General features: G+C 32.7%; 21 protein-coding genes across 29 annotated transcripts; 5 read left to right on the top strand and 16 right to left on the bottom strand.

The window, feature by feature from the left end:
* Window positions 1–10,696: 10,696 nt before the first annotated feature.
* LOC100306712 (uncharacterized) lies at window positions 10,697–15,799 on the bottom strand. Its single transcript, NM_001248390.2, is given in 2 exon segments — window positions 10,697–11,200; window positions 15,525–15,799. Coding segments are annotated over 2 exon segments (309 nt in total). The 5' UTR covers window positions 15,635–15,799; the 3' UTR covers window positions 10,697–11,001.
* Window positions 15,800–18,007: 2,208 nt separating this feature from the next.
* LOC100817842 (ATP-dependent DNA helicase DDM1) lies at window positions 18,008–24,636 on the bottom strand. 2 transcript variants are annotated; one of them, XM_006590623.3, is made up of 16 exons: window positions 24,242–24,630; window positions 24,073–24,152; window positions 23,271–23,531; window positions 23,060–23,161; window positions 22,339–22,685; window positions 22,036–22,228; window positions 21,732–21,907; window positions 20,976–21,045; window positions 20,707–20,896; window positions 20,511–20,609; window positions 20,337–20,431; window positions 20,125–20,244; window positions 19,375–19,494; window positions 19,187–19,285; window positions 18,989–19,099; window positions 18,008–18,498 (listed from the first exon to the last, which is right to left on the bottom strand). In XM_006590623.3, the coding sequence occupies exons 2-16, from the start codon at window positions 24,142–24,144 to the stop codon at window positions 18,262–18,264; spliced, it is 2,292 nt and encodes a 763-aa protein (XP_006590686.1). In that variant the 5' UTR covers window positions 24,145–24,152; window positions 24,242–24,630; the 3' UTR covers window positions 18,008–18,261. The 2 variants fall into 2 exon arrangements, 1 of the variants encoding a protein (XP_006590686.1); XR_001383440.3 differs by having other exon boundaries at window positions 18,461–18,498; window positions 18,989–19,110; window positions 24,242–24,636.
* Window positions 24,637–26,335: 1,699 nt separating this feature from the next.
* On the bottom strand, window positions 26,336–28,331 carry LOC100817312 (sulfite exporter TauE/SafE family protein 3). The gene is made up of 5 exons (XM_026124519.2): window positions 27,923–28,331; window positions 27,265–27,486; window positions 26,932–27,025; window positions 26,625–26,765; window positions 26,336–26,525 (listed from the first exon to the last, which is right to left on the bottom strand). The coding sequence occupies exons 1-5, from the start codon at window positions 27,977–27,979 to the stop codon at window positions 26,443–26,445; spliced, it is 597 nt and encodes a 198-aa protein (XP_025980304.1). The 5' UTR covers window positions 27,980–28,331; the 3' UTR covers window positions 26,336–26,442.
* A 3,660-nt stretch (window positions 28,332–31,991) lies between these two features.
* On the bottom strand, window positions 31,992–36,805 carry LOC100814484 (U1 small nuclear ribonucleoprotein 70 kDa). Of its 3 annotated transcripts, none has more exons than XM_003537527.5 (10): window positions 36,532–36,805; window positions 36,278–36,392; window positions 36,106–36,185; window positions 35,420–35,495; window positions 35,271–35,335; window positions 35,125–35,187; window positions 33,694–33,775; window positions 33,460–33,622; window positions 33,130–33,189; window positions 31,992–32,918 (listed from the first exon to the last, which is right to left on the bottom strand). In XM_003537527.5, the coding sequence occupies exons 1-10, from the start codon at window positions 36,637–36,639 to the stop codon at window positions 32,282–32,284; spliced, it is 1,449 nt and encodes a 482-aa protein (XP_003537575.1). In that variant the 5' UTR covers window positions 36,640–36,805; the 3' UTR covers window positions 31,992–32,281. The 3 variants fall into 3 exon arrangements, with proteins under 3 accessions (XP_003537575.1, XP_040862546.1, XP_040862545.1); XM_041006612.1 differs by having other exon boundaries at window positions 31,992–32,912; XM_041006611.1 differs by having other exon boundaries at window positions 35,271–35,495.
* An 814-nt stretch (window positions 36,806–37,619) lies between these two features.
* Window positions 37,620–41,863, bottom strand: LOC100788987 (proline-rich receptor-like protein kinase PERK4). The gene is made up of 9 exons (XM_003538802.5): window positions 41,764–41,863; window positions 40,819–41,529; window positions 39,793–40,332; window positions 39,505–39,591; window positions 39,333–39,403; window positions 39,107–39,183; window positions 38,854–38,998; window positions 38,590–38,754; window positions 37,620–38,112 (listed from the first exon to the last, which is right to left on the bottom strand). The coding sequence occupies exons 2-9, from the start codon at window positions 41,402–41,404 to the stop codon at window positions 37,885–37,887; spliced, it is 1,899 nt and encodes a 632-aa protein (XP_003538850.1). The 5' UTR covers window positions 41,405–41,529; window positions 41,764–41,863; the 3' UTR covers window positions 37,620–37,884.
* Window positions 41,864–43,303: 1,440 nt separating this feature from the next.
* On the bottom strand, window positions 43,304–44,195 carry LOC100305524 (uncharacterized). Its single transcript, NM_001249638.3, has one exon. It carries the CDS (start codon window positions 44,124–44,126, stop codon window positions 43,620–43,622), a length of 507 nt encoding a protein of 168 aa, NP_001236567.1. The 5' UTR covers window positions 44,127–44,195; the 3' UTR covers window positions 43,304–43,619.
* A 1,788-nt stretch (window positions 44,196–45,983) lies between these two features.
* Window positions 45,984–54,058, top strand: LOC100788459 (histone-lysine N-methyltransferase EZ1). 2 transcript variants are annotated; one of them, XM_041006595.1, is made up of 17 exons: window positions 45,984–46,102; window positions 46,560–46,661; window positions 47,047–47,315; window positions 47,523–47,684; window positions 48,038–48,122; window positions 48,271–48,432; window positions 48,540–48,587; window positions 48,673–48,744; window positions 49,149–49,516; window positions 50,512–50,659; window positions 51,192–51,412; window positions 51,773–51,904; window positions 52,297–52,384; window positions 52,701–52,748; window positions 52,825–52,953; window positions 53,506–53,583; window positions 53,698–54,058. In XM_041006595.1, exons 1-17 carry the CDS (start codon window positions 46,064–46,066, stop codon window positions 53,905–53,907), a joined length of 2,361 nt encoding a protein of 786 aa, XP_040862529.1. In that variant the 5' UTR covers window positions 45,984–46,063; the 3' UTR covers window positions 53,908–54,058. The 2 variants fall into 2 exon arrangements, with proteins under 2 accessions (XP_040862529.1, XP_040862530.1); XM_041006596.1 differs by lacking the exon at window positions 47,047–47,315 and having other exon boundaries at window positions 46,069–46,102.
* Window positions 54,059–56,312: 2,254 nt separating this feature from the next.
* Window positions 56,313–58,557, bottom strand: LOC100815371 (plant-specific TFIIB-related protein 1). Its single transcript, XM_014763877.3, has 3 exons — window positions 57,883–58,557; window positions 57,543–57,701; window positions 56,313–57,200 (listed from the first exon to the last, which is right to left on the bottom strand). The coding sequence occupies exons 1-3, from the start codon at window positions 58,480–58,482 to the stop codon at window positions 56,493–56,495; spliced, it is 1,467 nt and encodes a 488-aa protein (XP_014619363.1). The 5' UTR covers window positions 58,483–58,557; the 3' UTR covers window positions 56,313–56,492.
* A 391-nt stretch (window positions 58,558–58,948) lies between these two features.
* LOC100787922 (uncharacterized) lies at window positions 58,949–62,871 on the bottom strand. Its single transcript, XM_006590620.2, has 3 exons — window positions 62,375–62,871; window positions 62,079–62,294; window positions 58,949–59,296 (listed from the first exon to the last, which is right to left on the bottom strand). The coding sequence occupies exons 1-3, from the start codon at window positions 62,600–62,602 to the stop codon at window positions 59,222–59,224; spliced, it is 519 nt and encodes a 172-aa protein (XP_006590683.1). The 5' UTR covers window positions 62,603–62,871; the 3' UTR covers window positions 58,949–59,221.
* Window positions 62,872–65,412: 2,541 nt separating this feature from the next.
* On the bottom strand, window positions 65,413–67,657 carry LOC102664990 (uncharacterized). Its single transcript, XM_006591479.3, has 3 exons — window positions 67,260–67,657; window positions 66,195–66,536; window positions 65,413–66,011 (listed from the first exon to the last, which is right to left on the bottom strand). Exons 1-3 carry the CDS (start codon window positions 67,572–67,574, stop codon window positions 65,532–65,534), a joined length of 1,137 nt encoding a protein of 378 aa, XP_006591542.1. The 5' UTR covers window positions 67,575–67,657; the 3' UTR covers window positions 65,413–65,531.
* A 4,523-nt stretch (window positions 67,658–72,180) lies between these two features.
* Window positions 72,181–74,659, top strand: LOC102661358 (probable polyol transporter 6). Its single transcript, XM_006590619.4, has 2 exons — window positions 72,181–72,280; window positions 73,266–74,659. Exons 1-2 carry the CDS (start codon window positions 72,181–72,183, stop codon window positions 74,657–74,659), a joined length of 1,494 nt encoding a protein of 497 aa, XP_006590682.1.
* Window positions 74,660–77,742: 3,083 nt separating this feature from the next.
* LOC102661233 (probable polyol transporter 3) lies at window positions 77,743–80,148 on the bottom strand. Its single transcript, XM_006590618.4, has 2 exons — window positions 79,926–80,148; window positions 77,743–79,240 (listed from the first exon to the last, which is right to left on the bottom strand). The coding sequence occupies exons 1-2, from the start codon at window positions 80,023–80,025 to the stop codon at window positions 77,850–77,852; spliced, it is 1,491 nt and encodes a 496-aa protein (XP_006590681.1). The 5' UTR covers window positions 80,026–80,148; the 3' UTR covers window positions 77,743–77,849.
* Window positions 80,149–87,996: 7,848 nt separating this feature from the next.
* Window positions 87,997–90,913, bottom strand: LOC100787395 (probable polyol transporter 6). The gene is made up of 2 exons (XM_003538799.3): window positions 90,642–90,913; window positions 87,997–89,568 (listed from the first exon to the last, which is right to left on the bottom strand). Exons 1-2 carry the CDS (start codon window positions 90,781–90,783, stop codon window positions 88,181–88,183), a joined length of 1,530 nt encoding a protein of 509 aa, XP_003538847.1. The 5' UTR covers window positions 90,784–90,913; the 3' UTR covers window positions 87,997–88,180.
* Window positions 90,914–96,259: 5,346 nt separating this feature from the next.
* On the bottom strand, window positions 96,260–98,481 carry LOC100813954 (probable polyol transporter 6). 2 transcript variants are annotated; one of them, XM_014763670.3, is made up of 2 exons: window positions 98,256–98,481; window positions 96,260–97,724 (listed from the first exon to the last, which is right to left on the bottom strand). In XM_014763670.3, the coding sequence occupies exons 1-2, from the start codon at window positions 98,344–98,346 to the stop codon at window positions 96,373–96,375; spliced, it is 1,443 nt and encodes a 480-aa protein (XP_014619156.1). In that variant the 5' UTR covers window positions 98,347–98,481; the 3' UTR covers window positions 96,260–96,372. The 2 variants fall into 2 exon arrangements, with proteins under 2 accessions (XP_014619156.1, XP_014619157.1); XM_014763671.2 differs by having other exon boundaries at window positions 96,260–97,686; window positions 98,256–98,411.
* A 2,137-nt stretch (window positions 98,482–100,618) lies between these two features.
* On the bottom strand, window positions 100,619–102,646 carry LOC100786855 (probable polyol transporter 3). Its single transcript, XM_014763669.3, has 2 exons — window positions 102,330–102,646; window positions 100,619–102,059 (listed from the first exon to the last, which is right to left on the bottom strand). The coding sequence occupies exons 1-2, from the start codon at window positions 102,433–102,435 to the stop codon at window positions 100,747–100,749; spliced, it is 1,419 nt and encodes a 472-aa protein (XP_014619155.1). The 5' UTR covers window positions 102,436–102,646; the 3' UTR covers window positions 100,619–100,746.
* Window positions 102,647–103,970: 1,324 nt separating this feature from the next.
* LOC100786322 (probable polyol transporter 6) lies at window positions 103,971–108,073 on the bottom strand. The gene is made up of 2 exons (XM_003538797.4): window positions 107,862–108,073; window positions 103,971–105,662 (listed from the first exon to the last, which is right to left on the bottom strand). Exons 1-2 carry the CDS (start codon window positions 108,001–108,003, stop codon window positions 104,266–104,268), a joined length of 1,539 nt encoding a protein of 512 aa, XP_003538845.1. The 5' UTR covers window positions 108,004–108,073; the 3' UTR covers window positions 103,971–104,265.
* Window positions 108,074–113,154: 5,081 nt separating this feature from the next.
* On the top strand, window positions 113,155–116,164 carry LOC100785804 (probable protein phosphatase 2C 55). 2 transcript variants are annotated; one of them, XM_006590616.4, is made up of 5 exons: window positions 113,155–113,315; window positions 113,729–114,377; window positions 114,685–115,009; window positions 115,435–115,584; window positions 115,760–116,164. In XM_006590616.4, the coding sequence occupies exons 2-5, from the start codon at window positions 113,878–113,880 to the stop codon at window positions 116,054–116,056; spliced, it is 1,272 nt and encodes a 423-aa protein (XP_006590679.1). In that variant the 5' UTR covers window positions 113,155–113,315; window positions 113,729–113,877; the 3' UTR covers window positions 116,057–116,164. The 2 variants fall into 2 exon arrangements, with proteins under 2 accessions (XP_006590679.1, XP_003538844.1); XM_003538796.5 differs by having other exon boundaries at window positions 113,171–113,315; window positions 113,866–114,377.
* A 139-nt stretch (window positions 116,165–116,303) lies between these two features.
* LOC100813415 (vicilin-like seed storage protein At2g18540) lies at window positions 116,304–119,261 on the bottom strand. The gene is made up of 5 exons (XM_003537525.5): window positions 118,921–119,261; window positions 118,501–118,676; window positions 118,325–118,405; window positions 117,895–118,176; window positions 116,304–117,802 (listed from the first exon to the last, which is right to left on the bottom strand). The coding sequence occupies exons 1-5, from the start codon at window positions 119,222–119,224 to the stop codon at window positions 116,555–116,557; spliced, it is 2,091 nt and encodes a 696-aa protein (XP_003537573.1). The 5' UTR covers window positions 119,225–119,261; the 3' UTR covers window positions 116,304–116,554.
* A 1,434-nt stretch (window positions 119,262–120,695) lies between these two features.
* On the top strand, window positions 120,696–123,567 carry LOC100812887 (pentatricopeptide repeat-containing protein At4g38150). 3 transcript variants are annotated; one of them, XM_014763874.3, is made up of 4 exons: window positions 120,696–120,845; window positions 121,092–121,144; window positions 121,331–122,521; window positions 123,073–123,567. In XM_014763874.3, exons 2-3 carry the CDS (start codon window positions 121,142–121,144, stop codon window positions 122,492–122,494), a joined length of 1,167 nt encoding a protein of 388 aa, XP_014619360.1. In that variant the 5' UTR covers window positions 120,696–120,845; window positions 121,092–121,141; the 3' UTR covers window positions 122,495–122,521; window positions 123,073–123,567. The 3 variants fall into 3 exon arrangements, with proteins under 3 accessions (XP_014619360.1, XP_040862557.1, XP_040862556.1); XM_041006622.1 differs by lacking the exon at window positions 120,696–120,845 and adding an exon at window positions 120,866–120,932; XM_041006623.1 differs by having other exon boundaries at window positions 120,772–120,932; window positions 121,331–123,567.
* Window positions 123,568–126,093: 2,526 nt separating this feature from the next.
* LOC100812345 (putative tyrosine--tRNA ligase 1) lies at window positions 126,094–129,526 on the top strand. The gene is made up of 10 exons (NM_001255168.3): window positions 126,094–126,243; window positions 126,314–126,461; window positions 126,610–126,899; window positions 126,999–127,095; window positions 127,424–127,529; window positions 127,609–127,691; window positions 128,021–128,166; window positions 128,327–128,432; window positions 129,104–129,163; window positions 129,250–129,526. Exons 1-10 carry the CDS (start codon window positions 126,155–126,157, stop codon window positions 129,265–129,267), a joined length of 1,143 nt encoding a protein of 380 aa, NP_001242097.2. The 5' UTR covers window positions 126,094–126,154; the 3' UTR covers window positions 129,268–129,526.
* A 2,608-nt stretch (window positions 129,527–132,134) lies between these two features.
* Window positions 132,135–133,263, bottom strand: LOC106795015 (pentatricopeptide repeat-containing protein At5g39350). Its single transcript, XM_041006783.1, has 3 exons — window positions 132,770–133,263; window positions 132,317–132,398; window positions 132,135–132,212 (listed from the first exon to the last, which is right to left on the bottom strand). The coding sequence occupies exons 1-3, from the start codon at window positions 133,261–133,263 to the stop codon at window positions 132,135–132,137; spliced, it is 654 nt and encodes a 217-aa protein (XP_040862717.1).
* Between the last annotated feature and the right edge of the window lie 6,167 nt (window positions 133,264–139,430).

Below are 139,430 nucleotides of genomic sequence, written 5' to 3'. Positions count from 1 at the left end.
ACGTGTGAATGACAAGACGTTTGCCAGTGAAAATTCACCAACCGTTACTTAATTTATTAGTGTAGGCCTAAGTTGCTTTTACAGCACGATCTGATTTGATTAGACGCTGGATTTTGCTGGGAAACCTCCACAACAACCAAACAAAAAATCCCCGTTCTTAAACTTCGTTATTTGCAGTAAAAAAAAAAAACAGTAAAATAATATCAATCTATTTTAGTTTAAAATTTGAATTTCAATTTATTTTCATTTCATTTCACTAAACACACTATTATTACACTTCCAAGTTTACCACACTACACAATACACATAAACAATGCCGCTTCTCTTTCTAACTATGCGTTCCCACTTTCAGATGCATTTAATATTGAATGTTTGATAAGAGAATTTCTTACTGAATTGCGCTATTTTTGAATGCATATCGGACGTATAGATATCCTTAGCTATTTTAATTAAGAAAAACATGTTGTGGCATTGTGCCAAGTTGTGGAAGGCCTAACATAAACATTAAATAGTAACGTGTCAATAAAGAGATGACTTGAAGTTATGCCATTGTCCGTTGCTTCTATCTAGCTAGGTTACAACTCTTGAACCTCATTCAATCATGTTCTCGAATCTCAAAGCAAAACTCTTACTCGTAACTTTGTTTGATGCCTCCAGGATTTAAGACACTTTTTTTATATAATTTTAAGTATCTTAACGATGATAATTTTTTATTTAAAATATGTGAAAAGTAAATTAAAATTTACGATGAAATATATTAAATTAAATTTCTTTATGAATTTACTAACCTAAATTTTCATCAATTGATTAGATAAAGATATCATTGCTCAGAAATTTAACATGCCTTTCCGCCCTTGGATATACACCTTATACCCTTTTTTGTGCACACGTTTAGTTCTGCATTAATTTGATGACACCCGTGTCACAAGAAAAGCTACAAATAATGATTTCTACATTAATTCCCTTATTTAACGTGAATTTGTTTTAAAAAAGCCCACAAACGATTTCAACTGTTTATTTAATGTGATAGTCAACTAGTGTTTGAACAAACATGCATATACGCAATGATGAAATCACTTTTTTATTTGTAATTTTTTAAAGAAAAATCACTTTCTTGATCCAATTAAAGTAACATTATCTAAATCCAAATTGAGATGTCTGAGAAAAAAAATTCTTACAGCTTTACATTTTTTTAGAATATTGCAAATTTGTAAGATTATATTTAAGAGTTAAGACTACGTGTGTCTAACTGCCTAATAGAGTATATATTTTTTTTATACTCATGTTGTCTCAATCATTACTAAATATATATCCCTTCAAGTTGCCCTTTACTTAAATAGAGAGGTTAACTTTAATATTATAAATACACTAATTAAAAAGCACTTTAAGTATTATTTTTAAAACAATTATTATAATTATTAATGATATAATAATTTATGAATAATTGATATAAAAAATTATATTATTAATGTATTTTAATTAAGTTCTTAAATAGTGTCTGTTTTTCATCAAGTTCTTATTCACCCGGTAACGATATATTAAGTGTGCTAATTCATATTAGAGTTAGAAATACCTTTGAACAACTTTATGATAAACTTTTTAAAATTATTTTCATTTTTCTTGAAATAAAATTTTCCAAACACAGTATGGAAAAACAAAATATTTAACATACACACATTTTTCCTCTATTTTATTTTTACCTCATTCTTTTTTTATCACATTTATATTTTTTTCTGTTCTTTTCCCCTCCCAATCTGCTGAAGACTTTATTTGGTTGTAAAGAGAAAAATAGAGCAGATGAAAATAGAAGAAAAATAATTTAAAAAACAAATAATTAAGTTAAATAAATAAATATATTGAGCTATTTAATTTAAGGTAAATATGTGAGAAATAGAAAAAAAAAATATGTAAAGTCACTTGGTATGAATAAAATGAGAAGAAAGAATTTAATATAGTTATAAAATAACACTAATACTCAGCTTTCCTTCTTTTCTATCCCGCCTATCTGATGACTGAAAATTGTATCATAGGACCCACCTTATTCGAATTTATTTTCAAGCAAATGCATTATACCAAACAAACATTCTTTAATCAACAAGGTTCAATCCAATTGATGGTTGACTAAGTTCCTTAATTAAACAATGGATCCAGAACTTTGTTAAAGGGGATTATAATTTTATTTTTCTTTTTGTGATCCAGAGCACACAATAATTACAAAAAAAATAATTACTTAAAAAAATAATACGAAATATTAGCAAAAAAACATGCACAAAAATACCAGTAAAAAATAGACACAAAAAGTGGAGTAAAAGGTGTACTATTTATTAATTTGTTTAATGATACAATTTTGGTTATATATATAAAGAGGGCAGAAATTAATTAATAAAGGAAAATATATAAGATTAATTTAACTGATATGATTGTCAAAAAAATAAAAGAACATAATTTCATATAATTATGGAATCCTTATTATTACACTATTACATGTGAAATCAATTAGAATTTCTTATAATCAAGTTAACATTAATATGTGTAAAAAACTGTGAAATCAATCATTTGAGAGATTTGAAGAAGCTAGAGAGAAAATAACTAAGAAAAATTTATATTATTCCTTCTTATTTTTTAATAAGGAAAACCCCAATTTATATAAAAAGGGAAAGGTAAGTCACTAAGCTATCAGCCTATCAGAACTAATTAAGAGTAAGGAAAAATAAAGTAATTGTTATTTTAGCTAATTAACAAAACCAAAACTAACAAACTAAGTTACAATTAACTTTAACAATAATAATTAAGGTTCCGAAGGAGAGGGAGGCCAAGACCTCTGTCTACCCCCCTCTATCTGTTGTTATAATTAAGCATATGTTGACACGAGTTCATTTATTTTTTTTTATTGTGGGTATGAAAAACTTTTTTGTTGAAAAAGACAAATACACTTTAATAATTTTTACATTTTAAAAGTTAATCTCATAACTTTTAATTATAAGAATATTTTATTTTCTAATAAAAAGAAAACATTCCTAATTTCTATCGTCTAAAAGATAACTCCGTTCGTCGATAACAAATAAAGCGCAAGACATGGATGTACGTTAATCATCTCCCGTAACAAAACATGCATAAATAGAGGGTGAGAACTTAGAATTGCACATAATATACCAATAGGTGTCAGTCTAATTCAAACGGGCGTAAGGTAATTTTCTCTCCTAATTAAGTTTTAGATCCAAACTCTGTATTGACTACATACACGGCATAACAGTAACTATAATGATAGCCCTAGAGTCTAGGGACAAAGGAGACATGCAACTACAGTAATTTTTATGATTGTGTTTCCGGTGGTTAATTTTGGTTATTAGATGCATAGATTTGAAGGTCAATGGCATAGCAGATCATCTTGCAATGCATAATGCGTTTCTCTCCCTGATCAACACGCAGGGGGGCCAGCATTAATCAATACGAGGGAAATAATATCATCAAAATTAATAATGATAAGAGATAGGGCGAAACCACCAAAGAGAACTCAAGGAAATAAAATGCTCTTATATTTGCTGTGACATTTATATTCCTTTTGCTGCCAAAGGACAAACGAGCGTGCATTAACGATACTGTACGGATTTATTAAGCATGGTCTACTTGTTCTAGTTGTATAGAAGAACAACCTCCGTTGTCCATATCACATCAAAAAGGAAGATGTGCACCAAATCTTGTTCGGATTCGTTACTTTAACACCAGGGATTTAGTTACCGTTATTAATTAACAAGCCATTTGTAAAATTATTATTAATTTCATTCAGTATGTTCTTAAAATTTGGATTTTGATTATTATTCTTCATTGCACATATCATAAATTTATCTTAATTAATTTTATTTTTTTTACTTCTACATGAGACTTCGAGACATCCCACAAGATTCAACCATTATATTTGAATTAATTATAAAATTCAATAGGTTGATTATTCCATTATTTTCTAAAAGGAAAAAAAAATCTTTAAGAGATATTCTCTGAATCTGAAAGAAAATAATTATCGATCTAAAATCTAATCACATTTAAAATTTTATGTCTTTATTTTCAAAAATATATTTTTTGGAATCACGTGATTTGATAAGTCTAACATTTAAGACAAACTTTCATATTGTGTTAAAATTTGAATTTGAATATAACTTAATTTTAAAAACTAATTCGTTAGATAAATAATTGTATTTATTTATTTATATATATTATTTTGACTATATCAATTATTAATATAACATATATCTCAAAATTTTTTCTTCCATATAATAATTAATAACCTCAATGCAATTTAAACTTAAAAGTGAGTATAAATTATTCAAACTTGTCACCACTGCACCGACTGCATTTTTATATGTGGAGCATAATTTGGCTGCATATGAGGAGGAGGACATTGCATAAGGCTGCAGTTTGACTTGAATAATGTGAAGAAGCCAGAGAGAGTACAAGACAGATGAAAGAAAGAAAACCCATATCTCTCCCACTGATGCTATCGGGCTAGTAGAGAGTTTATAATCTCTGGTCCACACCCTACAAAGTGCACAGCTAGCAATACCAACCAACTACCAACCTTTTAAGTCTTTGGCACAAACGAGGTGTGTGTAGGTACAGTGCCACAGAGGAGGGGTCAGTGTATTCAATTGAAAGAACTAAGCAAAAACAAACAAATTAACCTTCAAAGTTTCAAAGTTCAAAGAGCAGTGGGATGCAATATTGTATAGTGGGAATAGAGAAGCTCCTATGGCTGTGTCAATGGCATTGGCTGAAAGGGTGTGGAAAGTGGGTCCCAACGGTTAAGTTGGTTGCAGTCCCTTCATGATTGAGTTTAGCAAACCAAGGGAGGCTTCAATCATTGCTCACGCGCGGCTCTGGCTCAAAACGTGGCCACACAATGCTCCAAATAGTCTCAGGCACATTGTCTGCTATAATCATAGCCCTCATGCATAACCTTTGACCATTATCCCTCTCTCTACTATTTTTTTTAACATTGAATATTTATTAAATTTATGAATGAATTTATATTTACAAATTTAACTAAACAGTTTTATAATTTTTTTTATTATTAATTACATTTTTTTCATCCACATACTTAAATTCAAAATTTTATTTTAAAAAAATCAAATTTAGTTTTATCATTTGATCTACTTATTGATCCTATCATTATAATATATTATAGTGCAACTTTTCCTCTCAAATTTTATCATAAACTAAACCCGTTATAGGTAGTTGATTAGTACCAAGTACTACTGGTGTTTAACATTGGAGTTTCTAAAACTAAAATTAATCAACATGCACCTTTTTTCCATTAAGTGGCCAACCCTGCCTTGACAAAGGAAAACACCTTTAAACACTGTGGAATGAATAAATTACGTGCACGGATTGGATTTAAGATTGATTCAAAAGATAACAAAAAGAAAGGGATGATAGATTACCTAAATAATTAAAGACTTAAACCACTTTCTTTTCGCTTTGCTATGCACCTTTGAATTGTGTGATTCTTGCATTGTTTCATACTACTTGTTGAGACAACATGATATTTGTAGACAAAGTTTCCATCATTGAAAAGAAAAGTGCGCATTATTGTTTACAACACATTAAACTACAGAAAGAATGTTTAATCTGCTCCTCTTTTTATCCCTAGGATTAATGGTACTGGCAGACGCATTGACTACAGTGTGAAATGTGAATTGCTAAACAACTAAGCATTGAAAAAAAATATATATCCTCTAATTTTATGGTCCATATTATAGTTAACCATCGGGCTATGCTTTTATCTCCTTTTGATGAAGTTATATGTATGTATTCTTTACTTAAAGCAATCTTATTTAAATTGCATAAGATTACTATAAACAATAATACTTTTATTTCCTTATTAATCAGTATTAAGTAATGACTTTTAAGGGTATTAGTTTTAATTTTTTTTAATAAATAATGTTTTTATTGAACATATACAAAGAGTGTGTTGAAATTAAGTTTAGATGCACATTTTGTCTCCAACTTAAAGTTACACAATCTCACGAATTTTCGTTCTAACATCAAGTCTACCGAATGGTCTGCTGACATAAATTCTTCATTAATTTTTGTTGCAAATGGTGTGATGACGTTGCATATTTTGTTTTGGCAATTTTGAACTGCCACATATTAAAACTATTGTAATTTCACACACACAAAAAAACTAGTACAATTTTGTGAAGGTTAAAAATTGCCGCAAAGTAACGACCACATTGTTTAGAATTAACGGAGACTTGATATCAGGAAATTTTTTGTGACATTTTGTCGGCTAGGAGAAAAATTCACGATATTTTTTTAGACAAAATTTGCGAGATTATGTAATTTTAGGGATAAAAATTACAATTAAACCTAAAACTTATAATAATGTGTTAATTAATTTTTTACTAATTTTTTTCTTCTTTTAATTTCTTAATCTGTATCATTTAACATTTGCCATATTTATTTGTCTTAAAGTAAATTTCTTGTAATTATTATCTTTTGAATATTAAATTTGTGTATTTATTTTTAGATTATGATTTTTAATCTACTTTTTTTTAATGTATCGTTTTTTTATCTTAAATTAAATATCTCATATTTATTATTCCTCAAATTTAGTTAATTAAAATTTCAACTTATATAGGTATTAATATAAAAAATAATTTAAAAAATGAAATATATAATCAATTTATTAAAACGTATTAAATTAATAATTAATGCTGTACCTAAAAAAACTGTACACAGAAATTATTATTCTTATTAACGAATAATGACACAATGAATAAATTCTTACTCGAAACCAATGTAAAAAAAGTTTTGCAATGCATATGAATTAAATTAAAAACATACACATTCAGATTGCTTTACACTACACAATTCTTTCCAAGTTAATTTTGCTGATCCTATTGCTTTTTTGTTTACTTCTGTGAGACTCGTGACATTAATGAGCCTAACTTTCTTTGTCTTAGAGAAAGCAAGAATATTTCTCAGGATGAAGTCTTGGGCAGCAATGATATTTCGTAATAATTAAGATTTAAAGGTTAACACGAGAGCCAACAAAGATTGAGGTGGCTAGCAAGACCTGATCTCATAAATTTTATTTTTTCTTATATGTGAAAATTTTATTAATGAATAATCTATAAATATCTTTTTATGTATTTAAGTACCCCACTTTATCCTATTTTTAATGAGTTTTGTGATTTAAGTCACCTAATTTTTTTAATAAATAAAGAGTTAAATGAGAGCAAAAGAGAGTTCAATTCATGTAGTGAACCACTTGATTGCCAAATTTTCCACCTTAAGCACCAATTCGAATGAACTTTTGGAGGAGAAAAATAGTCTAAGGCCCCTCCTTACGACGGATATTAATGACAAAAAATAACATTATACTTGAAGATAAAAATATTAAATATTTTTTAAAAATTACACATATTTAATAAACTTTATTATAATAAATACTTGTTTTAATTTTAGAAAAAATATAAATTTATTAAGAGGATTTAACTCAATTGACTGAATAATGTATAAGTTGTTATTTTAAATTTTTGAATATCAATTGATTTTGATTCCTGTATAAAATAGAAAATTTAAAAGACATATATTGTTATTTTAAAAGTTTTATGTTATCAATTAATTAAAAATTATAATTATTTAATATTAATTTTTATATAATAATTATTAAAATCAATAATCTTATTGTACATAATGATTATTTATGATTGGATTACTCTTAAAAAATATATGTATTATTTATTCAAAATTATACGCAGATGTGAATCACATGGTGAACCAAATCGTGTTGGCCTGTTGTTGCACGAATATGTAAAAAATTAAGAGAATCCTGGAGAGGAACTTTAATACCCGACGACATTTCAGCCTCAATGACTCGTATTCGAAACGAAAACAAGTACACATGTTCAAATATTAAAAGTCCATAGTCAGATTTAATCCCAAAAAAAGAAGAAATTAAGAGGAACTTGACTATTTGAGATTTTGAGCTCTCAAAAAGAAAAGAATGTAATGAAAAACAAAGCCTTGATTAGGAACTCCTGAGGCTGAGAATGAAAAGATCAGGACTGATGCACTTTCGGCCACGTCTCATCAAATATAGTCCCCACTGCGCGTTCGTACCTGAATTAATTTTTCGATTAAAAATATATATGTTGGGACAAATACAACCACGATTCAATGAATCAATTCCAAATATAAAGCTTGAGATAGAAGTTTCTGCAAATATAACACCCCAAAACTAATAATACTGAATTTGTTTAAACTTGGTGGGATTACTAGTTGGCCTGGAATTTCTCCTTTTAGCCATTGTAACTCATCGGCAAGAATAATGAATTAACAATTATCCCATGCATGAGTGATGGGTACGACAACTATATAAACCCATACAAAAATATAGCTAGCTAGGTTATGGCTTTAGGTTAAGGATTTTGGCTTAATTAGGTCTGGTTTTCTTGTTTATGGGGTATATCGCTTATCACTATCTCAAAAATAATAATAAAAAAAACAAAAGCTACTTTCTTATACTATATAGTATATATACAATGAGCAACCAAGTTTCTGCATATAGTAAACGAATTTAGGGAGGATATATGCCATGAAAAGCACGCACCACTTAGTATAAGATATTCAAATGTTCTTTCTTCAAAAACCCGAAAACGGAATAGGAAGTGGATTTGATCTTACTCAACAAATAAACGAGTTTAATACTTTAATCTCACTTTAATATTAATTCTGACTTCAAATGAAACAAACATACGCAATTTCTTGTCAATTGGGGATTTGGGGTCATCGAAGTATTGGGACAAACGAAATTTCTCCGTACATATGCAACATGAGATATACGAGGAGTCAAAGTTTCCTCTCACAATATTGTTTTAATTAGTTTTACATTAATTATTTATTTAAAATATATAGTTGAAATTTGTTCCTTTGACTTAATACCTCATATTTTTGTTGTAAAATTATAACAATAATGTTTAAACTAAGATTTCATGTAAATGATTTAAACTTTTTACTGCTAGATCAACTCTATTAGGTTATTACATACATACATAGAGAGAAAGAGAGCGACTCTTATGATAGAACATTGACTATTGTGAGAAATAAGAAGTGTAAATATAGAACATCAAATCATATTTAAATGATCAAGATTAAAAAGAAAATGTACTTGACATTTTAAAAAATATGTGCTAACTCTATTGCAGCTTCTCGGCATATAACATCACCAGAAAATTCTATGATTATTTTATGAGGTTGGATCACAGAAGATTAAAAGGAAGTATATATATGCAATGGATTAGCTTTAATTAAATTATTATAAGTGATGAAATAATTCTTCTACTCCCAATGGCATATAGGCTGTTGGGTTTCATCTTATCTAAATTAAAGAATACTCAATATACAACCTAAGGTTATGAAAGCAGAAAGAAAAGAAACACGGCATTGCAGCAATAATTGTTGAGCATCGTTCATACTCAACTATTATCCAAAAGAAGCCCTTAAACACATTCGGAAGATCCGATGGAGGGCCACACTCATTATTATTTTAGAGCAATAATGAAACCAGATGTGATTATATTTTCCCAACTTTTTTTTCCTCCTCTCTTGCTCATGATATTCGATACCTAGAGCAATGTCTAAAGGTGGCACAAGATGGAACCGTGGGGGACCATGACTGCACTTAGCCACTTACAAACTATATATGAAAGATATATATAGTCAACCAAAGGTGCATTTCTTTTCTTTTGGATTTCGCTACGTTTGCCAACGTCGTCTGCTTCATGAATTCAACCTATTTTTTCTGTCAGAAACAAGCATAGTAGACGTATTATTAGCAATGTGACAATCAGAAACTGACTAAAGATGATATATAATTATGTTTCTGTTCCAACATACAATCACGCTCCTAACTTTTTGTAAAGTAAACAAAACAATTATCAGTCATATACTCATATAATCCTTCCCACATCCGGGTCTGCCTTTATAATCTACTAGGATTGAATATATTTTTAAATATAGCAAAATTTCATTTATCCTCTAAAAGAGATTATTGATTTTGATCTTTATTTTTTTAAAAAAAATATCCCTATCACTATTTAGCGATGACATTACGTGTCTGTTTGGCAATAATTTTAAAATTGTTATGCCAGAAATGCAAAATAAATTTAAAAAAAGTGGAGCCTATGTGTAAATTGTGGCATTAAAATTACTCTCTCGAAGTCATATAATCAATTATGTCAGTAAAACCACATAAACGATTATACTGTTTTACATAGTCGATTGTGTTATTTCTTTTAATTATTGATTTTTTTTCTTTCCTATTTCTATTATATTTCTTTTAAATCAAACAATTAATATCTCTCAATTCTATTTCTTTTTTCTTTTCTCACCTACATATTTTCACTCACTCTATTTTCTTCTTTTTTACCAAATAAAGCGTAAATTTCCAAGACCATTTTTTAAAATTTTGGATAAGCATGCTTAAATTACTATATCCGCCAGAAAGAAACTCAAAAAAGTCAAAGCCTCAGGCGACTTGACACATTTTGCCTGGACAGCTAGCCTGCAATTTTTTTCAGAGAGACAATTTTTCTTTTTTTTCTTCATCAACTATAACCATTTACATTTGCAAGTTATACAACTCTACAGAGTCAAAGCTGCAGACAATGTATAAAAAAGCACTGCAGATACCGAATTCCTTGAATATTGAAAATCTACACGCTAATTAAGAAACAAAGCAACAGAAATTTCAGGCCTCTTGACTGGGCTCAGTTTCATAAGCTTTACATGTGAAACAAGTGTACCACAAGTTCACTTGGTTTGTGTATAGAGGTTGTGCAGATGAATACCATCTCTACCTCAAAAAGAGGCAGGAAAAAGTTGCATCCTAGAGAGTATTTTGGAGCACCAAGAGTAACCACGAAAGACCAAATTAATTAAAAGCCGAGAAATAAGCCCTTGCCTACCAGTGTATAAGCAAGATACCACCAGAATGAACTCTCATATGGACAATGGCAGTCTTCTTTCCCTGTTCCTCGCCAACGTTTGCCTAGACATTCTTAGCCGGGTAGGAAGAAATATATTGAAGCATATGACAACCCCAAAAAGCCAAAAGTGCCTCAAGTAAAGAGTCATAAGGGATGAGAAAACAAGCATGAAAAACAGTAAAGCAAAACCAATCGCCACAGCAACATCAAACCTGAAACAAAGGCAAGAAAATGTCAAGCATAAATGCATCAATATAGTGTCATGATTTTTATATGCATTTTATAATTTAATAGATCTGATAAAGAAAAGGGATACCAAGACCTTGATCCAAATTCTAAGTTTAACTAAGACTGCAAATTCCATGTTTCTCTACTAGAGCACATATAAAGATATTAGTTTATAATTGACTTTGTAGTAAACTAGTTAATAGACCAACCCATTGTCACCTCTTCTACACTGCTGCTCTGGTTTTGTTTGTTGACAGGCATTTATTATTATTGTATGGCTCTTACTGTTTTGTTAAGACCTCATTTGGTCTTTGGGTCTCTCTTTCAAAAGATCCACTTGTTCGTTAGGCTAAAGCCCCAGTTTCTGTTTGTTGTGCCCCTTTTTGTTGCCTTCATTGCAACATTTGGCACCTTCATTGTGCCCCCTTTTTGCTGCCTTCATTGCAGCATTTGACACCTTCATTTGTGCCTTTCTTTACCTACCTTCTTTGCAGCATTTTTCACCTTCATAGGCTACCTTCATTATACTCACTTAACAGTAACCTCCTTGCCGCTGCACCTCTGATCAATCAAAACCATTGCCAGAAGATTCACAGCATCATTTTCTGAATACAGCTTAGCCTATATTCACCAAGAGACTTTCCACATAGCACTTTTGTGATCTTACTTGCAAGCTGAGAATAATAGATATTCATCCAATAGCTTCAGGGGTGTTGAAATGAAATCAGGAAAATTTAGTTTATTCCTTTTATTAGGCTGAAGATTCATTCTAATAATTAGGAAAATTTGATGTGATGTGATTTGATTTGATTTGTATAATTTTTATTACCTTTTATTTCCTTAACTAGGTGAGATAAATATTCACCAAAAAAAACTAGGTGAGATAAAGTCTAAAAATATCTAATCTCTCTGTAAACACAAGTCAAAATACAATTCAGATTTATCTCTTTCTTTAAACTCATCATAATATTATATTTAAGGGACCAAAAACATATTTAAGCCTAATAAGGATTAAAACAGTGTATGACCAAGATATTATTAATCAAGGAATATATTTTACACACCAAGACAACTTAACTGATTAGGTATCAATTTCACAAACTAGAATAAATGCAAAGGATACCTAATAGGTCCATCTCAATTAATTTGATCCATGACCACTTCAATGCAATATTATCCACGATATAGGAGCATTTGAAAGAGGTTTTGCAAAGCTTATTTTGACATACCACATAACTTGTGAGATGAAAATTGAAGGTGTCCAATTAAAAACTTAAGAGACGTATGACCTTCCTATAAGTCAACTTATATCAATAAGCTTCACACATGCTTATCAAAATAAGCTTATGCACAGACCCATCCTATGTCATGTATGAAATTCAACTTTTTTTTAAGAGTGGCAATGATCAAACTCTTAAATATTTAGTCATACAAATTCTGATACCATGTCAAAGACGAATACCCAAATACTTAATATGACATGGGTACAGCAATACAATACAACACAGATGCAAGAATACAAGAATTTCCTAAAAATCCAAGATATGATACAGCCTACTAGATACATTAACATGAACTAAAACAAAATTTCACATAAATGCATAATATTTAATCATTTATCATTAATACATAATTATATCAGTGGATGATTATCATAATTTATTTAAAAAATACTCCTGATCATAACAAAAACCATAATTACATATTTTTCCCTTGCTCGTGTCAAAATATATTCTTCCCCTATGAACATACCACAAAAATTGCATAATCTTCCCCAAACCATGTCAGAATGTCACAAAAAGCATCATTAGTCAAAGGAATTCAAGGTTCAATACAATTCCCTCGATATTTATTATACCTTCAAAGATACAGAGGAAGCCGTATATAGTTTTAGTCCTATTCAAAGTAACTGTGAATGCAATTAAATATAAATACAAAATAATGGAGGATACTCCCTAGATATGTATCTAGGTGTATCAGTATCCGATAGGAATATCACCACAGATAGTTTGCCAATTTTGGAGTGTTTGAACTTCATAGAGGCTTTACGAAGATTTCACATCTAATAGATAGAATTGGGGGAAAAAAATCAAAAAGACAATGAAAGATGGAGACAGGAGAACATTAATATCACATATGATATCGATACTTTGCAATTTTCAATGTGAGTTAGGTTGTCATATAAACATCATTGTCTTTAACTTTGCACCCACCATGTTAATTTTCAATGCTACTACAGAGTTAGGTTGTCATATAAGAGAAATTGCCTTGCCCCTACTGCCTAAATTTTTGAGATCCAAAAGGGTTTGCTATCCTTGACATCACATATTTAGGCTATATCCGCACTCCACTTAGCGTTCCAAGATATTCTCACCCAACCTATCAATGTCATGGCCAAGACAAGTATGCAATTGACTCAAACTATCATGTATCGGTGTTCTATGATCATATGATATCTGAACTCTTAACTTGAAACCAGATACCCCGACCTGAACTGGCTTTATGTTCACATATTCTATCTCTCGTGTTAACCCATCAATGTTATACTTATATCCTTCAGAATACCTAAGCAAAAGAGAATTCCAGAATCCCATATACATGGTACCCAATTCAAACTCAAGCACGGTGACAGTCCGGTCAGGTGATACGACACGATTTTCTCCTCACGACGCTTCCGAATCCCTCCCATGTGCGCTTCCTCATCAAGGTGGAGAGCCTTCATGTCCAACTCCAAGGTTGAAGCCTCTCAAGTCAAGGCACAGGCCAAGAAGTCCTTGGCTCTAGAGCCCGTGGAGAAGTGGCGCCAAGGCTCACATTTGGGATGGAGGAGGTGATCTTCAGAGAACCCAAATCAACAAGTTGGAGGCGAAGATTCCTTGGGTAACGGAGAGGGATAGGAATAGGGATACGGAACATTGCAGCAGCAAAGAGGAAGAGCAGAGGAAAACTTGGATAATGAAGGAGCCTCAAGGCTGGGTGCCCAATGCTACAATGGAGCTAATGCTACTTGTGGTCTCGCTCAAGGCTCAGGCTCATTGCTCACATGCCAAATCTTCGCATGGGTAAATGCCTTAAACATGTATGGACACTACCCTTTTGCTAATTGCTTGTAGAACAAGTCGTTTTTACAAATTGTTGAAACATCACTAAAGATTCTACAAATTGTACAGCTGCCAACCAAAAAACATAAAGCTGCTGCTCTTCCTCTTTGCTAACGCAATGTTTGTATCCCTATCCCTCTCCGTTACCCAAGGCATCCTCGCCTCCAACCTGTTGATGTGGGTTCTCTGAAGATCACGTCCTCCATCCCAAATGTGAGCCTTGGCACCACTCCTCTGTGGTCTCTAGAGCCAAGGACTTTTCAGAGGCTTCAACCTTGGAATCAGACATGGAGGCTCTCCACCTTGATGGGGAAGCACACATGGAAAGGATTCAGAAGCGTTGCGAGGAGAAAATTGTGTCATATCAGCGCAAGCATGACTGGACTGTCGCCGTGCTTAAGTTTCTTCTCTGGACGTTGAAAAGAAGCCAAGGTTCAATACGATTGCCCTAATATTTACTATAGCTTCAAAGATACAGAGGAAGCCATGTATAATTTTAGTCCTATTCAAAGTAACTGTCAATGCAATTAAATAAAAATACAAAATAAAGAAGGATACTCGCATAGATAGTTTGCCAATTTTGTAGTATTTGGACTTCATAGAGGTTTTATAAAGATTTCACATCTAACAGTTGGAATTGAAAGAAAAAAAGATTACAGTATTCAATGAAAGAGGGAGATAGGAGAACATCCATATCAAATATATGATGTCAATACGTTGCCATTTTCAATGCTACTACAGAGTTACCTACAAGCCTCATTGTCTTCAACTTTGCACCCACCATGTTAATTTTTTATCATCTAAAATTAGAGAAATTGCCTTGCCCCTTCTGCCCAAATTTTCGAGATCCATCACTCTTAGGGGCTTGACTCTTTACAACCAACATGACCAAGTCGGAGATCGGAGAGGAAGACTTAGCATTCCAAGATATTCTTATCCAATCTATCAATGTCATGGCCAAGACAAGTATGCAATTGACTCAAACTATTATATGTATCTCGTGTTAACCCATCAATGTTATAACCTTCAGCACATCTAATCAAAAGAGAATTCCAGAATCCCATTTACCTGGTACCCAATTCAAACTCTTTTTTTCATTTAATTTTTTTTTTCCAATTTCGCAACACAAATTGCACTGTCTTGAAAATACCAACAACACATACCATCTAGTTAAAAGAGGGCATAAAAAAAGGGTTAAAAATGGTACCTGGTTTGTATATGGGGCTTGGGCGAGAACAAAACAAGAGCAGAGTGGTTGCGTTTGTGACGAATCTGGTAATCTCGGAGCTGCTCCACAATTTTAGAACGGGTTATCATCTCCACCTCCACCTCCACCCACAACCAAAAAGGAATATTCAAACCCTGCAACTGCAAGCATAAAACCTATTCGCTTTCGCCAATTTTCGGTCACCACTCATCACAAATCAAGCAATGGCGTTCTTATTCATCGGGTTTTGGGTTTAGGTTTAGCAATTGCAAAATGCAGAGACAGAAGTTAAAACCAAGGGGAATTTATACCATTGTCTTATTTTTTTTTTATGAAATTGAAATATTTTTAATTGCTCAACTGAAAATTTCATTTATTTAACAGAGATTTTACAAATAATGTATGATTTTAATCTTTTAATAACTTTTTCCAAAATCATTCTTTAAAATTTTAATTGCAAAATTGAAATTATTTTATCAAATTTTTTACGCCATTTTTTAAAAAGTTGTATTTTTAATCTTGAGAGATATACTTTCAGTCACGTGGTAAAAAAATTTATATTTTATATCAATAAATTTTGGTCAATAAACTTAAAAAAATATAGATTTAAGTCCTCTACTACAAGAGTTAATCATGTTTTTAAAAGTTTTTTCTTAAAAAAAAAAGACAAAATCTACCTATTTTTTTAGGTTTAAAAGACTAAATTTATCAATAAAAAATACAACCTTAACACTTTCTTTTTATAATTTAACCAACTAATAAACAATTTAATATTAACCCAAGTTTACAGTGCCAAAAAGCACGACAAGAGAGCAAAAATGTTTCCAGCCAAATCCCAATTTCATTTGCAGACAAACACATAATATTAAATTTCAAGAAATAATTATAGGAAGTAAAATTAGGGTTTAAAATCTGACAATTCCATTCAGTTTAATTTATATTTTATAATTTGTTGACTTTAAATAGAATATAAGGTTTAAGTTAATCAAGTTGAAAAAGGAAATTTATCAATATTTAAAATAAAAATTAATTAAATAATTCACGAAAAAGACTTTAATTATAATAATTAAACTGAGAAGAGGTATATGTTTGACAAAAACACTACATCTGAAATATTTGAAAGAAAGACCTGAATAAACATATCGATGAAATACGGTGAATTTTAGCGTGCGTAGGCGAAACTGTGTTTTGTAGGTGTGAAAGTACCCAATAGACAAAATAGTCTTTATGCTTAGTCCATCGGTTCATCCTCTTCTACCCAACCTTTAAGGTTTTATTAGTAACAAGAGAGATTGAAGCACGATCACACAGTAACCACCATATGTATTTTTATTTTTTATTAATAAAAATAGAACTAATCATTTCAATAAATATTACGAAATTTCCTAAAAAATAAAGTAAATATTTGTTTGAGACATTCGTGCAAATTTTAATCTATTAGCAATTAATTAGATTCTTTAGCACTAGAAAATACGAATCAATCAATAACTTAATTAACTCAAATCAGAATTCTTATGTTAAAATGAAGTGGTCACTTAATAAGTAAAAAAATGAAAATCTTATATTTATAAACAATTAATTAGAATTTTCATAATCTTCTAATATATGCTATTATTTATCCTAGAAAAAATGTAAAAACATATAAATAAATTTGATAACAAATTCCATAAATATTACGAAATTTTAAAACGATAAAGTAAATATTTTATTGAGTCAATCGTGTAAATATTAATTTTATCATAACTTATAATTGCTTGGTTAGACTTAGATATAGGTTAAGAAAAACAAATGTATTAACAGTGTTCAAAGAAAAAGAAAAAAAGAAAAAGAAAAAGGGGAACGCATCAGCAGAGCTTAACTAAATGATGTCATCTTCAAGTAAAACAAGTCATATACGGTTATGACATCACAATGAGTTTTATTAGAACAAAGATATTTATGTCCACTGGATTACGGATAACTCAATCGGACGGACAGTAAAAAATGACCGTTGAATTACGGATGACTAAATCGGACGATGTTGTTTACTTTTGCACCTACCAAACTCAATTTCGCCTATGCACCTAGAATTCACCATGAAATACTCCTTACTAACCTTTAACGTACTCTGACCATGTTGAGGGTAACGCAAAATGTTCAGTCATAATAGACACACTCCAGCTTTTGAAATAAATAACCTTTAGGCATAAGGAAACTATAAAAAGAAAACACCTCTTGAGATGAAAGGTTTTGATAGGAGTCTTAAAGCAGGAATAATATTCTTGTTCTAGTAAGTCTCATCTTACTTCTCAGTATATTTTCAAAATTGATGATTTTGTGCATGAAAGACTTACGACTGAATTCAGGGCAAAGTTAAAGAAGGAAACTAGTAAACCCACCTTAATCATAAGCTTTGCCAAGTTAATAGTAGACAACCTATATTAAGGTTAGCATTTTTTGATTTGTTAATATCTTGAATTAATTTCATAGAAGAAAATAAACTGTTAAATTAAGGTTTATTGTATCCAAACCAATTCACTTTCGCCACTACACAAGTAGAATGTTCAATTCCAACTCGCAAAAAACATATCCAGAGTAGCTTCATTTCTAAACATAGTTCCGTTAGAAGCATCTACAAAAAATGAATGCCATCCAGGGCATTACCACCGTGACATAAAAGAATGTTTCAAAAAGCCATTCCATCTTATACCACAAAAAGCAAGTTTTTTATACTCCGGCCATAAATAGTGACAAGAAACTAGCAGTTAAGAGTAGAGAGCATGCCCCCAGTCGCAGTTGGAATCACCACCTCCCACCCCGGCCCTTTAAGAGGAAAGGCACTGACTGGAGCTTTGAAGTTATCATCGTTTGAGTCGTTGACTATAAGATCACTGCGATCCAAGAGCTTCTCCAGGTCTTCATCACTAATATCTGTATGTATCTTTTTATCTTCGGCTGTTTCTTCATCACGAAGCAATGCCAAAACATCATCTTCCTAAAATTCGATCATGCACAAACAACAAATTAAAATAAGGTAAAGGCAACACTCAAACAAATAAATCTCAATAAACGATGCAAGTGCCAAATTTTGGATTGTCCCCATCACTTCATATTTCCAGTAAAATTTAGATTAAGCCGATCCATTTACCCTAAGCAAATAGGGATACAACACAATCTAGTGACTGACTAATGATCAGACAAGCAAATCCCCACGTTGGTAAATTGTAAGCTGAGGTGTACAAGTTTTAATACATGAGACTAACGAGACTAATTAATCATTTAATGATCTGCATGTTCATCTAATCAGGCCAACAAAAAATTGATTTTTTGGGCATGTAAAAAAGATAAAGTTGACAATCAAAATCTTTCAACATCAAAGACATGCTAGCACACTTGACAACAAATTTGTTTCTATTTTAATCAAAACATGATGGTAGAAAATAAAAAATAAAAAATCATTAGGAAGCAACTGCTAAAATATAAACCTCAATTTCATCCATACTGGCAGGTTTTGTACGTTCTTGATGAAATTGTCCTTTCTCAATCACTACATGCTCAAGCTTCAATTTGCTGAAAGCTCTTTTCAACATGCGACCCTGTAAATAGACTGTCATATCCACCTTAACATAACAATCCACTAGTTACACTACAGATTGAGGCCAATATACAATATTGCCAAGTACCTCTATAGATTGGGCAGTTGAGAGCCTGTAAACATGAACAGGTTTAGTTTGGCCTATTCTATGACATCTATCCATGGCTTGTAAATCCATTTGAGGATTCTGGAATTCAACACATACGTGTGGATTATAAATTAAACATTGTAGAGCAAATAGATAAAATGCAGAACAAGGAAAATGTCAAAAATTACCCAGTCACTGTCATAAAGAATGCATGTATCAGCTACAGTGAGATTGATTCCCAACCCACCAGCCCTAGTAGAAAGAAGAAAAACTCTACAATTGCTATTTACATCATTGAAGTCCTGGATCTGTTCATGAGCAGAAGAGTTATCAATGAACTAGACTTAAATTTAGGCACTTCAATCCACGACTAGTCATTAAGAACAATATTTGCAAATAGAACATCAAATAATAACACAAGTATATTGCAATCAGCATTCATGTTCAAAACAGACTTAAATTAAAAGCTTCCTAATCTACAAATACTATGCTAACTAAAAAATGGAAATGGCCAATAATGCTTCAGCGAAAGCCCATCATCTATATATTTAAGATATGATCACATGACAACTGTAAAAATCTCTTGGTTATCTAGGATACATGTGAAATCTTCAAAAAGACAGTGCTTTTATGATATAGCATTTCGTTCAGAAGCTACTCTTTATAGCTTTCAAGAAAAACACAAACTTTTCTTTTTCTTCCTAAAATTGCATCTATCATAAAAGTTTTAAACATCTTTTCAATAAGCAAAGCACTTGAAAAAAAAAGGCACAGCCCAATAGTCACTTAAAAAGACAACATTTGAAGAAGCTGAAGGGCTATGCAATATCAAATATTCAAGGCCTAAAATAAAATACAATAACCAGAAAAGATGAAAAGAAAATATCAAAAAAGTAACTTGAATTATCTGATTGTGTTATTCATGCATGGGTACAAACCTGTTGTTTCCTCTCTTCCAGTTTCACACTACCATCAATCCTGCAAACTGCAAAGCCTTTTTCACTAAAATAATAATCCATTATATCTAACACTTTAGTCCACTGACTGAAGATAAGAACCTGATAACAATTAGCAAATGCAACTGCATGTAAGTAGCAGCTTAGTAACAGGAGGAAGTGGAAAGACAAAGGCAAAGTACTGCAAAGCATACTTTGTGATTCCTTGAAAATAAACGTTGCAGCAATCGATCAAGCAAATGGAATTTTCCACATTGTCCAACTATCTCTTCCAAAGGAGGATACAAATCTATAAAGAAAGCAACATATCTTAGTTCAGATTAATGGATCATGAAACCAATAAAGCCACTCAATTGTGTGATACTTACATGAATCATCAAATGCTGACTCAAGGAGATCAGGATGGTTACACACCTTCCTAAGTTGAATAGCCAAATTACGAATCATAATTGCAGGAACAGAAAGTCCTGCAGTAAAGCAGTACAATACAGATCAACACTCATACAATGAGGGTATAAGAAATCAAGTTGCAATGTGGTAGCAAAAAATGGAAGCAAATCTTACCACTTGACATATTTTCTTTCAAATAGTTCCCCAACGTCTTATTAACTAAATGATCCTGCAAATTCTTCTGATGCTCAGTCATGTTTGCATAGATAATAATCTCCTTTTTCCGCGGCAACATAATCTCAACATCAGATTTCATCCTACGTAGAAGAAAGGGCCGAAGAATGGCATGAAGCTTTGCTACAACCTGCATGTGACTAGTTCATGTTTAGCCTTCCAATTCATATTAGAATGGACTAGTACAAAAGCAAGCTTAGGGTGCATACTTGGGATCTTCGTTTCTCTTCCAGTTCTTCCTTAGTTGCTTCATTATTGCACTTCCCTGACAGATTAAACCTACAAGGAATTTAATTGTACAAAAGAAATAAAAACCAAGGCATACAAATATTGCCAAATGACATAGAAACTATAACAGTGCTTTACTGTAATGTTGTGTGTCAAAGTAGACCACACTTCATGTCTATTTATAATATGGAAAAAGGAATCAGTATAGATTACAATATCAATCAATTACTGATTAATAGGAGATAGAATAACTAATAATAAATACAATATCAGGAATAATATCGAGATGTAATCTCACAGAAACAACTATTGATCATATAGAGAAGAGCAACATAACAACAATGTCACAAGTAACAACTGGGTTTGAAAGAAAAACAGACTATACAAGCAAGCAGAAGTGGGGGGTAGTGGGGGTAGTAGGGGTAGGACATAAGATTCAAGAGAAAAGGACATTAAAATTGAGGAAACATCATTGAAACAAATTCATTAACTTCATAATAATATCAAACAGGTAAAAAATTATTGAAATATAGAGGAATTGGGCAAATTATTTCCCTTCAATATGCTACAGTCACAGTGTAAAAAGCTTTGTTCTCCTCAAAATAAAACACAATCTTGAAAACATTTAAGGGCATTAGATTTTCAACAGTCTCAATTAAGAGTTGGCACATCATCAGATGACAACTGCAGAAAAGAAAAGCATGATCTTAAATAACAAATAAGCAAAGGATACTAACCATGACTCAAACTCTTCAAGGGATGCAAAAATATCAGGCAAAATGAAGTTCAACAGAGACCATAGTTCAGCCAAGTTATTCTGAAGAGGAGTTCCAGTTAAAAGAAGCTTGTTTTCAACATTTATGAATTTCAATGCCTTCACTAATTTGCATTGTGAGTTTTTGAGTCTGTGTCCCTTTAAATGAGAAAAATCTAGTTAGAACAACAGAAGCATACAGATTACAGACTATTAATTAGAGCATTACTGAGTAAATACATTGAACTAAACAGAAACTTTTTGCACATTCAAGTGAATTTATTTACCTCATCAACAACAATATATTTCCAATTGTATGACCTGAAATATTTCTTGGCATCATTTAAAGCAATCTCATAAGAAGTTATGACTATGGGAAATTCCGGGCCAATTGTTCTAGTAGGCATATGTTTCCTCCGGATCTCATCTCTCTGTTTCTTGTCACCATGGTAGATAACAGCAGGGAGTGATGGTGCAAACCTATTTACATTTATTAAAACTAATGATCACCAAAATATAAAAGCATGCATAATAATTATTATATAATAATTAAGCAGCCAACATCTTCAACAAATCATTTTCCTATCTACCTAGAAATCTCGTTCACCCAGTTTGAGAGGGTTGATAGAGGAGCAATTATCATGTATGGCCCATCCAGACCTTTTGCTTTTAGATGTGAGAGAAATCCAATCGTTTGGATTGTCTTCCCAAGACCCATTTGATCAGCAAGAATCCCATTCAATCCATTTTGCCACAAGGAAATCAACCACTTTACACCCTTCAGTTGATAAGTCTTCAATTTTCCACCTGTCAGTAAGGGCATGAGCTCTTTTTGCTCTTTCTCAACTCTTTCTTCCTCAGTCATGTTCGTATCCTCAGTCTTCTCACTTTCTTCTGATCTTGTCAGCATGGCAGTGACTGCCTTTTTGGCCTTCCTCTAAAGTAATTCCAAACATGAAAACATGCTAATGATTAAAATAACTCAAACTAGATGCAAGCATTACAAATTAATAGAATATAATAAAAAGAAATGTGCCTGTTTAAAACCTTGCTTAGAGAGCAAAGGAAGAGAAATGATGGCATTTCATGAACTTAAAACCAATGGTCAAATAACATTTTACCAACTTGCTCTAGCACACAAAGATAAGAGATATCACGTCTCAAAGTCAAACTATACATCTCACTAATAGTAAAAAAAACAAGCTGAACTAAAATGCCACTTTTACATCTATATATATAACCTCATCATATACAATAATCTGACAGGTTATGTGAAAACAATAAAGATGCGACAGAGCACAATGTACTTACAGTATTGTACTGGGAAGCAGCTTTTCTTTTTGATCCACAGCCCTTCTTCTTTGCAGAAGGATTGCTCTCTTGCTCTTCCCTATTCTCTTGTTCACCCACAGCCTAGCAACAAATATTCAAAGAATAAGAATGATGCAACAAGAACAACAAATCAACACGTGTAAAAAGTTATCACAGAAAAAAAAAAGAAGCAAAGAGGGTTAAAAATTACAAGTGTGATGTCGTCCATTTTCTCCAGCAGAAACTCAGAGTACAGTTTGGTTTGAGTCAAAAGCTCATCCAATTTGTTAAACTGTGTGTCATTAAGGTCAGGTACCTCCTCACACTGTACCTCCTCTTCCTTCATCCTAGCTTCAATTAAATTCTCTTCCTCCTCCACCATTGTTTTCGATATAAGAGAGGTCCCATCATCTTTGATGTCTGCAGTCACTTCTTCCTCCAACTTAACTTCTTCTTTTGGGGCACAGACAGCCTTTCCATTTGAAAAAATTAGGAACGAAAAGGCAAGCAACACACATTAAAACCAATTCACTCCAAAAAAATATAACAAAAACAGAATAAACCCCTATCAGCATAACAAAAACAAAAACGACACAAGTTTTAAGACTAGTTTGTAGCACAAAACGACGACAACACTAATACGCGGTTCCCTAAAATAACCGTTCATTTGAAGCTTACATTACATTATGCGCGTCAATGTTAATTAAAAAAATAACAAAAAAAAAATCTATCACTCAATCAGCAGAACAAGAACAAAAAACGAAAAAAAAAAAGTTTTAACACTACTTTGAGGCACCAAACGCGGTTCCGTAAAATAACCGTTCAAATAAAGCTTACAATACATAACGCGCGTTACATTTAATCAAAAATACATTCCAAACGAAGCATAAGCATCAAGAGCACGTTGAGTGTGAGTGTAACGGAGTGAGAGAAGCATCTGCATTTTTCGATGTTCACTCTTCAAAAACGCTTATCATCGTTCGAGGAAGAAAGAGAGGCACAGAAGAACATACCTCGTCTTCAAGGACCGAAGTTGGAGACTCCGCTGTAGAATCATCGATCTTCACTTTGTTCTTCGCCTCCATTTCAAACCCTAAACGCAGAGCACAATCACCGAACAGAAACTTTAAAAAATAAATAAATAATAAAAAAAATAACGGTGTTAGGGTTGCGATGTAATACCTGGTAGAGGAAACGGTGAAGAAATGGAAAGGGCAGAATGGGGAAAACGAAAATGGATGAGTTGAGGCAATGAGGTTGCAGAGAGGTTGGGAGGAAGAAAGGACCGGGGAAAATGAAAATAGTGTCAAAGGAGAGAGAGAGAGAGGGGAGTTTATTATTATATATTTTTGGTTTAATTGTATTGATGGGGCATGGGATTGGGCGGGAAAGTGGAATTGAATTATTGGCCCCGGGTTTTGGCGATATTTACTATCAAAACCTGTTTGTGTTTGTTGACTTTGACTTGAGTCGTGTCTGAAGCATTGAGTAAGGTCGTTTCTGAAAGAAAGGCCCATGCTGCGGCAAATGCTAACCAGCGGTGTGTTGTCCATTTGGTTCCCAAATTTCGTGAAAAAGGGGTGACGCGTGCTGTGATTGGCTGCATTTTTGGCTCGTTGCTTTCTTCCCACTTTTTCAAACTTGCATTTTCCAAAACAAATTGCTCTCTTATATCCAAATAATGCATGGTCATCTTCATGGTAATAGACATCTTAAGAAAAAGAAAAAAACAAAAGAGATACATAAATGGAGATGTAAAAGACAATAGTATAATGTCATAAAAAAAAAGTTAGAAAAAAGTTACAACTAAAAAAATGACTACAATATATTTCCTATTTATAGATTTTCTATTCTAACTGTCGATGAACCACCTATTACAATAACAAGTTTGTTCTCGATCAGAAGGAACATGTGAAGGAAAATAATTTTTAGAAGTGATTATTCCAATTGAAAAGCATGCTTGGAAAGTTGTTCATAGAGGTCATTAGAATGTTAATAACCTGACTTTTTGAAGATTTTCAATAATAATGAATTATTTTTCTAATTGAAGAAATAATGTTCGCATACAGGTAATGCTACATACTAAAAATTTGAGCTCGATGGCACTCCAATCCATTAATCAGAATGGTGTTTATATAACACTCATAAAGAGAATACAAGATCCCAAAAAACAACGAGTAAACAATACATGAAGCAAGAATTTTGTAACTGGCTGATTCAAAACTCAAAATACATGGACAACTCCCCTTCAATGGCCACAAAAAGTTATTTGCCTATAAATATAATTTCAAATGGGATAGAAGATTTTAAGAGAGAGAAGTTGAAAATATTTGGAGAGAGATGAAGAGGATGGAGTGTGACTAAAGTAGACATTTGTTAAGAGAGAATTTGAGTCTTAAGCTAAGAAGAAAACAAGGCCAATCTATAACATCATACGTTTTCTTTGTCCGTGTAAACAAAATAAGAATTTATTACTGTGATTTGCTCCTCCCTTGAGTATGGGAACGACTGTTTCTTTTAAATTTAATCTCTATTAATAAAAAGATAACCTATATTAAATAATTTTTTTTTGTTTGTTTAACAAAAAACTTATAAGAGAAATAATATTTTCTTTACAAAAGTCTATACAGTAAAGTGAGAGATAAAAATGAAAAAAAGAAGAAGTATGCGCTCAAAGATGGTATAGAAATTATTATACAAATAATATAGCTATTTTTTATGAATGGGCAGTAGAATATAGCTATTTATAAATTAATTCAAACTTTCCTTTTTTCTGAATTTGTAATATCCAAAACCCTTTTCTACTTTATTTCATTCATTATCATGATTGAGATTCATGAACAATTCGTCACTTTAAATAGGATTTTATTTTAATTAGTGTATGTTTGATTTATTGTTGAATCAGAAGGTATAAACTAAAGACATTCTTAAGTGTTTTTGTTTAACATACAAAAGAGAGTCATCACCTCATCACATAGACGAATTTCGGTGGACTACATGTGTTCACTTTCATCAAGGTATAAACCCATAAATTAGCAAAGCCAAAAATTTATTTCCATCATTCATAGCCCATAACTGTCAGATGCGCTGTCTACATTATTAGAGAATATACCCCAGTGCTTCGTTTCGTGGCACATTATTCCTTCATATTTTTATCTTTAAACAACAATTTAAAATCATTTTTCAGAACTCAAAGTGAAACACTTGACATCAACATTGAGATGACAAAAATACGACGCAGCCAGCCATTGCAGAATAGATAATGAAGTAATATAATTTAAAACTCACAGTCTTTTCTTTACTTGAATTCAAATGAACAAATAGGTGACCATGTCACCAATTTGAATAATGTTATTCTATATGCTAATACTAATAAGGCACACCTAAGACAGAGCGCAAAGATCTTCAAAGCCCATATACTCATGACTTTCTATCTTTTCAATTATGTTCTCTATTCCCACTCCACCTGTCATACATGCATAATACAGAGGAAATAAGCATATTTGAAAGAAACAAAATAATGAAACAAAAATCTATGTATTCCAATTTGAACCATAGAAAGTACCTAAACTGATTGCGCTGATGAAAATGGTCAATGCTAATATGAAGATGATGATGGATGCTCGGCCAAGAACTACAATTACTTTTCTCACCACATGCTGGCCAGTGAAGGCAGCTATGGTTGCAACCAATGCAAAGTAGGAAGCTGCAACAAAGAGGTAAAAAATCAAAATCAATAACTTAGATGTTAATAAAATCAGCAACAAATAGACTATAAAAACCCATGTGTGATGCAACTAACGCTACTAGCAACAAATAAACTTGTTGGTATATTCCGGATTTTGTTCAAGATTTTTGTTATTGCTACTTACCATAAGGTACTGGGAAACGATCCAACAAGTAGTATTGCACCACGGACATGGAGGATGAAAAAACCATGGCAAAAGTTGATGTAGCACTTGCTACCTGCAACAAAGAATACATTTGTCAAACTCACATTTTTCTTGTGACATTGTTCTTGGGAAATTCTTAAGATGGTAAATACACAAGAAAGGTGAAGAGGAGAAGTTATAAGGTTGGTTGGGTGGTAAAAGGAGAAGGGAGAGAGAGAAAGGTCGCAGGTTAGATTCTCTCGGTTAACGAAAAATTAATAATTAACAACTAATATTTACCGATAAAAAAACAAGAATGAAGAGGGTTAGTACCTGAGGAGGAATTCCCAATTCTAGAAACAATGGCCCCAAAATGAAACCACCTCCTAGACCAAGCAGTCCACCAACCATACCAGCCATTATTCCCGTGGAACAGTAAAGACAAATCTGATGAATCTTCCAATTGGTAACTTCCTTTCCTTTTGATGCAATCACTCTAGTTCCTTTGTATAAGCCTATGGCTTCAAAAAGTGTAACTGAGACCGCGATAGGAACCTTGAATTGGCATATCAAATATCACTTAGTCCTTGATGCCACATGGTATTACGTTAATTGCAGAAATTTACACATATTAAAGCTAACTTAATATCAATGCTCCTAAGTAGGATTAACCTTTATGCCATAGATTAAAAAATAATTCCATTAACATTAATAAGTGACTATTATTGTATTTTTTTCAGGTTGCATCTCGTGCTTTCTGTCCAATTTGTTGGAAATGGTACATTTTGCTAGCAATTGTCTTATACTTTTTTCAGCCAAACTCTTGGTCTGGAATTCTTACAACAACAACTCCACTGACGATTTTATGCCATATGATCATATCCTCTGGTTTATTGATTTAGCAAACTGGTGTCAGAAGTCAAACAGCTAGAATTCATTGCTGAAATTCATCTGACATGTAGTATCCAAATATGTATAGAAGTAACCTTACCTGCAAAAAATTAAGAAGCCAGAAATGGATGGAACAGGGCTTGCTGTATTCCTGCATAGAAATGCATTCACTAAACACAACTTAGTAAATTTTAAACAGTGAAACAGGTGAATCAATTTGAAAGATAAATCAAAGTTTATCCTTATTTAATGCATTATTAACAATTTGCGGCTATATAGTCGTTTTGGCAAGTACAAACCAGCTCCTGTTTACTGTTGTGGCTCACCAATAGTTTGATATCTCTAATTGATAAAAAAAATATTATATGTCGTGCATTATAGTTACCGAAATTAATGGCATTTTTATTACATGATTAAGGAGAATAATTATATTTGATTTTTTTCCATGCAAATCCTGTTTGAGACACGCCCACTAATTTCTATTGACTTTGTCATCTATTTCAGTGGGGGATTTGAATCTTGGTTTGCTAGTTGGGAGAACTGAGAAACTAATTTTTTCCACTAGACTCAATGTCACTTGATAAATTTGAATTTTTTTATATATTTTGACGTTTTAGCAATTCTGAAAAGTTAAAAATTACAGTTAAGTCACTTTTATTTATACTAAAAAAGAGTACCACAATGTAAAGATTACCAAAATTAAAATAGTTGAGTACAGAAGTTATGATTTACTACGTTCAAATGTTGGTTATGCTTCAAGTTTTTACTTCTCATTCCACACATTGGACAAGTCAAACAAATATACTTTTAATATTTAATTTATTTTTATATATGTTTAGAGTCATACTAACATTTTTAACAGATACACCTGCCATCTTATAGTTACACACTGTTAAGTAATACATCTTGTCTGTCCAAAGAATTATTCTCTTAAGGAGAATGGTACGTACACATGGAAGTTTCCCGGAGGAAGCTTCATGGAAGAAGCATGGTATATATTTAGATTCCTTAGATGATTTTGGAATGATGGAAAAGAGTGAAATAAAATAGTTACAATTATTTGGACACTATAAATTGTAGTGGATTTTATTTAATTTCATTTAATACTTGTATTCTTTTTCGAAATCTGTATATTACATTCTATTACCCCCTATTAGATATGCATATCATAAGTGTAATTAACAAAGACATTTATCCCTTCAACGAAGGTTGATATAATAGCGTATTTGTGCCAAAATCGTACGTGTTTGTATTCAACTGTGGTAGTTTTTTTTTTGGGGGCTTGTATTTTTTTTTTCCATGGTGGATAATAGTTTGTAGTATATTCAAAGCTTTTGCGGTCGCAGACCTGGATCAATGCCTGTAGTCGTAAATTTAACGCTTTCACACAGTTATCTTATTGAGATTGTTGAATGAAGATCTTCTGTTGTAAAGAGAAGAAATGTTAAGTAGAAACCACGTTTTCAAAATATGAATTTCGCGTTGGATGAAAGTCCACTTTGGAACATTGTATAAGGGGGTATTTTTAGCTCAATTTTCTCTTATTAGGAGACATTTAGAAGATTTTACGGGAGTTTACTTAAATATATTAATATTACATTCGGCTTATCTTTTTAAATTTATTTTAAAGAGCTTTTGATAAAAATTTATCATAATACTTTTTTAGTTTATTCTAATAAATTTTATGGTATAATTCATGCATGGTATACATTCTTATATGTGACGACAACTTGATGAATAAATACATAATTAAAGAGTTTATCTTAATGTATTATTGAAATTTAGGTGATATTTACTTGTTGTGCTGAGTTTAGCTCAACCCAAGTGGTGTGTTCACTACTACATTCTTTTGTCTAGAAAAATATTATCATATATTAAAGAGTATTAATTACATTGGAAGGTCAAGGTCTCCAAAATGGTGGTAGGGATATGTAAATTAGAAGACTTTATCAGTAACAGACTGTCAGAAAAGAGGATAAATATATACTAGTAAAACCTTGTACTTGTTGATTATTGGTTGTTACCCTCGGGGTGTAAGAGGAACAACACAGACCCACCAATTTCGCAGGAAGCATCATATGTAACAATTACTAAAAGAAAAATTGTTTGGGGAAGTTAAAATAGTATATAGGAAAGTGTTGAGATTATATTTTTTATTTTATTATTTAAAAAAGAAAATAAAAACAATTTAAAGATGAAGTACAAATTTTTACTAGCAAATATCATCAGTGCTTTGAAAGTAGAGAATGGTTAGTCACCGATAATGTTAACAATGATATTGTATGAAAAACTTGAAGACGATATAATAATTTAGTAATCAGTCAAGACAAGCATCCACATTCCATACTACCACATAACAATCAGGAGGAGAAGCATCCCAAGCAACCCTTAGTCCCGTATATTGGAGGATTTCAGATGGAACGATAGAAAAAAAACAAATAAATTATCTTCTTATCCACATTTATGAGTTTTATAGCATAATAATGATAATTTTGGCATTTCGAAAATTGTGATCACTTTATCTCAGCACAACCCTTCAGTGTATCAATTATGTATTACGTATATATTATATATATTTAAAAACTGAAAACACTCTTTCATGGATCACTCTAACACTGTGTTCGTTTCGTAGCATAGAAAAGAAAGTAACTCTTAACGAGGAAAATGGATGAAATACAGACTTTGACTCGTTCGGTTGAGTTCAAAGTTACAATGGAATGTGTATAATTATGGTGGGGTTGTTTCTTCACATAACTGAGATGGAAGTGAGACGAAAGCGTATAGTAAAAGCGTGATCCGGTAGTTTTTTTTCCAAATATAACCCCGATAACTCGTGGTACAGGCGCACGACTCCAGCAAGTTTTCTATTCATCCCATGAGACCGTTACCAAAATCGAATATGTTGCAGCCATATTCGAATATGTGCGAAAATAAATAGTAAACATTGTCGTGAAATTTATTATTTATTGAATAATTATCTATTAAAAATTAATATTTAAATTGTTCGCTCTTCCTTTCATGCATTTTTGGATATATTCTGCTGTCCATTTACGTATTGTTCGCTTGAGTGTAATAAAGAGTGAAATAAAATAAAATAAACGATGAGATATAAAATAATATAATAACTTATTGCTGTTGAAATAAATAAAAAATCTTTTTAGATCCATAAAAAAAAACTTCAGACAAACTAGAGTGAAATGAGAGAGTTCTCTCCTTTTCATTATCTGTATTTTTTTAAAAAAATAAAATGATAATAAATAATTTTATGAGCAGAAAACATAATCAAATAAAAATTCAATTTTGAGTTAATTTTAATTTTGAATTAACATTAAACATTTTCGTACAATTATTGTTTTAATCTCTCCCCCGTCCAAATAATAGAGAAACTTCTCAATTTTTTTTCTTATTTTTACCCATTTAAATATCATCTTTTTATTGGATTTTTTTCTTTTCTTTTTTATTTCTTCTCTATATCAAAAGGAAAAAGCTTTTATAAAAAGAGAAAAAGATAGGAAAAAGGTAGAAGAAAATGCTCACTTATTTAGTTTAATGCTCACATAAAAAGTGTTATCTTATTTAGTTTGTAAAAATGAAAATTTTTGGTAGTAAAAGATATGAATAATAAACTATTACACTTATAAAAATTAATAGAAAAGACGAGAAAAGTATAAATCTTACGACAATTATTTGTATAGTTCAAAAATTATAAATTATTTTCTAACCTTTCTATTTCCTCGATAATGAAAAAAAGACGAATATAACAGTCTCTTCGCTGGAGTTGGTTGATTAACTCAATTTTTATGAACTCTTAAAGTTCTTATGTTAACCATTGGAACAAATAGAGTTGAGTTCTTATACAAGAACCGATTGCTTGCATATAAGCAACCCAGATCTATTAATTTCCATGGCATTTGTTTTCAAAACGCAATTGAAATCAAAGTAGCTAATTTCACTACTGTCAGCTCCAATAATCGCTTTTGATTGGGTTTTACGAATGAAACCGAATCAGACGATCAAAATCAAACCTCAAATAACCCTGGAAGAAGTTCTGTCACATAATTAATTGGTGTCCAACGTAAGAAAACGGACAAATAATGCTGGAAGCTCTGTATTGTAAACACAAACTCAGACAGATCAACAGACCAAATAAAACTTGGAACCCACACAAATGCCAAAATCAAATACCAATATTAGATGTTTAATTTCATAAAATGTCAGAAGAAAACAACACAAATGCCAAACAAATACCAATATTAGATGTCCAAGTCCACGTTGACAAAAGGCAGCTTTCAAATATGGGCCATATGGATAGCAGCAGCTACAGTTTTCTTTTTAATGATCACACTGTGCCTTAATCCATTCAACAACTACCAATACCGGCAGGTGAGCAAGATTCAAAAGTAAACATACCAAATTATAAAATCTTACCAACAAAGTTGAGAAGAACTATGCCCAAGTCCTAATAATCATACTCCCGGGAATGTGATCTCTCTGAGCGTTGATATTCACGGTCCACATCATGACTTCTCTCCTTTTCATGCGATTCAGATGTTGCACGTCCAGCATGGTAGTCATCTTCCATCCCATCATGGTCACGATACTGATTGTAATGGTCACCATGGTCATCTCCATGATTGTAGTGGTCATACCGCTCAGGGTCATGATCAGGGTCTGCATGCCTACGTCCATGTTCATACTGGTTATGCCTACCACGATCATCCTCAGGTTCATAGTCATGATTCCTTTCCCCATGTTTAGATTCAACACGATCATAATCAGACTCCCTATCACGTGAGCGTCCTCGATCAGGGTCACCAACTTCATAATCTCTATCCCTCTCACGATGTCGATCATATTCTCGATCCCGATCACGGTCCCTCCCTCGCTCACGATCACGGTCCCGTGTTCTATCTCGATCACGCCCACGATCTCTATCTCTTTCCCTGTCTCGGTCTCTGTCCCTGTTCCTATCCCGGTCTCTGTGGTGCCTATCCTCCCTATGATCACGATCCCTGACCCTTTCATGAGAATGTTCACGTGATCGCTCCCGTTCTCTGTCTTTGTCCCTACCTCTTTCACGTGATATTTCCCTGTCTCTAGATGATCTCAGCCCAACAATAATCAAAGTAAATGACTTGCAAAATATATGATGAAAGAACATTATTTCAAAGTTCTCAATTATATGACCAGAAGTCAATGCAAGGAAACAATAAAAAATTCCCAAGCATGAAAGAGTTATTTATGGCCAACAATTGATGTTGACAACACCCAGAGAAAATTGAACTAGAAACATATCTTATTTCTTACCTATCAGCGTGTCGGTCCTCTCGCACTCTCGGTTCTTCAGAACGAGACTGTTGTTGCTCCCTGAAAAATGAAAAATCAAGTCATAATTTCCCTTCAACTATATAACAGAAAAAGCATAACACAAATTGTCTACAGTGCAGATGACTTCCAACAAGAGCAACTAAGGGGATTAATTTGCAACCGAGAGTGATGAGTAGTGTATTGATTAAGCCAAATAAACAGTGAATAGAAGTTCAATTTCTACCAGTTATCCCAGGGCAAGTTATTTGAAAAATCACATGATCAACAGTGAATGAAAATTATTAAAAGGATTGCAATTAGACCAATCACCTCCCAGAATGTCGCTGATTAACTTCTTCACCTCCAACTCTAGTGGTACCAAGTCCACCACCTAAGCGACGGGGTCTCCAATTTGGAACAGTCCTCCCACGCTCAACATCCACAAGCACCCTTCTACCATCAATTTTCCTACCATCAGCTTGTTTATAAGCAGCTGCAAAATTAACCAAAGATGTGAATTAAAAGCCGTAGTGATAATAAACAAATTAAGCAATCAGTCTCAACCTTTCATGTCTCTTGTATGCAGATACTCAATGAAAGCATAACCCCTGGGCTTATTTATATCTTTGTCAGCAACTAATCGAACCTAAATCATAAGAAAATTTAAAAAAGAAAGACTAGTCAGAACAGAAAATTCTGGACTTCAGCTGCAAAGAAAATATAATGAACAAAACTACCTCATTTCACAATTAACAATACTACAAAAAAAAAAGGACTAATGGTATATTCTTAAATGGCACGGCAGACAGGCACTATGCCTAATTAGCCGTGCTCACCTTTAAATCACAAAGCTCCCATCGAGAGATGCATCACCACCAGCAATAGTTGCAGAAAAACTGATGTATTTGAGGCCAATTAACCAGTTGTTGACTAGTTCCCCTTACCAGGGATATTATTTTAAAGAAAGAAAACAACTATAGGTAATATAGAAAATACAGTGACATCTTCTCAATTGCTGATTTGTTTTTGATAGATACAGATACTCTAGCCTTAGCCAACAATAAAATTTAACATAAAAAATATGCTAGTTAAGAAATTAAACAGAAGAGGAAGAGAATGCAATACTCCCAGTTGTATTTTACCCAGTGCAGAAAAGAACACAAGAGGTCAGTCTCCTTTTCTTGTTTGAAAACTAAGGACAAAAGGCACGATGTTCATCATTGCTCTGCTCAACTAAATATTCAGCTAACGGCAGATGGAAGCACTTGAACTTGAGTACAGATTGGTTGAAATTTTAGAATAATTTACCATTTGTAGAATAAGAAGACCACACCCTTACCAGGGATGTATTCTTAGATACTATACCTACTGCTAACATAATTCCTAGAGGAACCCAAGCCCTCAGAAGATCTCTTAATCCACATAAATCAACAGAGGAACTAAGTGGAAACTGGAACCAATACCTAAAAATCCATTCTATGGAAGTTGGTGGTGCCACTAAATGCAGTTGTTACCATTGCAAAACCACTCACCATGACGGATGATAAATTTAATTAGGAAGATGCATATATCCCTAAATATTTGAACAGAACACGATAAAAAACTATGCATGATTGATTAACAGCCCAGCAATCAAGTTAGTCAATATAACCAACTGATTTACTTAAGTACATTGTACAAAATTACATTCTCCAGATAATCAAAGTATGAAACATAATTAGCTAGCTAATGAAAAAGACTGATATCAATATAATTATCTGGAGAATAGCTTGCATTTTGTTGTGAATATTCACTTAAAAAATATATTTTGAAAAATAGCTTGCATTTTGTTGTTCATGATATATAAATATATATGTATACGTATGTATGTGAGAAAGACATTTTGAGGGTTGATCATAACTTGTGAAAATGTTGAACAGAAGATACAAGAAACAAAGAACCAAATACGAATGAAACTCTTACCGAATCCCCTCAGGGATATTAAAAAATACCTACCCGTTTGATTGGACCATATGACTCAAACTCCCTTTTGATTCTGCTCTCAGTGGTCTCGTAACTCTGTTAGAAGACAGCAACAAAAAGATATGACTAACTATACGCTAATAAGTGTCACTAATACTACATTGGAAAATACAACTTACGAGTTTAGCCACAAACAATGTCTTGTATGGATCTCCCGACACATTTGGGTCATTATGTGGATCATCTGCATAGAAGCCAATATAAGAATGGCATCCAGAGAACATAAAATCATGAAATATTAGCAAATTCGCAATATAGGACTCATCACATTTCTCAAGCTCCTCAGCAGCCTTTGCAGCTCCCTTCTCAAGCCTTAGCTTGTGTATTCTGGCTCTTTTTTGTGCCTACATTCATCAAAATGGATGAAAACCATAATAACCAGTGTACTCTCATTTTCATTTTGCAGGGCTAGGCCGCTAGGGAGATGGGAACCAACTTTTAAACCATGTAACAACTAATCTAAAATGACATTTCAAAGGATGACCACAGAAGACAGAAATTTAATTTACCACACAAAAGATCATAAAGGCAGGGAATACAAAACGTTTTGTCCACAAAGCCATCATGCATGTAAAACCTTAAACTATACATCATAGGCAACGAATAGATCAAATTTACTCACAACCAAGGACTCTTAACATTTGATTATATCAGTTCCGCATTAATATTTGTCACATACCCACATACTAATCATCATAGTAAATTTTCATCTCAATAAACTCACGTCGAAGCAAATAGACAAATTACGGAGGGACACCATTCAGAAGAAAGCTCAACATTCACACTCCCTCCTTCACTCAGTTTCAGAGTAGAAAGAAAGCAAAGCTTCACAATTCAAATAGGTAGTTTCAACAATAATCAACATTCAACAGAATCAGAAAGCGCTCGCACAAAGTAAATAAAACATATACACAAAAACTCAGTTATTGGTGACAAAAATGAACTAAAGATTACAGGAGTCTCAGTTTCTGGGACAGGTGGAGCGTATTCTGGCTCGCCAGGCTCGGCAAACTTGCTCACAAATTGTGCCATCCCTTCAAAAGAGAAAGAAAAGCATATCAATTAATTAAAACACAAAGTAGAATCAACGAAAATTGCGAAAACCTAACGGAATCATTTACGAAACCTGATAACGGTGGGCATTTTCGTTTCTCCGGAGGTGGCTTGTACTCCAACGGAGGCCTAGGCTCGAAGAGCTTCAACAGGTTCGCTGTGAGACCGGTTGGGTGACTCTGTCCAATCTGCATAACAAACAAACGCGAATTAGTGTTACAATCTCAACAAGCGCAGCGATAAACCCTAGCTAGGTCGAGAATCCAAAATTAAGATCCAGAAAAGAAAAGAAAAAAATTGTAAGGGAAGAAGGGATTGGAGAGGGACCAGTTTGAGCTGAAGGACGTTGGAGCGGTTCTGCGCTTTGGTGCGGGCCTGAACGGCGGCGTTTTGGTTGCGCATGAAGGCATCGTTGTTGCTGTTGTTGTCCCCCATAGGATGGCGAAGCAGAGTGAAATCACAGAGTGCATATAAAAAGAAGTTCAGTTCAGCAGATCCAACGTTGCCCCGTTGGATGAAGATCGAAAGGTTGCGCCAACCGCCAGCGGGATCTTAGTTCTCAGTTTGACATAGCCACCGCCCTGAGTTATTTATATGAGTAAGTCTAAAAGGGTTTTTAAGTTTGTTCATTTTTATAATAACAAGTAACTTAAAAATTATATTCGGTAAAAAAATACTTAAAAACTATATTAATTTTTTCTGGTAATTATGTATTGGTGTGAAATCTTGTTAGATTGGTTTACCTTCATTTTATTTAAATCAATGGCATGTTGATAAATTAACGAATATTTTTATTCAATAAGTAAAAAAAATTATGCTAATAATACATAAAAATTGAAATCCGCCTATATTTGAAGATAGCTTACTTGGTAGGTAGATATTTAAAATTATTTATTTATGTTCATAATTAAAAATGATAATAATAAAATGATTTTATTTTTTCTTTGTTTCTTAGAAACTTTCAAATTTTTTGCCAAGTACTCCAAACCTTTGGTCTTCTCATCAAAACTAAAATTTTGCTCATGAATTGTAATTGATTTGGTTAGGGAAAAGATCCCTCAATTATGTAATATGTAGTTCTTCCATTCATTCATATTCGTTAGTTGTAATAAAATGATTTATAATTTAAAAAGTATTGTAAAAATGATAAAAATTGGACCTTGAATCCAAATTCCTTTCTTTCTTGTTCACTACCTAAACCATTAAATCATTTCGCTTACTTAAATGATACTGTAAACACTATATTAATTTATATATACATTGCTATGAGTTAATTCTCCTTTTAAAAATATTTATTTAATATTAAATCTGGTTTATGAACAACAAAGTTATCCAATAAATATCTAAAAAAATATTGATCTAAAAGTTTTTGGCATTATGTTGGGCATGAGATGAGTATCACAAGAAACTTTCCATTAATAATAGGAGTTATATTTATGTTCAAGACTCCATTCCAAATGTATGCCTATACACCCCGAAGTGATATTGATTGTATGCTTCATCAAACACACCTTGAAACGAAAGCGTCAAGCTCAGTTCTCTACAAATTGAGACCTCACTTCCCATGCCAATGAAACAATAAAAAGCAGCAACCCCCCCTTGTTTTTTATCCCACTTTTTCCTTTCACGTGTGTTATCAGCAATTAACTCTAGAATTGCTAATCTCATTAGTTCCGCAATCTAGAGCCGTTGCTGCTTCTGGCTCACTTCACCACTGGAGCCACTGCTGGTGCCAAATTCGTCGCTATTAGAGAACACTGCCTTTCTGAACTTCTGCATATCAGCATTGTATTGCATTGTGTCATACTGATTTGAGCTAGGTGAAGAGTTGTAAACAACATTTTGCCCCGGCTTAATCCCATCTCTCAAGTCATCCAGTGAGACATCTCCTTCCAATATTCTTACAATCTGCACATAAGTCACAAATAAATTATTTTTTTGATAGAATTATTCAATTAGCCAATATTTCCAAAACGCTCATTCCATCATAAACTATAAAATATAGTCACATGGCATGTCATTATCAGTATCTTGGATATCATTTGGGTTAGAACAGGACCAACATAATATATATATATATATATATATATATATATATATATATATATATATATATATATATGTAAGTTCTATTATGTGTTCATTTCATTTTTAAAATGAAACAAAATAAAACATGAGATTAAAAAAGAGAAAATAATTAGTCAACCAATTGATAGTAGAAAGTAGTTTTACATAGTTATCTAATGAGACTGATTTCTGTTGGATTGACAGTGTAAAAGTACAATGCATAGCCATTAAACTTATTAGCAAAAAAACAGTACATTTGGTTCAAAATGAAAGTATTGTTCAATGTTGATGTGATCTCTAAATGAATCATATACATACCTGGCTCATTTTTGGACGTTTCTTGGCAGAATGACGAATGCTACCAGCAGCACAAGCTGCCATCCTTGACAGTTCTTGAGCATCGTAGTTTCCCTCCAAAAATGCATCAACCAACTCTCCAAAGTTGCCATCCTCCTCTAGTCCACGAGTCAGAAGTGGTCGAGCCTACTCGGTTCATAGGTTCACAAAAGTTTGAGTTAACGGAGAGAAAAAAAAAATGTTATAGGACAAATTTATGGACTTAAAAATGAACATAATACCAACCCAGTCTACTAAGCTGTCGTCCATGGCATTTGTGTGATCAACAGGTCGCTTCCCAGTTATGAGTTCCAATAGCATGACCCCAAATGAGAAAACGTCAGACTTCTCTGTCAATTTTCCACTTGATGCATATTCAGGGGCTAGGTACCTGTGTTGGCATGCATATCATGAGCAAAATCCCTTTAATTTTTAGTTTATCACATTTCTTTATTTAAGTTCCTACAGAGAATAAAAGAATATGGTGGTGAAAAATTACCCGAAAGTTCCCATGACACGAGTCGATACATGAGTATTATTATCAGTAGTCAACTTAGCCAATCCAAAATCAGCAACCTGAATAAAATGCATTGTCGGCATACTTAATTGGCTTAAAAAACATAAGATTCATAGCATGTTGAATAATAATTAAATAGCTGAAATAGCTAGGTAAATATGTGGACATAAACTTAATTAAATAGATATAATATGTAAATATGTCGAACCTTTGCTTCGAAGCTATCATCAATAAGGACATTGGCAGCTTTGATATCGCGATGGATGATACGAGGATGACCTAAAGTGTACATGAAAATACAGCAAAAATGAAAAATATAAACAGAGAAGAAAATGAATAAGAAAAAGAAAGATCATAAGCTAGAGGGATGTGACTCTTACAGTCCTCATGAAGATAAGCAAGCCCTTTAGCGGATCCTATTGCAATCCGCATTCTAGTTGCCCAATCCATGGTAGGCCTACCCTTTCCTGCATATCACCATAGTATACATCAGCAATTTTTATTACAAGTGATGCTCCCAGCAAAAACGTCAGAAAGATATGTTATAAGTTATTATAAGTCTCACATCTAAATCTTAATATATCAAATAAAAATAAATAAATTTCAGGGTTATGGTTTAACAAGTGACATGAGTTCAAAGAAAGAATGTATATGTAGTAGTTATATACCATGGAGGTGATATTCCAATGTGTTATTGGGAATAAATTCATAGACCAGCATCCTCTGGCCACCAGAAATAGAGTATCCAACAAGTGATACGAGATGGCGATGATGGACACGGCTAATGATGTCAATCTCAGCTTGGAACTCTCTTTCTCCTTGGCCACTACCTGCTTTAAGACTCTTAACTGCCACTTCCTTTCCACTAGGCAAAACACCCTTATGGACATAACCGAATCCACCTTGTCCTATCAAATTTGCATCATTGAATCCGTTGGTGGCAGCTGCTAATTCCTCATAAGAGAAGGTGCCCCCTTTGAGGCCTAGAGCAAGGGTTGGTGAGGGAGGAGGCAAAGGGGGCGGTCCTGTCGAGTAATTTGAGCTAAAGTCAGCACTATTCATCATCATCGGAGGTGGGGGTGGTGCACCCCACCCACCACCGCCACCAGGGCCCATTCCATTTTGTTGCATCCTCACAACATGGTCCCCATGTGGACCTCCGTAATAACTCGGATGTTGCCCACTATTGTAATAGTTATTATGATTCCCTGTAGAGACCATGAATAAGAAGGAATCAACAATTTATACATGGTTGATGAGTATAGGCATTGCCTTTTGTGATCTGAATATACCACATCATTCTCATACAATTCATTTTTAAGTACTAATCTTAACATGGGTACATGCAAAGCTATTGTCTAACCATCAATTGTTGCACATGCGAAGTGGTTGCAAGCATAATAATCAAAAGTTCAAGATGTATTAAAATAATAAAAAGTCTATGTTGAAAATAAAAGGCATAACTAAGTTATTTTAATATTGCCTTTAACTTTTAATTAGTTGTGCTTATAATAAATACTGTGCTTGTTTTAAGATTTTTTTCATGGGACAAATACTACAGATATTAGTGTTGTGTTTCCAAAAAGGATCCTTGAGCACTCATGTGCTCATCTATATTCACAGAAAGAGATGGATGAGAGAAAAATATAAATATGACAAATAATATGATATGAATAAAGTGTTTGTATTCTAACAAGTGTTTGTATTCTTCTTCTTCTTCTTCCTGTTGCAAACAACGCAAACAATGACCAAAATAAGAAGCACGCTTCCTACGCCAAGCACTGCTCCAACTATGGCCTTGCTGCTACCGTCACCGCCACTGTCATTACCACCACCGTTGCTACTGCCACTGCCACTGCCAGAGTTCCTTGAGGACGGTGGAGAGTCTAAGGATTTGTGTGGAGGAGACGGTGATTCAAAGGAGGGTGGAGAATGTGATGATCCGGGTGGAGAAGGTGACTGTGAGGACCCATTAGGTGATGGAGGGCTTGGGCTGTTTGATGTTGGAGGGGAAGGAGAGGGTGGTGGTGATGATGAAGATGATGGTGGTGGCGACAGGGGTGGTGGCGATGATGGAGGTGGTGATGAGGGTGGTGGTGACGATGGAGGTGGTGATGAGGGTGGTGGCGACGATGGAGGTGGTGATGACGGTGGTGGCGACGACGGAGGTGGTGATTGTGATGGTGGTGATGAGTTGTCAGAGTCATCAGGGGTGGAGTTATCAGGTGTTGCATTATCAGGGCTAGAGTCATCAGGAGAAGAGTTATGAGGAGAAGACATTGTTATTGTTATTGTATCTCAGAATTCACATTAAGTGCTTAATTCAGGGTTCCGGCGAAAGGTTTGTGTCCAAAAAAGCACGTTGCCGGAAACACCACCTATTCTCCTACCAACGGTTGGGACCCCTGAAAAAGAAAACAAGAGTTTTGAATGATTAACTGAACAAGTTATGGTCAAAATCTCAATTACAGTAGATGAAGGTGAAATAACTGATGAATTAACATACACAAAAGTCAAAACCAGGTTACTACTATGTTTAATGGTGCTTTTATTTTGAGTTAGCCATGGAATTTGTTTTTCCTAGATTATGGGATTAGAGTCTCCTCAAGAGAGAAAAAAAATCTCATGGAGAAAGGTACCTGAGTGGAAGAATAGCAGGGGTTCTCAACAGAAAGAAAAGGGAAACGTGTTGCATGCTAAAAAGTTCATAAGACAAAAGGAGGCTTTACTGTTTTTCCCCAATGGTCTCCTAAAAAAGAGGACCTCTGTTTTTCTCAATCGATGCATTTGTCTCAGCCACCTCTTGCTTAGTTTGAATTAGTTATAGGTTTTACCATTTTTTGGCTGGTCATCCTTCGATCATCTAATGTTCGGCCATAATTTGCTTAAAGGATTGTGCTAGCTCACAGCACATATTGCCTTGAAATAGCTTGCCATCCAACAAAACAACAAACATACATAATTCAGCTAAAAATAACATTTTTAAATTTTCAATAGGCTTTATTTTCAGTATGACAGAATGTATTCATTCTGTATACTACTCCTATTTTTCAGAGAAGTAAATCTTCATAAATTACCTCACTAATTATTATATTATAATTAACTTAAAAATCAGTGATAATTACTTAAACTAAAAACAACTACTAGTATCACACAGTCCCATTCATAGCAAATTAGTAATGTCAGTATCTTTTTTTCTATTAATAGGTATCATTCTTCAAAGATAAAAATTTTTTGAGGCATCTTATTCCATTAAATGAGATTAACTACATGGATAATGCAATATCATTTAGTACCGTTAAAAAAATCAGAGTTTCAAGAATAAGAATAATTTTTAACTCGAGATCTTTCTTGGCAACCCTGTCTATGTTTTTGGTAATAGATCCTAAGTCCAGATTAAGGATGAAAATTGTGTTAGGCCTTTCGGCAGCTAAAGTAAAATTCTTTGTTATATCTATCATGATCCTAAATGTGAACATGTCTTAAAATAGAAATTCAAACCTTGGTTTGTTAAGTTGTGAAAGACTAATATCTTCCACAATATTAAACCCCTGTTGGTAGCAATGTCTGCATGCTGTTTACTCCTCTAAATTATATGTACGAGGAAGACTCTACGACACAGGGTAGTTAGACTAGTTGAAGTGCCGCTGTGTCCTCAGGTGCTCTCAAGTACGTTCAAGTTATCAACTGTGGAGTTGAAAACAGAATTATCAAGTATGGACCAATTTCGTTCTTTTCTTAATCCGCTGTTCACTTTCATGTAAAAATTCCTTTACAATAAATTAAATATCATTTCTTGTTTATGGAAATGAAATAAATCTATTTTTTTTAGAGCATCCACCATTCACTCAATTATTTGTATTTTTTAGATAAAATTGTAAATTTGATCTCCTATATGTTTTATAATTTAAGTTTTTTATTCCTATAATTTAATTTATGAATTTAATCCTTTTATTTTTAAGTTAACGTTTAATTTTAAGATTAAATATTAAAATAATAGAATTAAAAAAATTAAGAAACTAAATTCGTAAATTAAATTATATAGAGATCAAAATTAAATTAAGAAACAAATACAAAAATCAAATTTATAATTTTATCTTTTTTGAACGTGGAAGTGATATGGTGTCAATAATCAACAATTCTGGCGCAAATTGGTGCGTGCGACAAAGTCTACAAATAAACGATATGACACAGTAATTTTCATTAATGGCCTGAACTCTTACACGGAAAAATAATAGCAATAAGTTTTTTTTTTTTTTATCATGCAATCAATCAAAAGTGTGAGGGGATTTATAATCGCTCACCAATTCAACCAGCATCCCTTAACATAGTAATTTGTTTTTTTTTTATGCAAAGTAATTTGTTTAGTAACAGAGGTAGTGGAAAATGACATCCTAAGACAAGACGGTGCGACCTTATCCATCCAGGATAGAATTGTAGTGGCTGACATTATTATTACATTATCGAAAGCAAGAGAAGCGAATGAAGAAGGTAGCTAGCCAAAGCACTGATCGGCGGGGAGAGGACCAGGGATGTAACCCTTGTCAAGGAATTGCAACCCGAACACGACCACAATCGCAACCAATGCCAAATAGGAGAATCCTTCCACGGCACCCAACAACCCGAAAGGACCGTTGGGAAGTCCCGAACCGGTTTTGGCTTTAGTGTACAAGCTCCAACCCACTATGCCCACTACCACGAGGTAGCTCACACCCTCCAATGCTCCAATTGACCCACCTGGTCCTGGGGGAAGACCGCACCCTGTTGTTTTGAGAGTATAGAGAGACCAAGCAATTACTGGGGTTGAGATCAATCCACCCGCTATGGCTGCTTTTTCTACCACGCCGTTGCCGGTGTCGCTTCCCTCCTTCGCCATGCTCACTATTTTCAGTGCCCTGGGAGAAGAATAACAGCTACGCCTTCTGAGTGAGTAGTTTAAATGCTTACTGCGCACGTTGCAGCTCGATATTGGCGACAACAGTAACATCGTTGCGCCTTCCATGGTGCTGTTGCTGTGCCTGTGAGTGAGAGAGACCCAAAACCACAGAGAGAGCAAGCACGAGTCGGATGCTCTTTTCGGCTTAAATAATTAATTTTAGCTTTAAATGCCTTTTTTATTAGTCTTCACAATTTAGTTTTATTTTGTTTTTGATTCTCAACAGGAAAAAAATATACTATTTAAGGACTAAAAATATATATTTTGAAATGAATAAAAATTATAAGATGAGAAAAAAAATGTTAAATCCTAAAAACTAAAAATATATTTAAGTCATGGTTTTTTATGCAAACTAAATTGTTATATTAGTTTTTTTAATTTTTTAAATCTATAATTTTGATTATTCTAATTTTTAATTATAATGCTTAGTTTTATAACTTTATAAATTAACAATTTTGGTTAACATATTAGATTAATAACTAATAATTATTATTAGTATAATTAATATGTTAATTATAAACAATTTTTTAACCACAGTTAATAAAAATTATAATATTTTTATGTTTTAATATATTTATAGGTTCATGAGCTTTTTTGGAAAATTTTGTTTAGGTCCTTAAATTAAAAAAATTTATAATTTGTTCCTTAATCTTGAATAATTTTTGTAATTAACTCCTTAGAGTTATGATATGTTTAGTTTAAGAAAGAAAGTGAGGGAAAGAGAAGAAAACTTATGAAAATTGAGGTGATTTTATAAGTTGTCTCGTAAGAATGAAAATGAAAAAAAAAAGTTAAATATATTTATAAAATGACATAAACATCTCTATAAAAAAATCTTATTTTGATCTTTTAATATATAAAACAGTTTGTCTTGAAATAACAAATTTTACACTAAAAGAGAGTTTAATAATGTATTAAATAAACTTACAATTTTTTTGAAGGACAGGGAGTTTCACAAAAGAAATTTATCAAAGATTAGAAGAAATTATGACAATGATATTTTTGTTTAAAATTTATAAATGGATTTATAAGACTGGATGACCAAATATGTGAATTAAATTATAAGGGGATCAAAATCGAAATTGGAGTAAAACTGGAGGATCAAAAGTGTAATTTTACCAACAAAAAAAGAGGTTTTTACAGGAACCACTTAGACGTTGACACGTGGTATTGACATGTGACATTGACACGTGACAGTCAACGTCCAAATTGGGCTTCCAAGACCAATTTTGCAGGGATTTATAAAATCGGAGGATCAAATTTGTAAATTAAATTATAGGGGGACCAAATCCGAAATTGGAAATAAACTAGGGGATCAAAAGTGCAATTTTACCATTTAATTATCTTTCTTTTAATAATCATTCAAATGTGAGAAAAATTCATTCAAATAAAATATTTAATGAGGAGAATGATAAATACCTTTTATATTTTATTAATATATTAAATTCATTAAATTTTATTTAATAAATTCCTATTAAAGTTTCAATTAAAAAGCGTTACAAATGACCGTGTTTAAAAAAGACATATTTCAAATCCAAAATCTCCTAAAAGAACCCTAAATCAGTAAATTGGTTGACTTTATAATACATCTTTAAAGTTATTTTAACAATATGTGTTTTTTTAACTTGTAGTATAAAAATTCCTAGACTCATTGCACACAAAAACTATTTTCAAATATTACTATAAAAAAACCAACGGGATATGGCACAGTTAATTGAACAAAATGTGTGAGTGTTGTAAATCTCATAATACCGTGTTAAATTACTATGTATAAAAAATATTATTATGAAAAAAACGTTCAAGTTGAGAGTGACAGTCCCGTATTGGTTATACAAAGAAAAAAATCACACATAAAACGACAAAGTATTACGCAATGTTGATGATATAACAACGGAGATTTGAAGAACGTTATTATCATTTACTTTGTTCAATTCACTTTTTTCATCACTTTTTCCATTCAATCCTCTCACCTCTTCTCTTCTAATCAATCTTTGCACGGATCCATGGGGGAAAAAACTATTGACTCTACTTCTAAACATCGGGTATGTATCTCTTTCCCTACGCCTTTGTTCTTTTGCTTTCCTTTATATGTTTTATTTTGTTCTCTGTTTTTTTTTTCTTATTTCATTTCTTTGGGACCGTATCGCAATGATACATAGTTCAAAATTAGACCTACATGATAGTATATTTTCTTGTATTTAATTGGATATTGAAGCATGAATCTAAACAACTTTGTTCCTCTATCTTTGTGCGCGCACACGGTACAAATAACATATGAGATAATGAATTTTGCTCTGCGTTTTGTTGATATTTTTTTTGCTTTAATGCTTAAGGATCCAACTTTGCATTCATTACCTATTTCTTTTGCCACAGCCAAACCTGATGTAGTAGAGGCAAATTTTATTTTATTTTATTTTTATAAAAATATATGTAGTTTTGTGTATTTGAACTTTTGTAGTAATATGTGTAAGCTCATATTGCATGTTATGACATTGGCAGGAACAACATGGAGAGGCAAAAGATGTTGTTAGAAGAACCTTGAAGACCAAGATTAAACAATTAACTAATCAAATCCTTGTTGAGAGAGGGCAATCAGTCAAAGTATGGTCCTTGTTTGTTTAATGTTTTCAAAAATAATTTTCTATTTTTTAAAAGTTATTTATGAGCATAATTAAAAAATGTTTTTGATTCCTCGAATTTACGTCATTGGTGTTTTTGGTATTGTAAATTTATATTTATATGCTTTTAGTCCCTCCATTTCAAAAAATGTTCTTTTTTAATTTCTCTTGTAGTAAAAAAATTGTCACATTGTGCATTAAAACTATAAAAAAGCATTCATGGAGACTAAAACACACACACACACACAGACACATATAGAAAGCTTGAAGGAGGGGAGCCAATGCCTCTACTTGCTCCTAGTTGAGAAGGGTTTATTTTGTATAGATTGCTAGTTAGCATGCAATTAATCTCAGTTGTGTTTTCACAGGAAAAAATTCAAAGACATTGGGAGCATCTTGAGCTTTTGTTTTCAATAGTCATGTCAATAATATTTGAAAGGGGGTCTTTGGAAACCGAGAAAAATGTCAATATGCTTTCTTCAAGAATTCACAATCCTTTATGTAAATTAAGTGGCTTTCCTAAAGGTATTGTGGAGAAGAATCAAATCAACAATGTTGACTTATCACCAACAAAAAGCATTAGGATTCCACACACGGATAAATTACCACAATATACATCTTGGGTATACGTGGCTAGGTGCGTTTGACTTTCAAGTTTCATTTTTTTTTTGTCCAAATAGATGACCTAGGAATGCAATGCAATTTTTGTCATAAGAAAAAATACATGCTTCTTGAATTGCATTTTCTTTTCAAATAGAAACTTTCAAGTCAAATATTATTGATAAATCCATATGCATGTTGTGTTTATCATTTTTCAATTTTTAAGATTTTTCATGTTGAACAGAAATGAGAGAATGGTCGATGATCAATCGGTTATCGGGAAATACCAAATGTACCATGATAAAAATAAAGGTGAAATGGTGATATGCAGTGACAATGAGGAAGAGATAGTAGATCCCGAGGATGTCAAACATGAATTCACTGAGGTTGAAGACAAATTTTTGCGGTAAATAAAAATGGAGATGTTGTACAAGCATTTAATAATTTTATTTTTCTGGGAAGAAAAAAATTACAATAAGAGCTAGAGATCTTGATTCTAATTTTTGCTATGAAACATATAAATCCTTAATTTACATAAAAACAAATTTACATATTTGTTTGTCAAGTAAGATACAAGGCTTGCTAGTCCTTTAGTGGTTTTCCTTACTTAGGAAATAGAAAATAAGACATTTATCATCGTTACACATGATATTTACATTTAATATCAAATTTAAATTCATTTTACATAATTTTTGTTCTTTATTCAAATGTTTGAAGCTTCTCTATTATAAAATTGTTATATTGGCTCTTGAATATTAGGATGACGCTTGAAGAATATGGGTGTACTGAGGAGGTATTGAATGTCGTTAAAAAATTTGTTAAGACTACTAATTCAGAAATTCAGGTAACCTATAATAACTTATGGACATGATTATATGTTTGATGGTTGTTATTCATAATTAATTATTGTTAAAATAATTTGCACCATGAAAATTTTGAACAACCGTTTTTATGTTTGGGGGATCCCCCCTTCCCCACACCAAATTATGCAGGAGAGGTATGAAAAACTCAAGGAAAAGAATATGGAGATTCTAGACCAACATTGTGAAGATTGTCATTGTAGAGGATGTGAAAATCATCTTGGATTATGTTTGGAAAAAAGCTTGAGTGTTACTTTAGAAACTTTCAATAATCTTTTATGTCGACAATGTCTGGTACATATTAAAATATTATCCTTTTAACATTATTTTCATTGCCATGGTGTTTAATATGTTATTACATATTTTGTGTCTATTTATGCTTTTATAATTTCCTCAACCAGATCTTTGATTGTCCTATGCATGGCATTAATAAACCTTTAGTATACCATGTAAGTAACAATGCACTATGTTCTTTTCAACTTATTTTATGTTCCCAACTCCCTAAATAAGTTAATTTGGTGATTTACTTCACAGAGTGAAAACCAACCAGTTTGGCTTGAACCTGAAGGTGATAAGAAACCATGCAGTGATCAATGTTACCTCATGGTACTCTTTCTCTTCTTCTTTATTTGAACTTGAGGATGTTAAGTATTTTTTTATTTATATTTTCATGTTAAGGACAAGAAATAATATAAAACTTTTACTTGTTTTTAATTTAAAAAAATGTATTTTCCCGTACTAGTATCTTATTTGGACCATATTTATTGTTTGTGAAAAAATGATGACACCTCTAAGATAAGCTGAGACAGATTTACAGGGGGTAGTCAAAGGCCCTAGACCCCTCCCTTAGGCTTTGTGTGTGGATGGATGGGTGGGTGTGTTAGGGGGGGGGGGGGGGAGATATGTATGAATGTTCTTTCAAAAGCTCCACCCTATTTATGTTTATTATATGTTTAATTTTGAAACACTGTACAAGGTTGTGAATTGGTCTCCGTTTCATTTTCTCGCAGTTAAAGGATGCTAGGATTTTGTCGAAAAATTCAACTCAATGGTCTTTTCAAGATAAAGTAATTACAACAATGGAAGAGGACTCAATATTGCCTCGTGATGATGAAGAAAACCACACAGTGTATTATGCATCTTTGAAAAGTCTTGTTGAACATACTTCAGAAAAACTAACAATTTCTGGTAGCTCTGGCCATGGCGAGTGTGACAAAAGAGTTGTGGATGGACAAAAAGATCTCATAAATGGGATAAAACTTAACCAAATATCCATTTCAAGGGAAGTGCAAGCTAATGGGATGTCAAGCGACTCATATTGGAGACCTCTGGAAATGGATTTGTATTTGAAGGGAGTAAAAATGTTTGGAAAAAATAGGTATGGAGTTTTTCTCACTAAACACTCAGACCATTTTAATTAATTAAGTTGTTGCTATTTTTTCAAAAGAAAAATTGTATTGTGTTGAGAAATGGAGGCATCAACTTTAGTTTATAATGTATGCCTAGAGGCAATGACCATGGTTAAAGTTATCGCCTTGAAACCTAGAGGTCATAGGTTCGAGTTGTGGAATTAGCCTTTAACAAATGCAAAATTATAAGTTCGCAAATGGATTTGATGAATCCATAGACCATGAGTACAACGAGTGTTGTATATATAACACTATTTGTTCTTTAATGTGTGTGGTGTAGATGCCTTGTTTTGTATCCAACATGTGTTTTGTTGTTATCCTAAGTGATGATGTCGGTCAATAAAGAAAACCTAAATAATGAGATACTTTTCAACACATTTTTCTTAGTATGTTTAACAAATTATGGTTGTAATTTATTTGTTAAATAAACCTATATCTTTCTATATATATTATTGCCCTTGCTTGGAATGAACAAAGTAATGAAGTCATTACACAAAACATTTTAAGGTTACTTGGAGGCATTTGGCGATAATTCCTTCAAACCCTTCCTCTATTTAGCTTTAATTGTAGTTAATATTTACTAAGAAATAGTCACTAAATTGAAAAAAGCTCGTAAAATTAATTCTTGCTTTCTGTGCATGTGATCTGAGTATATTCAATATTTTTTTTCATGAAAACAATTAACTATTTTGCAATAGTTTAATTTTTAGCGTATTTGTGCCTATACATTTGTGATGTATTCTTCTTTTTAGCTTGTGCAATAATTGAGCTCTTTATCAATGTATTTTTCCTTACAATAAGCAATCAATGTCTTGAATGCATTCAAGGTTATTATCTCCCAATCATCATAGTAATAGATAAACTTTTAAAATGCTTGTAACCAAAAGACATTTGTAGCTAACTTTCTCAATTTTGATATTTCTTTTTATGTTTTTGCTTATGTGATGCTACTCATTTTCTACAGTTGCCTTATAGCCATTACCTTACTTCCTGGCTTGAAGACATGCTTGGAAGTAGCTAGGTACATGTTTGGTGGTGGGGAGTTAATGACCAATGGATTCATACCAAGTTCAATCATGGAAAAAAATGAAAAGATCAATGCAGGGTGCACAGTGAGACTTCTTATCTTCTTTATGTTATTTTCAATATTGATTGTTTTTTGGAGGTGAGAGGGGTGGTTTAATAGTGATGAAAAATTTAGTCTTCCACACTTGTTGTGTAAGATAAGTTATGATACAATTTATTGAAGAAACAAATTTAAATAGGAACATTAATATATAATGAAATGTCTTGACCAAATAGTTGGATAAAGACAAACTTTGGTAATTGATAAAATTAAAATTCTTATTATCATTGATTAGGGCTTTTCAAGTTTCAAATTTTGTGTTTCCTAATAAGGAAGGATGTTTGTTATTAGACATGCAGAAAGGATTGAGCTGCACTTTTGAGTTTATGTATGTGTTTGAATTTTGGTAGCTAAGGATTCCTATATCATACTCGTATTGATGAACCTGTTAAATCAATTAAAGAGAAAACATAATTTTTGGACATTTAGTTTTTGGCATTGGAATATAATTTTGCAATGGTATGCTATTTTGATAGCTTCAAACTACTTTTAGTTTTGAATTTGGATTATTTTAATAGGACCAAGAAATGTCATCAAGATCACGACCGCAACGAAAAAAAGGAAAACCTAAAAAGTTCAATTATTCTCGAAAGTCTGCTGGCCTCCCACCTAGATGGCGAAAAATTGCTTATGGGCAAAACTTGTGTAATAAGCAATATACTCCTTGTGGGTGCCATGGAATATGTGGAAAGGAATGTTCCTGTCTTGTTAATGGAACTTGCTGTGAAAAATATTGCGGGTATGTGGATTCTCATTTAATTATGCGCCTCTAAGATTTTTTGATTAAAGAAATAAGCACAATTGAGGATATTTTATATTTCCCATGGCCATGTGTTGGTCTATTTGAATTACTATGTTAATAATCTTTACGTGGTATCTAGCTTGAAGATTCAACTCCAACGAGCATGATTTGGACAAATTGTCAACTATGATTTTCCTAAGCATTTTAACTCAAAAGGAAACAAATGTTATTTTCTTGGGGGTGCTAAAAGAGATACATAATGATGGAAAAGCTATTAAAAAAATCATGTTTGCAAGACCTGGAAATGCATTCTTAACATAAACTCTGATCAATTAGCTTTTTGTTTTCTACCTTTAGGTGTTCAAAACACTGCAGTAATCGATTTAGAGGATGCCGTTGCACAAAAAGTCAATGCAAAAGTCGATCATGTCCATGTTTTGCAGCCAACCGTGAATGTGACCCAGATGTTTGTCAAAATTGTTGGGTTAGGTAATGTCATCAATTAATTATTTTTATTTGTGCCTCTGAAATTGATTTTATGCATCCTATTTTTCCTTTTAATACATTTCTTATGTTTTTCTTTATCTCATCGAGAAAATTATAGCTAAATAGTTTTTTTGTCCTAATAAGTTAGTAGCATATGCTAATGCAAAAAATTGATATTGTGTTTGTATATCTTACCTTTTTTTAGATGAAAAGAATACAATTCTCTAATAATTTTGTCTACTGCCTGCTTGGATAAGTATCTTGGTTTTAGAAGATATTCATTTGTTTAAATAATATCAACTAAAAACATTATAGTTGAATTAACCATTTCAGCTTTAAGTGAATGGAACTAGTCAACTTGTTTTACACTTTTAAATGACATTTTTTTTATATAGTTGCGGTGATGACTCATTGGGGAGGCTACCTCGACATGAAGATGCTAAGTGTGGAAATATGAATCTTCTTTTAGGGCAAAAAGAAAGGGTTAGTAAATTTTTTTTTATTCTTTTTCAATTTTTTTGTTTTAAAAACTATTTTCTAAAACAGTTCCATATTATTCAACAACCAGTTTCTCATCCAAAATCTATTTTTTTAAATTGATTTCAAAATAATTATTTCAAGAACTAAAAAAAGAAATAGTTGATTATTTCAAAATAATTAATCTAAAAACTAAAATAGTTTTTGAAAATAGAAATCAAACACATTCTAGTTCTTTTGCTCTTTAAATTACTTATATTTCATTCATCAATAAAATGATGAATTCATAAGTATCTTATATGATTTTCCTTATCTTTGTCAGATTCTTTTGGCAAAGTCAGATGTTATAGGATGGGGAGCCTTTGCAAAGGTTGAGATATTTGTAACTATTTGTTTTTAGATAACATAGCAGAGCATTCTCTTAACTAATTGGTGATGCATTTCAGAACCCAATTAGCAAAAATGTTTGCCTAGGAGAGTACACGGGTGAGCTAATCCCTCCTAAAGAAGCAGAAAAGCGTGGGAAACTATATGATCGCATAAACACTTCCTTCCTTTTTAACCTCAATGACCAGGCAAGTGTCTTGATCAACTACATTTTCTCTCGAGCCTTGTTCTAGTGCTTTTCATATGGATTTGAGCATTCTTATAATTTATATAAGGGCATTTAAATGATATAAATATAATGGTTAAGAGTTACTCCTTATTCTTGAAATCTAGTGGTTAAAATTAGTTACTCATTATAACCATTAGATTTTAAGAAAATGAATGGTGAGAATGGAGGAGTAACTCTAAAAGAGTTATTCTTGGAGTAAGTGAATCCCTCTTCTCTATATATATTTCGTTATTTATGTTTTCTTATTTCTTTAGAAATTAATGAATTAGAATCAAGATATTATTATAAAAAATGACAAGTCTGGGCTCATCAATTCAGCTAGTTTCCAATTGTGTTACCTCTCAATTAGCACAATTACTAATTGTTTCATTATTTTTCTATCAACCTTCACCATGTTACATTTTCCCCATATCTCTTTCTTGGCAAGTATAATATATTGTGTTTTGAAATTGATGATTTTAAGGTCTTTTCATGCACATCTCTCATCAACCTACTATTTGATTTTTCCCAGTGGGTTATTGACGCTTTTCGCATGGGAGACAAGTTAAAATTTGCAAACCATTCATCAAAGCCCAACTGCTATGCAAAGGTCAGTCCAATTACTCTGGTTATGGGGAGATATCAAACTTACCCTTTAATCTCCGCACATTGAACTCCATTATGGACTTGTCAAAATAATTGGACTATTGTATTGATTGCATAGGTGATGCTTGTTGGAGGAGATCATCGAGTCGGCATATTTGCCAGGGAAAACATTAAAGCTGGTGATGAGATTTTTTATGACTATGGCTATGATCTAGATTCTGCACCGCTATGGGCTCTTCCACCCAACGAGGCGGCCAAGAAAGACAAATTAGTTGTTTCTCTGAGTAGGACAAAGAAAAAAGAAAAAAAATCAGTTTCATTTCAATAATAAGTCTCACAACACACTTTTATATTCTACCAAAAAGAATAATATTTTGATTAAGTTTTCTAAAAGTGTATTTTTTTTTCTTTATAGAATACATATTTAACTTATCTATTTTCACTTTTAGTGTACAATATAATTCATCGTAACTTTTATAAAAGGGAAAAATCATCAATTAAGTGCTTGGATTTAATAGAGAAACTTTTAAAGATTAGCCAATTTTAATGTTTAATACATAAATTTTATTTTTTTAACATGTTATTTATCCCATGTGACATATATATACGAATGGTTTTAGCAAAATTCAATATTATAAATTAATCACAATTTCACTGACTTTTGTATTATAAAAAAAATGTTATATTAGTTCTATTAGCCTTTACTTAGGTTACATTGTTTATGTTAAACTTATGAAAATTACCCGAATTATTGTGCCCAATTTCCATAACTTTTAAAAAATTGATAAAGGGCCTAGAAAACAAACAAGGTCAAGCAACACAACATAGCTAACGAGCAGATTAACTGGCTAAAAAGTCAGTCATCAAGGGAATGAATTCATCACAGAAAGAAGGAATTTATCACTAGAAGAAATTCCCAGAAGTGACTCATAGGTTTAACAATAAGGCTTGAGGTTTAGTAGAGGTTTAGAAGTGGCAGAGATAATTAGGTCATAAGTACCAGCAAAGCGAGTGGTGATGAGCTTACAATGGAATTGTAGCAGTGGAGGATGAGAGGATAACGAGGAAAAGACAATAAGAAGTTAAGTACTCGTTTACGAAAGTGACAAGTTTGTTGTGCATTTTTTATTTATTTATAAAGAATAAAGAACTAGGTACGTTTTTTTTTAATATTTTTTTTATTCCCTTATAGTTCTTGGATGTGCATATAAAAACATCTACAATGGAGGACTCCAGCATTTTTAAAGATAGGCTTAAATACTGATATGTATCACACATGTTAACAGCATACAATAGGCTTTTACTTGCTGCACTCTCTAAATTTTTAAAATTCCCAACTTACCCTTTTGTCCATTTCACGCGCTGCTTCTTCAGCCACAGCCATAACTCCTGCAGTCCTGCTCCCCATGGCCCAATCACCAAAACCAGCTATTCCGTAACATGTAATTATTCTGGAAAAGCTATTTCATAATACAAATTTTAAATTCCAGAATAACTATTCCGGAATGAGTATATGTCATGGAATAACTATTCCATAAAACAATATACCTATAAGAAAATGGGAAGGGGGTTTGTTGATGACACACAACAGCGTGGAAGGGGAATGGGGGTGTCGCGTGGGCGGGGGGGGAGACGAGAATGAAGGTGCTTAGGAGAAGGGCATTGTTATCTTTTTAAGTTTTCGGGGTGCAGGAAGCAAAAGCCCATACAGTACGTGGATAGAGATATAAAATTTTAGACCCAATTAGAGTATAATTTTTGTACAAAATAAACCGTTAATTTAGTTATTTCTATTCTCTCTTAATCCATAAGGAAATAATATAAGTAATTTCTAACTATTAAATATTCATTAGTTTAGTCTCTTAAGAGTCTAAGTTGAATATATTAACCAACTTGATAATTTTTTTCATATTTGAAAACTACTTACATAACATTCTATGCAGTTGGAGAAAGATACACATAAAACCATCTCTCTTTTGAAAATTAAATTAACACACTTATTTGGTTTGTTTGTATAGTGTTTCTCTTTCTGATTGGACTTGTTTAATACAGGAATGCATACAAACTCCATTTTCAATACTTGAAAGATTATCAGTTTTTTGGACAGATTATTTATTTTTATATTTTTTTATTTTAGCAATTATTTAGAAAAGAGAGTAATACTTTAATATAATTGAGGAATCATTCTTTATATATATATATATATATATATATATATATATATATATATATATATATATATATATTAATAGAAGAATAATTGAAAAGGGCACTTGTCCAATACATTTTTTCAATATATAATACTATGTTTAAATTATTTTGAGAGTTTTTTTACTTTTACTAAATTTTTAATTAGGTCCCTGTATTTTTTACTGGAACCCTCATCTTTTTTCTTTTTTAATTGGGTCTTCTCACCTAATTATCAATATAAAAAAAATAACCGCATACACTTTATAGAGATGCAAACAGTGAACTAGGGTTCTTGGAATGCGTTATAAACACAACTGAATCAATTGTGATCCTTAAAACAATATATTTGTAGATCCTCAATGTTTTGCAAATTTTTTTAATTACGTCCTTAAATAAAAAAAAATGTAATTAGGCCCTTCATATTGCCCCATTTTTTATAATTAAGTCCATGAAATTAGTAAAACCGCCATAAATTATTATTTTCCTAGCGTCTATGAATGATACCAGTTCTGGCAATAACCACAGCAAAGTTCACACATCAGAAACAAATCAAATGACATAATGCATACATATATATACACAATAGTATACTTAAAAGAGGCGAAGTAATTTTATCCGTGCTAGGTTAGGTGTTGGCACAAGGAACCGGTATTTCCCCAACCATTTAGATTTCATTGTTCTTCAGTGATCCGGATAACCTGGCATTATCTTAGGTGACTGTACTTATCGAACATTTGAAGGCCCAGATGAAGGGGGAGCTGAAAACTGCCTCATAACAGAACTTGCACTAGAAGCAGGAGGACTACAAAGTTGGTTTGATTTTAGAGAACTACCATTGGCAGCACCATTTGTTGTATCCTCTGCCATGTGTTCTGGCTGTTGGTGGTTTCGCTGCGATACATCAATATCCATTCCTTGCAAAACATTCTGATGATTGTGTGTCCCACTGGGAAGCTGGGATTGCCAAAAAGTTGACTGTTGATTCAGTGTGGAATGGCTTGCATGATAACCACCAACAGCCTCATCCTTCCCTCTGGGATGATGAACCATGCCCGGGCCCTCATTAGGTTTGCTATGTTTAATATCTGGCAACTTTTCTGGGTCCAAAGAAGAAATAACCTCTACAGCATCAACCTTAGCCGTTGAAGAACGACCAGAAGCAATTACCGTTGTGGGAAATGCCCTCTCTGGAGGAACAGCTGGGGTGTAATTAGAGGGAAGTAAATCATCCCAATTCTCCAATAGTTCCTTGTACACTTTACGGAGAGTGACCTCAGTAAGACCAGTTACCTTACAAATTTCTGCCTGGGTTTTGCGTTTGTCTTCAAGTTGGCAAGCCAAATATATAGCAGCAGCTGAGATGCTAATCGGATTCCTGCGGGTGCAGAAGCATTTGTTGATCACAACCTCTCCTATGTGAGTAGCCAGTTCCTAAAAAGCAATGTAGGACTCACTGTCAGAATTTTGCAATATATGGAATAGAATAAAATAATGCACATCTCCAATGTAATCAGTACACACACCAACACTAAAATTTTATGTCACATGGACATTAAGGCTTTCTACATTCTGTCTACAAAGAAAAATAGCAACAAAAAATATCTAGAACCTTGCAAATGTAAGAGCAGACCTGTGATGTGAGAGTTGTCTCAGATTCCCCACCATATTCCAAATCTATCACTAAACATATATCATGGCATAATTCAACGGCTTTTGTTTGTTTGAAGATTTTCAAAACAAAATGAGGTTGAAGCTGTCAAATTTCAGAGTTACCTGAGCAGATTTATTGAGCTGAAGAAGCGTGCAAAATCTTGGCATATGAACTGAAATGGAATTGCTGTTAATAGGTTGACTTAGCTGCAAAGCCTCTCCCAGTATCTTAATGTATTTCCCAATTTCCTTTTGCGGTACATTGGCAGCAATTGAAATTTCCTGCCATATCAAATAAGGATCAATATTATAGACCTCAAGAATAAGTCCAAGATATCATCAAACAGTATTTTCCTACTGAAAGCAAACTCAAATGCTACTTGTTTGACTTCACAAATAAATCCCTAAAATTGACCGTTAACTCAGAAACAACATTTGAAATAATTGTACAATAATTACAAACCTGAAGGGTTCTGGGCTCTTGAGCCTCTCTAATGGCCTGAACGAGAGCTGCAGTAGCAAGCGCCTCCACACTGCGGTTTCTCAAACACGTAGCGGAGCAACAATCCCTGAATAACTGAAAAGCGTGGTCGGAGATATCGCAGTCCAACCCTAGAATTGACGCCACATCGATAATCTGCATGTACGCCCTCAAATTATCAACCACCACCGTCGACGAAGAAGAAGAAGAAGAAGTGAAGGAAGAGGATGATGATGATGATGATTCGAGAGTGCGTTCGAGCTCGGCGAGGTAGCCGGAGAAGGAGAGGGAGGACTGGAGGTAAAGTGGGTTGGGCTCGAGGGCCCAGGTGGAGAAGGCGGTGATGAAGCCCGTGGGCTCGAAAGGGTCCTCCTCGTCGTTGTTTTGATTGAGCGCGGGGAGAGCGAGATCCGATGTGACGAGACACAGAGGGTTGTCCTGGGCGCGCACGTGGAACACGTGGTGGGGATGCGACTGTCGCTCTTCCACCACGCGCCCGCAAGACGTGCATTCCGTGATCGAACGCCCGCCGCTCGTGGTGGCGCAACGCCCCTGCGCCGCCGAACAATACGGGCACTTCATTTTTCTCCGCCTCACTCTTTTCGCACCTTACTTTTCTCTGTTTCTCTATTAAGTCAATGGGCCTCATTTTGCTTTTCAAATACTTATATATATATGATACTATTTCAGCCCCCAGTTCAATTGTACGATTGACTTTTGGTGATTTTTTTTTTTGTGTAAGATAAAATTATAATCCAAACTAAAACATGAATTTAGGTTTAGATCAAATTCCAATAAAGTAACATGCATAGAGATATTCCATGTTACATATTTTTGTAACCCAATTCAGCAGATTCTAGTTTGATAGAATTTGTGTCCCCTCTTTCAACGTGGAATCACCTTTTTACTCGTAAGTGTAACGTTAATTAATAGAATCTTTTAATATTGTAAAATTCATGAAGGAGGAAGGTGTTTTTTATATGCTGGCTATGTTCCAAGAATGAAATGCACTACTTTATAGAAACATGAGAGTTTTATAATTTAGATGTTGTGGAATAAAGCTAAACAGAACATGCTCAATTGAATTTGTCTGTTCAAAAGTTCGTGTTTCGATTTACTACTCCTCACTTCGTGAAGACTACGAATTTTGACTGCAAAATTTGCAAGAACCACAGCCTATTAAAATACATCATTATCCCTGTGATGGAAACATGAAATCCGAGTATGAGTTCGTCCATTACTATCTCTTCACAATCTTCCGGTACCACTCGAGCATTTTTCAAGTACACCGCAGACGCTTGAATGCTCCACACACTAACCTTTAAGCACGCCTTGAGGTTGTTGCATCTTTTCCTTTCTCGGCTTGCTTAAGGCTCTTGCTGAATTCTCGGGCACTCTGAAAATGGTGCACAATGAAGACATCAGGCCAGAATATATGCATTGGTGTGATCACGTTTGAATTTTAAGACCGAGCTAAGGTTTCACATAAATAACTGAGGTAAGGAAGCATCAAGTAATTCACATAAAAATACCATCATACTTGTGCAAGCTACCCTACATTAAAATTACAATCCCCACTCTGTCTTCTACAAATGCTTCGTCTACCTTTGAGAGTCACATGATTAAATTAACTACCAATGGCAGAAAAATTGAAAGATATAAGCAAAAGGAAAGCCAATGAAGTAAATTGCAACACAAGAAGTCAATGTCAAAACCAGCAACATCCTTTTTAATTTTTTTTAAAGTACTCTAGTCTGTCTGCCTAATCACACACTATCATCATCTTAATGCAACAATCTCATGATAGCCAGCTAGTTTTTCTTCTTTTAATCATACATAATGGCAGAGACAAGGCTAACAAATCAATCACTTATCCACTTGAGGAAAAAAGGGGAAAGCTCTCAAATAAATAAGAACATTGCAACATGCATTTTCATCCAAATGTAAACAACAAATTCTGTAAATCAATGAGCATTTGTCATCACGCAAGAATTTTCTTCTAAGAAAAATAAAAATTGAGAATTTTTCTTTACATTTCATACTTAACAAAATAAAAATTATCTAAATAGTTCATTATTTTTATTTGATGTGGATTGTGGGATTGACATGGACCAATTGGTAATTGCTAAGGCAAGACAAGTATATTAGTCATCACATGTTTAATGGAAACTACTCAAACGAATGCCAGAGGAATTTATAATAACATTTTTTTTACAGATTATAGCCCCCTTCAAATTCAACAATTTTACTCATGGTTTTTCAAATTGAAGCAAATTGGGTTAGCCACATGTATATTAGTCATCACATGTTTAACGGAAACTGCTAAAACAAATGCAAGAGGGATCCATAAAAATGCAATAGAATATAGCCCCTTTCAATTTCAACAAGTTTGCTCATGGTTATTCAAATTGATGCAAATTGGTGTCCCTCTACATTAACGTGGAATTGTGCCAAACCATCTCAATGTCAGCAAAGATAATGGCAAGAAACAACAGAGATGCACCAGCCACTTTGTTGACATAGCACTAACCATGGTAATGCAGAGGTCGCTAAACACAGAGTCACAGATGGATCACATAGCAATGCCACCAAAGCATCCAACTCAATAAAGATTCCTCAGAAGAACTCATCCCAATTCTGGATATTCAACAAATTTTACAGGTGTATACTCCCATAAAATCTTAAAAGGAGAATGCAGAAGAATAATGCGTAAATATTATTACCATTTTCGTGAAGAAACAAAAAGTAATTAGCTCACAGTATTAAGAGAAATGTACATGCAGCTAATAGTGTAATTGCACTGCTTGACAAGTCATGCAAAACACAAGCTTTTATAGGAGACATTTTTCATGCTTTGGTGACATTTTGATGGTTGTGTTTTGTAATTCAATAAAGACTCCTCAAAAGGACTCATGCAATTCCAATTCATCATGAAGGATTCAAGAAATTCCACAAAATTTAAGGTACCAATTTTCCTATAAAATCTTTGAAGTGATGCACATGACTATTGTTGCAGTTTTTATGAAGAAACAAGAAGTAATTAGCTCAGAGTGTTATAAATACACACATGCAGCTAATTCATGTATTTTCACTGTGTGAACAGGACATGCAAAGGATGGGATTTTATATTAGACATATTTCATCATGTTGGTCGTATTTTGTCTTGTCTGTTATAGGGGACACCTTACCCTCCTCCACAAAGTTGTACTCTTGCTCTTTTCTCCCAAATAACCACAAGCACAGATGTCACACATACAAACCTTTTGAAGAGAAAAGAAAGAGAGAGGGGGAGGAGGAGTATTGTCAATTTGCTAAATGAAGGTCTAACCACACTGCTTAAAGATAACATAATAAATTATTGCACCAATATCATACAATAAAAATGTAAGCAGTGAAGAGAATTCTAAATACAAGCAAACAAGATTTCTTTCACCAGAACGATGTAATAACAGTGATAAAGAAAGTTGTCATTATCTTGTAACTTAAACCTTCTCCAAACTACACATACCATATTATGCAAATAGTAGTTCTATTTTGCACGAAATATTTTTGTACCAAAACGCACAAATTGAAAACTGACCAATCACAGTAAGCATGAGTGCATGACCATACATGAGCGACGGAAGGTAAAAGACGCTCCCTAATAGGTGGGTTCGTATGAATTTTGTTTCAAATAGTTCATCATCTTCCTCATGCAAAATAGATCATGTACAAAGTAACGAGATTTCCCACCCAGAAAAATGCTTTACATAATCCTCAGACCTTAATCAATTTACAAATAAAATAAACTATCCTCGCAATAATCCCATCTGCTACAAAGCTAACGAAAACAAACAGGTCATTCAGTTTGATCAACACCATAAACTTTGATTAGGCTCTAATGAATTAAACCTCTTCCACAAGTAAAAATTAAGTTATGCACCTCAGCTTCAGCAGAAGTTAAATGACAGTGTTTGTATAAAAAAAATAAAATTGAAGAGCATAAGTTGATTTAATCTTTCAACAGAAATTCAATTCATTTTCCCTTCTCATTTCATTCTCCTATAAATGAAAAGTTTATCAAACAGCATCTTAAATGAGATGAAATTCCAAATTTCGAATGCAATATATATGTTGAAAGACTGAACAAGATTTCCTCTCCCGTAAGAATAACCACGAGTAAGAAAAGAAGAACACACCGTGGATTGAAGAGGAGGTGGATCAAAATGAATGGAGCGAACAGACATCTTGGCGATCTCGGCGACGGCAGCGTCTCTGACCTCAGCGACATCGCTCGTCAAATCCTCATAGGCAGCCTCGAAGGCCTCTTGCCAGAACCGCGGCAACCTCACACTGCGACTGTTGGTGTACACATCCCACATGTGCCTCACAACCTTCTCCCTCTCCTCCATTTCCTGCGCAAAACACAACAAAATGACATTCCATCATATCAAAACGACATTGCTTTGCACAGCCAAGGCAAGAAGAAACTCACAAGAACATCTAGGTCGTCGTGGATGGGAGTGTCGATGTCGTTGGAAAGGGAATTGAGAGTGCCGGACCAGCGGAGCGAGACGGTACCGGTGAACATGGACCAGAACGCCAGAAGCAAGATGGCCGCTAACGCCCAGAATTTGTACCTGCCTTTTCCAAACAGACTCGAATCCAAGTTTTCCTTCTTTGTAACCGCGGTCGTCGTCGGAAGCCCGTCCTCATCCTTCATTTCGATCTAATTGATGATGGGTCGATTATTCCGGTAACGCGATGATGATGGTTTGGTTCACTGCGGCTTCAACTTCATCGGTTCAGGAATTGAGTCCGATCTGGTAATATAGCGAATCGGTGTTTTGTTTGTGTTTCTGATGAAAGGGAGAGGGAAAGGGACAGTGATATTACTCAGATACACTGCGATGCGATGCGATGCGATGCAATAATAATAATAATAGGAGGAAGAAGAAAATGACGGATTTGTGGTTTCCGTCTACGGTAGGGACAATGGTACGTCGTGTGGGCCACCACTTTTTAATACTTTTGATTTTCTTGACTTTCTTGGTCGCATGTGATGTGGGACAATGCTCACCGTCGATTTGACGCAATTACAAGCTGCGTTTTAAGGCCAATACTGCAATCTGTTCTCTCATGGAACCTGGAGGCAACCGACACTGGACGGCACCGTTTTAAATCATTATTTTTGGCAAAGGAGGCGCATATGGGGATTCTATTTTTTTAGATAACTCCCTTGATATTTTTTATTTTTTTTATGTTCAAATGATTTATTTATTTCTTATTTTTTAAAAGTTTAATTTGATTTTTTATTTTTAGAAAATTCATTTTTATCCTTTATTTTTTAAAATTGATTCAAAATGCTTATTCCGTCTATTTAAATATCAATGAAATAAAGATATTAACGACTAAAAATTATCATAAAATGTGGGTTTTTTTTTTCTTTTTCATCTTTCTCACTCTCTTCTTCTTCCTTCTCCTTCTTCCTTTGCAAATCCAAAACCCTAATAGTATTTCTTGTTCTTCTTAAATCTCAAAATTTTATGATCCACCACATGTCATCTATTGCAAATTCAAAATCATATTATTTTTCACGACGGTGGTGGTGATCACAACGTTATATGTTGAGACTTGTCGCCCCTAACGACACCGGCAGAGGAAGGAATAATCCCGTCAGGGACAATATCTCGAACCTATAATGAAGTGTGATCATCGCGCTCATTTACATTAGTTTTCGCAAGCTCACATTTGTGACTGTTCCACTGTCATTGAGGATACAAATCCTGTGCTAGTGATAGCACGTGTAGCTGACAACAATTATGAAGAAGTCGTAGCCACTATCAACTTCGAGGATGTAGGCATGGAACGTGTTGGCGCTTTCTTGTATTATAATGCTCGCCAACTTTGACTTCTTCTTAGACCCTTGAGTAGGCCATTGCAACTGACACCCCACCACGTGGAGGTATGGTACTAGTACTAGGAAGGAGTTAGAGTTTTGAGATTATGAATTTGAGGGAATATTTTGGTTCGCACAAATAGAAGATGAGGAAGGAAGGAAAACTAATACATACATTTTTAGCGGGTTTTAGTCGCCAATATTTATAATTATTAACGACATCAATTTTCCATGGATGAAAGGATTATTTTGAACCTATTTAAGAAGATAAAAAATTAAAATAAACTTTTTGAAAACTAAAGAATCAAATTAAATCAAATAAAATGATCAAATAGACCATTTGACTTTTCTGTATCTACTTCTTGAATTATGTTTGTAATGATAAAAAAAATTTAATACCTATTTTTTACGCAATATAATAATGACAATATAAAATAATTTTGTATAATTCTTTTTTTAGAAAATAATTAATAAAGTGAATAAAATAATTAATAAAATGATATATTATATATCATATCTGAATTGTTTTAAAAATATTTTTTTTTTCACAAAAGTTTTAAAAATAAGATAAGATAAAATAAAATGGAACTTGATTGTGTGTATTTTATTTCAGATTTCCCCCCTTCAATTTAACTTGAGATAAAATGAAATTTGAATAGTAGAGTAAATTGCACTTGCACTATTTGAGTATTTACACTTTATTCTATTAAAAAAATTTAATCATTTGTAAAAATTTATACAAATGGTTATGAAATTTTAGTACATATAAGTTACATATATATTTCTAAAATGAGATTTTTATTTTACTTTGTTTTCTGTTGTTAAAAGTTTTATATAATAAATAGTGAAAATAAATTTTTATTATTTTCTATTTTCATTTTGTTTTGTATAAAATTTAAAAAATATAAAATAAAGTGAAAATAAGAAATGAAAACAAAAAATATATTTTCAAATCAATATCAAACATATATAGACAATGTAATTATAATTTTATGGATTTAGACTCTATATTTTGTAAAATAATTGATTTTAGTTTTTGTACTTTATCATGGAACATTTTGATCCCTAAACCTTTAAAAATAAGTATTTTTAATCTCTTAAGCCATACACTGTTTCCTTAAAAAAAAATATACTATGGTTTTCTACATGACGTTTATCTTGAGGGACTAAACATAATTATTTTTAAAAGTTCAGGATCAAAATATTCGGTGGTGATAAATACAAGGCCTAAAAATCAAGAATTTTATAAGGTATAATAAATATATATATATATATATATATATATATAATTTTATTTCTAGATAAAATGTCATCTTTAATAATAATTAATAAGAAATAAATAAATAATGAAGGTTACACACATATATAAAAAAGGAGAGTATCCTAACTAAAAGCACACACACGCAATGTCTTGTGTATTTATGTATGTATAGCGCACTGCTAAAATATACATTTTTTCCTCTAATTATAAGTGCAATAAAATTGTGGAACAAAAAGTTGTTTGTTTTACAAAAATCACAAATGCTTTCAGTGTGCATGTTTTTAAATTACTACTCCAATCATCTGTTCAATCAACATTAGCTTCATGCTTGTCATTACATGATATAAATATTTTTTTCTTTTGGGGGGGACATGCGTGCGTATTCTGTTACAAAGTATATGATCTTTCCTAAGTCTGAGATAGAAAGCTTTCAACGCCCTAACCACATACATTAAAATCTACCAAGTTTGAGGGAGTAAATAGCAAGGCATTTTATGTCTTTTCTAAGTTTGAGGGAGGTAGAAAGCTTTCAGCATTCAAACCCCATATATTAAAATCTACCTCTTCGATCTTCCATCTCTCTTCCAATTCTTTTTTATGGTTAGCTGATTGTTCGCCATATCTGGAAACTGTAACTCGAGTCTTGCCACTGTGTGACACATTTATCCCATCTACATACTTATAATCCTCAATTACTGATTCTAAACTTGTTTGCCAAAAAATGTCATTGTCATCTTTGGTTCTCATTGAGTGTAATCTACAGTCTTCAAATTGAACCAAGAGACCAGATCTTTGGCTAAAGTAGCCCCATATTGTATGGTGTATAATCTCAAAGTTTGGGCCACTTTGGGCATCACGAATTGCTGGACTTGTTTCCAATTTCAAGATGAAGCACTCTTCATCATTGATTATTTTCTCTCCTATGCATGCAGCGTCCAAAAATAAGTTAGCCGTTGCCCTCGGATCCAATCCCTAATGAACAAATAATTTAATTACATTTAGAACTCAAGATTCATGATCTCCATAAAAAATAATAATTTCGAGATATAATTTTTAAAATCAATTTTTTTTACAACTATCAAATTTTCACGTCAAGGTCAACCGAAAGTTACTTTTGTGATCCACTTGAGTTAATAAAACATGCTATTAATATACCTGAAGGAAACGACGTAAAGGTCTAGGGGCACCTCTTTGAACGGGGGTTTGTTGGTTAGAGGAATGGCGCCACGAGACCTTGCCATTGCTGCCGCAACAAACCTTACAACCGGACAGAACGACCTCTAGACACCACAAATCGGGGTCTTTTTGCCACAAAACGAACCCTCCCATCTCTTCGGAGGTTTTCTTCACCTCAATGCTTTGACCAGTGTGGTAAAAATCTGATGCACTAATCTTGATCTGCCCTGTCACACACATACTATCCACCGCATTCAATGCTGGCTGTCCTCCCGTTGCTGCTATATATTGTTGCACTATATACTTTGCCGTTGATGCTTCCTGCAACCCAATCAATCAATCAATACTTACAAATCAAATTAAGAACAAATGTGCATTAAGTATATATGTATTTATCCAATATTTATTTTTTTAAGCAAGTAAAACAGGTAGGAGACGAGCTAAACTTGTTCATAAGTTAGCTAGAACATCAAGGTTATTTACTAGCAATCATGCTTTTGATCAAATTCATGATTGTATCTATGTTCCTCTTTTGAATGAAATGAAATAATTTTATTATTCTTCTAATAAAAATCAATCAATTTAGTGAGGTAATAATAATTCCGTCAAGACAATAAGATTCATATAAGGAATTGACGTTGTTAATGTATGTTTCTTTTGTATACATGCATCAGTACTTGAGAATGAAAATTCTAAGTTCTAATCACATTTAAATAATAAAGTTAATAATTATGTTAAACATCACAATCATACACTTTTTTATATTGTAAAAATGTTTACATTAACATGACATGCATGTTTAACTGTTAAAATTACTTAAAGGAATGCAACAATTTTTCCTAGGAAGAAATTATCACATGATTCAAATCATTATCTGTGCATAGCTTTGGCTAATTTTCCCTATAATGTAATCGGTTTTTTTAACTTATTAGAGAAAAGTTAATAAAATTGAGTTATGTGTTCATTGAAGTTTGATCGGGTTGCTCTTAACTCAGTAACTATTTCTATTTCTCCTAGGATAGAAAAAAAGGTATATGTTCTTACAATGGAACAATCTCTGACGGGACGATGGACGGAATGGCCTAATTGAACCTGAAGAGGTATAAGAGGGCATCCAACGAGGTAAAGCAGAAAGCGAAGCTCGTTTAAGCGCGATGCAACTGTGGGGGTTGCCAATTTGTCCTCTGTTTGTGCCTTCATCCACGTTAACATGTTTTGCCACCGCAATGCCACGTTGTTCCCCATGGTTGAGAACATTTCTTCCGGTATGGGTATTTCAAGAACGGTCTCCAATCCATCTTCTTTATTGATGTTCGGACAAAGCCTCCTCAGGGATGATTTTGCAGCTGGTTGTTTCATCAGTGTGTGTGTGTGTTTTGGTCTCTGTCTATGTTTTATTTTCTGGGTGTTAGAGAGAGAGAGAGAGAGACAGGGTACGAGGAACAAGTTGATTGAGAAGATCAGGTAAGACGAGTAAGGGAAGAGTGAAAAAGGAAAAGGGTCAGAGTCAAAGGCTATACATATTAATTTGTATATCTTGTTCCACCTGTGGAGGGGAAACAATGGTACGTGTTTATTTGCCTAAGGCTCTCCTTGCTTGTAGCTGTTGTGTGGGCACAAAGTGTGGTTCATTTTTGTCATTCAAGTTTCTATTTAAAGATTTAATCCATATTTTTTTGCAAATATAATTGTTTCTATTTATTGAGCTTGCATCCAACTTTGTTTTTTTTTTTGACAGGAAGCTTACATCTAATAACTAAAATTACTCCTATATTGAACATTAACAACCAGCATTAAATAATAACTGCAATAGTAGTTATTACACACGAGTTTTATATTTGTTGTTCGCAGGGAAAAAGCTTAACTAGTACAATTAAAATATCCTGAAGTATCGTAGTTACCAAAAAAAAAATTAACATTTGTTAGATTAAAAAAATATCGGTGAAGTGAATGGTACGTACTATATATCTCATGCATAATTGCGTATCGTTTGATTCTGAGAACCGTGAAGTTTAGGAATTTGGTTGACTGTTTTCATGGGAAACTAGGTGTCATAAGTTTCAGAGGTACAAATGGGGACTCGTTAATCGTTATTAACCAACACGAGATATATTCTTTAAATTCTTCGTATGATTTTATAATAAAAAATTTAATTACAGTAATTTATAGAAATAATAAATTTATGATTTTTATTCTGATAAGAAAATGTGATGTAATTACTTTTTATTTAAAAAAATTCTCAAAAGAAATTGTTGTTGAAATTTTCAAATTCAAATTCAAATTCAATTAATTAATGTTAATGATTTAAACTAATTGATGTAATTATTTTTCATGATTTAATGTAATTAATGTATTATTATTAATATTTAATACATATGATTCGTAACCGAATCAAATCCTTACAAAATATTACATTACAACGCGTGTCACATGAATTAATCTCTATATAATCAGCACGTGTACTCTGAATCGTAAGAGTTGCTCTCTCTGATCACCACTTACCACTTAGATACATACATTATTTACAAATTTTTATGTTATTAGATTAGATTGCAATCCAGGTTTATCTCATTATTTATTCTTCATCAATTTTTGTTTATATATTTCATTTTTCTTATTCAATGGAACTATTTTTTCTATTATTTCATCTGATCACTAATTTGAATTGTTTTTCCTTTCTCATTTTCATAATTTTTCTTACCTATTTGTATTTTTTTTCATTTCATTTGAATTGTTGCTCATTTTATTTTATTTTAGTTGCTTAAACGACTTTGCTTCCATTTACTTTCTTATTATATTTTTCAGTACTTAATTTTTCATTCCATTTGTATTTTTTACCATTTCGTTATTATTAACTCGTTGTCAAGTTCACCAATTTGTCTCAAGTAGTAAAATATTTAAAAGTCTAAATGTCAAATTTACATTATTTTATTTGTAGTTAGATTGATGTAAACCTAATTTACAAGCAATAGTTAAGGAATTTAAAATAAAAATTAAAGAAAGATAAATATTTAAATTAAAAGATAATAAAGGTAAAAAAAATAGAAGATAAAATATATAAGAAATTTCAATGTAAAAGATAAAAAAAATAAAAGATAACAAAGTCACTCTATTTCTAGCAATAAATTGTTTAGATACCCTTTCCACTTATTTAGAAATTACCATTTCCTATTATATAATCCCTAAAACTAATGCATGGATGATCAAGCCACACAATAACAATAAAACACATGAAAGAAACAATACAAATTGACATTGTATTAAATACATAATAAGAAAATATTACATTATAAGGGATTTGACTACTAAGCTCCCAACAACGAGAGTTTAGTCTCTTATTGTCATGAGATACTTTACAATTTAAAGGCTAATGTGGACAGAAGAAGAGTGATGGATAGAGGAGGAGAAGAGGATCGATAATGGAGAGCTTCCCTTATTTGAGATACTCAGACTTAATATGTATTCATTAGAGAGCTCTAAGTTTCGGTGTGTCAGGGTGGGTTGTAGGTGTGTAGGGATTGTTATCTGGGTGTGTATTTCTTCTTTGTTTCCTAATCCTTTTATAGACTTAAGGTATTTTAATTTTCATGCGACCTTGCGCTTAATTAACGCGGGTTTTCATGCTAAGCGCGCCTTTGGGTTTTTTTGTGGGTCTTATTTGCGCTAAGTGAGGAGACGCACTCAGTCTGCCTTGCGCGCTAAGCGAGCTGTTCCAATCTTTAATTTTTTCTTCGAGGCTTTTTCTTCAACTTTTTGCAACAATTTTCTTTCAAAGCACTTGAAATCTTCTTCTTTTAACTTCTAATAAAAACTACAAAGATATTAATTTATTTATTATTTCATTAAAAGCAACGGTAAAGTAAAGAAGTTGCAATAATTTTTTGTCAAGATTAACTATCAAATTAACTAAAATTTCGTATTAGTTACTCATTTGAATAATTTTTTATATCCTTATTTGTATGACATTTTTTCACTCATTTGAATAATTTTTTTGCTAATACTTTTTTGCCCATTTATCATTTTTCCTACCTATGTTCTCACACAGCATTTACAGTAACATGGCTTTTTGTTACCTATTATGTATGTGATTATCATTTAAATGGAACTTTTTTATATTAGTTATGCTTGGAGAAACTAACTAAAAAATTAACTTAAAATATGTAAAACTAGTTGAAAGTTGTTAAGTTAATTTATTAAATCTTAAGTATTTGATAAAATTATTAATTAAAGTAGCTGAAAACTGTAAAATGATATAAATGAATATATTTATATGATACTTTCATATAAATTCTAATTTTATTTCATGGATAAAAATATATTTGAGATGTTATAATTTTAGTTTTCAATTAATTTTAAACTCTTGTATATGAATAAGTTTTTTCATTTCATATTTAATTCCAGTTACTATATTTTTTTATATTAAGTATTCTACTATTATCTTATACTTTATATTAAAATATTTTTAATCAAGTTTGAAAAAAACTAAAAAAATACACTTGAGTAAACATTACACTTTTATTATGTTAATAAATATAATAATTAAAATAAATAATCTAATATAAAATTATTTAAAAATTATTGAAAAATAAAATAAATCTCACATTTATCAGGATCAATTTCATGAAGTATAATATTAAAATAATAAATTAAATATTACAAATAATATAATGATTAAATTAAATAGTGCAATATAAAAAAAATATGAAAATCAACAGCATAATGGTTAAAATAAAAAATTGGGTTTTATTTATGCAGATAATAAGAACATTTAATAAATATTTAAAGGATAAAAATAAAATAAAATATAAAAAATTATAATCCAGAAACTAACGTTTTAAAAAAATATTATTTTAAATATTTCAAAAAATGTTAAAAAATACCAAAATAAACATATATATTAAATAATCAAACAAACTTTTTAACTAATAAAAAATTATAAATTAATTGAAATAACTTGATCAACATAACCTCTGCATACATATATATATTTGATTGAAGTTATATATGCATTTAATTAATTTTCTTTATGAATTTTTTATAAATATAATTTATATTCTATATAAAAGGTTAATTGTTAGTTCATACATACTCTGAAAAAGTTAAACTAGTACGTGTTAATTTAAGTGCCAATGAATTTGAGTTTCTTTAAGTATTATTGCATTCAAATATTATAAATTAATGAAAAAAATCTTATGAGAACAATTAATGTTATTCTTTGCTTGTCTAGCTAGTAGAAAGGATAAAGGAGGGTATAGGAAAAAGAGTAACAGTGTGAGGTTTCATGAAATGAACTGTTTTTTTTTTTTGTGAGAAAAGAAAAGTTGTTGAATATTATTTGTAACGTTGGATAAAATATTAATTCTACTTTAAAAATGAATTTCTCATAATTTAATAATTTATTTATAAAATAAATTCACAGGGCTTTATAGACATTTTTGATCGTGTAGACTTTTCTTCATACGAGTTTTTTGGCCCTATAACGTTTTTAATCAATTGGCTCAGAGTAGATCAAGGCTAAGTGAAGTGAAGAGCCCTTTAGTTCCTAGTGATTAGCATATGACGCGGAGGCTAAATTACTTGGGATCAGACCGAAGGATAAGCATGTCAGCAGGCGTACGTACGTACGTTGCGTTGACAGTGAATCCTAATCCTAAATAACTAACTAATCATATCATCACCAACTTACGAACAATACGGAATTCAACCCCCAAACTTGGTCATTCAACTCAACATCACATCGCATGCATACTGACACGCCAAAAATAGAGAGTATCCATGACATACATGCATGAGCTGCATCCAGCCTCTGTGTATTAATTTCTTTCCTTCTGCGGCAAAAGCCTCTCTCCAGAGTATTACTTCTTATATATTAAGAAGCAAGAGAACAACAGTTTATATATTATTCGTTAATTATATATCTAAAGGAAGGTAACACTAAAGAGGAAAAGAAGGTCATCCATATATCATGGAGATCGAGCGGGGTAACAATAATGAGCACAAAGGTTCAAGATATGCCGTTGCATGTGCGGTAGTCACTTCCATGATATCCATTATATTTGGTTATGGTACGTATATATATTCAATTCCTTCTAGACTTTCTTAATTTTGTGTTCTATATGTTTTTCCAAATTCACTCCTTTTCTTATCTATGCAACTCGATCATCGTATTGTACATATATATGTTTCCCCGAAGGAGAACGTTTATTTTTATCATTTTCATAAATTAATTTTAGCATATTTTTGCAGGGGCAATAACAAGCTAAAGGCTGCCATATATTGTTTATATCAGACTATCAGTGATCATCATTTAACATTTTTTAGCATATACCGTACTACTTTCGTGTTTATTTATAAAATCTATTTTTTTTTAACTTTTCAATCCATATTATTTGATGTAATAATTATTTTTAGACTAATAATATTCCTAATGAAATAAGAGAAATATTATATTGATAATAATAGTATTTTTTTTGGATAAATATATAAATTTATTGTTATTAATTACATTAATTATTTTTTATTAATATTAATCAATTAGGTGATTAGGTCTTATAAATAAGAATACTATTTAATAACTTTAATAGCTGCAAAAGAATTAACATACCCCCGTTGGTCTCCATTATAAACAAAGAAAAAACATCACATTTATTATATTAATTAATTTTATTAAATTGTGTCATTTTTAATTATAAAACAAATAGTTTTTTTTTAAAATTATCTTTATTAAAATTTGATATCAAACATAATTTTTTTAATGAAGGATATTTTAGAGAAATTTTTATTAAATAAGATATAAGTAAGTGAAATTTATTAATATTTGAGAAAAAAATAAGAAACTTTACTTCTAATCAAGACAAAGAAAGTAGATATTAAATGACTTAATTAGTGACACATAAATACCCTTTCATTTTTAAACATCTCACCAATATTTTTTATTTTTCTTTATTTCTCACTTTCTATCACAACATAAATCTTTATATTTTTCTCTCTCTCCTTACGTGCTTAATTGCATTTGAGGTGTTGATTTATCTTTTTCCAAATGATTGTCAGATACTGGTGTTATGAGTGGGGCCCTGATATTCATAAAGGAGGAGCTAGGAATCAGCGACACCCAACAAGAAGTTCTAGCTGGCATCTTAAACATTTGTGCATTGTTTGGTTCTTTAGTTGCAGGAAGAACCGCTGATTACATTGGTCGACGCTACACAATCACCCTAGCCTCTATTCTTTTCATGGTTGGTTCAGTTCTCATGGGATATGGTCCAAACTACGCAATTTTAATGACTGGAAGGTGTGTTGCGGGTATTGGTGTCGGTTTTGCTCTTTTGATAGCACCAGTTTATGCCGCAGAAATCTCCTCTACTAAATCCCGAGGCTTTGTAACCTCCCTACCCGAGCTTTGTATTGGCATTGGAATTTTACTTGGTTACATAGTAAACTACTTGTTTGGGAAACTAATTTTGAGGCTTGGATGGAGATTGATGCTTGGTATTGCAGCAGTTCCTTCACTTGCTTTGGCTTTGGGCATTCTGGCAATGCCAGAGTCTCCAAGGTGGTTGGTGATGCAAGGCCATTTGGGAAAAGCCAAGAAAGTTCTATTACAAGTTTCAGACACAGAAGAAGAAGCTGAGCTTCGGTTGAAGGATATAAAGAGTGCTGCCGGCATTGACGAGAATTGCACTGAGGAAATAGTTAAACTTCCTCAAAAGGACAATGGTGAAGCGGTTTGGAAAGAGTTGATTTTCAGGCCCTCTTATTCTGTTCGGTGGATGCTGATTGCTGCTGTGGGGATTCACTTTTTTGAGCATGCAACTGGAATTGAAGCTGTTATGTTATACAGTCATAGAATCTTTAAGAAAGCAGGTGTTACCAGCAAGGACAAGCTCTTGCTCACAACCATTGGAGTAGGCCTTACAAAAGTCATTTGCTTGATAATAGCCACTTTTTTTATTGACAAAGTTGGGAGAAGACCCCTCTTGCTTGTAAGCGTTGGAGGAATGGTTTGTAGCCTTGGGGTGTTAGGATTCAGCTTGACCATGGTGGATACATCCCACGAGGAACTCTTGTGGGCATTAATTCTTAGCATTGTGGCCACTTATATCTATGTTGCGTTTTTCAATCTTGGGCTTGGACCTATCACGTGGGTCTATAGCTCTGAGATTTTCCCTTTGAAGTTGAGGGCACAAGGAGCAAGTATAGGAGTTGCAGTCAACAGACTCACCAATGCTGCTATTTCCATGAGTTTTATATCAATCTATAATGCAATTACCATAGGCGGGGCTTTTTTCATGTTTGCTGGTATATCTGTTATTGCTTGGGCGTTCTTCTACTTTTTCATGCCAGAAACCAAAGGCGTGGCCTTGGAAGAGATGGAGATGCTTTTCAGCAAAAACAAGGGAAATAATGTAACTACTACAGAAATCGACCTGAGGCAGATTCTCTAGTGTGTGTTTTCTGAACTCTTTTTTTTATCCGTTAATGTTAGTTGATAGTATTTATAAGTGAAAAAAATTGAACCCACAAACATTTCCTTCATTTCTCCCTTCTTTTAAAGTTTGAGGTCTTGAAAAGTAGAATTCTTTTTAAAACGTAATCTGAAAACTTTATTTTCATAATTATATTTGAAAGACTATAACAAATTCACCATGTACATGTGAATCTTTTAAGTTTGTTCCTTCCAACTTCTCAGAATTTAATCAGGTTACTGTCCTTTCTGCAAGTTCCCAACGGACGACCACCCATAAATAGTTAATAGCAGCAACAATGTTTGGAAACCCACTAGATCGGCCTAATGTTGGAGAGTTTGAATAGTAGAAATAAAAATCTTAGGTTTTAATTTCATTACAATTATTATAAAAGAAAGCAACAATGTTTGTAAATATTCTAGATCAATCTGTCCTTGTCTCCTTGGCCAAGGGAAATGCGTTGTCAAAGCAATAGTTTGCATGTTCCTACTTCCTAGTTAGCCGTGACTATGAGCAACAATTGTTTCGATCTAATTACATCAAGAATCTACGGTCAAGTTCCTATATAACAACAAAAACAACAAAAAGATGGGCTGTACTTCATTGTTTAATTACAAAAAAAAACTTTGTTTCTCCACTAATATGTTTTTTCAAAAGACAAATTTGTTTGCGGGACAATGTCAAATGATAGTGTACGAATTTGAATCTCAATTCACCATAATATTATGAAAAACTAACTCTTATTGTGTTAGACGACTCAATATTTTTTTTACGGCCGGATTAGAGATTACATATGCTTTTAATCTTTTAATTAGAAACTAAAAAATTAATTCTGCTTGTGATGATTAGTTATTATTAACTTGAGATAATTTTACACATGATGATAGTTGAATACATATTGTTCTACTAAATAGATTATTTTACACCATTATATCAATCTAAATTGGGTTGATAGTTCAATAACTTTTGATGAATATCATTTTTTAATGAATATTCTAAGAGGTGGTAGTATATATTAATGAATAAAATAGGGAGTGAAAAAGAATGAAATGGGATATTATATGGATAATCACAAATTTTCCTTTAAACTTAAAAGTAGTTATATTCAAATATTTAATTTAGTTATATATAATTATTTTGTCCAAAAATATATGAATACCAATATAGCTGATCCAATGATCAGGCTACTATATTTAAAATGTTAAGAATGAAGTGATACCAATAAAAAAAATATTTACTACTAGTATTTATATTGATCAAAAGTCTAACATATAATCTTTTCATTTAAATTAAAAAAAGTTTCTCTCAAAAAATTTGCTTTGGGTCCGATATATGTGTTAGTAAGCTTTTTCATATAAATCTAAAAATGTAAATGCTCTTCACCTCCGGTCATCATTAATTATAGTAAAGGGGTATTTTACAAAAAGGTTAGTAACGCATATATACTCTTTAATATTAATACTTTTTCTATACTATTCACTATTAGTTATTTTTAAAAAAAAATTACAAATGATGAGTACAATTAATTAAATAAATATTTTTAATCAATTTAAAAAAACGATTGTTAACTCGTTGGCAAGTGTATCAAATTGTCACAGTAGTAAAGTACTTGGAAGTTCGAGTGTCGAATCCACAAGACTTTATTTATACTTAGGCTAATGCAAACCCAATTTACAAGTCAGAGATAATAAATTTAAAATAAAAAATAGATAAAGATGGAAGATAAGAAAAGATAAAATTAGAAGATAAAGGAAAAGATGAAAGAATTAAAGATAAAACTAAAAGATAAAGAAAAAGGTAAAAGATTAGAAAAGTGAAAGATAAGAAAGATAAAAGATTTAAATAAATAAAAGATAAATTTAAGATAAGATAGTGTGGGAACTGACTTGCCTTGTCTGTCTAGCATGTATGAGTTTATGATTTTTCTTTACTAATTTGAGAAGAGGAGGGGTGAAAGAAAGGGAGTGAATGAAACACCTAGGAGAGGGGGTTCTGTCGTGGTGTGTTTGTGTCTTCTCCCTTGGACTGACTCTCTATTTATAGCTGTTGAAGTGGGCTTTGGGCCTTCGTAGGCGCGCTCAGCGCGACACCCGCTCGCTCAGCGCATGTAGATCGCGCGCTTAGCATGCATGTTGCAGGCTTAGCGCGTGCTTCTGTTGGATCGCGGGCTTAGCGCGTGTTACAGGCTTAACGCGTTCTATTTCAGTTATGCACGCTTAACGCCTGTTGCGCACTCAGTGCACATGACAACTCTCGAGCTTAACGCCTCGCTTAATGCATGTGCTTCCTGGCCCGCTTAGCACGTGATGCGCACGCTAAGCGCACGTATTGGGTGGGCCTACTCTACATTTTCTTCTTTTCTTCAAATTTTTTTGTTTTTATGCTTGTTACACCTCCAGTTTTTCCAAAATTCAACAAAACATCAATTCTTTAATATTTAAGCGCAAATAACTATTAAATAATTATTTTTAAAGATAATTTTGCTTGATTTTCTACTATCAAAATACAATTATTTAGCAGTTATCAACGATTTACACAATACATTCTTTTATTTGTTTTTATAAAATTGATCTTTATTATTATCTTTTGGTCTCAAATACGTATCACTTCATTGTTAACATTTTCCTTTTTATTTTATAAGTATCTCAAAATCATAATTATAAACATATTGTTGAATTAAAATTTATGGGGGTGCTTGTGGTGATTGAACTAGTAAAATATTTTTATTTTTATTTTTCACGTAGTTCATATAAATTTAATCACTGCACTCCATTTCTCTTTTTTCTTTATCCAGTAATAGCAATAGCACGTTTGCACAAAATTCCTTGTGTGTTGCGTCATGAGCAACTAGCATTGATTTAACTCCCTAATCAGCAAACTGTTTCATTTTGCTCCGAACTGTATGTAATCAGCAACTTGTCTTTTAGAAGTTGACTTGCCAGGCTCAGTTAATATACTCGTTGTTTTACTTTTTCTAGCAACTTGCTTGTAGTGTGGATAAAGTTGTAGGCTTGTAGCATGTTGGTGCAAAATAGGTTTAAATATTATCCTTTAAAAAAAGGTTTAAATATTATGATATTATATTGATATTAATATTAATATTAATTTAATACAAAGTACACAATACAAACAACCATACAAAGTATACTGTATCTCAACTACAACACACTTACGCGTTCTGCCTCTGATCAGTTTCTGCAGCTACATTCCTACTATAATTTTTGCTGAAAACCATCTCCATCCCTTCCAAGGCCACCCCCTTGGTTTCAGGCAGGAAAAAATAGAAGAACAACCAAGCTAATATAGATATAGCAGCAAACATGAAAAAAGTCCCACCTATAGTTATTGTTTTATAGATTGAAATGAAACTCATGGAAACAGCAGCATTCATGACTCTGTTGACAGCAACTCCAATACTTGCTCCTTGTGCTCTCAACTTAGAAGGGAAAATCTCTGAGCTATACACCCATGTGACAGGTCCAAGTCCAATATTAAAAGAAGCAACAAATGAGTAAGTAGCCACTATGCTAAGGGTCAAGGCCCATGAGAGCTTTTCCTGTGAAGTATGCACCATGGTCAAGCTGAATCCTAACACTGCAAGGCTACAAACCATTCCTCCGGTGCTTGTAAGCAAGAGGCGTCTTCTCCCAAATCTGTCAAGCAAAAATGAGGCTATTATCAAGAAAAAGATTTTTGTGAGGCCTACTCCAATGGTTGTGAGCAAGAGCTTGTCCTTTGTGGTGACTCCAGCTTTCTTAAAGATTCTTGGACTATATAGCATAACAGCTTCAATTCCAGTTGCATGCTCAAAAAAGTGAATCCCAACAGCTGCAATCAACATCCACCGAACAGAATTAGAGGGTCTCACTATTAACTCTTTCCAAACCCCTTCACCATGGTTCTTCTGTGGGAGCTTAACCATTTCCTCAGGGCAATTCTCGTCAATCCCAGCAGCAATCTTTATATCCTTGAACCGAAGATCAGCTTCTTGTTCAGTATTTGAAACTTTCAACAAAACTTTCTTGGCTTTTCCTAAATGGCCTTGCATCACCAACCACCTTGGAGATTCTGGCATTGCCAGAATGCCAAAAGCCAAAGCAAGTGAAGGAACTGCTGCAATACCAAGCATCAATCTCCACCCAAGCTTCAAAGTCAATTTCCCTAAGAAGTAGTTCGCTACGTAACCAAGTAAAATTCCAATACCAATACAAAGCTCGGGTAGGGAAGCTAGAAAGCCTCGTGATTTAGCTGAGGAGATTTCAGCAGAATAAACTGGTGCTATCAAAAGAGCAAAACCCACGCCAATACCAGCAACACACCTTCCCAACATTAGAATTGCGTAGTTTGGACCATATCCCATGAGAATTGAACCACCCATGAAAAGGACAGAGGCTAGGGCGATTGTGTAGCGTCGACCAATGTAATCAGAGGTTCTTCCTGCAGCTAAAGATCCTACCAAGGCACAAAGGTTTAAGATTCCTGCAAGAACTTCTTGTTGGGTGTCGCTGATTCCGAGCTCCTCCTTTATGAATATCATGGCTCCACTCATAACACCGGTATCTGAAATCATGTATACATGTATAAAAAATTTAGCTAGACATGCATTCACCTAGCTAAAATATTACATAATTTAAGAAGAATATTACCAAGTGATGTTAAGCCACCGATTGAGAAAATGAAAAAAATTATTATACAAGAATTCCATCCTTAAAATTCTCGTTAATTAGTGTCTCCCATGAGCTAATTATTACACCATGCATCCATCATTCCTACAATAATTGTCCCTTATTATTTCAACAATAATGATAATTATATTCATATTACTTTTAATCTCTATGAATAGGTGATCATCCTTTAAATAAGATTTTAGATTTAAATTTTTTGAATTAAAAAAATATAATTAAGTGAAAAAGACTTTATTAAATTTGGTTAAGCCTACAGATTTTTTTCTTCTGAAATTCCAATAGAAATTAGTTATCAATGATCTATACTTATTTCACTTTTAGAAAATTGTCTCCATATTACTATTCACTGTAAATAATTATCCAAAATATATATGGAATTCCTCTACCAATAAATTAATAACGGTTTCCATAATATATATACCGTAATTTCTAATATAATAAATGGACCATATATATCTTGTTTTTTTTTTTTTTGCAGAGAGAACAAAATAGTAGAAATTGAATAATATAAAGAGAGCAACAAGGCGAGGTAAAGAGTAAGATGGAATTGAATATTTTACCATATCCAAATATGATGGATATCATGGAAGCGACTACAGCACATGCACAAGCATATTTATTGAACTGATCTTTTTCGCCACCTATCTCCATGCTAGGCATGCGCTCTTTGAAGGTTTTTTCTTCCTTTCTGGATACCTTTTTCTAAACGAGTAATGATATACACTCTTTCACTCGCTTCTTAAACTGGAATACGAGTCTGAGCGATAGCTAAACCACAATGATGTGCTTAATTCCTGGCCTGTTTATATAGTAGCCGAAGTGGCTCCGCTTTTTATTTGGGTGAACAGTGAAAGTTTGGTCTGGTGGGTCTCACCACTCCGGACAGGTATATAGAGACCAAGAGATACTTGATACCTTGTGTAGAAATTACTAATTGGATAACATATTATAGTATTATACCACTCCTTTTTATATTTATATATTTTTTTTTAAATAATTTATACAGTATCATCATGTAAATTGAAATGGAGGGTAAGATTATAATCTTTTATAATAACTTTTGAAAAGTCACAATTAGGATATGTTATGGAATTATAGCAAGCTTTGGCCAAACATAACCCTACTCGATAGCTGACTCTACGACGGGATCATCCTCCTAATGCTGAGTTGTTGACTATATATACTCAGTTATTTTTATGGATGCTGATTCTCAAATTAGTAGCCACTTGACACAATCAATTCCTAAAATCACTTGACTCTTTTGGGTACGGTTGTCTAGTAAATGAGTAGTAATGCGCATTGGAATTCTGTCAAAGTCTGTCGACATAAATCCCTGTACCATAATGTTTATAGTCATAGGTTTCCAGTTGTGTTTGGTTTTGCATTTCACAAGCAGTGTAAATTAACGGCAGTTTCACACAGGGAACCTTTTATGAAAAGTAGTGTTCCTCGAGGATTGTCCAAAAAAGTGTTCCACATTTCTCTTATGTATTGGCAGAGTCTTAATTTAGTCACGACACTAATTTAGTGAGTGACGTTAGGGTTAATTGGTGAAATTTTAGTCGTATGTCTACTAGTTATTTGTTTTTTAGAATGTATTGTGATTGGTGTTGGTGGTAAACTAACTGAGTCTTGTAAGATTGACTCTCCGGGTTGTCTAGCTCTAAATATAACAAATTTATCTTTCAACAAATTATACTCTATTTGATCTCAAATATATAAAAAAATATTACACACTAAATAAGAAAGTTAGTTAATTATATTTAATTATATCAATTTTAATTAAAAGGTAATTTTTTTCAATTTATTCTTCATTAGAACTTGATATCAAAGATAAGAAATAGTCATTGAAACTAACATCTCAATTAAATAGATAATATTTTAAAAATAATAACATTAAATAAAGTAAAATTAATTAAAAAAAATTATATTTAGGACCAAGAAAAAAATATTTTTCCCCTTATATTTGAGACTTGAGGAAGTATAAGCTTAAATTAACTCGTTAGGCCAGTCATCATGTTTATTGTTTGTAAATTTTCAAGATAAATAAATGTATGATTTTAACAATAATTTATACTAATAATAAAGAGAATAAAAATTACCTTTGAATCACACGGTTATTGTTAAAAGTAACTCCTCAAGATAATTATTTATATCGATCTCTTAATCATGTTATTATTTATAATTAAAAACCAAAAAAAAAAATATAGATAGACAAGGCACTGGCACAGAGTGCTTGTTTCAAATAATAATACTAATAACTATAATTAATAAATATTTATCTATGTTATCTAAATAGACAGTTTGTTAGACCTAAAAACTTTTTATATGACATAGATTTTAATAAAAGTTTTGACATGTTTTATTTTCTAAAATTTAATGTAGGTTAATTCATAGACTCAACTAAATGCCCTTCTCTTACTAATTTAAAATAAATGAAATATGCGTACTTGCACCGCTGAGTTTTTCTTGAATTATATATAATATTATTCTTACACTATAACTCTCATTTATGTTTGAAAATATTATATATACTCATATCATCTCATATGTTACACTAACACCCCTACAAGTGACTGTAATGATTAAAATATAACATAGAGTGTTTGTATAATTACATAAAATCTTAAAAGTGATTAATATAATTTGCTCTATTTGATTTGTTTACCGATCAACAACCGTGAAATACTCTAATTAACAACTAGACATAAACATGTAAAACATAAGAACAAAAAAACATGTAAAACATTTTTATTGCGTTTTTTTTTTTAAATTGTCATTTACTAAAGTAGAAAAATATAAAAATTAGCATTATTTTCATTAGTATCATCTTTTTTTAATCAAAAATTAAACTACTAATATAGACAATAAAAATGTACACAAATAATATAAATATTACGTTAATATTTATTATTATGAGAGATCCATGATGATATAACTGATATAGTGTATCTTTATCTTGTAAATCACTTTTTAGAATTAGGTTAGAGTCAAGTCTAAATTATTAATTAATTACTAAATCTTTGGGAAAGAGAATGTTTTCTTTGGTCACTTCCTAAATAACATATATAATATATATTGCATAGTGTGACTTACAATTTAGAAGAACCTGCCTCGGTACTTACGATATTCCACCATAAACAGATGAACCTTTGGATAATGTTTCCATTGGTCAACGAGGCAACACATATTGGTAGGCTCAGCAAAAGAGACCTCACATATTATTGGAGCTAAAATAATTATTATTATTTGAAAGTTAATTTCGCATATGCACTAGGTGACCGAATGTTTGTCCAGATCCGATGACGCATATTTACGCAAGAAACACAAGCTCATAGGGAGAACCTTCCTTGCGAACATGAGTTTGTTTTAATTCCACTTATTAAAATTATCGTGTTTTACATGTGAAATTAATGGAATATATATAAATATCATCTGTAGTAGCCAATAGAGACGATTTTAGTAAAAACACGGTAATTAATAATAAAAAATTGACATTTTAATTTTTTTGATAACGAAGGCTCTAACTGGTGAAGGCTCGATCTACATGAATTAATTATAGTGCTCATGGGGATCGCATGTGATGTATCATCGAAAGGGATGAAGAAAGAAAAACGTTGGCCACGATGTATATATGCGTCTGCCTATTCAACTAATTGAATTGATTTTGGTCTTCCATCTTTTATCATGGCTGATAGCAATACAGGACAAACCCATAGCTGGGCCAAGAGAAAGAAACCCACTTACCTCCGGGACTTCGTGTAGCAAGCCTCCAGCAGCTGACGAATATTCCCTCAGCAGTTGGTTATGACCAACACTGCTGATAAGGTGTTAAAAGTGGGTAATTTAAAAAATCCAACCCAATGGATCCCAACCATCAAAACGTGGAACATCTAGCTTCATGAGGCTAGCTGGATGAAGGTGAAGGTAGGGACGAGGGCAGAGGGGATTTCGGAGCCAATGGCACCGTGGATAGAGCAGCCAACATTTGAGGATGGAGTTGATTTTGCTACCTTATCCTGGGAACAATTCCATCAGCGAGTTTGAAGTGCTTGTTTGCCAGGAACACTCTTCAATACCTCAGACACATTGTGTCAGCTTCAGGCGTGGCCCCATACCTTGCCAAGATTAGTGCCATGAGGGAGTGGCCATCTTGGACATCCACCATCGAGCTTTGTGGTTTTCTCGGTTTGACGGGATTCTATCGTCGTTTCATATGTGGCTATGCTTTGATTGTGGCACTATTAAATTTACTTTTAAGGAAAAATCAATCCTCTTAGTCCATGGAGGCCCAACAAGCTTTCGACAAGCTTAAACAGGCTATGAGGGAAGCTCCAATACTGGCTTCCCCTGATTTTGATTTTCCTTTTACTCTTAAATCCGACACATCCGGCTCAACCATGGAAGCAGTTCTCCTCCAGCGGTCACACCCCATCGCGTTCTATAGCAAACTCTTTTGTCCTCGACTACAATGGGGTTCCACATATGTCATGAATTGCATGTTATCACATCTGCGGTACATAAATGGAGACACTACCTCTTGGGTCATCCCTTTGTCATCATCACTGACCACAAAAGCTTGAAAGAGCTTATGTCACAGGTCATCCAAATACCTGAGCAACAAACTTATTTATCTAAGTTGTTGGGCTATGATTACTCGATCCAATACTGGCCAGGTTCTGGCAATGTCACGACCGACGCATTATCCCACATACCATACCTTGGTGGTCAATGTTGGTCTTTATCTCTTCCGAATTTTGTTTTCATAGACCAATTATGTCACTCACTCCAAGACAATGTTGAGTCCAGAGATTTATCACATAATGTCCAACACCAGCCCGACACATACTCGAGCTTCACAATTACAAATGACCTCATCTTCTTTCAAGGGAAGGTTTGACTTCCCTCAAGCAACTCTTTCACTTCCTTATTGTTGGAGGAATTCCATTCCACCCCTTAGGACAACCATGTGGGAATTGCAAAAACCCTGCAACAACTCCAACAAAATTTCTTCTGGATTGACATGAGGGATGATGTCTACCACTATGTATTCCAATGCCTTATCTGTCAACAGACGAAATACGAGACCAGGAAACCAGCTGGTCTCTTTCAACCTCTTGCAATTCCCTCCACTATTTGGGAGGACCTTTCCCTCAATTTTATCATTAGCCTTCCCTAATCCCATAGTTTCAACACCATTTTGGTGGTAGTTGTTAGAACAAATGAAAGTTTGAAAAAAAAGAAAGGAAAAAAAAAAGAAAAAAAAGCTTCAAGTCCCACATCGCTCATGATAAACACTTGAATAGTGTTTCACTCTCTATATATAGAGAACTCATTTCTTCTTTTTTCCTTACCCCAGTTGAGAAGCATTTCCTCAACTTTTCTTTCTCCCTCCCATATTTCAGCCGATGCATTGTCGGCAAACTTCTCCCTCTTTCTTTCTGTCGCTCTAAAATTTCGGTTGCCTTTAAGAGTGATTTTGTAAGTCATATTTTTTCGGTTGCCTTTAAGAGTGACTTTGTAAGTCATATTTTTTCGGTTGTCTTTAAGAGTGACTTTGTAAGTCATATTTTTCGGTTGGTTTTAAGAGTGACTTTTTAAGTCACATTTTTCGGTTGCCTTTTAGAGTGACTTTTCAAGTCATACAAGAGGGTGTAATTCTAGAAAAGGTTCCCTCAATGCAATGGGAATCTTATACAGAGATCTGTGTTGTTTTATCCTGGGGACGTCGTGGTTGATAGTCTGCTTGTACAATTTTTGGCAGTGCCACGAAACGTCTTAAAGAAAGCGACATTGTTCGTGACTCAGCCAATAATTTTTTCGGTTTGCCATAAACTATTGTTACAACAGTAGTTGATAGATTCTCTAAGGGAGAACATTTTGGTGCATTACCACTGAAACATTCAGTGTACAAGGTGGCTATTTTATTCATTGATATGGTGTGAAAATTACATGGCTTCCCTTGCAGTCTTGTATCCAACAGAGACCCACTGTTAATAAGCAAGTTTTGGCAAGAGCTTTTTCGATTAAGTGGAACCAAACTAAGGATGTGCCTCGTATTACTCGAAAACTGACAGCCAAACCGAGGTCTTGAATAGAGTGTTTGAGCAATACCTTCGCTCTTTCATGCACAACAGACCCTCGTAGTGGTTCACCTTCCTTTCTCTAGCGGAATGATCATATAACACCATAATTCACTCTACCACTGGTTTATCGCCGTTTGAGGTCATCTACGGAAAACCACCCCATTCCATACCTCAGTACCTACAAGGAACTTTGCCGCTCGAAGCAACCAATTCTCTACTTGTGTCATGAACACAGCTCCACACCACACTGCAACGTCATTTGGCTAAGGCCCAAGACGCAATGAAGCAGGTTGCAAACTCCCACCATCGGGATGTTTCGTATTCGGTGGGCTATTGGGTCTACGTATGCCTTCGTCCTTATCGCCAAACATCACTCCGGTCATCTTATTCTAAGTTGCCCAAGCGATTATATGGCCCCTTCGGGATCCAGGAACTTGGCATCCCTGGTGCTTATCAACTCCAACTACCGGACTCCACCAGAATTCACCTGGTGTTTGATGTCTCCTTACTGAAGCCACATCACAGTTCATTCCCTGTGACTGTTGATACCATTTATCCCGCTAACTCTGACAACCACTCGGTGATTGAGCCTTTATCTATCCTAGATTGGAAATGGGACACCACTACTATACCCGCATCCAAGCTGGTGTTGGTCCAATGGCTAGGCTTACCACCAGAGGACACCACCTTGGAACATTGGGGCACTTTGTCCACAATCCACAACCTTGAGGGCAAGATTGTTTTTCCAGGAAAGGGTGTTGATAGCAATATAGGACAAACCCATAGCAGGCCCAAGAGAACATCAAAGAAACCCAATTACTTCCAAGGACTTCGTGTAGCAAGCCTCCAGCAGCTGAAGAATATTCCCTCAGTAATTGGTTATGACCAACTGCTGATAGTTTCCCCAATTCCCTTATGTTGTTGCTGAATTCCGTTTTGCTATATTCCTTGTGCTTATCTTCAAGTGCAGCTGTTACCTTTGAGTGACCGTACTCTCTTGCTGCTATAAATACCACTGATTATGAATAAAAGAGGCAGAGAGAAATTTCATTACAATTTTGTCTTTAGTATTTCAGTAGTGTAGACTATTAATGTCTATCAATGGCTTACGCAGGGCATGTTAAAAATTACTTTAATTTTTTCTCTACTATTCAAACCTTAACTTTGCAGGAAATATATCCAAAGCCAACTTCCTTATAGTGTGTGAGTGAGTGGGAACTCAATAATCAGCATAATTAACCAATTGTTTTTATGCGCTATATATATGAGATCAGTCTGGTATAAGAAGCTGATGAAATTTGCAACGTCAGAGTTTGACTAAGTTTTGTGGAAACTGAAAAGTTGGATCAAATACCACTGCCAATGCCAGCCATGCAAAGTTATAGAAATATGGAAATAGCCTACAGCAGGTTCCAGCAAGTGGACAAACACAAGCTGGACTTTAGTAGGCCACTTTTATCGACCAAATCGTTCAAAAATAGGATAATAAATAAGTCAAATAGAATTACGTGAGTGCATCAGTGCATGCGATCAGCGCGATAATCATTCTTATATAGCACTTGCTTTACTATTCTTATTTTGAATGAAATCCTAAAAAACTAGCAGCCGTATATTAGGATGATAAGATCATAAATGAGCTCGATCTTTATGAATAGTCAAATTTAGGTTGTAAATGTTAGATTATTTATGGTTTAATCACTTGTCTTTTTTGGTTACAAATCACATGTCTGATTTCTCTAATTTAGAATGCATGTGATTTTGATCCAACATGTTTTTCGAGCAAATTAAATCACTTTGGCCTATTCATTTATTTAAAACTCTCAAATTCTCGTTTTCTACTAAATAAATCCTTATAAATTGAATGATTAAATTATCTTCTATTCAAAACTCACTAACCAAAACATCAAATGCCCAAAAGAATCTCAAAATATTCTCTCTTCATACCCTAATCCATCTCACATCTTATAAAATCTGTCAAATTTTAATTTTATATATATATATATATAGAGAGAGAGAGAGAGAGAGAGAGAGAGAGAGAGAGAGAGAGAGAGAGAGAGTTCTTACTAAATTTCTCCTATTATAAATTTCATCCCAAATCCATTATAAATCTTCAAATCCATAGTGAAGTATGCAAGGCATGAAACTATAGTATGCATATAAATTATCTTATTTTAGAAAACGAAAATGAAAATTTATAATATATAAATTTAAATAATTGAGATTAAGGTAAAATTTTAGATTGAGGTATTCTACTTATAAATTTACATTTTAAATACCTATATAAAAAATATGATTAACGTTAGTCAATCTTTATATGAGATGCTACGATAAAAAAATAATCACTTTCAGAATAATATACTTATATTATTTTAATTTAATATATAGAGGTAGTTTTGAACTTTTATATAATTACTTTGACAAGAAATATAAAAATAATTTAAGAAAGGTTTTAAAACTGATTAATGTGACAGTACAGGTATTTAATATTTGGAGAAAAAATTAACATACAAAATTGCTCTTCAAATGTAAAAGACGCGCATTCATCTTATAAAATACTTCCTTTTAAGATTAAGAAATCTTATTTATCATGGTGTGGATTATTATAATAAGAGCAAAGTTAGGAAAAACTTGGCTTTATGGAGGAATCAACAAGGATACAGGTTTCCACCGATGCAACTTCAATATATCTTTCAGCAACTGCATCACATTGCGATTATGGACTAGATTCACTAGTGTTGCTCTCTGGCTTCGTCATTTTGTACCTTCGATTTGGAATTTTCCCCAAAGATACTCTCCATATCTTCTAATGATCTTCCTTTAGTCTCAGGCAAAAAGTAGTAGAAACACCAAGCCAAAGCATTAATAGCTGTAAACAGAAAGAAAATCCCACCCATTGTTATCTTTTTATAGATCGAAATGAAACTTGTGACCACTGCCAAATTCGTAGTTCTGTTCACAGCCACGCATATGCCAATTCCTTGTGCCCTCAATCTCAAAGGAAATATCTCAGTGCTATAAACCCATGTCACAGGCCCAATTCCAATAGCCATAAAAGCCACATAAACGTAGGTAGCAATTATGGCAATGCTTGTTGTCCACAATAATTTCTCAGTGGAACTTTCCACTGTGGTCATGCAAACACCTAACCCTAACAGTGCCACAACCATTCCTCCTGAACTAACCAGAAAGAGAATCCTCCTCCCAACTCTGTCCAACAAAAATGTTGCAACTAATGTTGACACAGTTTTGCTGATTCCCATGCCAACAGTGACTAGCATGAGCTTGCTCTTGTCACTGATTCCTGTTCTCTCAAACACCCTTGGGCTATATACCAAAATACCCTCGATTCCACTACTCTGCTGGAACACATGAACCCCAATGGCGGCAATTAGTATCCTACGCACAGGTGGGGAAGGTTTACAAAACAGTTCCTTAAGAGCTCCTGCACCACTGCGAGTTTCCCTTGGAACCTGAACAATGTCTAGGGTGCAGTTTTCAACAATGCCAACAGAAACTTCTATTTCATTCAAGCGTTGTTTAGCTTCTTCGTTTGTATTAGAGACTAATAAAAGCACTTTCCTGGCCTCAGCTATACGTCCTTGCATCACTAACCACCTTGGAGACTCTACCGAATTCAACATGAGAATGACTAGAATGAGGGAAGGAATTGCTGGAAGAGCAACCATTATTCTCCATCCAAGTTTCAGGGGCAATTTTTCAAACAAGTAGTTTGAGACATAGCCAAGCAAGAACCCCAAGTTGATGCAAAGGTCTGGGAGAGAGGTGAGAAAGCCTCTCTTGGAAGGAGATGAAATCTCTGTGCTGTAAACTGGTACTATGATCAATGCAAAACCCACACCAATTCCAACAATGCATCTTCCAATGATTAAGATTGAGTAGGATGGGCCATAGCCCATTAGAATGGAGCCCAACAAGAAGATGAGTGAGGCTAGAATGACGGTGTAGCGGCGACCTATATAATCAGATGTTCTTCCTGCAGCCATGGCTCCTGATACTGCGAACACGTCTAAGATGCCTGCTAGGAGCTGCACTTGTAGGTCACTGATTTGAAGATCTTCCTTTATGAATATCAGTGCTCCAGCCATCACTCCCATAACTGAAGAATTTAATATTGATTAGCATAATTAATTTTGTCTGATCAATGAAAAAATTGTACAAATTTTTTATTTTAATAATTAATGTGAGTTAATATTATAAGAGAATTATATTGGTTAATTAATGAATTTTGTTTTATGTGATCAAATTAAGTGAATCTATTAGATTTTTAAATAAGATGATATAGACTGAAATAAAATGAATAAATGTTAATATTAATCTATTGAAAGATATGAAAACCTGTTATATATATTAACACATTATAAGAAAATTACGATTTTCAATATATCAAGATGTCATACATAATTTTTCTTTTATAACTAGGAAGGTTCTATTGAAGAATAAATAATTTTTGTTTGAGAAAGAACTATAATATTATTGTTCATATTCGTGATGAATAACCACAAAAGTCTTTCAATAATTATCAAAAAATATATTTAGATAAAGAATTAATTATGAATTTAAATATTTTATCTAATCCTTTATAATATCATATTGTAGATGTAATGTTTTTAATAAATTGTCCTATGACATGTGCCCGTGAATGTAACTTCAACATAGAAAATAAAAATAAAGAATAAAGATTAAAGATTAAACTCTAACAAAAACTACAAGGAAACCGTTCTACATAGTACATAGTGTAGGGTGATTATCTAGGGCTCCCAATCATATACTGCCTTTTTAAATAAATAAATAAATAAATGATTATCCTAGGATTCCAGGGACACGCTTTGATATATAGGGCCTGAGGCTAATCAATAAGGGACTTACTTCCTTGCCAAGGCTTGGAATTTTTCTAACAGATGAAAGATAGCTAGAGAGTTTGCAAAGAAACAAAGGGGTTCAAAGACTCTCAATTAAGATCGTTTCTTTTGTTTTGGATAACAAATTAAGAAAAGAAAAGTAGTTTTGAGTCAAAATTAATTGAAATTAATTTACTCTAATTACCAAACATCGTAATTTTGAGTCAAATCAAGTTTGACATGGTCGATCTACTATGGTTTCACCACCAAACCAAATTAACCTGCACTATATATAAGCAAAGACAAGGTACTAGAACAGAAAACCACTCACCGTAACCAAATATGGCAGATATAATCGAGGCAGTCATCACACAAGCACAAGCATACTTGTTAAATAGTCTTCGATGACTGTTAACTGAATAATTTTCTTTGGGTACTTGGTAAGGTTTGTTATTATCATCTTCCGTAGACATTCTTCAATCTTGCTAGAGTAATTAATCTGACAAGATTTCAAAAGTGAGAACTCTTATACTGAATTAACTCTAATTTGGCAAAAGTTGAGGATGCATGAAGTTGTTTTTTTGTTATTTATTTAAGAAAGCATATGTTATTTTGCTATATATAAGAAATTAATATCATCTCTGATCTCATTCTAAGAATTCTTATTGTATATTATTATTATTTAAATAAAAGACTTTCTCCTTAATCCTTAATTTATTTATTTATTTTGGTGAATAACTTGTCTATTTATGAAACACTATTACTTAATTAATGTTATATAGTAGTGATTTTGGTAGGAAAAATTGGTAGGTCATTATGGCGCATGTGATATCTATGCCACAATTATGTTATAGTCATGCGGGATGCATGACGAGATTGAGGTCAGTGAGTCAACCTAAAAGGGGGGGAGTTGTGCAATGGATATTGGTTCTTGTTGTTCAATGCAACCATATATAAAAGTAATAGTTTATGTATGCATTCCTTCTAGCACAAATATATTGACGACCTCAAGTTCGTTGCACATAATTAGGCACAAAAATATTGTCTACTTCGACTTGATAAGGTCGATACTGATAATTATCACAATTTTATTACACAATTAGCATAATTTTATCATTTAAAAGATATTTCGATAGATTAAAATCAAAGAATCAACCTGACAAGGTTGGTACTGATAAGTCAATCCTATTACAGGTCAGTCAACAGGAAGTTCTACTATGAAATCCAGTCTTATTATTCAATGCAATCTCATAAAAACAATAGTTTACCTATAAGTATAGCAAAAAGGACAATTAAGTCAATATAGTCCGAGCACCTTATAGGTCATTGTAATTTGACTCTTGCAAGCTTTATGAAACACTAGCTCTAGAAATGACTCTTCAGCGTATAAGTATAGACACCATTCTTAATTTCTTATCAAATTAACATCTTGAAAAAAAAATCGTATACCGACAAAAAAATAATACCAAGAATTAGGCTTCTTTCTGTTAGATATATTTAATGTTAAAATGAGCTAATGATTCCATACACCAATTGATAAATCATTAACGGAAGGTTTATTGATTTTATATATGCTACGTCGAGGCTGTTTATAATGGGTTTGAATATTATAACTAGCGTACCCCATTGCCCAGAGGTTCTTCGCTATGCGAAGGTATGAGGGAAGGATATTGTATGCGGTCTTACCCTTAAATATTATAAATAAATCAAAAGTAAAATAAAAGATTTCACTAAAAATATCCAGTCATGTTTATAAAACTGATGATAAATCTAAAAAATAAAAAATAAAAGTTTTAGACAAAAATCATATTAATAGAATTGAAAGTACTTTAATAACTACCATTTAATTTTTCTGTTAGTATTTATTATTCTATTAGGTGAAACTTACTATACCGCTTTATTATCAATTAAATTTGTGAACTATTGTAAATTAACTTTTAATGTTTGAGTTTGATTCTTACACACACAAAAATATTAAAAGATTATTATATTATTCTTATTTAATTTCTGTCCCCAGTTATCGTAAAAAAAATCCACACTGCCATATCCAAAAAATATTGTACTAGCAATTAATTAAAAACAATAAATATAACTTTTAAAATAGACATAATAATGGGACGGAGTGAGGACGGGTATTATCTCTTCATTCTCCAATCTTGACTCCCAAACATATTTTTGTATTTATCCCTCATACTTGACAGGTTGAGATTTGTTATCCCGTTCTTGTCCCGTTCAAATTTGTAAAATAAGTTTTTTTTTAAAAAAAATTATATTAAAAATATAATTTTAGAATAAATAAATTAATTGTTACACATTTATTTTTAATTACTTGTATATTAATAAATTAATTGTATCACTTTTGTTTACAAAAATTGTCAAGAAAAAAAATTAAGTGGCTAGTGACATCCACGTTCCTCACCCCAATCCCGATCTCAAACAAAAAAGTCGGATAATCCTTGAACTCGTACTTAGTTAACTCAGATGTTTCTTATTAAAATTGAGACGATTTGAACGAATACCCACAAATACGAGTTTAGTTGTCATGCCTAAAAATAATTATTATGAAATTTATCATAAATTATAATTTAATTACAATTGAACAAACCGTGTAAAATCTCTTTAAATGAAATTTTTTTTATACATTCTTTAAAAGACAGTACATATATTTTATCTTCATTTAAATAAAATAGAATCAATTACAGCAAGTGCATGTCTTTGAAACGAAATAGAAATCTTTGTTTTAAATGTTTTATTTAATTTTTTTGTTACAATAGTGGTTATATCCACCTCCAATATAATTGTCTCCAATGATAATGCATGTGATCTAAAAATTTTTTTTTTTTTAAAAAAGAAAGGCTAACTATGAATAAAAGAGACATCCATTACATCCGCTACCAGCAAGTATTGCATTATGCATATGGCTTTAGTAACTAATCAAGTGATTGGATATAAATAATTATTGAAATTAAAGTTGAATAATTTGGATATTTTTTTAATTTAGTCTCAGATGAAAAATGAAAATAATTTTTAATTAAATTTTATTTACTTTTGAATCGAACTCTAAATTAGTAAGATTATTTTCTTGAAAGGATGAAAATGAAGATTCTATTTCGCATAAGAGTGGTCCATGGTACCGATCGTTTATTAATTTATATATTATTTTCTTTAAGCAAGCAATTGTTGCTTCATTCTCTGAGACGTTGCATTTTATGAGAAATATATTATTATCATCATTAAAAGGCAGCCTCTTTTAATGCTAGTTGTTTATAAAACTTTATAGAAATAACTCTTTCCGGTTTAAAGGATGGAAATTTGTAGGGATATATTTCATAGTTTTATTGGAGAACTATAGAACCATAAGGTTTAAGAAAATAAATAAAAAATAAAAATCTTTGAGGTGATTAGAAAGGTAATTAAAGAGTCTCTATTCTAGCAATTCGTTTAGGTCGTAAAAGTTTTTAATTTACTTATTTGTATATAAATTGGTAACTCATTTTTTTCTGCTTAAATGCACTTTTAGTTCTTTTAATTTGTTTTATTATATTTAGTTTGATTTCTTATATTTAAAAGGTTTGATTTTGTCCTTAATATTTTTGGTGAGTCAAAATGATCTTTTCAAAATAATGACTTTTTTATTTTTTGATATAATTTTTTTTAAAAAAATAACCATTTCAAAACATGAAATTTACTCCATTACATTTTCATGAAAACTTTAGAATCCAACAACCCAAAAATCTGAAATAGCCACCGAATCTTGCGAATGAAAAGCTTCAGTCACAAAAATCATTGTTTTGCGAGCGATTAATATCAAATATGGTCAATATTTGAAATTGGCAACGCGCTTAGCGACTGATTTAATTGGCAGAGGAGTGTCGATCTCTTAACCGTCTTAAAGTGACACTAATTTTATACATATTCATGATCAGAGACAGATATTGCGACTGAATATAAAATTTTACTTTCTAACAATTTATATCGGTCGCTAAAATGTATTAAAAGTGCCATACAGTGACCGAATCATTCTCAGTTGCCGAAATGTGTTAAGAGTGTGTTTGAATGGAGGAATTTAAAATTCTAAGAAATTTTAAATTCTAAGAATTTCAAATATTTTAATTGAAATTCTTTTATTTTTAAAATTTTATGTTTGGATAAAAAAAGTTAAAATTATGAGGATGAAAAAAAATAAATGAAAAAAAAATATATGATTAGTGTGCTAGTTATACGTGTTCCTTTACGCTCAGACCTGATCGATATTCCACAATCTCATACGGTATTTTTGAAGAAGACTTCAAGAAGAGAATTTCAATTTCTCACCTTTTAGAAGGAAATTGAAATTTTAGATTTTTAATTGTTTAAAATTTTGTTTTAAAATTCCAAAATTTTAAATTTTTCACAAAAATATATCCAAACAATGAATTATAAATTACAGAAATTTAAATTCTCTGATAAATTACTTTCCTCACTTAAAATTTTCTATCCAAACATATTCTAAAAGTATTATTTGCATGTTGGTTTAATTGATTCAGTGTACAATGGTAAATATTATTGCTGGAGGGAGGTTGTTTGTTGCTGTTAGCGTATTAAGTTTTGAATATGGTATAGCGGCTATTCAGTCACAGATATTTAAGGAAATTAATTATTTATTTTCATGGGGGTGTAATGTATTGGTTATTATATTTTTGGCCTTTGTTTAATGTGAAAAGTTGGATGACGTTAAACATGTAAAGGGGTAGTCTCTGTGCAATTATGTGCTCCATTTTGGTTATTATGGACACATCTTGTGTTCCATCTTGACTAGTTTAATAAAAAAATTAATTGGATTTAACATTGATTTCTTCTTCATATTATATATTAATTGAGATTATTATTGTTGGATAAATTGTTCGGCGGCATAATCCAAATAAACACAAATTAAGCACTATATATGGTGAATCCTAGCCAACAAAGCTAGCTCGAACTGATGTGGCAAAGTGGGAAATTCAGTGATGGCCACCCGTAAGAACTTTGATGTTCAAGTCAATGAGAATATGAGACGAATGTAAAAATAAGGTTAGATATATACCTAATGAGCGAGACACCCTTATATAGTAGTGATTTTGGTAGGAAAAAATTGTTAGGTCACTATGGCGCATGTGATATCTTTGCCACAATTATGATATAGTTAGGCGGGATGCATGACGAGATTGAAGTCAATGAGTCGACCTAAAAAGGTCAGTGTTGGTAAGTCAACCCTAATACAAGCTAGCAAGGGGGGAGTTGTGCAATGGATATTGGGTCTTGTTGTTCAATGCAACCATAAAAGTAATAGTTTATGTAGGCATTCCTTCTAGCACAAATATATTGACAACCTCAAGTTCGTTGCACATAATTAGGCACAAAAATATTGTCTACTTCGACTTGATAAGGTCGGTACTGATAATTAGTACGATTTTATTACACAATTAACACGATTTTATCATTAAAAGATATCTAGATAGATTAAAATCAAAGAATCAACCTAACAAGGTCGATACTGATAAGTCAATTCTATTACAAGTCAATCTCGATCATAAAAACAATAGTTTACCTATAAGTATAGAAAAAAGGACAATTAAGTCAATATAGTCAGAGCACCTTATTGGTCATTGTAATTTGACTCTTGCAAGCTTTTTAGTTACAATATTGCATTTACTCATTATCATGTTATGTCAAGTTTGTCGCGCCGCCTAATTTTGTTAAATAATGGAGGGAAACAATAACGAAGGAACCAAATTGTAAATAGGAGAAAACTAGAGGAGACTCAAACTGAGCAATTAGAACATGAGAGATTATCACACAATTGCAATACTTAAAAAGAGCTAAAACTGCAATTAAGGAAAGGAAAATGCTTAAAAATTATATATCCTTCATATATGAGACTTTTTTTAGTGTGTGTGTGATAGTCTGAGACTTAATTAACAATAACCATTGTTTATTGAACGAATGCTCCATATATGTTTTTCATTTATAATTAATATATATAGTTAGCCATAAAAGCTAGAGATCGTTGCATGCACACATGCAGCAGGCTTCATCTGTATCTCTTAATTAGAATTTCTTTCAAAGATAGTCTCCATATCTTCTAATGATATCCCTTTAGTTTCAGGCAAAAAGTAATAGAACACCAAAGCCACAGCATTGATAGCAGCAAACATGAAGAAAATCCCACCCATCGTTATCGCTTTATAAGTCGAAATGAAACTTGTAACCACTGCCACGGTCATCATTCTGTTCACAATCACACAGACACTGAGGCCTTGAGCTCTGAACCTAAGGGGAAATATCTCAGAGCTATAAACCCATGTCACGGGTCCTATTCCAATAGACATAGAAGCCACAAAGATGTAGGTAAGAATAACGGTAAGGCATGACGCCCAAAGTAGCTTTTCTATGGATTTCTCCACTATGGTCAAGCAAATACCTAACCCCAACATGGTCACAGTCACACCTACTGCACTAACCAGCAAGAGAATCCTCCTTCCAAATCTATCAGACAAGAATATTGATATGAATGCAAACACAACTTTGCTGATTCCTATGCCAACAGTGGCTAGCATGAGCGTGCTCTTGTCAGTGATTCCTGTTCTCTCAAACACCCTTGGACTATATAACAAAATAGCAGCACTTCCACCAATCCGCAGGAACAAATGAAGTCCAACAGCTGTAATAAATATCCTACGCACAGGAGGTGAAGATTTACAAAACAACTCCTTCAAAGCTCCTTTACCGCTACTGGTTTTCTGTGGAACCTGAGCAATGTCTAGGGTGCAGTTTTCATCAATTCCAACAACACATTTTATTTGCCTCAACCTTTGTTCAGCTTCTTCCTTTGTAGTAGAGATTAGTAAAAGCACTTTCAAAGCATCACCTACACGTCCTTGCATGACTAACCACCTTGGAGACTCTACCAATTTCAGCATGAGAATGATTAGGCAAAGTGAAGGGATTGCAGGAACAGCCACCATCATCCGCCATCCAAGTTTATGAGGCAATTTTTCGAAGAAATAGTTTGACATGTAGCCAAGCAAGAATCCTGTGTTGACGGAAAGTGTTGGGAGAGAGGTGAAAAAGCCTCTGGAAGAAGGAGGTGAAATCTCTGTACTGTAGAGTGGTGCTACTACCATTGCAAAACTCACACCAACTCCAACAATGCAGTTTCCAATCATTAAGATTGGATAGGATGGGCCGTAGCCCATTAGAATTGAGCCCAATAAGAAGGCGATGGAAGCGAGAGTGATGGTGTAGCAGCGACCTATGTAATCAGATGTTCTTCCTGCAACCAAGCTACCTGGTAGGGCACACAAATGTGACGCGCCTACTAAGAGTTGTATTTGTAGGTCATTGATTTGGAGATCTTCCTGTATGAATATCAATGCTCCACTCATCACTCCTGTGACTAATTAAAGATAATATCGTTTATTAGTTAGCTAGCTGATTTTAATTTGTCTGGTTAAATAACAATCGCAAACAATTCTATTAATCCACATAACTTTTTGTATTGGTTGTATAAATTTTGTAACTTTCTTACATCCATTATTTTTTCTTGCGTATATGTTTACCCCAATTTATATCTTGCCAAAACTGATTTTGAATTAAATTTAATGAGTTGTTTTTAGATAAAATGCATTTTTGATATCACATGTTAAATTTAATATTAACTAATTGATACTGTATATGAAATTATATATAATTAATTTATTCTGTCACTTATGTTCCTGCAAAATATTTTCCAAAATCAAAGTCACAACAAATGTACAAAAACAGTTTTGTTAGTGATTAGATAGAATCGCGGATACCCGCTAGAATTGACTTGGTGGCCATGGGAGTTTGAGTAGTTTAGGAAAGTTTTTAGGTCTAAATTCCATAGCCGTGGTTTTGAAAACAAAGATAGAAACGTTAATATTTGAGATAAAGTATGTACACTCACCATAACCAAACATAGCAGAGACAATAGAAGCTGCTAACACAGTGGCACAGGTATACTTGTTGAGCCTTCTATGGCATCCCCCGTTTTCCATGATGTGTTTGGCCGTCTGCGTTTTTATTTGCGGAAGATATTTTTAATTTTTATCTAAAAGTGTTCAAAAGCTAGTGATAATCTTTGCGTAGACTCTAACACGCACAAGTTTATAAGAGTTCATGCACGACCGAATTAAGGCCAAAACAGTCCAGCTTTAGGCCCAAAAAAAAAAAGTTTCAAATTTTTTTTTTGTATTAATATACCTCAAAAAAAAATTATTGTAAAATTATATTTAAAAATAAATTTTAATAAAAAAAATTTAGTACTAATATACCTCAAAATAAATTTATTTTAGACCTTTCAAATCCTAGTTCATGACACCAATCATTGATTAATTTATATATTATTTTCTTCAACAAGCAATTGTTGCTTCATTTCCTGAGACGTTGCATTTTATATTATTTTCTTCAACAAGCAATTGTTGCTTCATTTCCTGAGACGTTGCATTTTATGAGAAATGCCAGCATGTTATCATCATTGTAAAAGGCCTCCTCTATAACGCAAGTTGTTTATAAAACTTAATTGAAATAATCCTTCGAGGTGATAGAAGGTAATAAGAAAATCTATCCTTGCAATTTGTATAGGTTGTAAAAGTATTATTCTATTATTTTTAAAGATTTAATTACTCTTTCAATTTCTATTGTTACAACAACTTTCTCTTCTAATTTTCATAATTTAAAATATACCATTTTAGTCACTTATAACTTATAATTTGTTAACCCTTTTGATCTTATTTGTCAAGTTTTGACTAACACTATTTGAAGAAACATAAAATGTTAAGAAAAATCCATAAGCGAGTTGAAGTTCAACTGAAGTGCGATGGATCGGAGAGGTTCGGGACGAAGCCACTACACGTACATTTTGTTATTCTCGAGTCTGTCACCAACTTCTACATGCATAGCGTTTGATTATATGATGCAACCTCCTTCCTCATTGTCGCTCCTCACACGTATGAGACTTGCAGTGTCGTCACCACGTTGAACTATATAAGTTGATGGAACCAGAGGGATAATAGTTGTGGCTGAGTGATAGCAATACAGAGAGGGCTGATACCAGACCAAGCAGGAACATCAAGAGGCCCAATTATCTTTGTGATTACATATGAGGGGACAGCACTAGGATAAGGACAAGGACAAGAATATTTCTAGATTTCCTTAACCAATTCTGTTCTTACAATTCAGCGCACTCACAGTGGGACACCAGGCACCGTTTAGCTAGTGCTGCTTATAAATATGTATCCAGAAATGAAATGAATATATGAGAAATTTCCACTATAAATTTTCCTTTATTATTTCTGCTTAGGATTAGAATCGTAGTTCCTAACACTGAGATTGTTGCAAATAAAGTGTGTAACTGTGAGTTGTTGGTCGGTGTTAGTCGAAACTTCACCGTCCAAAAGATAATTAAATATTTTTATATAAATTGGTATATATTCTTTTATCAAGGAAGGAACTATTGAAAGCTGTATTAAGCTAGGAATTGAAAATAAATTTAATATAAATGAAGTACATTTCTTAATACGTGTACTAGCTTCCAAAGTACATAAAAAATCCTTCTTTTATCTTTTAACGTTTCACAATTGATAATAGAAGTTCAAAATTTTACATTTTATTTTTTGTTACAAAAACTAATTTGGTGATGCCAAGAAATTACAGTGAAGACAAACATTCTTGAAACTTGTTTAGAATATATAATAAATTAATGTGTAACTCCTTTAGTAGTTTCAAATCAACACAAATACAAAAAAATAAAATACTTAAACTCCCAATGCAGCCTACAATAAAAATCTTGTTCAGTTAATTTAGAAGGCAACAAGACGTTTATTTTTTCTCTTCAAATTTTGCCAATTTATAACAGTGGTCGGTGGGAAGCACAACGCAGGAAGCAATCCACAGAAAGTGTTCTTCTTATGTTCGATGACGGCGGGAAGATATAGTGGGTTTAAAAATTACAAACGATTAAGAATTAATTAGTAATAAATGTCTCTTTTAATAAAATATTAAATAAAAATAAAATTTACAAAAAGATGTTTAAATTTTAATTTTTAAAAAAATAAAAAAGTAAATTGAATTATCTGATATGATAATATAAATCACACAACATTAAATAATTACTTAATAAATAAGTCATATTGATATAATTTATTTTTAAGTTATACCGAAATAACAACGACTAGATCAAACATTATCTCGTTCATGTGATTCGTTTGGATGTTTATTTTCTTGATTTTTTTTATGTCACTTTACAAAAACAAAAACAGGAAAAAAATCTCACAAGAAGATAATATTATTTTAATTATATGTATCAATTTTGGAGCACGTGAAATTCTATTTATTGCTTCCAGGCTTCATTTGTATCTCCAACTTGGAATTTTTCCCAAAGATTGTCTCCATATCTTCTAAGATCTTCCTTTAGTTTCAGGCAACGTATAGTAGTACCACAAAGCCAAAGCATTGATAGCAGCAAACAGAATGAAAACCCCACCCATTGTTATGGCTTTATCAACTGAAATGAAACTTGTAACCACTATCACATTCGTGATTCTGTTCACGGCCACAGAGACACCAAGGCCTTGCGCCCTAAACCTTAAAGGAAAAATCTCTGTACTATAAACCCATGTCACTGGCCCAATTCCAATTGTCATAAAAGCCACAACGAGGTAGGTTACAATAATGGTAAAGCTTATTGCCCACACTACTTTTTCAGTGGATCGCTCCACTATGGTCAAGCAAACACCCAACCCTAACAAGGTCACAACCATGCCTCCTGCACTAACCAGAAAGAGAATCCTCCTCCCAACTCTATCCATTAAAAATATTGATATGAATGCGAATATAACTTTGCTGACTCCAATGCCAACAGTGGCTAGCATGAGCTTGCTCTTGTCACTGATTCCTGTTCTCTCAAAGATTCTTGGACCATATAACAAAATAGCCCCTATTCCACCAATCTGAAGGAATACATGAACTCCAATAGCTGAAATCAGTATCCTGCGCACTGGTGGTGAAGATTTACAAAACAGTTCCTTCAAAGCTCCTGCACCACTGCGAGTTTTCTTTGGAACTTGAACAATGCCTAGGGTGCAGTTTTCATCAATTCCAACAACACCTTTTATTTCCTTTAGGCGTTGTTCAGCTTCTTCCTTTGTATTGGAAACTAGTAAAAGCACTTTCCTAGCCTCACCTACACGCCCTTGCATGACTAACCACCTTGGAGACTCCACCAACTTCAACATGAGAATGATTAGGCAAAGTGAAGGAATAGCAGGAACACCCACCATCATCCTCCACCCAAGTTTAAGAGACAATTTTTCAAAGAAGTAGTTTGAGACATAGCCAAGAAGGAGTCCTATGTTGATGGAAAGTTCTGGGAGAGAAGTGAGAAAGCCTCTGTAGGAAGGAGGTGAAATCTCTGCACTGTAAACTGGTGCGATGATGAGTGCAAAACCCACGGAAACTCCAAGAATGCAATTTCCAATCATTAAGATTAGATAGAATGGACCCCAGGCCATTAGAATGGAGCCCAACGAGAAGATGGTGGATGCTAGAATGATGGTGTAGCGTCGACCTTTGTAATCAGATGTTCTTCCTGCAGCCATGCATCCCGGTAGTGCGCACAAGTGTAACATGCCTGCAAGTAGCTGCACTTGCAAGTCACTGATTTGAAGATCTTCCTTTATGAATACTAGGGCTCCAGACATCACTCCAACAACTAGAGAATAATCAATGTTGATTATTAATTAGCCGATTATATCTAGTTATTGAAAATATTAATATTGCAAGCAAACTACTCATCATTACATCATTCATATCTTCTATAATCTAGTTATTGAAAAGTAAAGTATATAATATATACATTTTTATAATCTGTTAAACAATTCTTAAAATCTACTCTTTATCCCACCATTTTTTTTATATCCATATTCTTTCTTTATATCTTTTCTCTTTCCATAACCAAATGAAATAAGTACAACTCACTCACCATAACCAAATACAGCGGAGATAATAGAGGCAGCCATCACTGAGGAACAGGCATACTTGTTAAGACTTCCATGACTGTTTTCATTTTCACCAATACCGTTTTCCATGGATAGTTGGCAGAGTGCGCGTTTGTTTCTTTATCCGCAGACAATTTTAAATTTTGATTTGAAAAGTTCACAGGTTATAACCTTCACACGTAGAGACTTTAATTTTACTGGAAAACTGCATGTGAAGTCTATGACGCCAATCATTTATTATTAATTTTCTTTAAGCAAATGTTGCTTCATTCTCTTAAATGTTACTTCTGTGAGAAATTTCATTATTTACTATTATAAAAGGGTGAGTCTTTAATCCTTGTTATTTATAAAATTTCTTATAAATGACTCTTCAATGTAATTAGTATAGAGTATATATTTTTCTATTACGAAATTAGTTAATTGCTATCATTCATTTAAATAAGGTTATAGCCAAATCACGTTTAGATTGGTCAATTTATTGAGTTGTGATATATTCATAAAATATAAAGTTAAATCGGTTTTGTATATATATAAAAATAATTGTTCAATTAGTTATTGACAGGAGGTGAAGGAATTTGCGAAACTGTAATGGTACGGTTAAAGTTAATAAGAAATTTACGTAGAGTAATAAAATTTGAGAATAAGAAGATAGCTGGCCTATCGTGGGATCGAAGTGTTAATATTTGTAAATGAGGGTTTCGGCCAGTGGGTAAAGGCAGTTTGACCTTAAATTAATCAATGGTTAATGGCAGTGTCTTCTATGATACATGATGTGATCGAATATTTAAAGTGTTTTTTTTTTTGTTCAATAGTCTGGAATCCTTTGAGTTGTTGGATTAGAGATTAATTTCGTTTTTAAATTATCTTGAACATCATTTACACACAATCATTAATTTAAGAGAATTTTATACATGATAAAAATCAAATAGAATCAGACTTTCTTATTAAATATATCGTTCTAATTTATATAAACATAATAGAATCTTATATAATTGTGTTCATATTTTGGTTTGAGTTGATTTTTAAGTAGCATATTTCGACATTTTTTAGGAGACATTAATTGATTGCCTATTAAATACTACTATGTGAATAAACTAACTTCAAAGTATGTGTTGCTAGGTAAGTTTGAGATCAAAATCTCAATTATATATAAAAATGAAGTAAAATTCTTCATTACTCGATTTTGCTTTTCTTCCAAAATCAAAGAGGGGGAGGTTTTTATATAGAAGTGGACCGGAAACAAAACTGCACAAGGAGGTGGGGGAGAGGACGACAGTGGGAGTTGTTGAAAGTTAACAGGCCGGCCGGGAAAGGGAAAATGATCGAAAAGGTTTGGGAGGATAGGGCTAATTAAAAAAATAGGTATAGCTTAGAAGAACTAAAATAAAAATTATTTAAGGTGACATGTCAGGAGTTTATGGTCATGTTTGTAGTATGCTAATATAGACTTCTTAATTTTAGCTACATTTAGTCATTAACAAGTAACAATAACTGAATGGTAACGTGCAGGGATCAAAACATATATATAAAAAACATTACAGGAATTAAATTGAAAAGAAAATTAAAATGAAAAATGACTAAAAAAAGTCAAGCATATAGTTATATATTATAGGAACAAAAATATATTTAAGTGCCAACAAAGATACATAATTCTTGAATTTTGGTGAATTAAGAATACAATACATGCAGTACGTACATGCACCTCAAATTATGCAGATGGTTATATGAACATTCATTTATATCAAATATTCTGTCAATAGCTATTATTTATATCTTTCTCGATCTATTATCATATAACTTATGATACACACTTTTCTATTTAAGTGTTATCTAGGTGTACACCTATTATTTTCCTAAATTATATCAGCGACAGAAACATGACCCTGGCTAATTAAATGCTCACTCTCTAAAGATCATTGTTTATTTCATGCATGAAATCCATAACTCAGGCTTCACTTGTATCTCCGACTTGGAATTTTTCCCAAAGATTGTCTCCATATCTTCTAATGACCTTCCTTTGGTTTCAGGCAAGGAGTAGTAGAACCACCAAGCCAACGCAGTGATACCAACATACATAAAGAAAGTACCGCCTAATGTTATCTTTTTATAAATTGAAATGAAACTGGTAACCACTACGACATTGGCAATTCTATTCACAGTCACACCAATGGCAAGACCTTGTGCTCTCAACCTGAGGGGAAAAATCTCAGAGCTATAAACCCACGTCACAGGTCCAATACCAATAGCCACAAAAGCTACAAATATGTAGGTAAAAACAATGGTAAAACCCATTGCCCACAATTGTTTTTCTTTGGAGTTTTCCACCATGGTCATGCAAAAACCCAATCCTAAGAGGGTCACAACCACACCACCTGCACTAATCAGCAACAGAATCCTCCTCCCAACCCTGTCCAACAAGAAAGCAGATATGAATGTAAACACAGCTTGGCTAATTCCCATACCAACCGTGGCTAGAAGGAGCATGCTCTTGTCCATGATTCCTGTTTTCTCAAACACCCTTGGACTATATAGCAAAATACTTTCTATTCCACAAACCTGTTGGAACACATGAACTCCAATAGCTGCAACTAGTATATTACGCACTGGTAGTGAAGGTTTACACAACAGTTCCTTAAGAGCTCCTGCACCACTTCGAATTTGCTTTGGAACATGGACAATGTCTTCTGTGCACTTTTCATCAATCCCAGCAGCACCTTTTATTTCCTTCAAGCGTTTTTCAGCTTCTTCCTTTGTATTAGAGACTAATAAAAGCACTTTCCTTGCCTCACCTACACGTCCTTGCATGATTAACCACCTTGGAGACTCTACCAACTTGAACATGAGAATGACAAGAACAAGTGAAGGAACTGCAGGAACAACCAACATGGTTCTCCATCCAAGTTTCAGAGACAGTTTTCCAAGGAAGTAGTTTGAGACATAGCCAAGCAAGAGTCCAAAGTTGAGGGAAACGTCTGGGAGAGAAATGAGAAAGCCTCTGTAGGAAGGGGATGAAATTTCTGCACTGTAAACCGGTGCTATGATCAATGCAAAACCTACACCTATTCCAACAATGCATCTTCCAATGATTAAGATTGAATAGGATGGGCCATAGCCCATTAGAAGGGAGCCCAATAAGAAGATGACAGAAGCTAGAATGATGGTGTAACGGCGACCGAGATAATCAGAGGTTCTTCCTGCAACCATGCATGCAGGTAGCGCGCACACATTTAAGATCCCTGCCAAGAGCCCCACTTGTAGGTCACTGATCTGAAGTTCTTCCTTTATGAATAAGAGTGCTCCAGCCATCACTCCCGTTACTGAAAAAATAATACTAGTATTATTGCTTATACAGTACTCCCACTATAATTAGGAAAAAAAAAAGTTAACGAATTAATTTATATCTAATTTTTTAAAATTCGTCACTAAAATTTTACTATATTGAGAAACATATTTGATCATTTTAAGTCGCTCCCAAGTCCCAATTTACTTCTAACAAATAATTAAGTACACCCAAAATTCACATTAAAAAAAAAAAGGACATGTACAAGTTAGATCAGACGACTACGATAATATATTTGTTTAACAAAAATTATACTATTAGAGAGTATCGGCATTATGGGTCTATAATAAGAATAATATGGTACAGATGGTAAACTAATAAATAATAATACATATTGTAAAAATTACACCAAAAATACTATTAATGAACACTAAAGATTATAATTATGAATAGTGGGTGAATAAGATACTCCTTCTCTCAGTCTCAAATATACGAAAAAAATCTCAAATATAAAAAAAAAATCATTTTAGTATTATTTTTATTTAAAACATAGACTATTTTCCTAAATTACCATTCCTTAAAACTTGGTATAAAAATAAAAAAGAATCATTCAAAACAAAATCTCAATTAGATGAAAGATGTTTTTGAAATTATTTTATTAAATAAGGTAAAGTTAATTAGTTAAAATTTGTTTTTATTTAAAACTAGAAAAATACATTTGAGATTGAAGGAAATATTAATTATAGCACTAATTTTCATACTCGTACTTTTAACGTACTCATACCCTTACTCATTTATTACTTGCATTTTAATAATTAACTTGAAGGTGATCTCTTGAAATTTTTTATTTATTTATTTATACTTGAAATATTTTTGTTTGACAAAAAAATAATAAAACATGAAAGTTATTATAATATTAATATTAACATTACCAGTGAAAACCAAACTCAAAAAAGAGGGCATTGATTAAAAGTATACTATATATAATTTAATTGAAAAATACTTAAAGATAATACAATATTTAATAATATTATACAAATAAACAGAATTGTTTAACCTGATTTAAAATAAATTTTTAAAAACATTTCGAATTCTAAAAATATAAAATATAAGAAATATATGCGGGATGCATTGAGTTGAGTTACTTGAGTACTAGCTATAATACTTGTACCGACATTCATGCCTATAATACTTTATTTAAACCTGTAGTTGAGTTACTTGAGTAAGTTATTACTTAAACCTGGAGGTAAATTTATTTAATGGGTGAAAACTTACACTTCATAAGTAATTTTTATGAATACTGTCAAGTTTTGATCAAATTATCATCTCTCGTGTAGACACATAATATTTATAAGTATACTCATTAAAAAAACTACATCAAGGAAAAAAAATTTAACACCTAACCTTTTTTTTTCATCATTAACTTTCTTTTCTGCATGGGTCGCAGAAAGCTTAGGAAGAGGACTAGTCCCACATTACAATCACATATAAACTAAGAATATTGGAAATCACTAGTTGAATTCTAAATTGTGACAACTGATCCTTTCTTTGTTTACTTCAAAAAACATAGGAAATGAACTTTGCATTAAAAGCAAATGTTTTTCAAAGTTTCTTGTTCCTTAAAAGCTGAAAAACACTAAATATATATCTCACATAAAATGTGCTAAATGCAAATTAATTTTTTTAGCAATAAAATCTTCTCTGTTAGTATGATATATTATATTGCTCAGTTCATTTTTTTTTTAATTAACACTGCTAAATTCACAATATCTATAATAACATATTACTTTCATTAAACAAGTGTTATATCAACGTAAGCAGACCTAATTAATACTTAACCGTAAGTATAGAATTTTTTGTAGTCATAGTTTCAGTGGCCACCTATGTGATATAATATTCATGACTATATAGTTTCAATTACTTATTTGGGAGTGATTTTTTGCATTAGTCGTGATTTGGAAGTAAGAAATTAAAAAAAAAATCATATAATTAATAATACATACTTTAGTATTTATGGTCATAATTTTTCATTTGGTTATTATTATAATAATATTATCGTTCCACAAAAAAAAATATTAGCGACTAAATAATACCTAATAATAAATAGTACGTAATTATTGACAAATCTTCTGGTAACTGAAAAGTACATTTTCATTGTGGACTTTTAAAATCCAATACTCAAGAACTAATTATCACCCAAGCAATTATATGTGATGAACAAGAATAAGTCACTCACCATAACCAAATATAGCAGAGATAATAGTGGCAGCCGTCACACAAGCACAAGCATACTTGTTGAGCTTTTGACTGTCCCCATTTTCACCATTACCATCTTCCTTGGGCAGTTGGCATTGTCCATTTGTATCTTTCGCAGACATTTTTTAATGTTGCTAGTGTGATCGAAAAAGAATTCAAGTGATGACCATTAATATAGAGAGAGGGACTCAAATTTGAAAAAATTTAAGAGTACGTTGAGCCAATTATATGCAAATGTTGTTTGACTCTCAGAAAGAAACTAATAAATAATATATTGTTTTCATTGGCATTCTAATCATAAAAAAAGTTTATTTAACTCCGGTTATTTTTAATACTCTTCAGAAACGACTGTTCAACGTCGTGATTAGATGTATAGCATTCTTCTGGAGCTTATTTTTGTTGGCAAATTAACTGCTAACTTATTATATTCACCGTAAAATTTATAAGAGAAACTATATTTTTATTTTAAGGGACCAGGAAAAAAAAGATTATTTTTCTAAGGAATGTGACTTTATTAATTTTTAATATTTTATATTTTTAAATTATTGATTATTTTTAAAATTTATTCATATCGTATCCTTTCTCAGATTTCAGTTTTTTTTTTTTCACAATAACTACTTTTCTAATTAAAAAATTTATTCATATATCAAATCTCAGCAAGTTATAATGTTCTTAAATTATTTTTTAACCAAAAATAACTGATAGAAAACTAGATTTCTATTGGTGGGCTTTTTAAATCTTAAATGTATCTTTTATTTAACACAATCATGTTTAAGGTTAATACTAAATAAGAAGATATATCTAGGTAAAAATGCAAACTTTAATTAGTTACCTTATAGGAGACTAATTGAGCTTCCACCAAACTCAAAACTTGTTTGTTATATTGATCGGATAGGGTTTAATTCTTCGCATATATATATATATATATATATATATATATATATATATATATATATATATATATATATATATATATATATATATATAGTCTCTTTTTTTCATTATATATTCTTCATCAAAATCAACAAATATTTTATGTGATAATTTATAATTAAATTACTATTTAAAATTATTTTATTCTTTTAGTATATAGTTTTTTATTAAAATTATTTCCATATATTTTTTATAATTTTAATTCTTAATGTATATGTTTTTAATTTATAGTTTAAAATTTTAGTTAAATTAAAATAATGGGTGTAACACAGACACTTTCAAGCTAATATATATATATGTGTGTTCCTCTCTTGATTGATGTGTAATGACAAATATTACTGCCACGTGGAGTTATAGAACATAATTAACATCAGTATGCAGTTGATTCGAGGCAAATTATTTTCTGCTTCCCTTTATGAAAGGTTGTAGACAGAGCGATCTTTCAGATTGTATATAGTTATTCACCACCGATCCAATCAAATAAAACGATCACAATCTCTGGATTTTTTTTATAGCACAAATCGCCGGGTTTTCCGATGATACTATATTCATAATGATATAATTTCTTTTGAAATTAACTTATATATATATATATATATATATATATAGATTTTAATTAAAGGAAATATTTTTCAGTTGGAGACATTCTTAATTAAATTTTAAGAGTCTAACTCATTAATTAAATAGTGTATATGAGTTATGATAAATTGTCTTATATATTAAGGGATTTAGCTTACTTGGTTAAGTAATGTACATGGATTGTTATAATTTTTTTTTTATATTTAGTTTAGTTACTTACAGAGTAAAAAAATTCTTTTGTCAAATTTTTATGGATAAAAAAAAACTAAATATAAAAAAGGATATTTTTGTCTTTTTCATTTTTTGGTTAAGGCCTAAGGGGTTTAAATAGTACTACTTCTACTTGGGTGCCAATATCAGGGTTCATAAAGAAACCGTACTGTGATAAACCGAATGCTCAAACCATTAAGGGATATCTGATCATTACATGCTTGCCAATTGCTTTATGCACCTCATTTTTACTTGTTGCTCCAAAATTTCTAATACTTCCATCTTACCCTGCCTCTTTCAAGCAAATCCTAGCCGTCTCTCCCCCAAACTTCCATAACCATTGTGCCCTAACACCACCGCCACAATCACCAAACAGCTCCAAGTCCAAATGAGCCCATTTCAAAGCATATCTAGAACAACCAAAAACTTATAATTTGGTAAAATTATGGAAAACTTGGTCTGTAACATATAGGTATTTGAGAGTTGTATTCTAGAATACCTGTTCTAAAATATATGTGGATATATTATGGAATTGATATTCCTAATACATTTCTAATACGTCTATCGTTTAGGATTACTTAATTTGTAAAATACATAGTTGTATTCTAAAATAAATGTTATGTAATTAATATATCCACATATATTTTGGAATATGTTAGAGTTCGAGGACCAAGCAGCCTCCTGAAGAAGAAGAAGAGAGCTAAGGGAAGAAAACTTTGCTGTTTTTCATTCATACTCCAGCGCTTATTACACAGGATATATATATAAAGGGTAACGGAAAAACCAACAAAAAGCATATCCCAGGGAATATTCTAACAGAATGATATTCCCTGCTATTTCCACTACTTTATCATGGCTTCCTCTACGATGCTTGAAGCTGGTGTTGTTGCCTTCCTCTTGGGCCTTGCACTGTTTTCTTCTCGTACCCCCTTGCTTCCTGCAAACCTCACCCCTATTTCCACTCGTATCAGAATACAACTCTGGAACACTCTGATTTATGTCTACAGTTTTGAATTAATTCTGCTGTTGGATGATTTGGTTGATCATAGTTGTAGCCTGCAGACATAAATCAGGAAACTTCGATGTTTACTTCTACTGTTAGTAAATGGTTGGTTTAATGTTTATTGCGAAGAATATGCATTGTCATTGTGTTGTAAAGAATTGAATTCCATTGAAGTTCAATTTTTCCCCATGAATCAAATTCCACATTATTCTAGCATCCCCAAAGATGTAATTAAACGAGTCTATCTCATTTGATTAAATAGAGATATATGAATCTTATAAGTCTCTTGATATTGTATTTAATTTATATGAATAAAAATAATAATGTAATTGCAACCTTTTCCTATAAGGTTGTAATGGTTTAATTCCTTGCAATAGATTTAAATTTGTTTGAAAAGGCTTTTGAAGAGTTTATAAATTCTGTCGATTAGCTTATAAATTCTTTTGAATAAAAGCTTATTTGATACATGAATTTATTTTAATAGTTTATTTTTCATAAATTACTTAAATAGTTTATATTGATAAGTTACTTCAAGTAGCTTATTATGAAAAATAAACTAATTTATAAATTTTTAGTTTTCCTTTTTCTCAATTTTATTCTTACTGATTTATTTGAAATTTTATTATATCCTTTTATTCAATTTAAAATTCTTTTATCTTTTTAGTTCATTGTATGAAAAAAATTATATATAATTTTATGTTCTTACATACACACCATGGTTGTTAAACTCGCGATTCTATGTAGAATCGTGGAGGTTCCGTAAACTTGACTCGTAGAATCGAATCGTAAACTCGTAAGAGTTTACTCAAAAGGGCAGCAACAGAACCCACTACCTAAAAGGCAGCAACAAAACTCACTACCCACCCTTGATGAAGCCAGAATTTAAATTAACAGATAATTTGTCCATGTTCGGAGGACCACCTTAGCATTGCCAGAATTCAACACTAAGCATCGTTTCAAACTTTCAATTAACAGAGATTTCAATTAACAAATACTCCCTTAATTTAGGGATAGAACCCAAAACTCAACACTACAATGAAGCTAACAATAGCCTTGCTAGAATTTCAATTAACAGATACTTCCTTAATAAGCATCATTTCAAACTTTCAATTAACAGAGATGAATTAACAAAGAAGCTTTGAGAAAGAAAACACCTTAGCGTCGTGGAGCAAAGCTTGGAGCTAGGTCAGGAAATGAGGGCTTTCGATGAGTGCGGACTTTTAAGTTTCAAACAATGACGAGGACCACCACGACGCGATTAGCTCAGCAGTCCAGCACTGCAGCACGACAGCTATGACGACAACCACGAAGACGCGAGTAGCTCAACGAGAGTCACTTTAGGGGGTTAGTAGCTTGAACAAGGTAGAGTGAGTGAGTAGAAAGAGTCGCGAGAGTCATTTTTGAGGGTTGTTGTACGACGCCGTTTCGGATTTTCATAAACTCGTGGACTCGGAGCAGACTCGCGAATCTACCCAAACTCGTCCGAGTCTACGTAAAATCGGAAGAGTCTACTCCGGTTTCGATTCTACTTCCGATTTAACTCGTCAACCCTTAGTAGAATCGTAAAATCGTAAGATTTTACGATTTAAATCGAGAGTTTAACAACCATGATACACACGATATTTAACTTATCAATTGTCATTATTATATCATTTTTTAAAGTTAAAAAAATTTAATTTTATCATTTTTTTATAATACACAACTATAAAATTATTATCCTACTTTTTAAGATGACAAGTAATTATAAATAAAATTTAAATATTATAAATATTTAAATGTCTTTTTACATCATTTGACATTTCATAATTAACTAACTTATAAGCTTTTAAACCGCCTCCCAACTCCTAACATGTAATTAAGCTGGGAGGGGAAACTCTATATGCTACAAGAAAGACAAAGTTATTTATTATTTGAGAAAATATCGAATATAATAAAAAATTTCTCTATTTACATTATCTTACAATATAAATTAAGATTTTATCATACAATCTCAATTTCACCTATATAAAAGAAGGTTATCAAGGTTTAAATATATCAACTTTAATCCAACTTATAAGTTAATATATGTTTTACCTTGATAAGAATAACATGAGTTTTACATGAAAAATATAAAATTTTTCTATTTCCATCCTAAATCAACACAGTCATCATGTGTTATGTATTCGTTATTTGTAGGGTGAATTTATTTAAACTTTAAAAATATTTTTTATATAAACATTCTTTTAAGAAATACATAGAATTTATTTCTTATAATAAATAAATAATTTTTTTAAGTAAAAATAATCTAAATAAACATATTAAAAAATAAAAATTACTTATTTTATTAAAATAAATATTTATTTCAATAAATAAGTTTCAATGAGATGGATTATAATCTCATCAATTTCTAACATATTTTTGTTATATCTTATCATATTTTAAGGGGAGTATTTGTTTCTAAGTTATCTGGTTTATTTCCAAAAATACGAGGATGAGAATATTTATTCCTCTGTTTGCTTGTTATTTCAATTTTTGTTAAGAGGTAATAAAAAAAGTTTTCCGGTATACTCTTTTGAAAGGAAGGCACAGGGAAACCTTGGTGAGTAAAAATACAGAGATGCCCTCGATTGTTATTATCTTTCATTGACGTTACAAGCCTCCTGTGTTTCATTCACCGCCGCATTTTGTTCTTGTTGTTGCTCTTTCAACAGGAAACTCCTCCTTCAACAGGTACGCCATAGAACATTAGAATCCATCTTCTTTTTCTTGCTGGTATTAATTTACGGTGGGACCACATTGGAATTCATGCCTAAACTTTTTTCTGAGTGCCCTGTTTAACTTTAAACCGCTTCATTTTTTTTTAATTGGCTTTGACATATTCAATTTTTTTTTAAATATAAGATAGTGCCTAAGTAGTATTGAACAGGTTGATGAAATCCATTATTGACTGATGCAAAATTGATACAGTCCCAGTACATTTGCTTCTCAATAAAAAGATATTTCCCAAGTCAAAACATTTTGGGGGTTTCTCTCACAAATGATTATATCAATTATTTAGTACTTGCTCTTTGCATCTGGTGGGGTGTTTGTTTTCATGAAGTTAGAAACTTCGAATAATATTTGTTCAAATTTCAACATTTCAGATTATGAGTGCGGTTCATTACTCTTGAAGCAAGGTTTGGTGGGGGTAAAAAAGGAATGAGTTTTGTTAATTCAAATCACACCCGTGGTTTCACATTATTCTTAATCGGGAAACTGAATTAAGGGTATTTTTGCATAGGGGAATAAGATCATGCCTGGCATTCTCTCAAGGCTGAATGCAACCATTTACTGTCGCATTCGGGAAGCAATAACAAGGCAACAAGGAGTGCCGACATCCTTGTACAGAAGTTCAGCTTTGCCTCTTTGTTCGCTCACTTCAAGTCACACACTTCACACAAAATCAATGATTACTGCCTCACATTCCAATGCTATGCTGGGAGATGTTTATGCTTATGGCTTAATCTCAGGTCGTGGTAGTGTGCGAGACTTCACAAAGCCTGCTGTAGGTTGCTTGAGGGGTAGTGTGAATCTAAGGAGACTACAACCATTGTATGGTCCTTTGAGTTTTGGGTGTTCTACTTTTGATGCTAATAGGAGGATCCGGGATTCGAGTTTGCTGCATGGATCATGGCTCAAGAATTTCTCAGCCTCTTCTTCTGCTTGCTACTCAGCCGGGGCTGCACATGCTGTCTCATTTGATGGAAGCCCTCCTGATGAACAGCTTGCAAATTCCTCTTTTTCGCCTGACCCGTATGTGATTGTTGTTCTTAATATTTTGAATTCTATTTCTCCATGAATTGCTTCAAATAATATATTTTGGATGCCGATTTTGATGCCATGAAGGAAGCTTACCCTATTTATACCGTGTTTGAAAGAGTGGGGTAATGATTCTGCAGCAAGTTCCAGAAGTGTGACTTACTATTTGCATTTTCCACACTTTTGAGTATTTCCATGAGAGTCCAATTTTTCTTTTCACCAATTATATCTGTAAACAGTAATGTATATTTCTTGCAGCTGATACTTACTTATCCTGAGCATTGAGTACTGTTATTTTCAGAACTATTGTTGGTGGTAAGCCCTTGAAGATGTTGTCAGGATCTTGTTACCTACCACATCCAGATAAGGAGGAGACAGGAGGAGAGGATGCTCATTTTATTTGCACGGATGAACAAGCAATTGGTGTTGCTGATGGTGTAGGTGGCTGGGCGGATGTTGGCGTTAATGCAGGACTGTTTGCACAGGAACTTATATCCAATTTAGTGAGAGCAATTCAAAAGGAGCCTAAAGGTTCTTTTAATCTGACAAGAGTGTTAAGGGAAGCTCACGCAAATACAAAGGTCAAGGGTTCATCAACAGCTTGTATTGTTGCTCTTACTGACAAGGTAATTTAATCATCATACATGTTTCATGCCTACTGAATATTAAATGGTTTGTTTTCTTCTTATATGCATAAACATGAAAGTTTTTCTACATTTTCACCTATGTCTGGTATAATGCATCCTCCAACACTTATTGTGTTTCATAATTCATTTTATTTGAAGTAATTGTGTGCAAATACCAAATGGGGTTGAAGATTACATCATTACAATTATTATCATATTAAGCATGTTTTCCACCAAGCTATTTTAAAGTCAAAAGTTAAATTAAGCTTAGAAATGGATTTAAAGCACGCCGGGAGCTCTACCGGCTTCTGCTTCGTCTACAATATTGGCATGTGATCATGCAAATACTTATTCTTAAGTATTGTCTAACCAGTTCATAAGTCTCGAGTTCTTATGTATAATGTCTGATTAGTTTCTTGGTCCAGGGACTACATGCTATTAATTTGGGTGACAGTGGATTCATTGTGGTTAGAGATGGATGCACCATTTTCGAGTCCCCTTCTCAACAGCATGACTTCAATTTCCCATATCAGTTGGAGAGTGGGAATGGCGCTGATCTACCCAGCTCTGGTGAGGTAAAGTTCACGCATCAACTTTGTTAATAAGATGTAATTTTATTTGGCCTGGCTTTCACGTTCGGCAGGATGCCTAATGGAAGATGAAGTCTTTTTGGAAAATGAGTTTGTCAATTGTGTGCCTTTATGGAAAGTCAAACAAACTAAGCATATCTATTTGCAATAATGCATCCAGGTTTTTACCATACCCGTTGCTTCAGGAGATGTGGTCATTTCTGGAACAGATGGTTTATTTGACAATTTGTACAACAGTGAGATCACTGGAGTTGTTGAACATGCAATTAGGGCTGGACTAGAGCCCCAAGTAACTGCTCAGAAGATAGCAGCACTGGCTCGTCAGCGAGCACTGTCCAAGAGTAGTCGGACACCATTTTCTACTGCTGCTGAAAAAGCTGGATTCTGTTATTATGGTGGCAAACTTGATGACATAACTGTTGTTGTCTCATACATATCAGGTTCAGTGAGTGAGTGAGTCTCATTTTTGTTCTACATGTTTGAACTGGTGGAAGAGAATGAAATGTAACGATATTATGGTCCATTTTTTTTGGATTGGTATAACGAAGATGAGATATAATGGAAACTAGTAGTGAAATTTATTCTATCTTATTCCACTGTTTATCGTTAATTATCTTTTTACCTAGTTTGGAAAGAATAAGATGGAATAAAAATTTTGTTATGTTCTATTTCTATAATAATTATCTAAAGTAAGCACGCCTCAATTTAGAGAAGCCAAATTCACTAATTTGTACTAAATTACTAATCAAACTACCAGCATTCATGAAACGTTGGCCTTCAACAACCAGTCATAAAAAACAAACATAAGTAAAACATGACAAAGACATAAAAGAAGTTCTTATTGTAAAAATACACACCAGGAGTCTAAGTCTCAAGAGGGAATCAAACGTTCCTTATTTTCAAAACTCTCCTTCCTTCAAAGCTGTTCCTGTGGCTTTGTTTTTCAACTTGTCTATCACTCTCTCGGTGTTTTCTTCTCTCCCTCCCTGCTTGCTGTCCTGGCTTCTTCTTGCTCCCATTCTACTCCTTCTTCTGGACTTTTCCCCTTCTGTTTTCTTCTTTCTCTTCTCTCCCACCATGTTGGTTCTTCTTCATCTTCTTCTTCTTCTTCTTCTCCTTCTCCTTGTTCCTCCTTTTGTCTCCTCTTTTCTCTCTTTTGTTGCTGTCTTTCAGCCTGTTCTTGTTCTTGTTCCCTCCGTGCTGTTTCTTCTTCTTCTTTTCTCCTTTCGTGCCCTCTTCCTGCGTGTTCTTCCTCCTCTTCTCCCTTTCCAGCTACTTCTTCTCGCCGCCTCCTTTCTTGCTCTCTTTTTGCCCGTTCTTGTTCCCTCTGTGCTGCTTCTCTTTTAGCTTGTTCTTGTTCCCTCTGTGCTTCTTCTGCTTCTCTCGTAGCTTGTTCTTGCTCCCTTTCAGCCTTCTCTTCTGCCCATTTTTTAGCTTCTTCTTCCTGTCTCCTCCTTTCCCTCTTTTCTTGCTCTCTTTTAGCAGCTGCTTCTTCCTTTTTTCTTCTCCATTCTTGCTCTCTTCTAGCTTCTTCTTCCTCCCTTTCTGCTTCCTCTTCTCCTTTCCTTTCCCTTTCTTTCTCCATCCTAGCTTTTTCTTCCTCTCTTTCTCTCTTAGCTTCCTCCTCCCCTCGCTTCTTTTCCCTCTCTTCTTGTTGCCTTTTAGCTTCCTCTTCCTCTCTCTTCCTCTCCTCTTTTTTCTTTTTCTCCTCTTCCTCCTCCTCCTCTTCTTTTTTCTTCCTCTCTTCTTCTTCTTTCTTGCTCTCCTCTTCCTCCTCCTCCTCCTTCATTATCTTCTCCTCTTCCTCTGCGCAGGAACTGCATCTGAAAATGATGGAGTCCTCGGGAGAACGCAGAAGCTCATCAATGGTTCTGTTACTCACACCCAAAGACCTGGCCAGTATCTTTTTGTCTAGAATATGAAGCACTGATCCCTTTCCCGCCAAAAACTGAGGGTGGTTTTTCTTTGCTGAAGTGCTGAAGCCGAGAAAAACAAATGGTCCATTGTTGAATGACATCTGAGCCATTGGATGAAACCTAGGCACCAGAAAAGCATCACCTTCCTTAACCTTAAACCTCATGTTTTGGCATTCTGTCTCATTTTCATTGCCGCTTCCACATACTACTCGGACCATGCCTTCCCCATCCACTCCCACTGTCAACTCTGTTGCCTTTGCATTCCAATGAGGCCCCAATATTGATCCCTTCAGTTATATATATAGTTTAAAATTAATTTTAATACAACTGCATAAAGATTAAGTATCAAGTTATTATTATTATTATTATAATGACTAACCATGTTCAAATTCACCATCAGAAATCCAATGTTGGTCCGCTTCAATGACTTTAGTTGCTTTTTGGTCACTGCTGTGCTCCAACCAATGGGATTTTTGAAGTCAGGGTCATGCTCAAAGATGTTGTATGTTTCGAGTTTCTTGGAGTTGGACCCAACGCCTAAAAAGTTTTTAAGAAACGAAGCCTCCAGCTCCTGGACAATATTTCGCTTCTCTGGAACCGCATGCACTATAGCTGGAGTCTCCGTCTTGTTAATGATTGCTTCGATCAAATCTTCCGGCACCTTCAAAAAATCACAATTTAGAGGTTTTGTAACTAGTAAATATTAATATTCGTGTGTCAAACAATGCAAAACAGAACAAAATTTGAGTAAAAATATAGCCATTGACATTCTGCTTGCACAGTTGCACATTGTGAGGTTTAAGCAATACCTTCAAAGCTGCTTGCATGATTTTCTTATCAAAGCCTTTGACCAGTTCATTGATCCTTGAGTAAGCACCGATTGATGGATCCTGCATTCGTGGTTAACATCAACAACTACTGCAAACAAACCTTAAATTTTTGTATGAGTTAAATGAAAAAGAATACATGTGCAGCCAGCACTTACGTAAGTATTGTCGTCTGTGTTGGTAAACATTGCATAAATCCTAAGTTTCCTTCTCTCAGCCTCTAAGTTGCTCTGTATATAGAAAACAGATCCTTCATTGAGACTGCAGACATCTCCTTCGCGTAAACGAATCGTACTAGTACCATCATCATTTGCCCAAGTCAGCTTTCCACTCCCTGAAGCCAAAGTAAGTTGAATTGAATGTGTTGAAATTAAAATGCTTATACCACAAGTATTATACATGTTTCTCTATGTTGTCTTGCAAAATTTAAAGAAAATGATCATTGTTAAAGTGTCTATCTATAATAACAGATTAGGATATTGCAACTGAAAACACATTTCACTAAATCATACAGTGACCACAATTTAAAACCTTGAATATGTGATTAGAATTTAGAAATTCAAAGGGTTTGTATGAACCTGTATGAACATAAAAGACCATGTCTGCTTGGAGAAGCACAGGGAGAAATAGCGAGTTTGGCTCCAATGTGATGAACTGAAGATGGTAGGGTAGTTCCTTTTGTCCTTCCTTGATGTCAATGGCAGTGATCTCTCCAAATTCAGTGACAAGTAATGTCCTCCTTTGATCCCTTTCCACCACAGGTCCCTCTTTAGATTTGCCATGGTGGTGGTGCTCTTCACTTGATACCTTAACTCCCCACAAGGAAATGGTAAGGAAGAAGATCAAGACCCACGATAATGGTGAAGCTTTGCGAGGCTCCATTTTATGGAATTTTGAATGAAAACTGTGATTATGCAGTATGCTAAGGTGGCTCTATATAGAGTAAGGTGACAAAGATATGGAGAGGTGCGTGTCTTGTTTTCAGACACGTCATGCACATTGGTACAGGTGGCTGTTTATTTGATGATTCTCTATTGCAAAATTCAATACACTTGAGAATGAGATCACTATGAATCTGTTTTTTAGGAGCTGAGATCACTATGAATCTGTGATTATTTTTTTTTAAGCCATGAATCTGTGATCTTAAAATAGTAGTTTTACTCAATTTTCAGTGCTTTACTTTCTTAAATAAAAACTCAGATAACCTCCGAGTTTCGTAATAAGTGGACCATGTTTTACTCTTTCATGTAGGGATCAATACGTTAACCCGAATAAAAATAGTTAATACAAAAATTGAATAGATATTAAGAAACTAAAATTGAATGTTAGAGAAATGATAGCACTGCTCTTAGAAGTTATCCCACTAACATGATCATGCTATCAGAACCAAGTGGTACTTTTAAAATGCTGAAATACTTCATGATCTTAAAAGAGAGATCAGTTTTTCATTGGTCGCGTGTTTTTTTTTAATTAATAACTTACATTTTGAAATTATTCTTCATTTTCATTTCAATCTTATTACTTACTTATATGTATAAATTAATTATTGAATTTACAAAATTCATGTAATTAGTCTTTTACATTTTTTTAATCACTTAAAAATTAATGCTAAAAATAATTCGATCGTATAAATAAAACTGCGAGTAAAAAATGACTTCTAATGACTAATTTGCATTTATTCATCAAATTACATTTATTCTTGCAAATTGTATATTATATATCAAATTAAATTAATTTTTAATATAAATATTTTAGTGTTTTAATTCAAATAATAAAGACAAATAATGCGACATAATAATAGCGGCCAAAATGAAATTTTAGTCAATAACATGCGTTGGCCAAAAAAAATGACTGCACAAAATGACTAGTGAGGTTCTCTAATCTCTACTTCAATAATTGAAGCATGGTAGATTAAAGTTTTTTTTTTTTTTTTTACATAGACTAAAGTTTAAAATCTCTCCTTTTTATATTTTCTTTTCCGTCTATATTTTTATTTTTATTTTTTTTTCTCATACTAAACGTACCATAATTTACAATTTTACATGTGAGAAAATCGGGCATTTAAACTTGTTTGTTTATTCTTTATTTTCTTAAAAACATTTTCTATTTTTAAATTTAAAAAAACTTGTTTGTTTTTAAAATAAAAAACATTTAATTTATTTTTATTTTTGATTTTCTATTACTGTTTTTTCTTATACTATCTCATGTTATTCCCCAACTCATAAATAATTTTTAAAAACTAAAAAACAAAAAATAAAAAACACATTCAAACACATTTCTAAAATAAGTATTCAGATTTAATAAAATATAAGAATTTAAAAACTTTCGTTTTATCCAACACCAAAAATGTTAGGCCCAGGCCCAGTAGTCCATCGGCAGGGTCTTCCTTCTCCTTTTCGTCGTGTTAGTTAGGGTATTACACAGTTATTGCATTTTCCACCCTACACTTCTTCACACTCACTCACCAATAAACTTCTTCCGAGGTCAATCATCGTGCGACTCGGTAAGATATTTCTTACACTCTCTCATTTTGCTGCCATTATTTCGCTTTTGAATTTCTACTTGCACTCCTTATTTCGTGTTAGTTAGGGTGAGATAAAACGCTACCGCAAATGAATTTTACATTTCTACACTCTGCAATTTTACTTTACTTTTGTTTTATTTCTAGCATTTAAATTGGTTTGGTTTTCTTTCTCTTTGATTGTTGCTTCTATTGGATGATTTAATACTATTTTTTCATTCAATTTAGGTGGCTGGTGGATTTTGAGAGTGGCTTTGATTTAATCCCAGCACTTGTGGATGGTAAATTACCGGGACTTTATGATGATAATTTCTCTTCATTGAGTCCCCCATTATAATCTGATTGATTTGTTACTTTATTATTTAACATTTGGTTATCTCAGTATCCATCATGTCTTTCCTTTTGCTCTGTTTATTCTTTGATTTGGGGGTGTTGTTGATTATATGCTTGGTGCAACTTATGAACAGGTTTACATGGCAGCATCTCGAGGAGGGGTTCATAAACTTGTATCCTTCTCTCAGATTGAAAAACTAGTTTCCTTTGTACATTGCAAACAATATCTGCCACCATTGCTTGAGACTGTGCGCCATTTTAGCTTTACCGATGATTGCAGTGGCAGAAGCAAACAACCTGTTGGAGAATCCGATGACTTTTTTCTTCAACAGTCAGACTCAAGTTTTAAAGATAATGGAGAATCTGATCAGTCTTTGTCAGAACCAATTCCAAGTAGACCTTTGAGAAGTAGGAAGCCAGTTAATCAGCCTCCTCCACGTTTCCAAGAATATGATAGAGGTTCCCATTCCTTCCCTCCGAGATTTTATGACAACCATGGTGGGCCTGATGAATTGGACCAAACGAATAAATCTTCCAAAATTGATCTTGCATTTCAGAACACAAATGTGGCAAAAACGAATAGGGATGCTGGCCAATCAGGAGACAGTTTCCTTAATAAATTCAAGCTTGGTTTTGATGATAAAACAGTGAATCTGTCAGAGGTTGCAGCAAGTAAGCAATCTGAAGAAGCAAAGAGGTCAAATCCCAATCAACCGGCTCAAGAGTCTATGCCTCAAGATGCTGATGAGATCTTCAAGAAGATGAAGGAGACTGGCCTTATCCCCAATGCTGTAGCTATGCTCGATGGTCTATGTAAAGATGGTTTGGTTCAGGAAGCATTGAAACTTTTTGGTTTGATGCGGGAGAAGGGAACCATTCCAGAGATTGTCATATACACAGCAGTAGTGGAGGGATACACAAAGGCCCACAAGGCTGATGACGCCAAAAGGATTTTCAGGAAAATGCAGAGTAGTGGTGTTTCACCCAATGCTTTCAGTTACATGGTCCTTATACAAGGACTCTACAAGTGTAGCAGATTACACGATGCTTTTGAATTTTGTGTGGAGATGTTAGAAGCAGGTCATTCTCCAAATGTGACAACTTTTGTTGGCCTAGTGGATGGTTTCTGCAATGAAAAAGGTGTTGAAGAAGCTAAGAGTGCTATCAAAACATTAACGGATAAGGGTTTTGTTGTTAATGAGAAAGCTGTTAGACAGTTTTTGGACAAGAAAGCACCATTTTCACCCTCTGTTTGGGAGGCCATCTTTGGGAAGAAAGCCCCACAGCGACCATTTTAAATATCTTTCAGACTATTTAAATTTAAGGTTTTATCTTAATTCTTTAACTGATTTGTCAGACTGTTTTCTGTCATTATGTAGTTTATTGTTAATTGTTAATTTTTGGTGTGCCTATTGAAATTTGCTAATAAGGGTTCAACAGGTAATTGCTTACTTCTTGATAGTAAGCCTCATTTTTGCTTTTGAATGTAGTTGTCTTAAATTAATCGGCGCTTGAATGATTTCTTCACTATTTTAATAATTCAACTTCCCTCAATCTAGAATTCTGGTAGCAGTTGTTAACATAATCTGTTACAGAGATCTGTGTTTCACCAGACTCAGTAGGATCTGTGTCACATTTGATATGTATAAATGCAATAACTCTTCTCAGGGTTCATTTTATGAAATAAAATCGCAGGCCGCTGAAATTTTCTCTCAATTTCTCACTCTCAATTATTAAATTCTAGCATGGATCACAGGACCTTGAGTTCATCCTGTTCATGCCTAACTTACCCAATCTTTACCTCAATTCCGGTGACCCTTACTCAATCATTACTTCCTTGCTTCTCATTTTGTTTCTGTGAAACTTGATGAATCAGGAAACAAGTAGAAGCTGTGATCTAAGGAGACAGACTTCACAGATTTGTAGTGAATCCAGAAATACCATTGTGTTTCCTATCTGATGGTGATTGGGATTGTGGTGGAATCAAATATGCAATGGAAGTAATAGGGATCAGCTCCTGTTCTTGTGGCTCATTTCTTCACTTTTGGAGTCACTTCTCACTAGTTCGATTCACAATTGTGGTTGCTTTGGGATGAATACACTGATACTTAATTTCTTCGAATCCCAAACTTGTGCTAAGGTTCATCAGTTTGGATCTGAACTGCAAAGAATAAAGAAAGGCTCGCACTCTGTTTCTGAATACTTGTTGTGGATCAAGGCTCTGATTGATTCCTTGATCTTCATAGGTTTTTGTGTACTACCTCATGAACACATTGATGTGATTTTGGATGGATTATTGAGGGAATGTGATGCCTGTTGTGAACTTCTGGTTGTGGTTTCCATGAATAGTAGATTGGATCCTTATTGAGTGGAATTGAATATCTCCTTCTACAAGTGAAGCTCTCGAGTTGAAAAGCAATCTCACAAATACCGTCTATGTTATTTTAGCTCTCCAGAAGCAAGTTGGTGTGTTTCATTGTGTTTTTGTTTTTTTATCAGTGCATTGTTTTAGTTTTATGTTATAATAAAAAGATGGGTTATAAAATGTAACTTATGAATTGACTCTAATTAAGTAAACAGGGAAAAAAAATAAAACAAATAATTCAATCGGTATATCCACTAATTGAAGCATGGTGGATTAAAGTTTAAAGTAAAAAGATAATTTTAGATTGCAATATTTCAAAGTATGGTATAAATATTTTATTTTATTGATTATAAATATATTAAAGAGAATTTCTTTTGCTTTAGTTAGGAGTGTTTCCCATTGACCGTGGGGCCTAATCTTTTTTGGGGTACTACAAAGGGTAGACCTCTATAATTAGATTTAGGGTTTATTATATTTTGGGCTTAATATTTTTTGAAATTTATGTTTTTAGTTTCTAATATAAATTTTCACTAGTCAAATTGATGGCTCATTAAAAATTTCGTACCCCATCGGATGTTGTACGTAGCCTTACCCTTGCATACGCAAAGAGACTGTTTCCGGATTCGAACCCATGACCAACAAGTCATCAAGGCACAACTTTACCGCTGCACCAGGGTTCGCCCTCTAAATTGATGGCTCATTAATTAATTTAAATCAGAAATTAAATTACATTATTAATTTAAACATTTAAAATCATAAAAAAGCGTATTCATCATAATTATCTTATTTAATATAATTATATATTTTAATTTGATATATTAAAAATATAAATCATTTCAAGTAGTCCCAAAAAATGACTAATATATTAAAAAAAGGTAAAAAAAAAAAAGATTTTCTGTTTCTTTTTAAAAAATTGAGTATGATTTTAATTTCCTAAAAAAATGTCCATTTTTTGTTATTCTAATTTTAAAATGCATAACTTAAGCTTTATTTAAACTAGTTTTTATTCTTCTAAAAAAATGTTATTAAAACAACTTTATTTTTTTATGATTAAAAGTAGCCATGTATTTTAAAATTAGAGGCATGAAAAATAGAGACAAAAATACAAATTTGACCGTAAAAAATCCCAAAATTAATTAATTAATAAAGGTTTAATTACCCATTTAGTCCTTATAGTTTTCAAACTTATCCATTTTAGTCCCTATAGTTAATAAGTGGATTTTTTAGTCCATGTAGTTTAGCTTTTAATTCTCAATAGGTCCTTACCGTTAAAATTGTTTGATACCGTTAAATTGTTGTTGTCAGGACCTTGGCTCTTCTCTGATATGTTTGTCAGGACTTTAGGTTTCGTTGCTCTTCTCGCATCGCACCGATGTGTTTTCATTGCTCTTCTCACATTGCATCGCAAAACTCCCTATGCATTTGTCTTGTTGGGTTTGGTTGCCTTGTAGAACACACAGTAGAAGTGGCCGGCCGCAGCGAACAAACGAAGAGTGCAAGTGTCCACAAAGCCGTTACTCTTACTCATCCCATGAACCCCTAAATCTTAATTGCTTTGTTTCCCACCAATTTCCAATGGCGAACGTCTCGTCGTTTTTGTTCGTCGACATTCGTTTCGATAGAAAGAAGTTCGGTGTCGATATTGCCAGGTTCTAGGTACCAATCTCTTTTCCTCTTCGTCCAATTTACTCATTCATCTATCCTCTCTTATGCCACATGCTAACAACTGTTATTTTTCCATTAAATTTGAAAAGAAAAAAGATAGTGATATTGATTCAGTGATGATTTTGAGCGCCGTCAAAGACGAAGCCGAGAAAACAATAGAACCTCTCGAAGAAGAAAAAGTCGCGGTGTCAACGACGAAGAAGAGGAAGCGCAAGGGAACCTCTTCTGGTAATTTACATTCTCTTACTACACTATGCTATCTCTTGCATTCAACGTTATGTATCTCACCCTTGCTTCATTTTCGTAAACACACATAAGAAACGGTCGAAGGATTCAATGTGTTCAGAAGTTCAACGTCTGTGGTCCAGTCGAATGATGAAGTCCGAGTCATTGAGGAGTCCGTTGTATAATAATAAGAAGAAGGAACAAAATAAGCAACTCAAGGTTCCTTTTTTGTTTTGTGCAATACACGTATTTCTGAGTGTTTATGCAATGATTTCATATTTTTGATTTGTTTTCAGCGGGACGCAATATTTAGAAAGCAACACAACATTCATGTCTGTGGTTATAACGTGCCATCTCCGCTTCAACACAACATTCATGTCTGTGATTATAACGTGTCGTCTCCGCTTCAACACAACATACCAGAGAAGAGCCAAGGTCCTGGCAACAATAATTCATAAGTGTTAAACAATTTTAACGGTACGAAACTATTAAAAATTAAAAGATAAATTATAGGGACTAAAAAAATTATTTATTAACTATATAAACTAAAATAGATAAGTTTGAAAAATATAAAAACTAAATAATTAAATCATAAATAAACAATTGACTTGTTTAAGACATACATACACCCTGGCCATACTCATACTCAGGCTTCTTCTTCGTCTCTCCGGCGTTGACTATCTTTCTTTGAGAGAGTAACGCAATGGAACAACCACTCACCGAAGCCGTGGAATCCTTATCCGTCTCCGACCCTGAGATCCCCCAATCATCCAATCCCAATCCAACTCATCTGTAAGTTTCTTTCACTCACTAACTCCGTTTTCTAGGGTTTCAATTTCATCGTTTTTTCTTTTGTTCCCAGGTTGACCCCCGATGAGAAGTTTCAAATTGTGAGGAGCGTCGGAGAAGAGTGCATTCAGGAAGACGAACTCCTTAACCTCCTCACCAAAAAGCCCGAACCCGTTTGCTACGATGGCTTCGAACCCTCCGGACGAATGCACATTGCTCAGGTCAATAAATCTCTATTCTAAAAAATTTGTTTAATTTATATTGAGCAGTTGATTACTTGAATTCCAAGGTGAATGGAATGGAATCTTTTGAGGGTGGTGTGGATTACATTATAGTTACTTTCTTTTACTTATATATATGTTATTATAGGGTGTTATGAAGACAATCAATGTGAACAAGCTAACATCTGCTGGTTGCCGCGTCAAAATATGGATTGCTGATTGGTTTGCCAAGCTCAACAACAAGATGGGAGGGGACTTGAAGAAAATTGAAACGGTTGGCCGTTACTTGATTGAGATTTGGAAGGCTGTTGGGATGGATCTGGATAGTGGCAAAGTTGAGTTTTTGTGGTCCTCGAAAGAGATTAACGCCAGAGCTGATGAGTACTGGCCTCTTGTGTTGGATATAGCTCAGAAGAACAATCTAAAAAGGATTATCAGGTTCCTTTCCTTTTTAAAATGCCTTTTCCTGTGTTCTTGTAAATGGTGGATTTGGACTTGAAACACTGTTGTTTCGTGTTTTGTTTTTCTGAATTATAGGTGTAGTCAAATAATGGGGCGGAGTGAACAGGATGAATTGACTGCTGCTCAGATATTCTATCCATGCATGCAGTGTGCTGACATATTTTTCCTCAAGGTGTCTTTCAGGTTTTTACTAGATGTTTGTGCTTGCATTAATTTTTTTTATGCTTGATTTTTACAATGTTAGCATTAAAAATGGAAATCATGATAGATGCTCGCAGCCTTGAATGTATTAATTACATCTACCACCAATGCATGATTTCTTCTACTAACTTTAATTGTGTTGTTATTGGGTTTTTCCTTCCTTTTCTTTGCTTTCTATATCTAAGCTAGCTGTATAGTTTATTTTCAATATTTGAATATTCAGATATTGTGCTGTTTCTCATGTCCATTTGCTTCAAACATGTTAGTGAATAATGCATGAAGTTTGTATTGGAAAATAGGCCGACATTTGCCAATTGGGAATGGATCAGCGAAAAGTGAATGTACTTGCTAGAGAGTACTGTGATGACACTAAGAGGAAGAACAAGCCCATTATCTTGTCACACCGTATTCTTCGAAACTCCTTTTGAATATTGTATATTGAAGTTGTGTATCTCACACTAACTGATTTAGGGGTGATTTGCAGACATGTTACCTGGTCTGCAGCAAGGACAAGAAAAGATGTCAAAAAGTGACCCATCGTCTTCCATTTTCATGGAAGATGAGGAGGTAAGTTGCTTATAGGGCTATCAAATTTGTGTCATTATTACAAAGGCTAAAACCAATGGTCATGTCTAGTTGCATTCTGTTTTAATTCTAAGGACGCTAAGAATTTTTTTCATTTTGTGAAAATTGCAAAAAATATAAAAATGGAAAAAAATATTAAGCATGAAGAAATATATGGTTAAATATATGGCTGTGCTTTTTGTGGCAAAGTATAGCTATTTGTTCCTTAATGATGAATATATTTTCAGTGGTTCCTTTTATTTGTAACTTTCCTTTATTTTTTTAAAATAAAACTTATGTTGTGTCCAAAATAACTTTATATTTGGATATAGGCTGAAGTGAATGTGAAAATAAAAAAGGCTTATTGCCCGCCCAAGATAGTGGAAGGAAACCCATGCTTGGAGTACATCAAATATCTTGTCTTACCTTGGTTTAATGAGTTCACAGTGGAGCGTAGTGCAGATAATGGTGGTAATAAGTAAGTTTTGCTATTTTCCCTCTTTGAACTTCAGACGCCTTTAAAGTAGCAACCTCTTTAGTCATTTTGTTTACCTTTATTCTGTTTTACAATTTTTTTTTTACCTTTTCTTCTGCGCAAATGTTTGCTTGATACATGTTTTTGCTTCCATTCAATCTAGGACTTTCACAAGCTTTGAAGAGCTGACTGCAGCCTATAAAAGTGGAGAGTTACATCCTGGTGACCTTAAACCAGCATTGGCAAAGTCGTTGAATAAAATTCTGGAGGTGATGATTTCTGATTATGTTTCTGTTGTATTTTTGCTTCCAGGTTTTAAAAGCACAATTTCAATTATGTATACTAGGTTGTAGTGTTATTACTTTTGCATTGAAACAGGGCATTAGAAGGCTTTTGAACATATATACTGCAAGCCCATTGCTTTTCATATTCCTATAATCACATTGATTTGTGTTTTTATAATTTGTTGGGTTTGAAATTTTAATATGATTTCAATCTTCAAATATCAATGTGGTGGTTAAAATAATTCAAATTGTTTAATCCAACAGATTCTCCAAGTTAAATAATTCTGTTTAAATAGTGTACTGTTTACCCTTCATCCTTCTGCATTTGTATTACAAACCTTAACGTTTTTATTGGTACTCAAGTGGCTTCGTACATTTGCTTCAATTATTAGCTTAGGCATAATCATGTCTCAATTTAGTTTTGTCAAGCTGGGAGAGGAATTGAGAAGTAGACTCCTGTGACCGTCATGTTTTGGCTGCTCTGGACATTATATCCTACTGGTGCTGGTAGCATCTTCTTACTAATCATTGTGAACTTGTACAAAGCAAGACTAGTGGTGTTATAGCATATTATGTGAACTCTGGAGTTTTTCCTTTTTATTTCTTCATTTCTAGTATGTGGCACAAGCTCGATTATTGTTTCTTGGACTATGCAGCCTGTAAGGGAACACTTTAGGAAGGACAGCAATGCTAAAGAGCTATTGAAAAGGGTCAAGGTGAGCTTTGTTTCTAATTAGTAAAATACATTTAACAATCACTTGGGTTGGGTTTTTTACACTCTAAATTTGTTTTTGGTTGGCAGGCTTACAGAGTCAAGTAATATGCTGATTAAGGACTTCAGGCTAATATCTATTCTTTGCCAATCAGCCATAGAATTTTCACGTTGAGATTATGCACTTTTGGACTTGTAAAATGTGGCGGAGGTTCTCTTTAGAATGAGTAATGTGATTTTTGTTTGCGTATTTTGTTTACTTGAAACTTGAAATATAGATGCGTCAATTTAATATTTATATTTTACTTATGTAAGACTTGTCATAAATGTTTAATTATTCATAATACAAATAATACCGACTTGCCTAAAAAATTAAGGGTCACAAATTTTAATAACTTTAATGAAGTTAATATTTTAAAATAGCAAAAAAATCGCAAGAGAATAATTTGAGAGAAGTAGAAGTGCGAAACAAGCAATAGCTATAGCTGGATTATTTTCAAGGTCAAATTTGTTTACTTTTGAAAAACGAAACTATGATCATTTTTTCAATAGGTGGCATGAATTTATCTCAAGCAACATTTTTAAATATTAATGAAAAAATGAGCATATACTTCGGAAAAAAATAATAAATATAGATGTGATTTTTTTTAAGATTTGAACTTGAAAACTTTAGTTTAATTGTAACAATTTAATGCAAATTGATCTATATGTCTATTGGTGGTCTAGATGTGAATTGTGTTAATGTTAGTATAATAAATGTGTTGATAAATCGATCTAATTTAATGTGAACTGAAAAAATTGATTCAAAAAATCAAAGGGATCAAAAATTTGTAAAACTAAAATTTTGGATAAAATCATGTGAAATTTCGGATTTGTTTTTAGAAATTGATCCAAACCAAAATTTATACATAAATATATATTTCTATTCATAAATTTATAATATCACTTATTTTTTTACTTCTTATATATTTATAAAATTATCATATATATAACTCATATCTATTTATGAAAAATATATTTAATTAAATATATTTTTATTAATTATTTGAGTTAAGATGCTTAAATATTATATTATTAGTTATATAATGACATACAAATAAAATATTTGAAATTTTAAATTATTTTTTATTATATTTATTATGTATGTTATCTTTTATTAATATTTTTAAAAAATTAAAATAGGATTAAAACTGAAAATCAATCCAATCCAAACTGATTTATATTAGTTTGAATCAAATTAAAAGTTTAAATTAAACTAATTGGATGATAAATTAACAAAACAAAAAATAATGGATTGGATAGTTTTTCTCTTCAAAATCAATCAAATCCAATCTACCAACATCCCTTGTAGTAATAACAAGTATATATTATGTTTTGAAGTTAGATGGAAATTTTTTTATTGTAACTAAAAAATCTTTGTAAATTAGACTAATTATCTATCATAAATGATAGTCTTTTGAAGAGTTATTTTTCAACTAGTGCCTTTTTTTTTGGGGAAGGGGGGCTGAAATATCCAAGATTACAAGAGGGGTTTTAGGAATTTATTTAACCTTGTGTTTCAATTTATTCTTTTTACTTTTATATAGTTAAAAACATTATATCACAATATAAATTGTTTATCATATCTAAAATATGATTTCTATATTAGAAAGTACAATAACAAATTGATTTCTGAAAAATGAAAAATTTAAATTTAATTCTCAAATGTAAAAAAATGTGACAAATTAGTTTTGTGGATAATTTTATGACAAATTGATCCCTGAATTTTGTAACTTAACGTCAAATTGATTTACAAAAAATACAATTTGTTAAGTTGATCCTTAACATTACAACTTAATAAAAAAATGGTCTCATGAAATTTGACAACAAGATCAAGTTGTTGCACTTTTTGCATATTTGATGACTAAATTTGAATTTTTATCTTTTAAAAATTAATATTATCACATAACACTTTCCAAGCCAAGACTAAAATAAGTATTTATCCTAAAAAATATTTATTTACTACTAATTTTAGTTATAATACAATATATTTTTAAATTCAAAAGGAAAAATAGCTTGAACAACAATTGACTCAAGACTATCAAATAATTTTGATTTGAAACAATAGAATTTATAATACAAGAAAAGTTTTAAACTAATAAAATTAAAATTTGAAGGGAGAGGGAGGGAGACAAAAATCTCAAAGAAAGAGGAGACGGGAGACACATGCAACAATTCATACAAAAGATTATCCAATGGTATTTTGTGTTTATTTTTATTATCCACTCTATCATTTATTACATTTCAAATTCAATTTTTTTTCTCTTTTCTATTTTTTTCTCTCTTAGTTAGACACTTCGTTGTATAATTTATTGTACAAATATCATTTCTAAAAAAAAATGACAAATGTTAATTTAGTTTTTTTAAGTATAAAAATAAATATTAAACAAGGATAAAGTTTCATGTCACAAAGACAGGATAATAAGAAATAAAATTTAATAAGAGTGTATTAACAATATAAAAAATTTTTATTCTATCATTTATTAAATATTTATATATTAATACACTTTGTTTTGTCGAAGACTCCATTATCAATACCATGAAATGGTTAGACAAAATGACAATGTCGAGGCAGTTTATATCATTTGTATGCCAGCTGTAGAGACTCCATTGATTAAAAAAGAACAAGCGATAATAAACATATAAAACAAAAGTAATGCTTGACTGTAATATTTTTGTTAACTAAAAACAAAAAAATGATAATAATGGGTGCCAACAAAGTCAAGTACATAAATAATTTAACTCCATTAATTAACAAAAAATGAATAGTAGGTTGACAATATTTTTTTACAATTGATAAACCAATGAAATTTTAAAAAGATTATGGATTACATCAAAACGTAAGCACGAGCTCAAGATATAAGGACAAGCGCATCACCAGTAAGTGAAGTCATTATGCTCAACATAGCTAACAAGCGACTGCATAAAGTATAAGTCTATAAGAATAGGTAGTACCGACCTAGTTCTGCTCTGTTTCTTTCCCTCATAGTCAATATGCAATCATTGCCATCTTGCTGCAAGGAACCACAATTCAATAACAGGAGCAACATAATTTATTTTATAACTATTAAAAGCAGGTTAAAGTAAAAGTAGCAAAAAAATAAATCCAACTACTTACCAAGAAAATGGGAGAATAAGTAGCTGCGTGGCCAGTATAAGGGATCAACAACAACCAGACAACCATAGGAAAAGGCAATATCCTGAATACTAAAAAATCCGTCTCAGTAAAACCACAAACATGGAGTACCAAGGAATGTGTGTGAAAAGCCGCAGACATTAGGCACTGATTGGTATTGGCAATTGAGCATCAACAGAAGTGTATCAAGGAAATTGGAGCCAAAATCTCTGCCTTGAACTCTATGCATGCCAACCAACATTATTGAAGCAAAGGCATTTCCCTCCGTCATGATTAAAATAACGGAAAAAGGTAGGCACTTCCCCTCTAAAGGAAATACCTTTCACATTTTATAGGGTCTTCCATGACTACTGCAATAATGACTCTCATTTTGGATAGAATTTTAATGTTTGTGGCAGATGTTGTTAAGCTGACATTGTAATCTATTCAATTTACATATCTCTGACCTCAACTAAACTGTGAGCAGGTAGTTTTCTTAATCCTACCTCATTTACCATATCTCTAATCTTCTCTGCATCTCCCCACCTTCCTACAGTAGCATAAAGTTTTGCCAACAAAACATAATTTCCAGTATTTTCAGGCTCAAGCTCAAAAGTCCACCTAGCAGCCACCTCTCCCAGTTCAACATTCTCATGAATCACACAAGCACCAAGTAGTGCACCCCATACGGCATGGTTAGGTGTTATAGGCATTGTTCTAATAGGGTTATAAGCATCATTCAGTCTACCAGTACGTCCAAGAAGATCAACAATGCAAGTATAATGATCAACATGGGGAATAACTTGATGTTGCTTGAGCATAAAGTTGAACAAAGAAAAACCCTCGTCAACCAAACCTGCATGGCTGCAAGCATGCAGAACAGAGGTGAAGGTGGCATGATTTGGTTTTACTCCAGATTGTACCAACTGATTGAAAAGTTTCACAGCCATTTTGCCATGTCCATGCTTTCCATAAGCAGCAATTGTTGCACTTCAAATAATAATATCCTTGTCCTTCAGAGGAATTATATTAAAAATCTGGTGAGCATATCCTAAACTTCCACCCTTTGAGTATATATCAACTAGAATACTTGCTACTTCAAGTCTGTAAAGAAAACCTGATCTTATAACGTAACAATGTATGTTCATTGCCTGTTGGAGATCAGCAAGAATAGAATATACAGGGAGAAGACTATTAAAGCTCACATGGTCAGGTTGTACATCTTTCACTAACATTTGCTTAAAGAGTTCTATTGCCTCTCTTGCAAGCTTATTTTGTATGAACCCAGATAGAAGAGCATTCCATGGGGCCGTTCTCTTCTTAGAGGTTCCCATAAACACTTTATAACTGAGGTTGCCATGATTACATTTGGCATACATATCAATCAAGGCAGTTTCCACAATGACCTCAGACTCGAGCTTTTGCCTTATTGCCCATGCATGCAGGCACTTGCCATAGTTCAAATAAACCAAACTGCCACATGCTGATAGTAAAGAAGCTATGCTTACCGAATTTGGTTTCACTCCTTCACACTGCCTCATCCGACAAAGCATCAAAGCACTTCTAGCATCCCCATTCAAAATTATCCATTAATCAAAGTAGTCCATGTAACCACATCTTTCTCATCCATCCCCTTCGCTAGCAACCATGCTTCCTTCATCTGACCACACTTAACATACATGTCCGGCAATGCACTCCAAACTACAATATCTCCCCAAAATCCTTTCTCCTGAACTAATGCATGAACGTCTCTGCCAAGCTCCACATTTTTCAAAAGCCCACAAGCAGGCAACACCGAAACCACAGTTGCACAATTAGGCTCGACACCCACATCCATCATTCTACCATAAACCTTTACTGCATCTTCTACACAGTTATTCCAAAAGTACCCGTTAATCATGGTATTCCAAGAAATCACAGTCCGTTCCAGCATCAAGTCAAAAACCAGTTGTGCTGCTTCCTTCTCCCCGGCATTCATATACATTGCCAACAAAGTGTTTTGAACAAATGTGTCGGAATCATAGCCAAACTTAAAGGTCTGCCCATGAATTCCAACGCCCACATCAATCAAAGACAAGTCACCACAAGCCTTGATAACAACCGGGTATGTGAATTTGTCAGGCAGGGTCCGACCCGTCCCGAGCATTTAAACAAACAAGTTGAGGACATCAAGGGGGTGCCCCATTTGGACATACAACCTCATCATAGCGTTCCAGGAGAACAAGCTTGGCTGAGGCAACTTATCAAACAGGTGGGATGCATAGGACGGGTGGCGGCATAGCGCGTATGATGTGACAAGCTTAGAGCAAAGGTTAAAGGAGGAGGAGAAAACACCAAGGATGAGGATGAGGGCGTGCAGCTTTTTGGTTTCAGAAAGAGATTGAGAAGCTGAAAATTTTGGCAATAGCGATTCACAATGTGTTGCAGTGGTACAAACATCACCATGCCGTTCTTCGTTGGACCGTTCGTTTATGCAAGTCCATACTCGTAAATTTATAGGTTTGGGCTTACCTGGACTCGGTTAATTATTATTTTTTATTTTTTGGTCCAAATGGAAAATTATAGTTGGCTCTTGGCTGTACAAAAAGAGAGTGAAGATACCAGGAACTGGAAGTGATCCAAAAATAGCTGAAAATAAATAAATGAGTACTGGAAGGCCTTTGTCCAAGTTTATAGTTACCCTTACTTGCATCTAGCTGTTCAAACATGAGTACTAGAAGGTCTTTGTCCTACTAATATGTGTCAAATTATTGAAAATAACTTTATCTTCAAATTTGTATGTACTAAACAATATTTATTGAAAAAAGTCAAATTCTTAAAAACTCTTAGTTGGAAAAAGCTTAAAAAATAAATAAATGTAAGAGAGAGAAAACCTTTGTCCTTCTTCAATTTTCCCAAGATGATATTTTTGTTTGAATTCTTTTATTTCAACAAGTGTATCGAGTGTTTTTTGAGTCTAAACAAAAGTGCGTTGGGTTAAAAATATTCAAGCATATTTAGGAAAAAAATCAAAATAAATCTACGAGTATCTACTATAGATACCCATGTAGTTATGAGTACATGCACGAGAACAATATGTATTCGATGGGGGCAAGTAGTGAGGGACTATTATCCGTGTCCCTCCTACAATCATTCTTAGACTTAATTGTTTATTTAAAAAATATAATATGTATTATTTTTTATTTTGTATGGAATAAATTAAAAACACCTGAAATCTAAATACACATATTTAGTTTAATTTTTACTCTTTTAATTTTTAAGTTATAACTATTATAAAAAAAACATCCAATCATAAAAGCAAAAAGGGTTTGCTCTTATTTTTCTTTATTCTTATTTTTTTCTTTTATTTATGTCTTTTGCCTTCCCTTACAATTTGTGGATTTTGGGTTGCAAGTTCTTGGGTGGGTAATTTGCATGGCTTAGGTTGGTGATTAGGTATGGTAAGTAAATTTGAATTTGTAAGTATTTATTCGACCCTAACCCAATTTGGTGGAGAAAAATCTACTTTAATTTGACTAAATTTGAGTTTAGTTTTCCTTTCTTTGTAAGAGTGAGTTTAGATTCACATGTAAGTACCTCATTCCCGAACCCACCCTTCCATGCACACACATACATAATTGAAATTCTCACACACACATTAACTTAATAAATGAATTATTTTTAAAATATATAACTATTTTTTTATAAAAAAAGGTTAGTAAGTTTCTCTCAATTTGTTCATAACATGATAAAACCAATAAGAATGAAATTTGATTTTAAAATTTAAAAGCTGATTCTTTTAAACTTGAACCGTGTCTGTTGCCATGTCTATCTTAAATGGTGAGGTTTTAACTTCATGACAAATCAAGAAGTTGTTGGGTGTAGCCTGGATGCGATCATGACACTAATAATGAGACATTTTTCTTAGTAGAAAGATCTACACAAATGTTTCCTTCTATAAAGAGTATATCGATGATGGTGGGAAGTTGGAACATGGGGATGTAACTCAAATGGTATCAGAGAAAATCTTTGTCCCAGCACGTATAGTTCGAGGATGAATCAAACGAAAGTTGATGGATATGTAATATTTCGATGAATCACACTAGAAAGAGAGGGATCCAGAAATTATACGGGTATAAGACTGTACAATTGAGGAAGATTCAAATGAATTAATTTGTATTATCTATGCCAACATGATGCATATACTTTTTGATAATCCACCTTTTAAGAACTCTACAGTTAAGCTTGTTTGGCTAAGAATGGTTATGGGATGGATGATCTTTTGGAAAATTTCCCAAAAAGTGTGCAAGTGAAGACAAAGCAAGCTAAAAAGTTTTGTGTTAGTTTGTGGGGATAGTCATTGATTCTAAAGGCAATCAAAACAGATTGTCGAGGTCGCAAAAATAACTACTTACAAAGGGTTCTGACCAACGAGGAATTGAGTGAAGTGTTAGAACAAACCTCTTTTCTAGTACGGTGTGATTCGAGGGCGAATTAGGCGGAAGATGGTAGACATGTAACACCGGAAAGATAGGAATCCAGAGACTATGTAAATATGAGATTGTATAGTTGAAGATAATTTAAAGAAATTAATTGGTATTACCTTTACCAACAAGATGCATCTACTTTTCGATAACTGATCACTTAAAGTACTCCATAATTAAACATGTTTAGCTTTTAATAGTTATGAGATGTGTGACTTTTCAAAAAGTTTTTTGGAAAACGTGTAAATAAAGACAAAACAAGTAAAAAAAGTCTTGTATTGGTTTATGGGGACAACCATCAAAACAAATTGTTGAGATCTAAAAAAGGGTTATTTATGAAGGATTCTGACTAATGGAGGATTCTAACCAACGAAAAGTTGAATGAAATATCACCGTATAAAATATCATAATGTGAGAGAAAAAAAAACAAAAATAAAAAATATTACAATTATGTGGTGGTAGTTTGAAGAAAGAGAAAAATACATTGTGGATAATAATAATATTTTTTTCTTTACTCTATTCTTATCTTACCTCAGCATATGCATTCACTTAGTTGACAATATTAAATGCCAATTTTTTACTAACATAAACCCACTAATACTCCATTTGATTCTTCTTAATTGTTATTTTTTAAGAAGATTTTTGTTTATATTTATTTGTTATTTTTAAAGTTTAAGATAATATTAATTATTCCTTTTTAATTATATTATACTTTCTACCTAATTTTTAATTAATTTACAGGTATGTATTTATTGTGAAGTAACAATAGAAAAGAATAAAATAGAAAACATCATAACCATTTTATTATGATAAAAAATATTGCATTCTTTGATTTCGACATAATTTTATTTTAATAAGAAACAAATAAAAAATATAAAAAATGATCTTGAGATCGCCACTTCACTAATACTAAAGTATTTATTAGTGTCAGCTTTGCATAACTAGTGGATTTTATATCGATACTAAAGTTTGAAATTTGATTTGAAAAAAAAAATAAAATTTTGTTTCTAAAACTGTAAATATTTCCTTTCTTTTCCTTTTCCTTTCTCTCTAACTAAATGGAAAAAATACTTCATCATTTAATTATGTGTTTTTTTTTCTTTTTATTTTCTGTCCAACCAAACATACTTGTAAAGACAAAAAATTCTTTTTTCAACGTGCATGTGTATATTAAACATGGACTCTATGCATGGAAGAAAAAATAAGTATTTATCTCCTCGGGACACCCATTTTGAATTTTAATTATTATTATTAATATTATAATAGAGATATATTTTTCTCTCTTGAAAGAAAAAAAAATCATTGTCCAGGCCTGTCTTATCTCCAGTGAAACTCATCTGTTTGTGATCGGACGACAAAAATTCCTTTTTAAAATGAGCCGTTTGAGTTGGTAACGTCATGCATTGAAGTGGCTCTAAACAACACCAGAAGCACAAATTAATATTTCGGACTTTCACCTCAGACCACAAACCTGTGCCATAATGTCTCACATCAACTAGTAAGTATCAAGAGGACGAGCATGCCAGAGACACAAAAGAAGACCACGTATATTGTATAAAAATGTGGAGGAATCTCACATGCTGAAAATGAGAAAATGAATAGCTGTCATAGTGGGGGAAAAAAGAAGAAAATTTGAATCGAGGGTCGCATTTTATACTTCTCAAAGCAACAACATATCCTCATGGATCCCCTGTTGTAAGGCATTGGGTGTGCAATTGTACCATAGAGAAGATAGAAGATCCTTCTCTAATATTATTCCCCTAATGAAAAATCACATCCTCCACTTCTTCAAAAACACCCTTTAGACCCCCCCCCCCCCCCCCTTTTGGAATGGAAGTGGGTGTGAATGGACCTCTTTATATGACCCATGATATATAAACTAGAATCTCTATTCCTCATACACCCCCACCTCTCCTCTTTTGTAATCCTCAAGCTTCTTTATCTCCACCGTGTCCCTTACAACCTTAATCCCTAAGGTAATATATATACAGATCGAGAGACGCGCATACCTACACATACACACGAGCCTCACACGCTACCTTTTAAAAACATTAATAATTTAATTAAATTATTCCTGCTCAATCTCAATGATTTTGGAATCATGTATTGACGCGGATAATTTCAATCTTCTGTACTTTAACCAAGATTGAGATATCCATTTTTTTTTAAAGATGAAACATATGCTTGGTTTTGATATAATCTTTGTCTCTTTTATACATATTTCATCTAGGTTGTTATACCGAGTAGCAACATATAGGTCTAGGTTTACAGGTTTAACAAACAATAAACTAATTCAATAATAGAATACATTAAAGAGTTAACTTGTATTTTTTTTCATTTTATGAGTGTGTGTGTGTAAATTGTTATATATATATATATATTCATCCCTTTTATCCAACTTACATAATCTTATGTAGTAAATTTATGAGTGTCTGGTTAATGAAAAATAAATTTTATTTTGTGATAATATAGTTTCGTGTAGAAATAAATCATTAAGTTTATAGATAATTAATAAGTAATGCTTTCATCCATCCTAAAGAAGGACAGTGTGATTACAATACTTTCCCTTACCATGTCTAAAAAAATATTATATGAATATTATAACTTTAGAAGTAGTGTATGGTTAGAGAAAGAACGTATAGGAAGAAAAGAAA

This window comes from Glycine max, chromosome 11, assembly GCF_000004515.6.
Source record: "Glycine max cultivar Williams 82 chromosome 11, Glycine_max_v4.0, whole genome shotgun sequence".
NCBI lineage: Eukaryota > Viridiplantae > Streptophyta > Magnoliopsida > Fabales > Fabaceae > Glycine > Glycine max.
This window is presented reverse-complemented; position numbering and strand designations above follow the sequence as displayed.

Coding starts and splice junctions, on each gene's coding strand:
- LOC100817842 (XM_006590623.3), bottom strand. CDS start 24,144: ATGGAGGCGAAGAACAAAGTGAAGATCGATGATTCTACAGCGGAGTCT. Junction 22,686..23,059: donor CTGCTTCCCAGTACAATACT/GTAAGTACATTG, acceptor GAATTACTTTAG/AGGAAGGCCAAAAAGGCAGT. Junction 20,432..20,510: donor GTCAGCATTTGATGATTCAT/GTAAGTATCACA, acceptor CTTTCTTTATAG/ATTTGTATCCTCCTTTGGAA.
- LOC100817312 (XM_026124519.2), bottom strand. CDS start 27,979: ATGCAGGAATACAGCAAGCCCTGTTCCATCCATTTCTGGCTTCTTAAT. Junction 27,487..27,922: donor GGCTTCTTAATTTTTTGCAG/GTAAGGTTACTT, acceptor TGCCAATTCAAG/GTTCCTATCGCGGTCTCAGT. Junction 26,526..26,624: donor CATCAGCGCAATCAGTTTAG/GTACTTTCTATG, acceptor CATGTATGACAG/GTGGAGTGGGAATAGAGAAC.
- LOC100814484 (XM_041006611.1), bottom strand. CDS start 36,639: ATGGGGGACAACAACAGCAACAACGATGCCTTCATGCGCAACCAAAAC. Junction 35,496..36,105: donor TCCCAGAAACTGAGACTCCT/GTAATCTTTAGT, acceptor TGATGAATGTAG/GCACAAAAAAGAGCCAGAAT. Junction 35,188..35,270: donor CATTGTTTGTGGCTAAACTC/GTAAGTTGTATT, acceptor GTCTTCTAACAG/AGTTACGAGACCACTGAGAG.
- LOC100788987 (XM_003538802.5), bottom strand. CDS start 41,404: ATGTCTTCTCCTCATAACTCTTCTCCTGATGACTCTAGCCCTGATAAT. Junction 40,333..40,818: donor GAAGAAGAATACAAACACTT/GTTAGAATACAA, acceptor TGGTCTCTACAG/GGAATCATAATAACTATTAC. Junction 38,755..38,853: donor ACGACAGCTTAGTAGACTGG/GTTGGTATTATG, acceptor TGAACCGAGTAG/GCTCGACCACTTCTGACTCG.
- LOC100305524 (NM_001249638.3), bottom strand. CDS start 44,126: ATGGAAGGCGCAACGATGTTACTGTTGTCGCCAATATCGAGCTGCAAC.
- LOC100788459 (XM_041006595.1), top strand. CDS start 46,064: ATGGGGGAAAAAACTATTGACTCTACTTCTAAACATCGG. Junction 48,123..48,270: donor CTACTAATTCAGAAATTCAG/GTAACCTATAAT, acceptor CAAATTATGCAG/GAGAGGTATGAAAAACTCAA. Junction 50,660..51,191: donor AGATCAATGCAGGGTGCACA/GTGAGACTTCTT, acceptor TTATTTTAATAG/GACCAAGAAATGTCATCAAG.
- LOC100815371 (XM_014763877.3), bottom strand. CDS start 58,482: ATGAAGTGCCCGTATTGTTCGGCGGCGCAGGGGCGTTGCGCCACCACG. Junction 57,702..57,882: donor AAGAGCCCAGAACCCTTCAG/GTTTGTAATTAT, acceptor TTGATATGGCAG/GAAATTTCAATTGCTGCCAA. Junction 57,201..57,542: donor AGCTCAATAAATCTGCTCAG/GTAACTCTGAAA, acceptor ATTGCTTTTTAG/GAACTGGCTACTCACATAGG.
- LOC100787922 (XM_006590620.2), bottom strand. CDS start 62,602: ATGAAGGATGAGGACGGGCTTCCGACGACGACCGCGGTTACAAAGAAG. Junction 62,295..62,374: donor ACGACGACCTAGATGTTCTT/GTGAGTTTCTTC, acceptor TGTTTTGCGCAG/GAAATGGAGGAGAGGGAGAA. Junction 59,297..62,078: donor CACCTCCTCTTCAATCCACG/GTGTGTTCTTCT, acceptor CACCATTTTCAG/AGTGCCCGAGAATTCAGCAA.
- LOC102664990 (XM_006591479.3), bottom strand. CDS start 67,574: ATGAAACAACCAGCTGCAAAATCATCCCTGAGGAGGCTTTGTCCGAAC. Junction 66,537..67,259: donor CCGTCAGAGATTGTTCCATT/GTAAGAACATAT, acceptor ATTGGGTTGCAG/GAAGCATCAACGGCAAAGTA. Junction 66,012..66,194: donor CTTTACGTCGTTTCCTTCAG/GTATATTAATAG, acceptor TTTGTTCATTAG/GGATTGGATCCGAGGGCAAC.
- LOC102661358 (XM_006590619.4), top strand. CDS start 72,181: ATGGAGATCGAGCGGGGTAACAATAATGAGCACAAAGGTTCAAGATAT. Junction 72,281..73,265: donor ATCCATTATATTTGGTTATG/GTACGTATATAT, acceptor AATGATTGTCAG/ATACTGGTGTTATGAGTGGG.
- LOC102661233 (XM_006590618.4), bottom strand. CDS start 80,025: ATGCCTAGCATGGAGATAGGTGGCGAAAAAGATCAGTTCAATAAATAT. Junction 79,241..79,925: donor ATCCATCATATTTGGATATG/GTAAAATATTCA, acceptor ACATGATTTCAG/ATACCGGTGTTATGAGTGGA.
- LOC100787395 (XM_003538799.3), bottom strand. CDS start 90,783: ATGTCTACGGAAGATGATAATAACAAACCTTACCAAGTACCCAAAGAA. Junction 89,569..90,641: donor ATCTGCCATATTTGGTTACG/GTGAGTGGTTTT, acceptor TAAATTCTTCAG/TTATGGGAGTGATGGCTGGA.
- LOC100813954 (XM_014763670.3), bottom strand. CDS start 98,346: ATGGAAAACGGGGGATGCCATAGAAGGCTCAACAAGTATACCTGTGCC. Junction 97,725..98,255: donor CTCTGCTATGTTTGGTTATG/GTGAGTGTACAT, acceptor ATCTTTAATTAG/TCACAGGAGTGATGAGTGGA.
- LOC100786855 (XM_014763669.3), bottom strand. CDS start 102,435: ATGGAAAACGGTATTGGTGAAAATGAAAACAGTCATGGAAGTCTTAAC. Junction 102,060..102,329: donor CTCCGCTGTATTTGGTTATG/GTGAGTGAGTTG, acceptor ATTATTCTCTAG/TTGTTGGAGTGATGTCTGGA.
- LOC100786322 (XM_003538797.4), bottom strand. CDS start 108,003: ATGTCTGCGAAAGATACAAATGGACAATGCCAACTGCCCAAGGAAGAT. Junction 105,663..107,861: donor CTCTGCTATATTTGGTTATG/GTGAGTGACTTA, acceptor TTATTTTTTCAG/TAACGGGAGTGATGGCTGGA.
- LOC100785804 (XM_006590616.4), top strand. CDS start 113,878: ATGCCTGGCATTCTCTCAAGGCTGAATGCAACCATTTACTGTCGCATT. Junction 114,378..114,684: donor TCCTCTTTTTCGCCTGACCC/GTATGTGATTGT, acceptor TGTTATTTTCAG/AACTATTGTTGGTGGTAAGC. Junction 115,010..115,434: donor TTGTTGCTCTTACTGACAAG/GTAATTTAATCA, acceptor TTCTTGGTCCAG/GGACTACATGCTATTAATTT.
- LOC100813415 (XM_003537525.5), bottom strand. CDS start 119,224: ATGGAGCCTCGCAAAGCTTCACCATTATCGTGGGTCTTGATCTTCTTC. Junction 118,677..118,920: donor GGTCTTTTATGTTCATACAG/GTTCATACAAAC, acceptor CTTTGGCTTCAG/GGAGTGGAAAGCTGACTTGG. Junction 118,177..118,324: donor TCATGCAAGCAGCTTTGAAG/GTATTGCTTAAA, acceptor GATTTTTTGAAG/GTGCCGGAAGATTTGATCGA.
- LOC100812345 (NM_001255168.3), top strand. CDS start 126,155: ATGGAACAACCACTCACCGAAGCCGTGGAATCCTTATCCGTCTCCGAC. Junction 126,244..126,313: donor AATCCCAATCCAACTCATCT/GTAAGTTTCTTT, acceptor TTTTGTTCCCAG/GTTGACCCCCGATGAGAAGT. Junction 128,167..128,326: donor GCAGATAATGGTGGTAATAA/GTAAGTTTTGCT, acceptor CATTCAATCTAG/GACTTTCACAAGCTTTGAAG.
- LOC106795015 (XM_041006783.1), bottom strand. CDS start 133,263: ATGGCTGTGAAACTTTTCAATCAGTTGGTACAATCTGGAGTAAAACCA. Junction 132,399..132,769: donor TTAGTTGAGGTCAGAGATAT/GTAAATTGAATA, acceptor TTTAGTATTCAG/GATATTGCCTTTTCCTATGG. Junction 132,213..132,316: donor CTTATTCTCCCATTTTCTTG/GTAAGTAGTTGG, acceptor GGTTCCTTGCAG/CAAGATGGCAATGATTGCAT.